This window comes from Oncorhynchus kisutch, linkage group LG22, assembly GCF_002021735.2.
Source record: "Oncorhynchus kisutch isolate 150728-3 linkage group LG22, Okis_V2, whole genome shotgun sequence".
Taxonomy (NCBI): domain Eukaryota; kingdom Metazoa; phylum Chordata; class Actinopteri; order Salmoniformes; family Salmonidae; genus Oncorhynchus; species Oncorhynchus kisutch.
This window is the reverse complement of record NC_034195.2, coordinates 49,235,048-49,357,547: the sequence shown is the minus strand read 5'-3', so window position 1 is coordinate 49,357,547 and position 122,500 is coordinate 49,235,048. Positions and strand designations below refer to the sequence as shown.

The 122,500-nt window shown below is 41.7% G+C and overlaps 5 protein-coding genes across 10 annotated transcripts; 2 read left to right on the top strand and 3 right to left on the bottom strand.

Annotated features, from left to right (window-relative positions):
- Positions 1-8,323: 8,323 nt before the first annotated feature.
- Positions 8,324-23,400, bottom strand: LOC109867240 (transcription initiation factor TFIID subunit 3). The gene is made up of 7 exons (XM_020456285.2): positions 23,013-23,400; positions 22,034-22,285; positions 19,943-21,786; positions 19,739-19,821; positions 13,870-14,131; positions 12,248-12,354; positions 8,324-11,014 (listed from the first exon to the last, which is right to left on the bottom strand). Exons 1-7 carry the CDS (start codon positions 23,176-23,178, stop codon positions 10,900-10,902), a joined length of 2,829 nt encoding a protein of 942 aa, XP_020311874.1. The 5' UTR covers positions 23,179-23,400; the 3' UTR covers positions 8,324-10,899.
- On the top strand, positions 23,395-40,893 carry LOC109867242 (rab GDP dissociation inhibitor beta). The gene is made up of 11 exons (XM_020456286.2): positions 23,395-23,581; positions 24,531-24,638; positions 26,855-26,954; positions 27,131-27,265; positions 28,168-28,366; positions 28,870-29,001; positions 29,280-29,379; positions 33,964-34,135; positions 34,514-34,658; positions 40,164-40,218; positions 40,333-40,893. Exons 1-11 carry the CDS (start codon positions 23,537-23,539, stop codon positions 40,486-40,488), a joined length of 1,347 nt encoding a protein of 448 aa, XP_020311875.1. The 5' UTR covers positions 23,395-23,536; the 3' UTR covers positions 40,489-40,893.
- Positions 40,894-40,949: 56 nt separating this feature from the next.
- Positions 40,950-67,385, bottom strand: LOC109867239 (uncharacterized). 5 transcript variants are annotated; one of them, XM_031801032.1, is made up of 24 exons: positions 67,299-67,385; positions 66,872-67,088; positions 66,130-66,278; positions 64,368-64,463; positions 64,071-64,143; positions 61,927-62,018; positions 61,318-61,455; positions 60,921-61,045; positions 60,773-60,789; positions 60,530-60,629; positions 60,191-60,285; positions 58,998-59,101; positions 58,809-58,881; positions 58,644-58,715; positions 55,122-58,526; positions 53,655-54,459; positions 52,967-53,432; positions 52,609-52,848; positions 48,778-52,560; positions 48,512-48,637; positions 48,212-48,365; positions 47,859-47,964; positions 42,873-43,054; positions 41,175-41,628 (listed from the first exon to the last, which is right to left on the bottom strand). In XM_031801032.1, the coding sequence occupies exons 2-24, from the start codon at positions 66,900-66,902 to the stop codon at positions 41,528-41,530; spliced, it is 10,533 nt and encodes a 3,510-aa protein (XP_031656892.1). In that variant the 5' UTR covers positions 66,903-67,088; positions 67,299-67,385; the 3' UTR covers positions 41,175-41,527. The 5 variants fall into 5 exon arrangements, with proteins under 5 accessions (XP_031656891.1, XP_031656892.1, XP_031656894.1 ...); XM_031801034.1 differs by having other exon boundaries at positions 48,778-52,848; positions 53,655-53,967; positions 54,148-54,459; XM_031801033.1 differs by having other exon boundaries at positions 48,778-52,848; positions 55,122-57,120; positions 57,271-58,526.
- A 26,005-nt stretch (positions 67,386-93,390) lies between these two features.
- LOC109867837 (ankyrin repeat and SOCS box protein 13) lies at positions 93,391-99,939 on the top strand. Of its 2 annotated transcripts, none has more exons than XM_020457169.2 (6): positions 93,391-93,563; positions 96,257-96,456; positions 96,840-96,990; positions 97,261-97,395; positions 97,889-98,080; positions 98,536-99,939. In XM_020457169.2, the coding sequence occupies exons 1-6, from the start codon at positions 93,521-93,523 to the stop codon at positions 98,697-98,699; spliced, it is 885 nt and encodes a 294-aa protein (XP_020312758.1). In that variant the 5' UTR covers positions 93,391-93,520; the 3' UTR covers positions 98,700-99,939. The 2 variants fall into 2 exon arrangements, with proteins under 2 accessions (XP_020312758.1, XP_031657935.1); XM_031802075.1 differs by lacking the exon at positions 93,391-93,563 and adding an exon at positions 93,759-94,014.
- A 1,428-nt stretch (positions 99,940-101,367) lies between these two features.
- LOC109867319 (neuroepithelial cell-transforming gene 1 protein) lies at positions 101,368-111,905 on the bottom strand. Its single transcript, XM_020456419.2, has 13 exons — positions 111,476-111,905; positions 110,164-110,230; positions 108,708-108,773; positions 108,403-108,468; positions 107,211-107,318; positions 106,830-106,997; positions 105,976-106,038; positions 105,796-105,892; positions 104,967-105,043; positions 104,183-104,440; positions 103,856-104,026; positions 103,461-103,647; positions 101,368-103,118 (listed from the first exon to the last, which is right to left on the bottom strand). The coding sequence occupies exons 1-13, from the start codon at positions 111,598-111,600 to the stop codon at positions 102,736-102,738; spliced, it is 1,836 nt and encodes a 611-aa protein (XP_020312008.1). The 5' UTR covers positions 111,601-111,905; the 3' UTR covers positions 101,368-102,735.
- Positions 111,906-122,500: the final 10,595 nt, after the last annotated feature.

Sequence of the window (122,500 nt, the reverse complement as noted above, 5' to 3'; positions counted from 1 at the left end):
TTCTCAACTAGCCTACCTGGTTAAATAAAGGTGTTCTCAACTAGCCTACCTGGTTAAATAAAGGTGTTCTCAACTAGCCTACCTGGTTAAATAAAGGTGTTCTCAACTAGCCTACCTGGTTAAATAAAGGTGTTCTCAACTAGCCTACCTGGTTAAATAAAGGTGTTCTCAACTAGCCTACCTGGTTAAATAAAGGTGTTCTCAACTAGCCTACCTGGTTAAATAAAGGTGAAATAATGAAAATATATTTTAAAAACGTTTGAAGCAGAGAGCTAAAGTTCCTGGATTCTTGGCCTGCACTAAGTTAACTTTCATTAGTATTTCCTGAAATACCTCTGATCCAAATGTTACATTCTAACATTGTAGTATCTATAGTCTGATCCAAGTGTCACGTTCAACAGAAGGCTTGATTCTAATTCAAGGGATTTTGAAATTAAAGCCGTATCTATTACAGAAACAGTGAAATGATATAATTCAGGAAATAACATCAATTATAAAGGTAACACTTTTTTCAGAAATTCAATATAATCTGAAAGGAAAGTCAACCACATCCGTTAGCCAACCACCACATCTGTTAGTCAACCACCACATCTGTTAGTCAACCACCTCATCCGTTAGCCAACCACCACATCCGTTAGTCAACCACCACATCTGTTAGCCAACCACCACATCTGTTAGTCAACCACCTCATCCGTTAGCCAACCACCACATCTGTTAGCCAACCACCACATCTGTTAGTCAACCACCTCATCCGTTAGCCAACCACCACATCCGTTAGCCAACCACCACATCCGTTAGCCAACCACCACATCTGTTAGCCAACCACCACATCTGTTAGTCAACCACCTCATCCGTTAGCCAACCACCACATCCGTTAGCCAACCACCACATCTGTTAGCCAACCACCACATCTGTTAGTCAACCACCTCATCCGTTAGCCAACCACCACATCCGTTAGTCAACCACCACATCTGTTAGTCAACCTCATCCGTTAGTCAAGCACATCTGTTAGTCAACCACCACATCCGTTAGTCAACCACCACATCCATTAGTCAACCTCATCCGTTAGTCAACCTCATCCGTTAGTCAACCACCTCATCCGTTAGTCAACCACCACATCCGTTAGTCAACCACCACATCCGTTAGTCAACCTCATCCGTTAGTCAACCACATCCGTTAGTCAACCACCTCATCCGTTAGTCAACCACCTCATCCGTTAGTCAACTACCACATCCGTTAGTCAACCACATCCGTTAGTCAACCACCTCATCCGTTAGTCAACCACCTCATCCGTTAGTCAACCACCACATCCGTTAGTCAACCACCACATCCGTTAGTCAACCACATCCGTTAGTCATCATCCATTAGTCAACCACCTCATCCGTTAGTCAACCACCACATCCGTTAGTCAACCACCACATCCGTTAGTCAACCACCTCATCCGTTAGTCAACCACCACATCCGTTAGTCAACCACCACATCCGTTAGTCAACCACCACATCCGTTAGTCAACCACCACATCCGTTAGTCATCATCCATTAGTCAACCACCACATCCGTTAGTCAACAACCTCATCAGTTATTCAACCACCTCATCCGTTAGTCAACCACCACATCCGTTAGTCATCATCCGTTAGTCAACCACCACATCCGTTAGTCAACCACCTCATCAGTTAGTCAACCACCACATCCGTAGGTCAACCACCTCATCCGTTAGTCAACCACCACATCCGTTAGTCATCATCCGTTAGTCAACCACCACATCCGTTAGTCAACCACCACATCCGTTAGTCATCATCCGTTAGTCAATCACCACATCCGTTAGTCAGCCACCTCATCCGTTAGTCAACCACCACATCCGTTAGTCATCATCCGTTAGTCAACCACCTCATCCGTTAGTCAACCACCACATCCGTTAGTCATCATCCATTAGTCAACCACCTCATCCGTTAGTCAACCACCTCATCAGTTAGTCAACCACCTCATCCGTTAGTCAACCACCACATCCGTTAGTCATCATCCGTTAGTCAACCACCACATCCGTTAGTCAACCACCACATCCGTTAGTCAACCACCTCATCAGTTAGTCAATCACCACATCCGTAGGTCAATCACCTCATCCGTTAGTCAACCACCACATCCGTTAGTCATCATCCGTTAGTCAACCACCACATCCGTTAGTCAACCACCTCATCAGTTAGTCAACCACCACATCCGTAGGTCAACCACCTCATCCGTTAGTCAACCACCACATCCGTTAGTCATCATCCGTTAGTCAACCACCACATCCGTTAGTCAACCACCACATCCGTTAGTCAACCACCTCATCCGTTAGTCAACCACCACATCCGTACGTCAACCACCTCACCCGTTAGTCAACCACCACATCCGTTAGTCTTCATCCGTTAGTCAACCACCTCATCCATTAGTCAACCACCACATCCGTTAGTCATCATCCGTTAGTCAACCACCACATCCGTTAGTCAACCACCTCATCCGTTAGTCAACCACCTCATCCGTTAGTCAACCATATCCGTAGTACGACTGTGTTAAGCTACTGAAAGACATGTTTCAGTCTCTCTCTCCCCTCTCTTTCTCTCTTTCTCGCAATTCAATTTAAGGGGCTTTATTGGCATGGGGGAAACATGTGTTAACATTGCCAAAGCAAGTGAAATAGATGATAAAGAAACAAGGAAATAAGCAATAAAAAATGTACATTAAACATTACACTCACAGAAGTTCCAAAAGAATAAAGACATTTCAAATGCCATATTATGTCTATATAGAGTGTTGTAACGATGTGCAAATAGGGAAAATAAATAAGCATAAAAATGGGTAGTATTTATGATGGTGTTTGTTCTTCACTGGTCGCCCTTTTATTGTGGCAACAGGTCACACATCTTGCACACTGTGGTTTTTCACCCAATAGATATGGGAGTTTATCAAAATGTGATTTATTTTTGAATTCTTTGTGGCTCTGTGTAATCTGAGGGAAATATGTGTCTCTAATAGGTCATACATTTGGCAGGTTAGGATGTGCAGCTCAGCCTCCACTCATGTTGTGAGCAGTGTACACATAGCCAGTCTTCTCTTGAGAGCCAGGTCTGCATTTCTCAATAGCAAGGATATGCTCACTGAGTTTGTACATAGTCAAAGCTTTCCTTAATTTTGGGTCAGTTACAGTTACACTGTGTATTCTCTGTTTAGGGCCAAATAACATTCTTGTTTGCTCAGTTTTTTTGTTAATTCTTTCCAATGTGTCAAGTAATTTTCTTTTTGTTTTCTCATTATTTGGTTGGGTCTAATTGTGTTGCTGTCCTGGGGCTCTGTGGGGTCTGTTTGTGTTTCTGAACAGAGCCCCAAGAACAGCTTGCTTAAAGGACTCTTCTCCAGGTTCATCTCGCTGTAGGTTATGGCTTTGTTATAGGTTTGGGAATCGCTTCCTTTTAGATGGTTGTAGAATTTAACGGCTCTTTTCTGGATTTTGATAATTAGTGGGTATCGGCCTAATTCTGCTCTGCATTCATTATTTGGTGTTTTACATTGTACACAGAGGATATTTTTTGCAGAATTCTGCATGCAGTGTCCCATTTTGTGAATTTTTGGTTGGTGAGCGGACCTCAGACCTCACAACAATAAAGGGCAATGGGTTCTGTAACTGATTCAAGTATTTTTAGCCAAATCCTAATTGGTATGTCAAATTTGATATTCCTTTTGATGGCATAGGCCTTTCATGCCTTGTCTCTCAGATCGTTCACAGCTTTGTGGAAGTTACCTGTGACGCTGATGTTTAGGCCAAGGAATGTATAGTTTTTTTGTGTCCAGGGCAATGGTGTCTAGATGGAATTTGTATTTATGGTCCTGGCGACTGGACCTTTTTTGGAACACCATTATTTTGGTCTTACTGAGATTTACTGTAATGGCCCAGGTCTGGCAGAATATGTGCAGAATATCTAGGTGCTGCTGTAGGCCCTCCTTGGTTGGTGACAGAAGTACCAGATCATCAGCAAACAGTAGACATTTGACTTCAGATTCTAGTAGGGGGAGGCCGGATGCTGCAGACTGTTCTAGAGCCCCTTTCCCTTTCTATTAGTGGATGCACTTTCACATGGGTCTGATTGTGAAAACAGATTGTGAAACTTCTGTCAGTCTGTGTCTTGTTATCCATTATTTTGTAGAAATGAAAGCTCCATCCGTAGGTATTGGTTCAGGGTATTGGTTCAGGGTATTGGTCGTTTCTGGCCAGTGACTATGTCTATGAGAACCTCCAGTCCAGGCCCTGTGATGACCAGCTTTAATTGGATCATATAAACACCCTCAGATAAACAATTTATGATGCAACAGATGACCCGGCAACAAGACCCGGCAACAGATGACGCGGCAACAAGACCCGGCAACAGATGACCCGGCAACAGATGACCCGGCAACAAGACCCGGCAACAGATGACCCGGCAACAAGACCCGGCAACAGATGACCCAGCAACAAGACCCGGCAACAGATGACCCAGCAACAAGACCCGGCAACAAGACCAGGCAACAAGCTGTGAATGTATGAGACTTGACACCCAACAGTATGTTGAGGGGGTGGGGGGTGGGGACATCTTAACTACCCAACACCATAAGATGCGTTTGGCTAAGATGATCAACAGGACTAGACAGTCATGGTATTCACGAGAGGTGACAAGCATTCCTATAACCTTGTTTCTCCTGACGTCGCCATCTCCCTGTAGGTCTCACACATCTCCAATATATCTCCCTGTAGGTCTCACACATCTCCAATATATCTCCCTGTAGGTCTCACACATCCCCAATACATCTCCTAAGGTCTCACACATCTCCAATACATCTCCCTGTAGGTCTCACACATCTCTAATATATCTCCCTGTAGGTCTCACACATCTCTCACACATCTCCAATATATCTCCCTGTAGGTCTCACACATCTCCCTGTAGGTCTCACACATCTCCAATATATCTCCCTGTAGGTCTCACACATCTCCAATACCTCTCCCTGTAGGTCTCACACATCTCCAATACATCTGCCTGTAGGTCTCACACATCTCCAATACATCTCCCTGTAGGTCTCACACATCTCCAATACATCTCCCTGTAGGTCTCACACATCTCCCTGTAGGTCTCACACATCTCCAATACATCTCCAAAGGTCTCACATGTCACATGGGAGAGGAAACGGTTTGCTTGTAAGAAAGGATATGCTCGACATTGATATGACTCTTACATTAGCAGGGAAGAGCTTGTAAAAAGTCCAGTTCAATTTCAAATGCCAAACTTGTTTACACCACTTACTCTCTGTCTCGCTCTCTCCCTCTGTTTACACTTTCTGTCACAGTGACTTGACTTAAACCCTGCACACACTGTATAATGTTTCCTGGCTTTTTATAAGCACATCTGAGCATACCACACTTTCTATAAAGAAAGGCATTTGAGGGAAATGTTTACACATTCAATGATCTATGTATTGTTCATTGAATGCATGGTGTTGTATAACCTGATGAAGCTGGCAGAGAGCCGCCATTAAAACACGTTTTTAGTTATCTGTACAAAGCACAGAGCTTATCTTGCAAGAGAACACTTTTCACTTCTCTTTTTCCAAGGTCCTGTTTCACTTCCTTTCAGACTTCTTCACATCAGAAGACTGTCTCTTTCCCATCGAGGGCCAGCTGTGGCACACACACACACACTTTCACTCTTTATCTCATAACACTCTCTAAACGCCATTACATTTTTAGCACTCACCTACACTAGCCACCCACCCACCACCCATACAACACAACACAGCCCAAGCATGACAGTATAGTGCATCAGTTCTGCTTTCTGCCTGGCCAAATATTTCAATTTACTGTGAAGATTTCAACAAGATTTGGAGCCCAAATCATCTGACTCAAGCAGCCTAAAATAGACCAAAATGAAACCCCCAGCATGAGATGTACCGGGTTGTGACAGACAGGCAGGCATACAGACAGGCAGAGAGACAGACAGACAGGCAGAGAGGCAGGCATACAGACTGACAGAGAGACAGACAGGCAGGCATGCATACAGACTGACAGAGAGAGAGACAGATAGGCAGAGAGACAGTCAGGCAGAGAGATAGACAGGCAGACAGGCAGAGAGAGAGACAGACAGGCAGAGAGAGACACAGCCAGACAGGCAGAGAGAGACACAGCCAGACAGGCAGAGAGAGACACAGCCAGACAGGCAGAGAGAGACACAGCCAGACAGGCAGAGAGAGACATAGCCATACAGGCAGAGACAGACACAGCCAGACAGGCAGAGAGAGACACAGCCAGACAGGCAGAGAGAGACAGCCAGACAGGCAGAGAGAGACACAGCCAGACAGGCAGAGAGAGACAGCCAGACAGGCAGAGAGACACAGCCATACAGGCAGAGTGACACAGCCAGACAGGCAGAGAGAGACACAGCCAGACAGGCAGAGAGAGACACAGCCATACAGGCAGAGAGAGACACAGCCAGACAGGCAGAGAGACACAGCCAGACAGGCAGAGAGAGACAGCCAGACAAGCAGAGATAGAGAAGAAAGGAATAGTGTAGGTATCTCCTTAAAGGTGCAATCAATTAATAATATATTATAGACCCATTGGAGTACAGATGACAGATTCTGGTTTTAAATGTCATCACGATCCAAGTTACAAACCAATTGCCTCCTAACTCATGGAGAGACGAGAGGTTAAAAAAATACTGCCTGTTACTATGGTGATGATTTCACTGCTTGCATGGTGTTGCTATTCCTATTATTGTCACAGGAACGGTTATATATTGTATATAAAAGGATGAGAGATCTGGAGAGCAAATGTAACATTAACACGTATCCTATTAACGACGGCAAAACAAAAACCCAGTCCCTATTCACTGGGTGGCTGTATATAGTTATTTGACCTGTGAAGTGAAGGGCCATAGGATTTGGCAAGATGAACAAAAAAATAAAACTTTTCTAAAATATTTTTGTGCTTTCTTCAAAATCAAACATTGCCAACAGCACATGCCATTTTTTACCTAGACAGATGGGTAGCAACAAAATAGTTCCCTGCATGATATAGGCCTCATTATGGTCCAATCAGAAAATCTATTTACTCGTCTATTGCAATCCCATGGCACTGTGGTTGCATCATGTGGGCTTAAAGACAGACACTACAAAAGCTACTGGACTTTAATTAACAGTTCAAATTGCAGAAAGTGAAAGGGGGATACCTAGTCAGTTGTACAACTGAATGCATTCAACTGAAATGTCTATTCCACATTTAACCCAACCCGTCTGAATCAGAGAGGTGCGGGAGGCTGCCTTGAATCGACATCCACGGCGCCCGGGGAACAGTGGGTAGAACGACAGAATTTTACCTTGTCAGCTCGGGGCCAAACTATTCCTCAGAGACGTTCCACATGGTTTCTACAGCATTCTATGCACAAAATGAATTCCACTTCTTCACACCCCGGAATCCAACATTGGATAAGAGCTCCACACTCAATGTCGGGGCATGTGAAGAAGTCTGCCAGTACCTGCATTAAGAATGACACCATGTGGTCATATGGAGAAATGCAAAATTTGAAGAATTGCTGTGTAATGGAACATATAAACTGTGCTGTATAGTGCCGGACAGACCTTTTAAATTGGCTAAATACTGTGTATTACCACACCAGGAAGACATTACTTCTTAAAACATTCTACCTACCCTTGGATTTTTAAGTCTTATAAAGACATTATGAAGGATCATATATGTCTTCAGCAAATAATAAAGTATTTTACCCGTCAGCTTTAAGTAAAGTGTTACTTGTAAGTTTACACTAGGCTTTAGACTCTACGTAAACGCTCTGCGCTAGATTCTACTACTTGTAAGTTTACACTAGGCTTTAGACTCTACGTAAACGCTCTGCGCTAGATTCTACTACTTGTAAGTTTACACTAGGCTTTAGACTCTACGTAAACGCTCTGCGCTAGATTCTACTACTTGTAAGTTTACACTAGGCTTTAGACTCTACGTAAACGCTCTGCGCTAGATTCTACTACTTGTAAGTTTACACTAGGCTTTAGACTCTACGTAAACGCTCTGCGCTAGATTCTACTACTTGAACATTCTAGTAGGCTCCACTTGAACACTCTATATGAGGTGTTTCTTGTATATTATCCACTAGACTTCTGGGTGCCAGTCTGTTTAATCTCTTGCCAACTCCTTATGGAAGGGGACTGTGGACAAGGGAGAGGAAACGACTTATTTTGGGCTGTATGACTCCATACTCCTCAGACAAATTTAAATCCAAATGACAGCAACAACAAAAAAAATGACACACTGCTTCCTTATCCAAACATTTCAGATTCATTTAACAAATTCAACTTCGGTTTTGTTAAAATATTTCCACTGTATTTTCATGAATTAAATGCATCAAAACAAACTAAGAAAAACGTATCTTAGGGCAAAAGGGTGAGGATTGCACACAGAACAATCAATGTAAAATAAAATGCACAATGTTAGATAGAAGTGGGATCTCAACTTGAATCATGGAAACAAGGACAGATGCCTACAGAGAACTTGGGTACAGATGAAGATGACCAACTACTCTTTCCATTTTTTAGGATGGCAATGAGATTTATGTGTAGTTAACAGAGACTGTTAGGCTTTAATATATGAAATATCAGCAAAATTAGATACCTTTACAATGAGCACAGCTACTGTAGAACTGATTTGGAGACAATTTATATGAAAAATAAAAAATACAAACTTTCATTAAAAATAAAATATATACAGAAATCACTGAAAATTATTCAAGTTAAAAACCAATCATCTGGAAATGGATTTAACAAATTAGAATAAAAGTCCTAAGAACAAAATGCACGTGGCTTTATATACTATCCCCTACGTATTTATTTGGACAGGGAAGCTAAAACTTTGACATTTGGCCCTATACTCCAGCATTTTGGATTTGAGATCAAATGTTTTATATGAGGCAACAGTAGAGAATGTCACTTTTTATTTGAGGGTATTTTCATAAATCTGTTTTCCTGTTTAGAAATATAAGCACTTTATGCATTTAGTCCCCCCCCCCCCATTTGAAGTTGTCATGACAAATACAGTATTTGGACAAATTAACTTATAGTGTTACATTTAGTCAAAAGTTTAGTATTTAGTCCCATTATTCCTAGCACACAATGACTACATCAAGTTTGTGACTCTACAAACTTGTTGGATGCATTTGCAGTTTGTTTAGTTTGTGTTTCAGATTATGTTGTGTTCCAATAGAAATTAAATTAATGGTAAACAATGTTGTGTCATTTTGGAGCCTCTTTTAATTGTAAATAAGAATATAATGCTTTCTTAACACAACTACATGAATGTGGATGCTACCATGGTTACAGAGAGTCCTGAATGAATCCTGAATCATGATGAGCGAGAAAGTTACAGGCATACATATCATAACACCTGTTTTTGTTAATGGTTAAGAGGTTAGCGTGTTTTGGGGGCATGATCTTTGTGAATATAACTTTCTCACTCATTATTATTCACGACTCAAGTCATGATTATCCGTACCCATGGTAGCATCCACATGAATGTAAAATATTCTATTCTTATTTAAAATAAAAAGTGACACAATACATTATTTACCATAGCTTTCTATTGGACACAACATAATCAGAAACACAGCCAAAACAAACTGCAAATGCATCCGACCCGCTTGTAGAGTCACAAGCTTTATGTAGTCATTGTGTGCTAGAAATATGGAAACAAATAGTCCAAGTTTTGACTAAATGTAATACACTATAAGTGAATTTGTCGGAATTCAAATGGGCGGACTAGATACGTAAAGTGCATTCATTTCTCAACGGTAAAACAGATATGTATGAAAATACCCTAAAATAAAATAGGACATTCTGTCATCACCACATATAAAATATTTGATCTCAAATCCAAAATGCTGGAGCATAGAGTCACATTAAAAAAGTTTTAGCTTCACTTTCTCAATAAATACGTAGGGGACAATACATGACATATTTTAGGATACTGCAGCAGAAAACTGAGAGGGGGGATTTTAAACAGGATCTGAATCTGTCATTCAGTTTGATATTATTGACCTCCTTTTATGTGACAATACTAGCCTGGTTCCCAGATGTGTTTGTATTGTCTTGCTGTCTCCAACTCAAGACAATAGCCATCAGAATTGGCAAGAGAGCACACACAGATCTGGGACCAGGCTATGACATTACTAAGGTAAACAACAACAAGATGAATGTAGACTTCTCTCTATACCCTGTTCTCTTTGACAACACTGAACTCAACAATTATCTGTTTGAAGCCATGATGATTGAAAAGCATGATCTCCATGACGACATTAGAGCACCTGAACATTCCTTCCTGAACGCTGGGCTCTCACATCAACAGGAGGCTGCGTCCTGATTATCTACCCAAGTGTGCAAGTGCACACTCTAAGAGATTGTTCAATCCATGAAAGGGACTGTGCAAGTGCACACTTGGTTAGATATCCATGATGTGGAGTGCTAGTGCCCACAGACAGAAGGGTAGAAAACCAGGACGCAGACTTAAAAGCACCCCCCTCCCCAAAACACTTTACAGAAGGGAGGGGAAGGAAGCGTCGTAACCATGGAACCCACAGAACGGCGGTTGGACATGTGCTGGTTAAAGAGTCTGTATTTCTTTGTTTCCTACAGTCATACACGGGCGCTATCATATCATTGGCTCATCATGTCATTAACTAAAGTCATCAGGAGGTGTGAATGTCTCATCTGTCATGTTTTTCAAACTTTTCTTTCTGTCTTTGTTTACAGCAGTGCCCGGAGTGTTCCAAGAGGATGGCTTGAAGAAGCAGTCAGTCCAGCGAATGAACAGTCCTAAGTCCTATGTTTTGCATCGTCTCTCTCAATGCACTTTGTGTTTCCTCTTCTTGTGTTTTTTGTCCTTTTTCTTGCCGGCACACTTCACACAAAACCACTGTTGGTCCTCGGGAGGGGCCGAGACCATCCCGACACAAGGCCTGGGGGGAGAAAGATGGAATCAGTGAGTGATAAAAAGGAGGGAAGATGGAATGATCCAAAAGAGAGACATAGTAAGAGTAGATCAGCTTTCCACAGCGTAGCATAAGTTGTATTCTTTAGGTTACAACCAGTCAATGTTCCAAACTAGTCAACAGCATCAACTAGTCAATGTTCCTCACTATGGTTCTACAGTAATAACTAGTCAATGTTCCTCACTATGGTTCTACAGCACCAACTAGTCAATGTTCCTCACTATGGTTTTACAGTAATAACTAGTCAATGTTCCTCACTATGGTTTTACAGTAATAACTAGTCAATGTTCCTCACTATGGTTCTACAGTAATAACCAGTCAATGTTCCTCACTATGGTTTTACAGTAATAACTAGTCAATGTTCCTCACTATGGTTTTACAGTAATAACTAGTCAATGTTCCTCACTATGGTTCTACAGTAATAACCAGTCAATGTTCCTCACTATGGTTCTACAACAACAACTAGTCAATGTTCCTCACTATGGTTCTACAACAACAACTAGTCAATGTTCCTCACTATGGTTTTACAGTAATAACTAGTCAATGTTCCTCACTATGGTTCTACAGTAATAACTAGTCAATGTTCCTCACTATGGTTTTACAGTAACAACTAGTCAATGTTCCAACTAGTCAACAACATCAACTAGTCAATGTTCCTCACTATGGTTCTACAGCAATAACTAGTCAATGTTCCTCACTATGGGTCTACAGCACCAACTAGTCAATGTTCCTCACTATGGTTCTACAACAACAACTAGTCAATGTTCCTCACTATGGTTTTACAGTAATAACTAGTCAATGTTCCTCACTATGGTTTTACAGTAATAACTAGTCAATGTTTCTCACTATGGTTCTACAGTAATAACTAGTCAATGTTCCTCACTATGGTTCTACAGCAACAACTAGTCAATGTTCATAACTATATGTCTACAGTAATAACTAGTCAATGTTCCAACTAGTCAACAACATCAACTAGTCAATGTTCCTCACTATGGTTTTACAGTAATAACTAGTCAATGTTCCTCACTATGGTTTTACAGTAACAACTAGTCAATGTTCCTCACTATGGTTCTACATCAACAACTAGTCAATGTTCCTCACTATAGTTCTACAGTAAATGAATGAATTAACAAACAAATTAACAAATTAATTTTAAAAAATGAATTAATGGCTGGATAAATGAATCCAAACCTCTCTTACCAGTGGTACCAGTCATCACAGTCATCACAGCCAATCATGGGACTGCCGTCGTCAGGCTTGTTACAGCCAGGACAGATCCAGACCTTATTTCCCCACTCATCACGGACCTACAGGGGAAACAACATTAGCAACAAGACACTCAGGAGTACAATAAGAATAGGCATCACAGAAAATAAAAGGTGTTTATTATGTATGCCTATGTACACTGAGTGTACAAAACATTAGGAACATCTGCTCTTTCCTAGGTGAATCCAGGTGAAAGTAATGATCCCTTATTGATGTCACTTGTTAAATCCACTTCAATCCGTGTAGATGAAGGGGAGGAGACAAGTTAAGGATGATTTTTAAGCCTTGAGACAATTGAGACATGGATTGTCTGTGTGCCATTCAGAGGGTGAATGGGCAAGACAAACGATTTAAGTGCCTTTGAACAGGGTATGGTAGTAAGTGCCAGGCAATTTGTGTCAAGAACTGCAACACTGCTCAACAATTTCCAGTGTGTATCAAGAATGGTCCATCACCAAAAGGACATCCAGCCAACTTGACACAACTGTGGGAGGCCAACTTGAGCCAGCATTGACGTGGAATGCTTTTGACACCTTGTAGAGCCCTGATGAATGGAGGCTGTTCTGAGGTCTAAAGGGGGTTCAACTCGATATTAGTGAGCTATTCCTAATGTTTGGTATACACAGCGTATATCCATTACCTGTTACTATCCGGAGCAATGGAGAACATGCTCAAGACTATGTATACTGCAGTTGTGCTTCTTCAATAAAAACATATTTCAATGCACATAGGAGTAGAAAGACATGTTTCCAGCCACATGTCCCTCACTAACTTTAAGCATCAGCTGTCAGAGCAGCTTACCGATCATTGCACCTGTACACAGCCCATCTGTAAATAGCCCACCCAACTACCTCATCCAAATATTGTTTTTTTCTCTCTCCTTTGCACCCTGGTATCTCTACTTGCACATTCATCTTCTACACATCTATCACTCCAGTGTTTAATTGCTAAGTTTAAATTATTTTGCCACTATGGCCTATTTATTGCCTTTTCCTCCCTAATCTAATTACATTTGCACTCACTGCATGTATATTTTTCTATTGCGTTATTGACTGTACGTTTGTTTATTCCATGTGTAACTCTGTGTTGTGTTGTTTGTGTCGCGCTGCTTTGCTTTATCTTGGCCAGGTCACAGTTGTAAATGAGAACTTGTTCTCAACTGGCCTACCTGGTTAAATAAAGGTGTTCTCAACTAGCCTACCTGGTTAAATAAAGGTGTTCTCAACTAGCCTACCTGGTTAAATAAAGGTGTTCTCAACTAGCCTACCTGGTTAAATAAAGGTGTTCTCAACTAGCCTACCTGGTTAAATAAAAGGTGTTCTCAACTGGCCTACCTGGTTAAATAAAGGTGTTCTCAACTGGCCTACCTGGTTAAATAAATGTGTTCTCAACTAGCCTACCTGGTTAAATAAAGGTGTTCTCAACTAGCCTACCTGGTTAAATAAAGGTGAAATACGTTTTTAAAAATGAGCTGTATATGAGTGATTAAGGGGGTCCCACAGGAAGACAGAATAGTCAGGAGAGATACATGAGTAATATAGTGGCATGGCACTCACCACATATGTCTTGACAGTTTCAGTGACCACGCTGCGTACACATGTTTTGCCGGAGGATGCGGGGGAGAGCATGGCAGGGGGAGGGCTGTCAGGGGGAAGATGGGATGCAGGGGGTGCCAACGAGGGTATTGCAGGGAGGATTGGAGGTGGTGGCGGCAGCTGAAGGCGATTGCCGGGTCCAGATTTGGCGGCGGGGGTCTTAGGAGCTGGCATCTTAGGCGGTGGCGGAGGCTCGGAATTCAAGACCACCTTGCTGATAACTCTGGAGATAGGCAGAAAGAGAGAGAGAGAGAGAGACAGAAAGAGAGAGAGAGAGAGAAAGAGAGAGAAAGAGAGAGAAAGAGAGAGACATCAGAACAGAGCCAATGAGAAATGACTTCATGGGGGTCAAAATTAGAGGCCCTGAACCACATAGGACCAGCAACAGCACTTGTTTTGTACATCTATGTATAATTACTCCTGTGTCAGTGTGTGCTATACATGTTTGATGCAGCTGAATGCCTCAGCCAAATTAAGTTAAAAAGGTGCAATATGTAGAAATTGCTCAGCATTTCCTGGTTACTAAAAATCTAAAAGTTCGCATAATTTCAATTTGTGACAAAAAACAAGCAATGTATAGTGTAGATGATCATTGTACCATCTGAACCGCTGTGAAATCTATTTTCAATAACCTAAAAATATTGTATTTTCAAATGTTTGAAGCTGGTGTACAAAATCAAAAGTAAAAGACACAAAAATGTAACTTAAGAATGGGAAGCATAGAAATTGTGCCACATAGAACAGATTTACCTACATACACCAGTCAATAGTTTGGACACACCTACTCATTCCAGGGTTTTTTTTTTTTTTTACATTGTAGAATAATAGTGAAGACATTAAAGCTATGAAATAACACATATGGAATCACGTAATAACCAAAAGTGTTAAATCAAAATAAATTTGAGATTTTTCAAAGTTTGCACACTCTTGGCATTCTCTCAAACAACTTCATTAGGTAGTCACCTGGAATACATTTCAATTACCACGTGTTCCTTCTTAAAAAGTTCATTTGTGGAATTTCTTTCCTTCTAAATGCATTTGAGCCAATCAGTTGTGTTGTGACAAGGTAGGGGTGGTATACAGAAGATAACCCTATTTGGTAAAAGACAAGTCAATATTATGACAAGAATAGCTCAAATAAGCAAAGAGAAACGACAGTCCCTCATTACTATAAGACATGATGGTCAGTCAATATGGAAAATGTCAAGAACTTTGAAAGTTTATTCAAGTGCAGTCGCAAAAGCCATCAAGCGCTATGATGAAACTGGCTCTCATGAGGACCGCCACAGGAAAGGAAGACCCAGAGTTACCTCTGTTGCAGAGGATACGTTCATTAGCTACCAGCCTCAGATTTCACCCCAAATAAATGCTTCAAGTAAGAGACACATCTCAATATCAACTGTTCAGAGGAGACTGCGTGAATCAGGCCTTCATGGTCAAATTGCTGCAAAGAAACCACTACTAAAAGGACACCATTAAGAAGAGGAGACTTGCTTGGGCCAAGAAACACGAGCAATGGACATTAAACCGGTGGAAATTTGTCCTTTGGTCTGGAGTCCAAGTTAGAGATTTTTGGTTCCAACCGCCGTGTCTTTGTGAGACGCCGAGTAGGTGAACGCATGATCTCGAATGTGTGGTTGCCACTGTGAAGCATGGAGGAGGAGGCTTTGCTGGTAACACTGTCTGTGATTTATTTAGAATTCAAGGCACACATAACCAGCATGGCTACCACATAATTCTGCAGCGATGACCTGGCATCAACAATCACCTGACTTTAACTCAATTGAGATGGTTTAGGATAAGTTGGACCGCAGAGTGAAGGAAAAGCAGCCAACAAGTCAATGCGCCGAATACAACCGTGAAATACTTACTTACAAGCCCTTAATAACCAACAATGCAGTTCAAGAAACAGAGTTAAGAAAATATTTACTAAATTAACTAAAAGTATTTCTGTAACAAAACATATTTTTTTAAAGTAAAAAATTAACAAGAAAATAACATAACAATAATGAGGCTATATACTGGGGGTACCGGTACCGAGTCAATGTGCGGGTGTACAGGTTAGTCGAGGTAATTTCTAAAGTGACTATGCATAGATAATAAACAGCGAGTAGCAGCAGTGTAAAAACAAAGGGGGGGAAAAAGAGAAACTATTTACATTGATTTACAATGTCTGGGTGGCCATTTCATTAATTGTTCAGCAGTCTTATGGCTTGGGGGTAGAAGCCGTTAAGGACGCTTTTGGTTCCTAGACTTGGCGATCCGGTACCGCTTGCCGTGCGGTAGCAGAGAGAACAGTCTATGACTTGGATTACTGGAGTCTTAGACAATTTTTTGGGTCTTCCTCTGACGCCGCTTATTATATAGGTCCTGGACGTCAGGAAGCTTGGCCCCAGTGATGTACTGGGCCGTACGCACTACCCTCTGTTGCGCCTTACGGTCAGATGCTGAGCAGTTGCCATACCAGGCGTTGATGCCTGTCAGGATGCTCTCGATGGTGCAGCTGTAGAACCTTTTGAGGATCTGGGGACCCATGTCAAATCTTTTCAGTCTCCTGAGTGGGACAAGGTTTTGTCGTGCGGTCTTCACAACTGTCTTGGTGTGTTTGGACCATGATAGTTTGTTGGTGATGTGGACACCAAGGAGCTCTCAACCTGCTCCACTGCAGCCCCGTCGATATTAATGGGGGCCTGTTCGGCCCTCCTTTTCCTGTAGTCCACGATCAGCTCCTTTGTCTTGCTCACATTGAGGGAGAGGTTGTTGTCTTGGCACCACACTGCCAGGTCTCTGACCACCTCCCTATAGGCCGTCTCATCGTTGTCAGTCACTGTTGTGTCGTCAGCAAACTTAATGGTGTTGGAGTTGTGTTTGGCCACAGTCGTGGGTGAACAGGGAGTACACAAGGGGACTATGTATTAGAGGTCGACCGATTATGATTTTTCAACGCCGATACCGATTATTGGAGAACCAGAAAACCTGATACCGATTAATCGGCTGATTTTTAATAATGACAATTACAACAATACTGAATGAACACTTATTTTAACTTAATATAATACATCAATAAAATAAATGTAGCCTCAAGTAAATAATGAAACATGTTGAATTTGGTTTAAATAATGCAAAAACAAAGTGATGGAGAAGAAAGTAAGAGTGCAATATGTGCTATGTAAGAAAGCTAACGTTTAAATTCCTTGCTCAGAACATGAGAACATATGAAAGTTGGTGGTTCCTTTTAACATGAGTCTTAAATATTCCCAGGTAAGAAGTTTTAGGTTGTAGTTATTATAGGAATTATAGGACTTTTTCCCTCTATAACATTTGTATTTCAATAACCTTTGACTATTGGATGTTCTTATAGGCACTTTAGTATTGCCAGTGTAACAGTATAGCTTCCGTCCCTCTCCTCGCTCCTCCCTGGGCTGGAACCAGGAACACAACGACAACAGCCACCCTCGAAGCAGCGTTACCCATGCAGAGCAAGGGAAACAACCACCCCAAGGCTCAGAGCGAGTGACGTTTGAAACGCTATTAGCGAGCGTTAACTAGCCAGCCATTTCACTTCGGTTACACCAGCATCTCGGGAGTTGATAGGCTTGGAGTCATAAACAGCGCAATGCTTGACGCACAACGAAGAGCTGCTGGCAAAACGCACGAAAGTGCTGTTTGAATGAATGTTTACACGCCTGCTTCTGCCTACCACCGCTCAGTCAGATACTTAGATACTTGTATACTCAGTCAGATTATACACAACGCAGGACCCACTAGATAATATCTAGTAATATCATCAACCATGTGTAGTTAACTAGTGATTATGATTGATTGTTTTTTATAAGATAAGTTTAATGCTAGCTAGCAACTTACCTTGGCTTGCTGCATTCGCGTAACAGGCAGTCTCCTTGTGGAGTGGAAAGAGTGCAACGGTCGTTATTGCGTTGGACTAGTTAACTGTAAGGTTGCAAGATTGGATCCCCCGAGCTGACAAGGGGAAAATCTGTCGTTCTGCCCATGAACGAGGCAGGTAACCCACCATTCCTAGGCCGTCATTGAAAATAAGAATGTGTTCTTAACTGACTTGCCTAGTTAAATAAAGATTAAATAAAAGGTGTAAAGAAATATATATATTTTAAAAGAATCGGCAAAATCGGTGTCCAAAAATACTGATTTCCGATTGTTATGAAAACTTGAAATCGGCCCTAATTAAATCGGCCATTCCGATTAATCGGTCGACCTCTACTATGCGTGCACCCCTGAGGGGCTCCAGTGTTGAGGATCAGCGTGACAGATGTGTAGTTGCCTACCCTTACCAGCTAGAGTCCTTAGCTTAGTGATGAGCTTTGTGGGCACTATGGTGTCGAATGCTAATTCATCTGTAGTCAGTGAACCTCGTAGGTGTTCCTTTTGTCCAGGTGGGAAAGGTATGTGAATTGGAGTGGTCTAGGGTTTCTGGCATGATGGTGTTGATGTGAGCCATGACCAGCCTTTCAAAGCACTTCATGGCTACCGACGTGAATGGGGCAAGCAGGTAGCCTAGTGGTTAGAGCGATGGACTAGTAACCGAAAGGTTGCAAAATCGAATCCCCGAGCTGACAAGGTAAAACAAAACCATTGTTCTGCCCCTGAACAAGGCAGTTAACCCACTGTTCCTAGGCCATCATTGAAAATAAGAATTTGTTCTTAACTGACTTGCCTAGTTAAATGAAGGTAAAATAAAAAAAATGCTATGGGGCCGTAGTCGGAAAGAGTCTGCTACGAAAAGACTCTGCTACGGGGCAGTAATCATTTAGCAGGTTACCTTCGCCTTCTTGGGCACAGGGACTATGGTGGTCTGTTTGAAACATGTAGGTATTACAGACTCAGTCAGGAAGAGGTTGAAAATGTCAGTGTAGACACTTGCCAGTTGGTCCGCGCATGCTTTGAGTACTGTCCGTCCTGGTAATCCTCCTGGCCCCGCGGTTTTGTGAATGTTGACCTGTTTAAAGGTCTTGGCTACGGAGAGAGTGATCACACAGTCGTTCGGAACAGCTGGTGCGCTCATCCATACTTCAGTGTTGCTTGTCTCGAAGCGAGCATAAAAGGCATTTAGCTCATCCGGTAGGCTCGCGTCACTGGGCAGCTCACGGCTGAGTTTCTCTTTGTAGTGCTCAGCATATGTGGGAACTCCTTCAAGACTGTTGGAAAAGCATTCCAGGTGAAGCTGGTTGAGAGAATGCCAAGAATGTGCAAAGCTGTCATCAAGGCAGAAGGGTGGCTACTTTGAAGAATCTAAGATATATTTTGATTTGTTTAACACATTTTTGGTTACATGATGATTCCATTTGTGTTATTTCATAGTTTTGATGTCTTCACTATTATTCTACAATGTAGAAAAAAGTGAAAATAAAGAAAAACCCTTGAATGACTAGGTGTGTCCAAACTTTTGACTGGTACTGTCCAATGCCGCTCTGACATATATGTATATATATTCTTAATCCATGTATTACTTATATTTAGGTGTATTTTGGAGTACATGTTGTGAAACTGTTAGATATTACATGTTAGATATTACTGCACTGTCGGAGCTAGAAGCACAAGCATTTCGCTACACTCACAATAACATCTGCTAAACACGTGTATGACCAATACATTTGAATTGATTTCTGTCTAAAAAAATATATTTAAAAAATGTTTTCACTTTGTAACTATGGGGTATTGTGTGTAGACTGATGAGGATTTGTTTTTATTTAATAGAATAAGGCTGTAACATAACAAAAAGTGAAAAAAGTCAAGGGGTCTGAATACTTTCTGAATGGACTATTAAAGTTGTATTGATTTGAATTGAGAAACTTACATTTTGTCCTGTCCAGCCCCCACCCTCAGGGTCAGCCTGGGGATGACAGGAGACGGGACAGTCACTGGAGTCTCCACCCTCACCTGGAACAGTGGGGAAAAGAAGAAGGAGCAACGTTGTTATTGTGTGTGTGTGCATAAGATGCTTCACTAATGTTTTATAAAACGCTACACTACAAACCAATCCTGGGAAAAGACAAGTTACCTTTTCTAGTCTGATCTTCTCTTTTTCCTTCTCTCGCTTCTCCTTATCTTTCTTCTTCTCCTCTTTATCTCTCTCCTTCTCCCTCTCCTTTTCCTTCTCCTTGTCTTTATCTTTCTTCTTCTTCTTCTTCTTCTCGTCTTTCTTCTTGTCCTTCTCCTTGCTCTTCACATCCTTGTCCTGGAGGATGGGGGGAAGAGGGGGCAACATCGAGGGGATGCGGAGACACGTCGACGGGCTGAACAGGACAGGCATGTCACTCAAACTGAACGGGGTGAGGGAGGATATCTTCTGCCTGTCCTTGCCCTTCTCCCGCTTGTCTTTGTCCTTCTTGTCCTTCTTCTTGTCTTTGTGTTTGTCCTTCTCCTTCTTGCCGCTGCCATCCCCTCCACCGCGGGACTTGATCTTGATCATGGAGCCCTCCGGGCTGCCAAACCCTGACATCTGACCCTGGAAGTGTTCCCTGAGGTCGTCCTTGTTTCCAAGGTCCTTCCATGGTATCTTGGCCTCTTTGGAGAAAGAATCTTTGCTCTTGTCCCTGTTCTTATCCTTGTTCTTCTCTTTCATCTTCCCCCTGTCCTTATCCCTCTCTTTATCTTTCGGTTTCTCTCCTTTCTCCTTCTTCTTCATCTTTGTCTTTGTCTTGAGCTCCTTCTTCAGTTTCTTCTTGATGTCAGCCGAGGAGACGAGTTTGTTCTTCTCCTGGAACATCTTGAGGAGGGGCTCCGGCGTCGGGGGTGAGGCGGACGCTGAGGAGAGGTACGATTCGTCCTGGGGCTGTCCTGCTGAGGGATCCCCCTGGTTTACCTTGCGTATGACCTCGTTGATGGAGTCGTCCATGGTCCAGCTCCCGGGGCCGCCACCTGAGTTGAGGTGTAGTGGCGTGGACAGGTCTTTAGCCATGGTGTTGGCTCCCAGTGAGAGCTTAGGCATTCCTCCTGGCTCCATGATAGTGAGCCTGCGGGGAGAGGAGAAGCCATCGTTCTCCGACTCGCAGCCCGACGAGAAGGCGAAGGGGTCGGGCTCCCGCTCGGCGCATGCCCTGGCGATCACAATGTCGATGGAGTCGTCGATATCGGCGTTGTTGGTGCCAGGTTCAACGAGTTTACTAGAGACGAAACCTGCAAGCTCGTGGTCCTCTAGGCTCTGCACGTGGATATTCTCCTTCCCCATCCTCTCACTGAGGGCTGACAGGGGCATCCTCTGTAGGCCAAGGACCTGAGCCTCAGACTTGCCCTGGGGGTGAGACCCAGACTTGGCTCCAGAGCCTATCTTGGGGCTCTTGGGACTTTTAGGGCTCTTGGTCCGGCAAGGTGACTTTTTCCTTTCCTTGGAAGATTTGGGCGAGCGGATGGGGCTGCCTGACATAGCCCCACCAGCGTTGACCCCCTTGGGGGACTTAGTCCGTGACCTGCTGGGGGATGAGCCCTTGGTCCCTTTGCGGCCTTGACTGCCATGTGACTTATGATCTGAGTGTCTCCCGGGGGTCACTGGCTGGGGTCTGAACGACGTTGGAGGCCCAGGTGTCTCAGGGGACATAGACATTGAACCCAGGCTGTCGTGAGAGTGGGAGGCCATCATGCCTGGAGGAAGACGCTGGGGGTTGAGGGAGGTGAGGGGTTCCCTGGGCTCCATGCTCCAGTCGGGGCTGAAGCCAGAGTGCATGCGAGGCCTCTTGGAGGTGGGCATCATACCCATGGCGGCGTCGGGGCTGTCCAGGTGTCTCTTCACAGGGTGGTTCTCATCGTTCACCGCCTCGTCATCATCCATATCCTCGTCGGTATCGTCCAGCGGGACCTGCATGGCCTCAGCAGAGGTGCCCATGTCAGCCAGGGCTTCCTCCTCTTCTGCAGTTGAGAACGAGAGAGAGATATAATACTGAGTTAAATCAATCACTAAATCTTCTAGGGTCTGATTGGCATTGAATTAAAGGTCAAGGATAAAAACATTATCTGTTTGACAAAACCCCATAAACACACAAATACAGAAGCATACTCTCCCCATCACTCCCTATCTCACAACATTCTCCATGCACAACTGTTCTCCATAGAGGTAAGTTGTGTAACACAAACACACACAATGCTACAGCCTTACCTTCCTGTAGTGAGACCAAGGGTGGCATATAATCTGGAATGTAGTCCTTCCTCTCCTCTGCGTCCCACCGGACCCCCACTCCAGGCTGAGGGAACTGCAGCACGTTGTTCTTGCTGAGGGGGAAGAGGGGTGTCTGCTGGGCGAACCCTACGGGCTCCAGGTTGTGGACATAGTCCTCCAGCTCAGATAGACTCACCCCCAACAGCCTAAATGCCTGGCCTACGTCATCCAGCACTGGGTCTGTTCTCCCATCTAGGAACAGACAGGAGAATGCATGAGACATCAAAACGAAAGGCCTTCTTTTACATGCATCTTCCCAAGGATCAAACCCAAGGGGTGAGACTGAATGGACAACAAGGATCATACCATACCAGGACTTGTCTGCATACAGTATTTCCTTTGTCAAACAGATCCTCCTCTTTCTTAAATCCTGGTTTGATTGAGCCAAAATGAAGATATAACAGCTAATGGTTTAGGATGTCTTCAGCAAATAGTTGCTTTTCTGTCATTTCATCCTGTACAATTATTGACAAACCTACTACATTTATAGGACAGTATTTTCTTAAAAGCCATTCTAAAATGAGATACCACACTGTTTTCCTTCTGTGCCATGTTGAACACTCCGCTGTGTTGACATCTGAGCTAACCATGTCGGACACAGCATGACAGGTTTTTAGAGAAACACAAATACACATGGCCAAAACATACACAATTAAGCTAACAGCTACATACATGCAATACTTAGAAAATGTATACTCGCAAACACAACCAAGTCTGGTCATTGATTACATAATGTGGCTTACTAACATAGTTGGTTAGCAGCTTGGTTATGTTTACTGAAAATGTATATTATTAGAACTAACGTTAGGCCTCGGTTGGAGGGGGCGCTTAGTCACAGCGCCGGGAATAAACAACGTGACTCAATACCTAACCAGATCACTTTCACTTCAAGTAGACATTTCAGAAATACAGTACTTACAGAGCTCCGAATATCGATGACAACCCCTGGCCAACTGCTGGATATATCTGTGCAGAACATCGGAAAGCAGGTCGCAGGCGGTGAGCTGCACCGCATCCCAGCCCAACGCTTGGCAGATCTGCGCCACCGACACACGCAGCAGCGAGCGGGCATAGCTCTCGCACATTACGCTGACTTTAGTAACGGTCGTGGCTTCGTCAATCCCTACTATAGAACATCTTCCTGGTCTTCATGATGCATGAAATACATGCAGGTCGCGAACAAGACGCTCGATGAGGGTTAATTTTGACATCTATTCGAGTAAATATGTTGGCGGTCTTGTCAGAGCCGCCATCTTGTTTCCACCGACAAAACCCATCGATTTGACATGCGCAAAAACATGGGACAACCCACAGAAGAAAGGTACGTTCGCAGGGATCATTACCTACGCTGCGCAGCCGGAAAACTTTTCAACTACCAAACAGCCATTCCATTTTCACTGACATAAATAACCGTAGGAATAAAGTAAAGGAGGACACTCAGCTATGGATGAAGAATATGATGTTATCGTTCTCGGTACCGGATTAACGGTGAGAAAATGGACAAAGCAATTAGTACGAACTTCCAATAGTCGAAGCATGCTCATGCATGACATGTCACAGTTAGGTGTGTAGGCTAATCTGTAGGCTAATGTCATGGCTAACTAGTGCTAAATTAGCTTGCTTTCTCTTTAGTTAGATATCCATTTTAAGTTATTTTCAGAAATGTGTCTGCTTTGTTTTTCAGTAGTTTTATCTGTGTGTGGTGATACTTTCCACAGTCTACAACAAGTGACAGCTCACGTACAATAACTAGTATTTCCTGTTATTTTCAACTAGAGTAAAATCACAGAACAACGAGACAGATATTTCACAGGATGTATAAATGTGAAGCATCCGCTTGGCGTTTCCACTCACTACCAAATATGGCAGTGAGAGGAAGCCCACTGGCGGGCAGTGGGAGGAGATGGATTTTGATCTCAATACAGTTTTCTGTAGCCAAAACTAAAATATGCTATGAACATAGTGGACCAAGTTTTGTAGACTTTACCCTTGGTGAACGTTTTAATTTAATTTTAATTATTGTTGTTTAGAAGGAACGCAAAGGCGAAATGAGCTATTGCACATTAGGCGTTCCCTAACGGAAATATGCAGATGATGGTAGAACGCGCCAATAGGATATCGCTCACACGTCCCTGACTCTTCACCCCTCCTTGCTTGTTCTGCCCACCATGGCTCACGTGTTCACATTGGAAACGACAGGCTGTGGTCTATCTTGGTTTAGTTATAAAAAAAGCTTTGGTAAAATGTAGCTAACGTTAGCTAGTTGGCTACACTAGCTAGCTACTAGTAGCCAGTTTAGCTAGTTGTGGTGTTAGCTGTTATACTGTTTACATTGTTCTTTAAACATCTGTCTAAAACATAAAATATCACTTTTTATACATTTATTTTTTTGTTTAACAAATTTACCAATCTGACTTCTATCTATTTATTTCCTAAGGAATGCATTCTGTCTGGCATTATGTCAGTGAAGGGGAAGAAGGTGCTTCATATGGACAGGAACTCGTACTATGGAGCAGAGAGCGCTTCCATCACACCACTGGAAGACGTAAGCGAAGGCACACAAGATGACCATTTTCATGCTATCATGCCTGTCCTCTTTTCTTTTGGTCAAGCCTTAACTAGGCCAGCCCAGTAATTGGCTCAACTCAGATCAGTAGTGTGGAAAGGGTATTAACCTGGGCTGTATTCATTATTCGAATTCCGTTGCAAAACGTTTCATCCTTTGCAAAACGTTTTGCAATGGATACCGTTTACCATTTACTCTAGAACCCAATCGGAACCAAACGGGGAGGGACCTACCTGAATTTGTCCAATAGAAACTTGTTTCCTTTGCAAAACGTTTTCTGTTTGTAGTAAACCATCCAACTAATGAATACACACCAGTGGTTCTAAAACAGCCCACATCATGTGGTGCTATCACACAAATATAGAGTTACATGTTCTATTATCTATGTTGTCACACAGATTGTCACACAGATATAGAGTAAGTGACATGTTATGTTATCTATGCTGTCACATTTCATTATTATAGTTGAGGCACAGCTGAGTTTGAGATACTCAAAAACTGACACCACTGTTTTACTGTCAAAGAAATTAAGTAATCAAATCCAAGTTCATTTGTCACGTGCACCGAATACAACAGGTGTAGTAGACCTTACAGTGAAATGCTAAATACAACAGGTGTAGTAGACCTTACAGTGAAATGCCGAATACAACAGGTGTAGTAGACCTTACAGTGAAATGCTGAATGCAACAGGTGTAGTAGACCTTACAGTGAAATGCCGAATACAACAGGTGTAGTAGACCTCACAGTGAAATGCTGAATACAACAGGTGTAGTAGACCTCACAGTGAAATGCAGAATACAACAGGTGTAGGTAGACCTTACAGTGAAATGCTGAATACAACAGGTGTAGTAGACCTTACAGTGAAATGCTGAATACAACAGGTGTAGTAGACCTGACAGTGAAATGCTGAATACAACAGGTGTAGTAGACCTGACAGTGAAATGCTGAATACAACAGGTGTAGTAGACCTTACAGTGAAATGCTGAATACAACAGGTGTAGTAGACCTGACAATGAAATGCTGAATGCAACAGGTGTAGTAGACCTTACAGTGAAATGCTGAATACAACAGGTGTAGTAGACCTTACAGTGAAATGCTGAATACAACAGGTGTAGTTGACCTTGCAGTGAAATGCTGAATACAACAGGTGTAGTAGACCTGACAGTGAAATGCTGAATACAACAGGTGTAGTAGACCTCACAGTGAAATGCTGAATACAACAGGTGTAGTAGACCTCACAGTGAAATGCTGAATACAACAGGTGTAGTAGACCTCACAGTGAAATGCTGAATACAACAGGTGTAGTAGACCTCACAGTGAAATGCTGAATACAACAGGTGTAGTAGACCTTACAGTGAAATGCTGAATACAACAGGTGTAGTAGACCTTACAGTGAAATGCTGAATACAACAGGTGTAGTAGACCTTACAGTGAAATGCTGAATACAACAGGTGTAGTAGACCTTACAGTGAAATGCTGAATACAACAGGTGTAGTAGACCTTACAGTGAAATGCTGAATACAACAGGTGTAGTAGACCTTACAGTGAAATGCTGAATACAACAGGTGTAGTAGACCTTACAGTGAAATGCTGAATACAACAGGTGTAGTAGACCTTACAGTGAAATGCTGAATACAACAGGTGTAGTAGACCTTACAGTGAAATGCTGAATACAACAGGTGTAGTAGACCTCACAGTGAAATGCTGAATACAACAGGTGTAGTAGACCTCACAGTGAAATGCTGAATACAACAGGTGTAGTAGACCTTACAGTGAAATGCTGAATACAACAGGTGTAGTAGACCTTACAGTGAAATGCTGAATACAACAGGTGTAGGTAGACCTTACAGTGAAATGCTGAATACAACAGGTGTAGTAGACCTTACAGTGAAATGCTGAATACAACAGGTGTAGTAGACCTTACAGTGAAATGCTGAATACAACAGGTGTAGTAGACCTTACAGTGAAATGCTGAATACAACAGGTGTAGTAGACCTGACAGTGAAATGCTGAATACAACAGGTGTAGTAGACCTCACAGTGAAATGCTTACTTACAGGCTCTAACCAATAGTGCAAAAAAGGAATTAGGTGAACAATAGGTAGGTAAAGAAATAAACAACAACTAATAAAAAAAAGTCATAACAAATAAAATGTTTAATCATTCCTGTTTATTTTTGTACTTGTCCCCCTCCAGTTGTACAAGCGCTTCAGCCTTCCAGGTAAACCTCCGGAGTCCATGGGAAGAGGTCGGGACTGGAGCGTGGACCTCATCCCAAAGTTCCTGATGGCCAATGGTAGGAAAGCAATATGGCATTCTAGATACAATACTGAGTGCAGGGTTGTGTTTATTAGCCACCACACGGGGGAGGGACTGGAACAGGAAGGGACGAACTGGCCCTGTCCAATAAGTAATGTTTTCCGTTGCATGCCCTAATGATCAGGTCTCTTTTCCTCTCTCGGCTGTACCCAGGTCAGCTGGTGAGGATGTTGCTGATCACTCAGGTGACCCGTTACCTGGACTTCAAGGTGATCGAGGGCAGCTTTGTCTACAAGAAGGGAGCCATCTACAAAGTGCCTGTCACTGAGACAGAGGCACTGGCCTCCAGTGAGTGTATATACACTAAGTGTACAAAACATTAAGAACACCTGCTCTTTCCATGACCGACTGACCAGGTGAAAGCTAAGATCCCTTCTTGATGTCACTTGTTAAATCCACTTCAATCAGTGTAGATGAAGGGGATGAGACCGTTTTTAAAGAAGGATTTTTAAGCCTTGAGACAATTGAGACATGGATTGTCTATGTGTGCCATTCAGAGGGTGAATGGGCAAGACAAACTATTTAAGTGCCTTTGAACGGGGTATGGTAGTAGGTGCCAGGCACACCGGTTTGTGTCAAGAACTGTAATGCTACTGGGTTTTTCACGCTCAACAGTTTCCCATGTGTATCAAGAATGGTTCACGACCCAAAGAACATCCAGCCAACTTGACACAACATGGGCCAGCATTCTTGTGGAATGCTTTCAACACCTTGTGGAGTCCATGCCCTGACAAATTGAGGCTGTTCTGAGAACAATAGGAAGGTGTTCTTAATGTTTTGTACACTCAGTGTATATCAATGGCATTCTCAGATGCTTATTCCTATAATATAATGCCATTAAGCACAAAGATACTTACAGTACAGTGAGTGCATACATTTGTTGGTATGTATATGCTATCTTCTCGGTTGGTTATTTGTGGATGACCTATGCTCCCCAAGGAGAAAAAGTTAAGTCTAGTAAGTCGTATTCTATTAACTTATGCTATAGCTATACCACTTAACCAAAGCTTTTATCCCAAGAAACGTACCGTATTTCTAAGCGCATCCATTTGTTTTGTATGTGTATGTGACCCCCACAGGAATGAAATCCACAATTGAACCCACAACCACACAGGACCACATTCTTAGTCTAATTTCAGACCACAGCAGATTTTTCTATTTCTGTCTGACTGACTTTCCTGACACCTCAGGTTTGATGGGGATTTTTGAGAAGAGGCGGTTTAGGAACTTCTTGATCTTCGTTGCCAACTACGACACGAAAGATCCCAAAACCATGGATGGTGTCGACCCCAACAAGTCGTCGATGCGTGCCCTGTACAAGAAGTTCAGCCTGGGCCAGGATGTGATGGACTTCACTGGTCATGCCCTCGCTCTCTACAGGACAGACGAGTAAGTGGCTTTGTCTGAAATAAGACAAATATAGGCACCCACATTATTATAATAATGATATGTGTGGATGTTTCTTGTGTATCAGCGTTACTATACATGTGGATGTTTCTTGTGTATCAGCGTTACTATACATGTGGATGTTTCTTGTGTATCAGCGTTACTATACATGTGGATGTTTCTTGTGTATCAGCGTTACTATACATGTGGATGTTTCTTGTGTATCAGCGTTACTATACATGTGGATGTTTCTTGAGGTTTTATTTGGTGTTTTATTTATTGTGAGAGCTCGGGGTGAGTACGATGTTTGTCCTCGACACTATTAGAAAGTTGAATGATGGGAATTAATAGGAAGGGAGACTGTCCACTGTGTTCAGGCAGGTACACATAATTAAAGGGGTGTCAAATCTAAAATATGTAACATTTATAAGCATTTTTGATGTCTTATTCGTGAACATTTTAACAAAGTAACTGTGTTACAATCTAGTATTTGTGTGATCTCTCAGCTACCTGGATCAGCCCTGCATCAACACTATCAATAGGATCAAACTGTACAGTGAGTCTCTGGCCAGATATGGCAAGAGTCCTTACCTCTACCCTCTCTACGGCCTGGGGGAGCTGCCACAAGGCTTTGCCAGGTAAGATGACTTTCTCCGTATTATGTAGTTGTTCCTGATTAATCAAGAATTCCTGCTTTTCTGACGCTATCGTTTTCAGTACATACTAGAGTTGAAGTTAACCTACTCCCAAACCAATATCCTACTGATTTCAGTTGTTCTGATCGTATAAATCATTCTAGTTCTGTGGTTCTGATCACATCCCTGATTTGACTGTTTTTTTTTTGCCTTTTGCTTAACTAACCCATCCCATGCTCCACCATTCACCAGTGTCTTTGACTTGACTTCTCTCCCTCTAGGTTGAGCGCTATCTATGGTGGCACCTACATGCTGAACAAGCCCATAGAGGAGATTGTTATGGAGAATGGAAAGGTGGTGGGGGTCAAGTCAGAGGGAGAGGTGAGTTTTTGTCACATTTTTATGTTATAATTAAGCAATAAGACCTGACCTGTGATTATATGGCCAATATACCACGGCTAAGGGCTGATCTTATGTATGACGCAACTCGGAGTGTCTGGACACAGCCCATAGCCATGGTATGTTGGCAATATATCACAAACCCCCGAGGTGCCTTACTGCTATTATAAACTGGTTACCAACTTAGTTAGAGCAGTACAAATATCTTTGGGATTCATACCCGTGGTATCGGGTCTGATATATTTTTGGTCATGTAGTGTATGCGGACACCTGCTCGTTGGCATTAATATGGAGTTGGTCCCATCAAAAACAGCCCCAGACCATTATTCCTCCTCCACCAAAATGTACAGTTGGCACTATGCTTTCGGACAGGTAGCGTTCTCCTGGCATCCGCCAAACCCAGATTTGTCCAGTCGGAGTGCCAGATGGTGAAGAGTGATTCATCACTCCAGAGAACGTGTTTCCACTGCTCCAGAGTCCAATGGCGGTGCGCTTTACACCACTCCAGCCGATGCTTGGCATTGTGCATGGTGATCTTAGGCCTGTGTGCTGCTGCTTGGCCATGGAAACCCATTACATGAATCTCCCGACGAACAGTTCATGTGCTGACATTGCTTCCAGTTGCAGTTTGGAACTCTATAGTGAGTGTTGCAACCGAGGACAGACGATTTTTAACGCACCACGCGTTTCAGCACTTAGCGGTCCCGTTCTGTGAGCTTGTGTGGCCTACCGCTTTGCGGCTGAGCCGTTGTTGCTCCTAGACATTTCCATTCACAATAACAGCACTTACAGTTGACCAGGGTAGCTCTAGCAGGGCAGAAATTTGACGAACTGACTTGTTGGAAAGGTGGCATCCTATGACTGTGGCGCGTTGAAAGTGACTGAGCTCTTCAGTAAGGCCATTCTACTGCCAATGTTTGTCTATGGAGGTTGCATGGCTGTGTGCTCAATTTTATTATACCTGTCAGCAACAAGTGTGGCTGAAATAGCCAAATCCATTCATTTGAAGGGGGTCCAGATACATTTGGCTGATAGCCGTGATACAGTATATATACAATCAGCATTCAGGGCTTGAACCACCCAGTTTATAATGATTGTTTTCTATTAGTTCCTCACGGTGAATGTCTTTTGGCAGTGTTTACAACTGACAAAATTTGAATGGTTCCAGATGGCGGTTCGCCATCTCTTACATGGTGCCGACAGAGATGGTTGCATCGCGTTCTTAGGAAACTATGCAGTATTTTTTTATGTATTATTTTTTACACTGTTACCCCAGGAAATCTTAAGTCTTATTACAGACAGCCGGGAAGAACTGTTGGATATAAGAGAGACGTCAACTTACCAACATTACCACCAGGAATACGGCTTTCCCGAAGCGGATCCTCTGTTTGGTCCACCACCCAGGACAATTGATCGGATCCCAGTAGGCGACCCAAAACAACGGCGCCGCAGAGGGGGCAGACGGAGAGGTCTTCTGGTCAGGCTCCGTCGACGGGCATATCGCTCACTGCTCCCGAGTATAGTACTCGCCAATGTTCAGTCTCTCTTGACAACAAGGTAGACTAAATTCGAGCAAGGGTTGCCTTCCAGAGAGACTTCAGAGATTGTAACATTCTCTGTTTCACGGAAACATGGCTCAGTCGGGATACATTATCAGAGTCGGTACAGCCACCCGGTTTCTTCACGCATCGCGCCGACAGAAACAAACATCTCTCTGGTAAGAAGAAGGGTGGGGGTGTATGCCTTATGATTAACGAGTCGTGGTGTGATCATAGCAACATACAGGAACTCAAGTCTTTGTTCACCTGACCTAGAATTCCTTACGATCAAATGCCGACCGCATTATATACCAAGAGAATTCTCTTCGATTTTAATCACAGCCGTGTATCCCCCCCCCCCCCCCCCCCAAGCAGACACCTCAATGGCCCTGAACAAACTTTATTTGACTCTATGTAAACTGGAAACCATATATCCTGAGGCTGCATTTATTGTAGCTGGATATTTTAACAAAGCTAATCTGAAAACAAGGCTCCCTAAATTTTATCAGCATATTGAACTCGCGACCCGGGCTGGCAAAACTCTGGATCATTGTTACTCTAACTTCTGCGACGCATACAAAGCCCTCCCTCCTTTCCACAAATCTGACCATGACTCCATTTTGTTGCTCCCAGCCTATAGACAGAAACTAAAACAGGAAACGTCCTTGCTCAGGTCTGTTCAACGCTGGTCCGACCAATCTGATTCCACGCTTCAAGATTGCTTCGATCACATGGACTGGGATATGTTCCGGATAGCCTCAAACAACAACATTGATGTATATGCTGATTCGGTGAGCGAGTTTATTAGCAAGTGCATCGGTGATGTTGTATCCACGGTGACTATTAAAACCTTCCCCAACCAGAAACTGTGGATTGATGGCAGCATTTGTGCAAAACTGAAAGCGCGAACCACTGCTTTTAATCATGGCAAAGCGACCCGAAACATGACCGAATACAAACAGTGTCGCTATTCCCTCCCCAAGGCAATCAAACAAGCTAAGCGTCAGTACAGAGACAAAGTAGAGTCGCAATTCAACGGCTCAGACACGAGGTATGTGGCAGGGTTTACAGTCAATCACAGATTACAAAAAAAACTGCCCCGTCACAGACCAGGATGTCTTGCTCCCAGACAGACCAAACAACTGCTTTTCTCACTTTGAGGACAATACAGTGCCACTGACAGGCCCTCTACCAAAACCTGTGGGCTCTCCTCCACCGCAGCCAATGTGTGTAAAACATTTAAATGTGTTAACCCTCGCAAGGCTGCCGGCCCAGACGGCATCCCTAGCCGCTTCCTCAGAACATGCACAGACCAGCTGGCTGGTGTGTTTACGGACCCTATCATAGTCTGCTATCCTAGTCTGCTGTTCCCACATGCATCAAGAGGGCCACCATTGTTTCTGTTCCCAAGAAAGCTAAGGTAACTGAGCTAAACAACTATCACTAGCACTCACTTCCAGCATCATGAAGTGCACTACCTGACACCCTAGACCAAATCCAATTTGCTTACCGCACCAATAGGTCCACAGACGACACAATCACAATCACACTGCCCTAACCCATCTGGACAAGAAGAATGCCTATGTAAGAATGCTGTTCATTGATTACAGCTCAGCATTTAACACCATAGTACCCTCCAAACTCGTCATTAAGCTCGAGACCCTGGGTCTCGACCCCGCCCTGTGCAACTGGGTCCTGGACTTTCTGACGGGGCGCCCCCAGGTGGTGAGGGTAGGAAACAACATCTCCACCCCGCTGATCCTCAACACTGGGGCCCCACAAGGGTGCGTTCTCAGCCCTCTCCTGTACTCCCTGTTCACCCATGACTGCGTGGCCATGCACGGCTCCAACTCAATCATCAAATTTGCAGATGACACGACAGTCTTAGGCTTGATTACCAACAAAGACGAGACGGCCTACAGGGAGGAGGTGAGGGCCCTCGGAGTGTGGTGTCAGGAAAATAACCTCACACTCAATGTCAACAAAACAAAGGAGATGATCGTGGACTTCAGGAAACAGCAGAGAGATCACCCCCCTATCCACATCGACGGGACAGTAGTAGTGGAGAAGGTGGAATTCGTTTTTTTGTTCCTCGGCGTACACATCACAGACAAACTGTTTTGGTCCACCCACAACCTCAGGAGGCTGAAGAAATTTGTCTTGTCACTGAAAACACTCACAAACTTTTACAGTTGCACAATCGAGAGCATCCTGACGGGCTGTATCACCGCCTGGTACGGCAACTGCTCCGCCCACAACCGTAAGGCTCTCCAGAGGGTAGTGAGGTCTGCACAACGCATCACCAGGGGCAAACTACTTGCCCTTCAGGACACCTAAACCACCCGATGTCATTGGAAGGCCAAAAAAATCATCAAGGACAACAACTGCCCGAGCCACTGTCTGTTCACCCCGCTATCATCCAGAAGGCGAGGTCAGTACAGGTGCATCAAAGCTGGGACCGAGAGAATGAAAACAGCTTCTATGTCAAGGACCTCGGACTGTTAAACAGCCATTACTAACATTGAGTGGCTGCTGCCAACATACTGACTCAATCTCTATCTCAAGGCCATCAGACTGTTAAACAGCCATTACTAACATGGAGTGGCTGCTGCCAACATACTGACTCAACTCTAGCCACTCTAATAATAAAAAAATGGATGTAATAAATGCATCACTAGTCACTTTAAACAATGCCACGTTTTATAATGTTAACATACCCTACATTACTCATATGTATATACTGTACTCTATACCATCTACTGCATCTTACCTATGCCGCACGGCCATCGCTCGTCCATGTATTTATATGTACATATTCTTATTCATTCCTTTACACTTGTGGATATAAGGTAGTTGTTGTGAAATTGTTAGATTACTTGTTAGATATTACTGCACGGTCGGAACTAAAAGCACAAGACAAGCATTTCACTACACTCGTATTAACATCTGCTAACCCTGAACCTATCCTAAACCCACCCTCACCTGAAGTATAAACTCTAAACGCTACCATCTCGCCTTTCCTCTCCAGATAGCCCGCTGTAAGCAGCTGATCTGTGACCCCAGCTACATCATGGACAGAGTCAGCAAGGTCGGCCAAGTGGTCCGTATCATCTGTGTCATGAGCCACCCCATCAAGAACACCGGCGACGTCAACTCCTGCCAGATCATCATCCCTCAGATCCAGGTCAACAGGAAACATGGTGAGACCCCTGGATACTAGGGTACCTAGCCTACATAAGGACATCGTAACACATTTATAACCCATACATACCCACATTCATAAGCAGTACATGAGCATTTCATCAATTCTTGTGTGTGTGAAATTAAGTTGCCACTGTTGTGATTTTTTTTGAATGGCATCGTCTGTGTTCATTCGGCACCAAACGGAGGAAAACAGAAACAGGGATGGTCTACCTGGAAGAAACGCAGATGTTTATTTTTGTGCTTTTTTTTTTCTGTTTTCAAAACGTTTTGCTACTTTTTTACACCCTACTGAACACAAGGCGGTGGAGCTTAGTTGAGGGTGTTTGTCACTGGTCTGGTCTCACTGGTCTCTTGTGTGTTTTTTTTTGTCACAGACATCTACGTGTGTATGATCTCCTCGGCCCACAACGTGGCAGCGCAGGGCAAGTACATTGCCATCGCCAGCAGCGTAGTGGAGACCAACGACCCAGAGAAGGAACTCAAGCCAGCCCTGGATCTCCTGGAACCCATTGAACAGAAGTAGGCTTTTGATTCTATGTTGCTATACTGTACTCTACTATAAGATACACTGTTATACTACTGTACTGTTACACTAGTGTCTAGTTAGTAAAGGGTCTTCACTGACATTTTCAACCGATCCCTGACCCGGTCTGTAATACCAACTTGTTTTGAGTAGACCACCATAGTCCATGTGTCCAAGAATGCCAAGGTAACCTACCTAAATACATTTCATCTCAGTTTTTCACAATTCCTGAAATTTAATCCTAGTAAAAAAATCCTTGTTTTAGGTCAGTTAGGATCACCACTTTATTTTAAGAATGTGAAATGTCAAAATAATAGTTGAGAGAATGATTTATCTCAGCTTTTATTTCTTTCATCACATTCCCAGTGGGTCAGAAGTTTACATACACTCAATTAGTATTTGGTAGCATTTCCTTTAAATTGTTTAACTTGGGTCAAACGTTTTGGGTAGCCTTCCACAAGTTTCCCACATTAAGTTTGGTGAATTTTGGCCCATTCCTCCAGACAGGGCTGGTGGAGACGTGCTAGAGACGTGACCCAGTCATTCAGTCTTTTTGTTCTGCATCTATGGACACAGCCTATGGAACACCGTTTGGGTCTTGTCAAAAAAGATACACGTCAAATAACACAATTTTACGTGTCAAATAAGATTGTTGGCCAATCAGGACCTGAATATAACTACACGTCACATAATTTAACGCATTTATTATTATTTTTACATAGTGTAATCAATGTGTAATAACTATCACTCATATTTCATATGTCACAAAGATTCATCCATCTGTTTCAGTAGCAATATAGTTAGCTAGCTAACTATATATAGCTAGCTAACTATATATAGCTAGCTGTCATCATCTAAAATAACCCTAATTTATAAGACAGTTCTTAGTTGCGGCAGCGTAGCCTAGTGGTTAGAGCATTGGGCAAGTAACCGGAAGGTTGTGAGTTCAAACCCCCGAGCTGACAAGGTACAAATCTGTCGTTCTGCCCCTGAACAGGCAGTTAACCCACTGTTCCCAGGCCGTCATTGAAAATAAGAATGTGTTCTTAACTGACTTGCCTGGTTAAATAAAGGTAAAATTACAAATAAAAAATAAAAAAAATAAAATGGTGGGCGGATCCATTTATGTGAAGCTAGCCACAATAGTGGACTTTATGGTTAGCCTTCAAAATAAAACTATGTCATTGACAGTGATGCAAATAAATAGTAGAATTATGCCATCATTTAATAGATCATGCTAAATGAGGTTGGAATGTTTATATAAAATCAACAAAAGACAGTAATTTGTTAATTTTACAAAATTCTGTTGAAATCACACTGACAGTATTATACTTTAGAATTGTATTTGGGGAATACTTATTTCACTGCACAGCCTTACCTATGGATTGTGGATCAATGACTTAGGGTATCAGTCTACTCAGTGACACCCAGAGAACATTAGTGTTCTCTTATTGCGGGACTCTGAAACAACTGGGAATCTAGCCACATTTATTTTCAACCTATGTGTATTGAACACTATTCCAGAGGAAAAACAATACTGCGTGGATGTTTTGGAGTCTGATAACTGAGGAGGATGTTGGGGGGGAATATATTGGGTGTTGAGTAGACTGATACCCCATTTCATTGATCCTCAATCCTTAGTTAAAGCTGTACAGTGCAATATGAATGTCAATACACACAATAGGCTGACTGGGGAGGTGATTTCCCACGATAAGAGCTACAACGCTAATATTTGCGTAAAAACTCTTCACAGTCGTGTTCTGTGGGTGTCACAGAGTAGACTCACATTCCAACCTTGTTTAACATGATCTAGTCTAAATATGGCATAATTCCACCAATTGTAACCTTCTGCATCACTTTCAAATAGGTACTTTTATTTTGAAGTTCCACTATTGTGCCTAATCCTTATTGTGGCTAGCTTCACAACACATAACCCGGTCCGGTCGAACCTCACTAGCCAGATGAAGCGAGCTGGCTGCTTATCATGTTCGCTTTGGGCAACAGGGTTTAAGTAGCTGGCTAGCTAGTTACATTTCAATAGGCGAACAACAATTGACTACCTAGCTAATACTTACAAGGATTCCTAAATCATTGCTAAGAATAATGAAAATTACTGCATTTTCTACTGGTGATTTTGTTTTTAGGCTGGTTGTATTGGCGCTAGCTAGGTACCAAGCTAAAGCTAGCTAGCTACCCCAGAAGTTGCGGTCTAACAAATAATGCCTAATTCAATTCAAGGGGATTTATTGTCATGGGAAACATGTGTTAACATTGCCAAAGCAAGTGAGGTAGATAATATACAAAAGTGAAATAATCAATAAAAATGAACAGTAAACATTACACATACAGAAGTTTCAAAACAATAAAGACATTAAAAATGTCATTATGTGTGTGTGTGTATATATATATATATACACAGTGTTGTAACAATGTACAAATGGTTAAAGTAAACAAGGGAATTATTACCAACGCGTTATTGTAAAAATTGTTCGTGGCGTTGTGGTGGTGTTTTGTTTGTTTGCAGACTTGTTGTTGTTGTACAGCATTGACAGTGCTACTGATAGTGGTGGAGCTTGGCTTGCACACACAACGTTTCAATAATATAACGGTGTAATTTGACGTTTAACAACCCAGAGTCATTCACTCCAAATGTTCCATTGCTATACTGCTAGCTAGCCAACTACGGCTAACTCAGGCACGTCAACAAAGTGCAGCCAGAATAACAGCAAAGTAGCCGCATTTGTTCAAGCTGTTTTCTAGTGTCATTTTTATTTGCATACATCCATAACAATGAGGTGCAATTTCGCCTGGCTTTAGAAAGTGTTCTGACAAGTGAGCACATTGTTTGTTCAGAGGAGCTAGCCAACAACACAGCTAACACTATCACTTCAAACTGAAGCTGGAAAGACTGCAAACTAGCTGCACTTTGTATCGTTGTAACTTTTTTTTCAATTAACATTTCTTTGTACAGTATATCAGAAAAGTGAGTACACCCCTCACAATTTTGTAAATATTTGAGTATATCTTTTCATGTGACAACACTGAAGAAATTACACTTTGCTACAATGTAAAGTAGTGAGTGTACAGCTTGAAAAACAGTGTAAATTTGCTGTCCCTTCAAAATAACTCAACACACAGCCATTAATGTCTAAACTGCTGGCAACAAAATTGAGTACACCCCTAACTGAACATGTCCAAATTGGGCCCAATTAGCCATTTTCCCTCCCCGGTGTCATGTGACTCGTTAGTGTTACAAGGTCTCCGGTGTGAATGGGGAGTAGGTGTGTTAAATTTGGTGTCAAATTTGCTCTCACACTCCCTCATACTGACTGGTCACTGGAAGTTCAACATGGCACCTCATGGCAAAGAACTCTCTGAGGATCTGAAAAAAAGAATTGTTGCTCTAGATAAAGATGGCCTGGGCTATAAGAAGATTGCCAAGACCCTGAAACTGAGCTGCAGCACGGTGGCCAAGACCATATAGCGGTTTAACTGGACAGGTTCCACTCAGAACAGGCCTTGCCATGGTCGACCAAAGAAGTTGAGTGCACGTGCTCAACGTCATATCCAGAGGTTGTCTTTGGGAAATAGACGTATGAGTGCTGCCAGCATTGCTGCAGAGGTTTAAGGGGTGGGGGGTCAGCCTGTCAGTGCTCAGACCATACGCCGTACACTGCATCAAATTGGTCTGCATGGCTGTTGTCCCAGAAGGAAGCCTCTTCTAAAGATGATGCACAAGAAAGCCCGCAAACAGTTTGCTGAAGACAAGCAGACTAAGGACATGGATTACTGGAACCATGTCCTGTGGTCTGATGAGACCAAGATAAACTTATTTGGTTCAGATGGTGTCAAGCGTGTGTGGCAGCAACCAGGTGAGGAGTACAAAGACAAGTGTGTCTTGCCTACAGTCAAGCATGGTGGTGGGAATGTCATGGTCTGGGGCTGCATGAGTGCTGCCAGCACTGGGGAGCTACAGTTCATTGAGGGAACCATGAATGCCAACATGTACTGTGACATACTGAAGCAGAGCATGATCCCCTCCCTTCGGAGACTGGGGCGCAGGGCAGTATTCCAACATGATTATGACCCCAAACACACCTCCAAGATGACCACTGCCTTGCTAAAGAAGCTGAGGGTAAAGGTGATGGACTGGCCAAGCATGTCTCCAGTCCTAAACCCTATTGAGCATCTGTGGGGCATCCTCAAAAGTAGGTGGAGAAGTGCAAGGTCTCTAACATCCACCAGCTCCGTGATGTCGTCATGGAGGAGTGGAAGAGGACTCCAGTGGCAACCTGTGAAGCTCTGGTGAACTCCATGCCCAAGAGGGTTAAGGCAGTGCTGGAAAATGATGGTGGCCGCACAAAATATTGACACTTTGGGCCCAATTTGGACATTTTCACTTAGGGGTGTACTCACTTTTGTTGCCAGAGGTTTAATCATGAATGGCTGTGTGTTGAGTTATTTTGAGGGGACACATGAAAAGATAACCTCAAATATACCTCAAATGTACTCACTTTTGTGATTATACTGTATATATGCATAAAAATAAGGCCAGTTGATTCATGATTTGACTGGCTGAAAAACGCTGCCTGACTGTCTGTCTCGTCTGACTCCCAACACGTTCATTACTCTGGGACAGCTGGAGATCAAATTTGAATATTGAAACCATGTTGCAAATGTCGGAGAGACAGACCGCAATGTTTATACAAATCTCCGCTGTTGAAGACTGTTGGTCTAAAAGAAATGTGAGAGAATGTCTAGATGTTTTTTATAGTGGACAACAGCTAGTCTAAAAGAAATGTGAGATAATGTCTAGATGTTTTTTATAGTGGAGATCAAGTTTCTAAATTGCCTGGCTGGGCTGATGAGACAGTGGATCGTGCAGTCAGATGGAACAGAGTAAATAGATTTAGCTGGTGGTAACTTGTGGAATAGACACCGGCTGGAATGCGGTTTAAACCAATCAGCATTCAGGATTAGACCCACTCGTTTGGTAAAGGGAATTATAAACTGGGTGGTTCGAGCCCTGAATGCTGATTGGCTGACAGCCATGGTATATCAGACCATATACCACGGGTACGGCAAAACATTTTTACTACTCTAATTACATTGGTAACCAGTTTATAATAGCAATACGGCACCTCAGCGTTTGTGGTGTAATGGCCAATATACCACGGCTAAGGGCTGTGTCCAGGCACTCCACATTACGTCGTGCCTAAGAACAGCCCTTAGACCGTGGTATATTGGCCATATACCACACCACCTCGGGCCTTATTGCTTAAATAATGCATGCTCTAGAATGCCCTTCAAGCCAATGAGAAACAAGTATTCAAAAATGCCATGGTACGAACTGTTTTTTACTACTAGCACAGGGGCTCATCACTGGAACACAATGCTGTAAATACTGTTTTCACACTACTGAGATGTACTGCACTGACCTGGTAACATATCCTCCATTCGTTGATGTTTTCTGACCCTGTTCAAATCTTCTCTCCTCACAGATTTGTGAGCGTCAGTGATCAATATGCACCAACTGACATGGGAAAAGACAGCCAGGTGAGTGAACTAGTCCTAATCGTCATGTTGGCCTTCATTTTATTTATTAAATTGTTTTTAAATACATGGTCAAAATGTATTTTTCCCTTCTATGCTTCTGGGATATCTATGCAGATATTTATTTCACGTACGTATGATGCAACAACCCACTTTGAGACCACCTGTGACGACATCAAGGACATCTACGAGCGTGCGATGGGCACGGAGTTTGACTTTGCAGAGATGGAGCGCACGAAGAACGACATCTTTGGAGACGCTGGTGATCAGTGATAGTATAACCAACATGTCCAGACAACTCCCAAATCTTAACAAACTGGTTTATAATCCAAATGTATTGTTGGAATCTGTATCTATGACCCTTTAAAACAATGGAAATAAATTTTGTAGAAAAAAGGAGAATGAAATATGTTTTACTAATAAACGAACGATTTGTGATGGCTGCGTTTTGTAGGCTATTTGCTTGACAGTTAGTTAAAAACATGCAATTATCACATTGCGTGACATCATGAAGGTTTCTTCACTTTCTGACAAATGTGAATGTCGACAAATAAATGGTTTTATTCGGGTTTATACATAGACAATATAAATGTGATATAAATTGTATTTTTTACATAAGGCACTATTCTGTTGTTTAAAGTGAAATAAAGATGTATTTTACCTGGGATGGAGAAAAGAGCCATGGTCACTTTTCTTTTTTGTTGCATGTATGTGGTTGAAAAGAAAAGATGAGGAACACTACTTCAATTTCTTTATATCGCAAAAGTACAATAAATGTCTTTACAAACATACATATAAATACACAATTGAAGAAATATAATGCCGAAGCAAATGTTAATCTATACACAATCTACCTGTTATAAAAATAAAAAAAATATTACGAATAAATATATCTACATGAAATTAAAGGCAATTTACACAAAGGAACCAAAACGTTGATCTAAGTAAATGTTCTTAGCCTTGATATAAACAACTTTTTGTTGTTGTTGTATTATTACACTACAATGATTTAGATCTGGGTTAGATCGTCAGTATGTATTACATTTCTGAGAGAACTCCCAAGAATTCCACAAAAAGTTGATTTTGCAATAGAAATGTTTATTTCTTAAAGGGGCCTCCCCCTTCTGAGTGGTTCCTCTGGAGGTTTGAAGGTTTCCTTAGAGTATCTCTTTGCCGCTGCTCATTGGCCTCTTGGTTGGGTTAATTTAAATCATTTTGACAACTTTCTGACAACTTAAACAAGGGCTTTATAAATAGAATGCTAATGCATTTTGATGTACTGAGGCCTTCTGTGGACAGCTTCCCCATCAGCTTAAGAAATAGTGCATGTGTCACTCTGAGAAATCAGCAGGAAAGAGTTTATATTCATTGTGAAGATCCCATGTTTTGCAAACGCTTTGTCTGCCGTTGTGTCTGCAAAATAAATAAAGAATTATGTCAGAAACCAGCATTCTTGCAACTAAGAATCCTCATGTACATTGAACAAAAATATAAATGCAACATGCAAAGTGTTGGTTCCATGATTCATGAGCTGAAATAAAAGATCCCAGAAATGTCTTATATGAACAAAAAGCTTATTTCTCTCAAATTTGGTAAAAAATAATAATAATTACATCCCTGTTAGTGAGCATTTCTCCTTTGTCAAGATAATCCATCTACCTAACAGGTGTGGCATACCAAGAATAAACAGCATGATTATTACACAGGTGCACCTTGTCCTGGGGACAATAAAAGGCCACTCTAAAATGTGTAGCTTTGTCATACAACACAATGCCACAGATGTCTCAAGTTGAGGGAGTGTGTAATTGACATGCTGACTGCAGGAATGTCCACCAGAGGTGCTGCCAGATAATTAAATGTTAATTTCTCTACCATAAGCCACCTCAACCTTGTTTTTAAAGAATTTGGCAGTACGTCCAACCTGCCTCACTACTGCAGACCACGTGTATGGCGTTGTGTGGGCAAGCGGTTTGCCCACACATTGTAAACAGAGTGCCCCAGTTATGGTATGGGCAGGCATAAGCTATGGACAAAGAACACAACTGCATTTTATCAATGGAAATTTGAATACAGAGATACTGTGACAAGATCCTGAGTCTAATTGTCGCCATCACCTCATGTTTCAGCATGATAATGCAGTCTCATGTCGCAAGGATCTGTACACAATTCTTGGAAGCTGAAAATGTCTCAGTTCTTCCATGGCCTGCCTACTCACCAGACATGTTACCCATTAAGCATGTTTGGGGTACTCTGGGGTCATCGTGTACGACAGCGTGTTTCAGGTTTCGCCAATATACAGCAACTTCCCACAGCCATTGAAGAGGAGTGCGACAACATTCCACAGGCCACAATCAACAGCCTGATCAACTCTATGCAAAGGAGATGTGTCGCACTGCACGAGGCAAATAGTGGTCACACCAGATACTGACTGGTTTTTTGATCCACGCCCCTACTTCTTTAAAAAAAGATATATTTTAAGGTATCTGTGACCAACAGATGCATATCTGTATTCCCAGTTGTGATATCTAGCCTAATAACTGTATTTCAACTGACTCAGTAAAATCTTAGAAATGGCATTTTATATTTTTTGTTCAGTATATTTATTAGCTACACACGTAATCTTAACGAATTCTGTATAGGACCTTCTGATATCTCACCAGTTATAAATACAGGTAAACGAGCCGATACATTCTGGACCTGTAGGCGAACTAGACAGTGGAGGTAGTTGGGTCGTTCCCTTGAAATGACGTCACATTCATGGTAGGGTAAGACCTCCACCATTCCAGCCTCCTGGCAGATGTCCATGAAGATTTTTTTGCCCTGTGCTTCCGCACTAGACCTGTAGAGGGAGGTAAAAACAGTTATGGCAGTTAGGATTTTACTGGATCATTAGTTACCTTGAAATATAAAATGTACTTTGTCCAAGATTCAACTCAAATGCAGTGTCTTTGACTACCTGCCCTAGACCTGTATCAAATCAAATCTAACTGAATTTTTTAAAAGTGCATTTAAAATCGCAACACACTACAGTAAAACAATACAATTTTGCAAACAGAATAATAAAAAGTGTAATGAACAATTCTGGTGGTTAGTAAGGATCTTTTACAGGATGATAAGTACCTTTAAAAAATATAAAATGTACTTTGGCCGACATTAAATGAAACGCAGTGTCTTTGATGACAGGTACACTGCAATCAACTTTTAAAGGGGAATTCTGCTTGAGCTGACATCTGTGACATTTACAGAATTAATTCTCTAAAATATCAAGTCATCACTAGGGCTGTGGCGGTCATTACATTTTGTCAGCCGTCTTTGTCAACCAAATAACTGCCGGTCTCAAGATAATTGACCGTTAATTAACAAACACATTTTTAGCATCTCCTGGCTTCCAAACTGATGAAGACCATTGGAACATCTACATTTTTAAAAAGTCTATTAAATCAATTTAATATAGCCGACACCATCACAATAAATCCATTATGTATTTTAGACAGGTCTAAAGAAACATGATATGAAGAAAATTAAGTATATTTCAGAAGTACAGAATAGCATCCTCTATTGTCCTTATGGGAGCGCACACATGCGGCTATTCTGTGTTGAGCAGTTTAACAAAGCTTACATACACTCAATTAGTATTTGGTAGCAGTGCCTTTAAATTGTTTAACTTGGGTCAAACGTTTCGGGTAGCCTTCCACAAGCTTCCCACAATAAGTTGGGTGAATTTTGGCCCATTCCTCCTGACAGAGCTGGTAACTTAGTCAGGTTTGTAGGCCTTGCTCGCACACACTTTTACAGTTCTGCCCACAAATGTTCTATAGGATTGAGGTCAGGGCTTTGTGATGGCCACTCAAAACCTTGACTTTGTTGTCCTTAAGCCATTTTGCCACAACTTTGGAAGTATGCTTGGGGTCATTGTCCATTTGGAAGACCCATTTGCGACCAAGATTTAACTTCCTGACTGATGTCTTGAGATGATGCTTCAATATATCCACATAATGTTCCTGCTCATGATGCCATCTATTCTAGTGCACCAGTCCCTCCTGCAGCAAAGCACCCCCACAACATGATTCTGCCACCCCGGTGTTTTACAGTTGGGATGGTGTTCTTTGGCTTGCAAGCCTCCCCTTTTCCCTCCAAACATAACAATGGTCATTCTGGTCAAACAGTTCTATTTTTGTTACATCAGACCAGAGGACATTTCTCCAAAAAGTATGATCTTTGTCCCCATATGCAGTTGCAAACCGTAGTCTGGCTTTTTTATGACGGTTTTGGAGTGGCTTCTTCCTTTCAGGTTAAGTTGATATAGGACTTGTTTTACTGTGGATATAGGTACTTTTGTACCTTTTTCCTCCAGCATCTTCACAAGGTCCTTCTGCTGTTGTTCTGGGATTGATTTGCACTTTTCGCACCAAAGTATGTTCATCTCTAGGAGACAGAACGTGTCTCCTTCCTGAGCGGTATGATGGCTGCGTGGTCTCATGGTGTTTATACTTGCATAATATTGCTTGTACAGATGAACGTGGTACCTTCAGGTGTTTGGAAATTGCTCTTTTTTTCTGAGGTCTTGGCTGATTTCTTTTGATTTTCCCATGCTGTCAAGCAAAGAGGCACTGAGTTTGAAGGTAGGCCTTGAAATACTTCCACAGACCCACAGACTCAAATGATGTCAATTAGTCTATCAGAAGCTTCGAAAGCCATGACATCATTTTCTGGAATTTTCCAAGCTGTTTAAAGGCACAGTCAATTTAGTGTATGTAAACTTCTGACCCACTGGAATTGTGATTATAATCTGTCTGTAAACAATGGTTGGAAAAATGACTTGTGTCGTGCACAAAATAGATGTCCTAACTGACTTGCCAAAACTATAGTTCGATAACAAGAAATTTGTGGAGTGGTTGAAAAACTAGTTTTAATGACTCCAACCTAAGTGTATGTAAACCTCCGACTTCAACTGTATATATGCAACTTTAGTTGTGATACGTTGTCAAACGTTGGGCTATATGTTTTGATTTTTAATACATTCTAAGGCTGCATGATGCGACTTGCATGAAAGACATGAGCTCTTTGTTTTTTGAGCAGGCTGTTAACACTTCATCAGTCTCTCATTCACAATTTGACAAGCACTTGATAATGCCTCGAATTTCCCGACGGCATCCCTCTAGTGTGGCCATAATGCCCCCTAATAAAATTGAAATAAAAACATGCATTTTGTGGCCGTTGTGCCCTTAGGCTGAATATAGTCATTATAATTCCCTTCTCCCAGCTGCATGTTCCCACACACCTTTCACTCACATGGTTCTCAGATATCTCAATTCTTATTAGCCAATGCCCGTAACGTGATCGGGTTCTTCTTACAGGCATCTATCTCAGCTCTGAAGTAGGCTACAAGTGAAGACAAGACACATCGAGGACGCAACTGCGCTAATCAATCTTATCAAATTCTGAGTTGCATATTGAAGATGCTAGAACTGTCCACGTTTACATCAGCTAACAAGATGAGTAGGCCTAACGAAGAGCAAAAGTACTAGCCTATGTCAATCTACAATTTTTTTCATTTTACCTTTTTATTTAACTAGGCAAGTCAGTTAATAACTCATTCTTATTTTTAATGACGGTCTCCCGGGGAACAGTGGGTTAACTGCCTTGTTCAGGTGCAGAACAACAGATTTTTACCTTGTGAGCTCAGGGATTCGATCTTGCAACCTTTCGGTTACAAGTTCAACGCTCTAACCACTCGGCTATCTGCCGCCCCACTACCCCCCATAGTTATAAAGTTGACCTATTCTATTGGTCCGAGAGAGAAATATTCCAAATATCGTCTGGGACAGGTGTGGGTTGCGATTAAATACCAAATTAATACAACTACTTGCATCAAAAAAAACTTTCAAAAGCAATGAGGCTGAAACAACAGATCAGAACATTTAAAATGTTGTTAAACTATTAGGCTATTTCTTCACCTTTATAAGCGCAGCAATACGCACACGGCAGTAGGCTATAAGCGCGAATGTTCCAAAATGCAATCAATTAGCGGGAAAACACCATTCTCGGAAATGACCACATGTAATTATACATGTAATGCTTTATTATAAAGGACTTGAAAATCACACACCGCCTATTTAAGCCACTGGTTGCAAAGCGGAATAATGAGCTTCTTTTTAAGTAGTTATTTGGCCACTTTAGTTGTGATACAAACCTTATTAAAACATATAGGACTATGGGCTAGGATACATGAGGTGTGATACTAACCTTATAGGACTATAGGCTGGGCTACATGAGGTGTGATACAAACCTTATAGGACTATAGGCTAGGCTACATGAGGTGTGATACTAACCTTATAGGACTATAGGCTGGGCTACATGAGGTGTGATACTAACCTTATAGGACTATGGGCTAGGCTACATGAGGTGTGATACTAACCTTATTAAAACATATAGGCCCATGGGCTAGGTTACATGAGGTGTGATACTATCCTTATAGGCCCATGGGCTAGGCTACATGAGGTGTGATACTAACCTTATAGGACTATAGGCTAGGCTACATGAGGTGTGATACTAACCTTATAGGACTATAGGCTAGGCTACATGAGGTGTGATACTAACCTTATAGGACTATGGGCTAGGCTACATGAGGTGTGATACTAACCTTATAGGCCCATGGGCTAGACTACATGAGGTGTGATACTAACCTTATAGGCCCATGGGCTAGGCTACATGAGGTGTGATACTAACCTTATAGGACTATGGGCTAGGCTAAATGAGGTGTGATACTAACCTTATAGGACTATAGGCTAGGCTACATGAGGTGTGATACTAACCTTATTGAAACATATAGGCCTATGGGCTAGGCTACATGAGGTGTGATACTATGATTTGAAAAAGTCGCCCAAAAAAAAGGCATGTGCTGTTTCTTGCCTTACTACACACAAGCTGGGCATCATTCACAAGTGATAGTATATCATTCACAAGTGATAGGCTAATATTGTCACCCATCAGACTATTCTTGATTTAATCTGGTCTTTACATATACTAAATAATATGTGTGAGATTTGTTTGGATTTAGAATGGACCATTAACATGAACCTGTCTCGGGGCAGGGGAAAATACGTAATCTATGCAATTGAATAGCGAATGGAGGACGCTTTTCTCCTGGTTCATTTTCATGCCAGCCAGGTAGGTTATACTCCTGTTTGTAAAGAGAAGCAATGTGCTTAGTATTAGGAAAGTTGAGAAATATAGTAGGGCTAGCCTATAGGAAGCTGATGGGATCCTCCTCTTTTTAATAGAGGCCATCACTCTGTTTTCTCACGCAATTGCATAGCCTATAGAATTGTTGCACAACATGAGCTCATGGGCACTCATGAAGTGTTTGATTAGATTTTTGTTTACATTTGCATTGATGTCAGAGTGATTAGTGCTGAGTACCAGGCAGTTAGTACGTTTGGTAGGCTACTAATGACCATCGGCAGCATCAGAGCGGGAAGCCTAGTTACCGTGACTAAACAGTCAAGTGGAATTTGACTGTGGTCATGACTGGTGACTGCCAGTGTGGGAGTAATAAGGTCACCGCCCTAACAGCCCTAGTCGTCACCACACATCTAAAGTAGCCATCGTAAAGGTTCTTACAAGCGCATGAATAAGCTTACCGTGCATTCTCTTTCAGCTTCCGGCTGTCTCTGTAGTGCAAGAGCCATTTCCACTTCCCTTTTTTACTCAATCCCTCCAGGAAACCAGACATTTTCTTCATGTTGCCTGAGAGAGAGCGAGAGTTACTCAGCGACTCGCACATTCCATACAATGTTGGGAGGGGACAAAGCCTGGTCCCAGATCTGTTTCTTGCCAAACATCAGCCATAAGAGTTGGCATGATGACACAAACTGATCTGGGACCAGGCTAGGGACATCCTAGTTGCTTGTAGAGAAAACCGCTGTGAAAACATAATAACATGTAGAAAATGCACTTTTTATATGTTCTCTTGCAAATAGAGAAGCGTCCATACTGAGACTGAGTGTGTGCAGAGCTGCTCCCTCAAACACCACGAAACCGCCTTTGCTGAAGAGTTCTTGGTGGGTCAGGTTCACGATGTCATCAGGACGGTCAATACCAGCAAACAACACATTCTGAGACTTCTTCAACTCAAGCAAGTGAGGGACCTGAGAGTAGAACAGAAATCTCAAAATGACGATGTAATGACAAAGTATACCGATTCAAAAGGTTGGATTTCGAACCTGGATTGGTTATTCTTTTCCGGGAGTTTGAGATACTTTTTATAACTCTACAATGGGTATAACAGTCTTACCTCACAAATGTGTTCAGCAATATCTTCGTTCCTTAAGATGATGTGTAGAGGGCACAATGGACTATCCTTTCCAAGGCAGAATTGAGACTGTTCTACCGCAATGTGGCCCTCTGCTTCTAACAGCTCCTACAAAATTAAAATGCTTGTTTTTAAACGTGGCGGAATAATTAAAATGTTGGCTTTCATTAATTGTACTAATGGTTTTCATAGACTAGTCCCAGTTCTGTTTGCACTGTATAGGCTAACGTTTTTTACATTCATCTTACCTTCGTCTCTCTGAAGAATGGGTCAGATGATGTCACCAGTATGTAGAACCTGAACTTGTTCTTACATGACTGTCTCACAACAGAGTTCAGATTATCATGCAGGCTGTCATACATGTCCTCCTTCATCTGCCCACAGAAGTCTTTGTCTTTGCTTGGAGCTCGAGACTTTGGCGAACTGTTTCTCTTTGCGTCTTCTCTCTTGAGTCTCTCAGTTCTGGATGGGTATTTTTTGCCTGCACAGACCTCAGTCATCATAGCATGGTACACCCTGAAACTATCCACAACCAGATCTGAAACTTTTACATGCGTCATCTCACTGCCCTTTGTACACGAAAGTTTCTTAAGATGCTGAGGTTCTCCATCTGTTTCTTCAGGCATAGCCATCCTTTCAGGCATCTCCACTCTGATCTTTTGTCCTGCAAGTGATGGTATCTGCTCCCAGTGCTCCTCGGAGCCGTCCTGATCCTCCTGTAGACTGGAAAAGTGCACTGTCACAGCCGGGCTACTGGTGGAAGCTCTTTCTTCTACGTTTGACCTGCGGTGTCTCGATCGGATGTACCTGCTGCTGCTACTACCCTTATGTTTTAGCATCTGGTTCATTCTCTCTGAGAAGATGAGTGTCTCCAGATCCATAGATGACTGAGTAAGATCAGATTCATCAGCGTTATGTGTATCATCCCACCTCTTGGAGAACTCCAGAAAACTGCTCAAGCCCTGTCTGTTCGATTCAGGAACTGTCCGTGTGTGCATGCTTGCTGTAGGTTTTAAAACGGGATAGTTTTCATAGGTGATTCTGTTTCCTTTGTGATCCAAAACGGTAACTAAGCGTGGCTTTGCCACTGAGGAGTATTCTTCCTTGGTCATATCCATCTGGCTGCCACTCCTCTTAGCCCTACAATACTTTAACCACTCCTGTTGGTTCTCTTCCATATGGGAAAGTAGTTTGTCTGATTCTTCAGACTGAATGGTGACTGACGAGGAAGTGCCTTGCTTGTTGAAGTCCAAAACCCCATCAAATTTCCTTTGCTCCCATTCCTGAGACTGGCGTAAAGAGTTGATGAAGTCAAGTCTTGTTTTATTTAACCGGAATATACTTCTTAAATGTTTGTCATCTGATATCCAATTGTTCTCTAAACTGGATTCAATGTTGTCTTTATCTACAGAAGGTGCCTCATTTTCACCCATAACATCCTCATCATCACCCATAACATTCTCATCAGCCATAACATCCTCATAATCTTGCAAAACTGCAATCTGTCTCATCTCTGTTGCATACTGTGTGTTATAAGGGTGAGCATTAGTGTTTGAGCGGACAGGGGTATCGGTTTGTTTGCTTTTTAGGACATCTGAAGACATAGGGTCAATATCTGTTTGTCCTTCTTCCCAGTTGTACTGTCCTCTGCTGTCCTCACTCTTGGAGACATTCACAATCATGGCAGGTTTCTGGCTGTTTGGCTGGGGCTGAGTAAAACTGTGCACTGAAAGGTTCTGAGAAGCTGCTGTAGGTCCACTGCCAGCTGGAATACTCAGACGGGTGGACTGTAGGATGAGCTCACTTAAATCAGGACGCAAGCAAGTCTCTCTTTCTAAAGCAATTTCACTAAAGTTCCCAGTTAATGTTGTTTCATTGGACAGGACCTCCGGGTGGATTGATGGCACAGAGAAGGCAGCTTTCTCTGTTAAGGAACAGTGGGTGTTGGGAAACGAGTAAGAGAAACTATGCAGCGAATGGCGACTTGAATGAGCATGCAGGTCTGGTTCAACAGCGGCAAGTCGCGTATTTGAATATGGATCGTAATCGCTTCTTTCCTTTAAAGAAGATGAGGGAGTGTTGAGAGGTGTGCTAGTGGCGATTGGGTTCTTGCGAGGATCAGCCAATACTTGAGAGAACCGATTATCAATGGCTTCCAGATTATTTGGTTTGTTATTGTTGCTGGATTTATGCAGATTGTGCAACCCAGTAGCAGCCCTAGCTTTATAGAGACTAAGACTTGGTTCATGATGATCCTTTTCATTTTCAATGAGCGCAAGACCACTATCGAGGTTGGGACTGTTGGTGTCTTTCGCATTGGGCAACAAAACAGTGTTTGGTGTGTGATGGTTATAAGAAATTCCTGGAACGAAAGGTGGCTCGTCTTCTGTAGGAATTGGGCATCTGCTGTAACCTTCCCCAGTGCTGAGGGGTTTGCTGACCCCATCGGCATCACAGATGGCCAAGGAGGCACTGCAGATGTCAGGAATGGGGATGTAACCATACAGCACCTCATCCACAGTTGGGCATCGACTGACAGATTCTGTTCCCTTTGAAAATATTTTTGCTAGCAGTTCACCTGATAACACATTAGCACTATCACAGACTGTGATCAGTGTCTCTTTCTGACTTGGGGGAGTATCATGCACCTCTGTGTGATTGATATCCTGGCTATTCTTCTCTACTCCAATAAATGGTATTTCTACTCCAATAAATGGAATTTCTACCTGACCTTGCGCCATCTCTGATGCCTCACCTATTAAATGTAGAACATCTGTGTGTGCGATGTCTTCCCTGGGAATCAGTGGTATTTCTACCTGACCTGTCAATCTTTCTAATGTCTCGTCTTGAGAATGTTGAGACCCTGGCGGGAATGTTGTGGAACTTTGAGTTGTGACATCATCAGATTTACTCTGACCCTGCATCAATTCTTTTTCCTGTTCTTTAGTTTGTACATCAGCCTCATTTATTTCATGTTTAGCCACTCCTAAAACATTATTGGGCTGAATGAGTGTGTCAAACTCGCCTACAAAAGGCATGTTCCCATCGCATACTGGAAATACTTGCGTGGGCAGTACATCTTTACATTTAATCTCACCATGCATCTCTGGCAGTACTCTGCTAGTCCCAGCAGAAACATCTCCACCCTGCCCCATTGGTAGTTCCTCATCCGTGGAACCATTTATATCATGTACTACAGTGGGTTCTACGTCTATGTACAGCTTGCCATTACATTTCACAGGTAGTGTCGTATCTCTCAGATCATTTCCACCATGCACTACTGCCAGTGTTGCTTTTTGGGAATCATTTTCAGTGTGTGATATCTCTGGTAGTGTCTCAGCCACAGACGTGTTCCCATCACACACCACAGGTGGTGTTTTATCTCCTGAATCTTCTCCACAAATCACCACTGGTAGGGTCTCATCTCTAGTATCATTCCCATCCTGCATTGCAGTTTGCACCTGGTCTTTGGTGTTTCCATAATCTCTGGGAACATTTTCACTGTGCACTGCTTTGAGTGCCTTATCGTTATCAATTAAATCCTTCCCAACATGCACAGCAGTTTGTGCTTTAGTGATTTTCTTGTTTGTGGTATCTTTCCCAGCATGCACTGCTTCTGGTTTTTCTGCTTCAACAGAATCCTTCACGTTGTGATCTACTTTGTGCATCTCCTCTTTTGACTCACTGCCATCACAGATGACAACGTGAACCCCATCTCTGGCTTCCTTTGCATTACGCTCAACTGTGTCAGCCATATTGGCAGCATCACCATCCATCTGCACTTCTGTGCATGGCATTGTTTTGACCGAATCGTTATCTTTAAGTTGTTGCTCCTTATTGACATCCTTAGAGCCCATGGTTTTAAGACACACTGCGTGTGGTTCTCCATCACCCGTCATCTCCTCCTCCCTTTGGAGGAGCTTTTTGTTGTTGCCCTCCAAAACCTGAGCAGTTTGAGTCTCCAGGAGCTTTTTGTTGTTGCCCTCCAAAACCTGAGCAGTTTGAGTCTCCAGGAGCTTTTTGTTGTTGCCCTCCAAAACCTGAGCAGTTTGAGTCTCCAGGAGCTTTTTGTTGTTGCCCTCCAAAACCTGAGCAGTTTGAGTCTCCAGGAGCTTTTCTTGATGAATGTACACACTTGCTGCCTGTTCACACAAAAGTATGTACGATCGATCACTTTCCAAAGTTCTTTCGTAAGGGGACACACCATTTTGGAGGGTACCCTTGCTGTCATTCTCATGGTTGTTGGTTTCATAGTCTTCATCATCACCCAGGTCACTTGATTTTTCTGACATCATGCTGTCCACACGGTCTCTGTAAACCTGTAGAGAAAGAGAACACCAAGATAAACAATTCATCATTGCAACAACAACAAAAAAGTCTACAAAAGATTTATTGGAAAACATGTGGTTTAAATATATAATATATTTGTTTTCCAACCTTTAACTCAACACCTGTACTTTGTTTTGGACAAGAGATGGTTTCCTTGTGCAGGCCAGATGCTGGTAGGTATGATGGATGATTTTTCAAATCTATTCTCCGCTTAGACTCTGTGTCTAGAGAGTCTAGCACAGTTGAGGTTGTTTTCATTGAAAGGTCCAATACCTCAGCTTCCAGGCTTAATGGTTGTGCTTTTTTTTTACCCATTTTACTAAGGTCCAAAACGTCAGGTTCTGGTATCCTGGAGAGGGCTATATAAGCAGGGGAACTTGTCTTGGTCCCAGGTGGAATCTGGGCTGGTACCATTCCATGAGCCACTTCTATAGATTCCTTTTTTTCCAAACATGTTAGACTTGAGTCTGCCTGGCAGAACCTCGCAGTGGACCTGCTGTAGAAAAGACCTATCCACATGTGGATAATGAGCTGAACCTGTTCTTTTGTGTCCGTAATGTCAAAATCCCATGGGCTGTACAGAGAGGGAGTGCAGAGGGATGAAGGGAAAGGACAGAGAAAAATCAGAGTTTTAATTTGCAATTCCAGTCAAACAATTAGTCGACCACTGTGAGTAATATAGTATCAGCTTTTGGTCTCTAGCAAACTCTTCAGTTATCCTTTCTTCTAGCTACTATATGCATAACTAATCAAACTGAAGACATTAGTATTTAAGTTAGTGATTGTAAGTACATACCCATGTAGGGCTCTAATAACTGTTTTATCCTTAGGGTCGTTGGTAAACTTGCTGTCTGAATTAAAGTTATAGTTTTCCTTCCACAGCCGTGTCACTTGAACTGAGCCATCTTTTTCAATGAACCGCCGGAAGCGATGGAACTTCTGCCTGCACCCGATTCCTTTGCTCAGGGATTCCCGAGCCAATCCCGGTTCCTTCCTGTTCTGGTCCTTCTGCTGACACAGGACGGCCCGTAGTGTTTGAGTTCCGTCAGCAAAGATATCCTTGCGATGCTGCTGAAGTCCCTCCGAAATGGGGACTTGAACGATTGAACCTGACAAACCCAATAGTAGAGAGGATGGCGGCAGTGAGTATGAATGCTCTTGTGAGACTAACACAACCCGCTCCCCACTCCCCACCACCAGCCCCTTGGGTGACGGAGACTGAGGGGGGAGTTTAAGCCTAGCAGCAGAAGGGTGCTTCAGCAGAGCAGGAAGGACAAACTCTCGCTCACCATCTGGATCATGAGGAGAGATGCCATCTTTGACACTGTTGTCACTTATCACCAAACTTGGGTGGTCATCTTGTTTCTCAAGAGCCTTTGGGTCTGACTGTTGTTCCAGTACCTTGTCATTACTGGTACTGCGAGCCAAATCGGCCAATAGGGTCAGAGACTCTGCAGGTGGGCACGATACAGCGCTGGCACCTTCGCAGGGCCTACCCCTACTGACAACACGGCTGACATCCGGGTCAAGTGTCACTAGTTGGGAGGATATAGCTACTGTCTCCCTTTCTAAAGCAGCTGGTGAGCGATAATGCAACCACCCTGTAGAAACAAAAGACACAAAGGAGCGCATGGTGATGATCAATACCTACATGGCTGTAAAGCAGTCCCCCTGCACGCAAATTGTTCAGTAAAGATCTTTATTTTTATTTTTTTACTTTTTTAAAGACGATGTTTTTCTTGTAATAGTAATAAATATCCTCGCCAACCCACTGAACCTAATTTTAACACGATCTGTAATAGATGCAACATTATGTTCAACAGGGGGACCGCAGCAATAGGGGAGCTAGCCAATCAACACAGAGCAAGATGAGTCAGAGGCGCCAGCAAGAGGTCCCAGATCTGTTTGTGCTCTCTTGCCATCTGCATTACAATGACCATAGGGGATGGCACAAACTGATCTGGGACCAGGCAAGCAAGAGGCCATTAGCACGTTACTTCAGAATGCCGCTTTTGCAGTTCAGATGAAGAAGGAAATATAGAAACGGAATCGTCAGGAATTCAAGACAACCGGATTATTTCAGGGCATATTTCAACATTTCAGCGCATATATTAACCGTAATCACAAGTCAATGATGAAGAACATTGCTATCTAATTTAGCATTTGGTTTAATGAGAACAAAAGAAAATCCATTTGCATGTTCTGTTATTTGCATGACATGTGAAGTTCACAACAACCACGAACTTCCCCAAAAGAAACTTACATTTTTTCCTAATGGAGTCTGCGTGCTCGTGTTTCTTTTTGAATGGTCTCCTCTGACTCGCCAAGATGACTGTTGTTGAAGGTGAGCTAGGCAAAGCCTCAGACGTTTGGTCAGATGTGGCTTGAGGTGGGACCAGGTCCAGTCTGCTCTGAATGTCTTTCTTTAATGCAATATCACTTTTTTCTGGAGATTTGTGTGCATCATTATTCAACTCCGTAGGAGTCAAGCCTAATGCTAGTGCAAACTTTGGGTCTAGGCCAAATGTCTGTTCCTTTGCAACTTCAACAGCACCTGTGGTTCTGTCTGGGTTGGCTTTGTTGATATGAACATTTTCCATTTCATCCATGCCAGGAGTATCAGCCTTGCTTTTCTTGTTCACGGGTGATGTTTGATCTTCTGGAGCAGGATTGATGGGTTTATTTCTCTTTCCCCCTCTTGAAAGGACTGTCTTTAGTTGACTGAGGGATATTGCGACATATTGACGCTTCTTTTTGTGTTTTCCTGAGGAAGGAGAATCCGTGTCTTTGTTCAGGAGCAGTTCTGAGGGATTCAGAGAGGCCATCTTGCCTACATCAGCCATTTTGACCTCATGCAGACTGTCTTTACTGTCTAACATCCCTATGGGCAAATCTTTGTTCTCATCTGACTTGTTCAACTCTAGGTTAGGTCCATTTCCTGTTTCTATGGGTTGGGGGACTTTGATACAAGCTTCAACCATCATCTCGTCAGCACATTGTTTGTGATCTAACACTTTCCCCTTAACTTTCAAAGATTCTATATCCTTGGCGATAACTTCTGAACCGTGAGGGACAAAAATTCTACCACATTCGGAGATGATTGCCTTCAAGTCCCATCGTTCGGTCTTCTTTTTCAAAGGATGGTCATCATGAATCAAATCCATACTTTCTTTATTTCTCAATGGGTGATAGTGGATTAAATCCTTGCTTTTCATTTTCAATGGGGGATCTTGGATCAAATTCATCAATTCTCTTGGCATTTTCAATGGGTGAACTTGGGTCACATCAATCTTTTCCTTCTTTTTCAATGGGGGATCTTGGATCAAATTCATCAATTCTCTTGGCATTTTCAATGGGTGAACTTGGGTTACATCCATCTTTTCCTTCTTTTTCAATTGGGGATCTTGGATCAAATTCATCAGTTCTCTTGGCATTTTCAATGGATGAACTTGGGTTACATCCATCTTTTCCTTCTTTTTCAATGGGAGATCTTGGATCAAATTCATCAGTTCTCTTGGCATTTTCAATGGATGAACTTGGGTTACATCCATCTTTTCCTTCTTTTTCAATGGGAGATCTTGGATCAAATTCATCAGTTCTCTTGGCATTTTCAATGGGTGAACTTGGGTTACATCCATCCTTTCCTCCTTTTGCAATGGGTTAACTTTAATTAAATCCATCATTTCCTTCCTCTTTTTCAATAGGTGGACTTCACTTGAATCCATACTTTCCATGTCCTCTTTTTCTTTCTCTTCAAAGTCAGCCACTGTAGACCTCAAGATCCTTTTACACAATCCGCTAAATCTATGACGTTTCCTTGGCCGTTTCCTCCAATCAGATATAGAGGAATGACTGACCTCTGTGGGTTTTGAAGGCTGATTGGCCTTGCCACGTTGTCCATTGAGAGCACTCCCGCCCTTATCCTGTACTTTGGCGCAAGGTAAACTGGAGGAGTTATTTGTGGTGGACTCATTGTGAGGTAAAACGGTTGCAGTTCTTTCAGTGGCAGTGATGACTAACACTGTTGGGAGGTCACCTGATGCAGGTGAGGTTGAAACCTCTGTCACCTCTGTAGCCTTTTTCATCACTCTCATACTGGCTATCCCAAAAGCCTTTGCCGACACTGCAAGCTGGGAAAGATCAGAGGGAACCTCCTCTTGCACCTCCTTCTGAGGCAAAGTTTTCATATTATCCTCTACGCCTGCCTCTGGTGCCTTGCTGTTGGGCTTGGTCGCCAGGGCCGGACTAGGTTTCCTCAAGACCTCTGCAGAGACTGGAGGCTGTGAAACACCAGAGGGCATATCCTTTTGCACCTCCTTCAGGTACAAGTTAGTCTCTTCCTTCGCTACTCCTACCTCTGGTGCGTTGCAGTCTGCCTTGCCCAATGCTGCCAGGTCAGCTTTCCTCAAGACCTCTGCAGAGACTGGAGGCTGTGAAACACCAGAGGGCATATCCTTTTGCACCTCCTTCAGGTACAAGTTAGTCTCTTCATTTGCTACTCCTACCTCTGGTGCGTTGCAGTCTGCCTTGCCCAATGCTGCCAGGTCAGCTTTCCTCAAGACCTCTGCAGAGACTGGAAGCTGTGAAACACCAGAGGGCATATCCTTTTGCACCTCCTTCAGGTAAAAGTTAGTCTCTTCATTTGCTACTCCTACCTCTGGTGCGTTGCAGTCTGCCTTGCCCAATGCTGCCAGGTCAGCTTTCCTCAAGTCCTCTGCAGAGACTGCAGGCTCTAAAAGATCAGAATGCACCTTTTCTTGTACATCAACTTCAACCTCCTCTGGGATCAAACTTGTCCCTTCATCCTCTGTTCTTACCCCTGGTGCATTACAGTCAGCCTTGGTCTTCCCAGGTTTTTCAGAGTCATCTGCCGACACAGAAGGCTGAGAAAGATCAGAGGTGAGCTCCTCCTGCACCTCTTTTGGAGGCAAAGTTGTCCCTGGTGCTTTACTGTGTGCCTTGTTCAAGTCAGGTTTCGCAAAATCCTCTGCAGGGATTAGAGGCTTGCTAAGATCAGAGGGCAACCTTTCTTGCACTTCCTTCAAAAGCAAGTTATTCCCTTCCTTTACTGCTTTGTCTGGTGCATTACTGTCTTCCATAGTCTTACCAGGTTTCTCAAAGTCCTCCATTGACACTGCAAGTGCTTTACTAAAGTCTGCTGCTGTGTCAGCTGTGTCTCCTGGGGACTTTCCCCCTGACTGCTGCTCCTCTGGGCCACCCAGACTAGCAGGACTCATGGGGGACCCCTCTGGAGATGACAGACAGTAGTAGACATCATCATCCGGCTCATCTCCTCGCTCCTCTCGCCCTGCCACCAGAAGCTCCGTGGCTCTGGACACCGACAGCTCAAAGGAGCCAGGCTGGTGGAAATAAGATTTGAGACGTTTCCATCCCATCTCAGTCCACTTGGGGGCGGAGTATAGGTATTTGAGGGCGTCCGGAACGTCAAACTGATCTGGGAAGATGCTGGCCTCCCTGGATGGACTGATGGTAAGCCCAGGGTGGATGAGGGAAGCGTAGCTCTGGATATGCTGCTCTAGTAAACCACGTAGCTCCCCGCTTGGTGAAGGGAGGCACTTTTCCACCTCTGTCTCTGCGTAGTTCAGTGCAGGCACCACCTGGAGGCACTCTGGTGAGAGGAAGGGCTTCTTCCAGCAGACCTTGGTGTCTGTGGTAAAAAATAAAATGGCATTACATAAAGATACATTACAAAAGATGAGATAAAAATCGCTACTGTATACAGGGCATAAGTGTTCACAAATTAAAGTTGGCCACACACACACACCTCTATGTATAGCTCTGGAGTCTGGAAACACAAACATCCCCTGCAATACCTCTGGCTTACTGGACCCAGTATCTGGAAATATACAATTATAATGTCATGTTAGAAGCTAAATGTCTATCTACAATATCTAAATACAGTATGTTGTGTATACAGGTTCCTTCTTACCTTCATAAGTGAGGAAGTGAGATGAATGTAACAGTATAAGAAAACCATTATCATTCAGTTGTATTGTGAGGGCCTGTTAGTAAGAAAAATAGAATTCATTTGAATCAAAGTCTGACACGGCAACAACATACTGCATTCCGTTCTTTCAATAGTCCGTGAGCCAAATTTGAAAAAACAATGAAAGCTCACCAGGTCTTTCTCCTTGAGGCCCTGTGTGAGCTGAGAGAGAGAGGTGTCTTCAGCCTCACTGGGTGAAAGCTCATACAGACTGCAACCCATTCCTTCCAGAGACACTGAAAAACAGTACAACTCAATATAATAAAGTACTCCTAGTGTGCAAAGTTAGTTATTACAAGAAAATACAGAAAAAAAGGTGATAATTTAGACATTCAGCATTCCATGGTAAAGAACGGAAAATACATCTGTGTAAAGCTAATATAATATGCCATTTAGCAGAAGCTTTTATCCAAAGTGACTTACAGTCATGCGTGCATATATTTCATGTATGGGTGGCCCCGGGAATCAAACCCATAATCCTGACGTTGCAAGCGTCATGCTCTACCACTGAGCCATACACACTCAATAAATTCTGTTATCAAAGCTGAATAAATAAACAGTTTCATCTTTTACAGATAAGCAACACCTAAACATTTCCTGAGAAGGTTTTGTTTGTGGTGACACTGCTCAAACAAAATGCTATCAAAATGAAACCCCCTTTTGAGTACATTTACAAAACTTCTTCGGGATCGGTGTCCTTTCCACGGGACGGTTGAGCTAATGCGATTAGCATGAGATTGTAAGTAACAAGAAAATTTCCCAGGACATAGACATATCTGATATTGGCAGAAAGATTAAATTCTTGTTAATCTAACTGCACTGCAATTTACAGTAGCTATTACAGTGAAATAATATCATGATATTGTTCAAGGAGAGTGCACAATTTTGAACATGAAAAGTTATTAATAAACAAATTAGGCACATTTGGGCAGTCTTGATACAACATTTTGAACAGAAATACAATGGTTCATTGGATCAGTATGAAACTTTGCACATATACTGCTGCCATCTAGTGGCCAAAATCGAAATTGCACCTGGGCTGGAATAATACATTATGGTCTTTCTCTTGCATTTCAAAGATGATGGTACAAAAAAATACAAAAGAACGGTTGGTTCATTCTTTGTATTACAGATCTATTGTGTTATATTCTCCTTTCACATTTCCACAAACTGCAAAGTGTTTCCTTTCAAATGGTATCAAGAATATGCATATCCTTGCTTCAGGGCCTGAGCTACAGGCAGTTAGATTTGGGTATGTCATTTTAAGTAAAAATTGAAAAAAAGGGGCGGATCCTTAAGAGGTTTAATTTTCAACATGACTGTACCTTCACCGGAGAAACAGGTTTCAAATATAGCCTTCGGTAATTTCTGCCTCAGATCTGACATTTGAATTGCTCCGTCAACTGACATCATTGTTGGACTGCAATCAACAAAAAGGAAGGAAGTGTGATTCATGTGACATTCTCAAGTTATGTTACCACATGAAAACAGAATAAAATGGGGAGGTACTGAAATGTGCTTTTAGATTTTCCCGTTGCATTTTCAATGGTGTGCCCTACTGAACACGACCCACATCAAGTCAATTGGAGATAGATTTAGAATATATTTTTTAAAGTCATATCATAGGGAGGGAGTACACCTTCACAGGGTTGCATTGAACTTACAGTTTAGCTGGGATTAGGGGTCCTGTGCTGGACTTCAGACCCACATGGTAGATCTGAGAGCTGATTTGGAGCTGGCCCCTCCACGGATAGTAGTGAAAGACTGTAATCGCATTCCATTACCATTATCATAACATTATCCAAAAGCACCAGTGCAGTGTTACAATACACACAAAAAGTCAAATTCATATGGATAACACACTAGACAAAGACACATTGATAAGTAGCCATCAGTTCATTGCTCACCTGTTTTTTCTTCCTCACTAAAAAGACAGGGAGACATTTTGTTTTTATTAATCAAGATAACAGTTTAATTCCTTTATTCACCTAATATTTTCTATTGAGCATAATGTTGTTTGTGACAAACCCCACGAGGGGAAAGAGGGAAGTGTACCTTTTCTCCTTCTCCTCTGATGCGGGTGTCTTGGTATCCCAATAGGAGAAAGCCACGATAGCGAATGGGCAGACATGGCTGGGAGGCTGGACTGCCCCTCCAACAGGCAGCTCATACATGTAGTACTGCAAAGACCAACACAAATCTCGTCAGCTTTGCTATTGTGTTGTATTTATCACTACTGTATCTGCAGGTGTATTTCATCAACTTTGCTAAATGCCTGTGACAAAAAGACGAATAATACATCATTTAATTATTTCGTTAGAGGTAGCTTACTAAATAACATATTTGTTTTATTGCTCTGACACACTGAGTGCATATTTGACAATTGAAGGCAACATAACACACCATGTGAGAGGGACGGATGATGGTGGAAGGAGGGAGGGAGGAGTCTCACCTGTGTTCTCTCGAAGGCCAGGAAGGAGCTGGTGTTGGCTGACACAGAACTGAGCTGCTCTGATACATGACAGTCAAACCCATTAGAGGGAGAGGTGTAGTTTACTGTGTAGTTCTCAGTCACTTCTCTGACCCTGCCCTGTAGAACCCCACAAAAAGAGAGAGAATTAAATTGCAGGCCCTTTCAACTAATCAATCAAATATATTTATAAAGCAGTCGTCCCAAATATATTCATCAGCAGTCGTCCCAAATTGCTTTACAGTAACCCGGGCCCAGACCGCAAACAGAAGCAGACGCACAGTGGCCAGGAGGCAGAAACCTCAAGAGAAACCTTTGGGGGAAAGGAGGTTACCCAACATTATGACCCGGTGGCCGGTTCTGACTAGAGGGAGTACAGCTACGACCGGAAGTGTTTTTTGTTTGTTTTGTAGCCGGTTAGGAGAACTTACGCAGTAGGTTACGATAATTAACGTGGCAGGTTAGGAGATTTAGGTTGGGAAAAGGATAACGGTTTAAAATGCTCTCATAACCTGCTACAAAAAGGTTCTTCCGGTCGTAGCTGTACTCCCTCTAGTCAGCACCCTTATTGCCCTGCTACTGTGTAAATACCTTGGTGAGCCTGATGATGGTGATGTATCCAGACTTCCCGTGGTACCAGCGGTTTAAGTCCAGGCAGTCCGAGTACTTGGACACGTACACACCTGAGTTAAACAAGAACATTCACAACAATGACAAGTTTGTTTCCACAGCAAGAACATGGGGTGGTGAGTGTTCCAGTATCCCCCCTCCTCTTTCTGATAAAACCAAAACAGCAAGAACATGGGGTGGTGAGTGTTCCAGTATCCCCCCTCCTCTTTCTGATAAAACCAAAACAACAAGAACATGGGGTGGTGAGTGTTCCAGTATCCCCCCTCCTCTTTCTGATAAAACCAAAACAACAAGAACATGGGGTGGTGAGTGTTCCAGTATCCCCCCTCCTCTTTCTGATAAAACCAAAACAACAAGAACATGGGGTGGTGAGTGTTCCAGTATCCCCCCTCCTCTTTCTGATAAAACCAAAACAACAAGAACATGGGGTGGTGAGTGTTCCACTTTGAAGAATCTCAAATATAAAATATATTTCTATCTGTTTAACACTTTTTTTTGGTTACTACATGATTCCATTTGTGTTATTTCATTAGTTTTGACATCTTCACTATTATTCTACAATGTAGAAAATAGTAAGAATAAAGAAAAACCCTTGAACGAGTAGGAGTGTCCAAACTTTTGACTGGTTCTGTATATCTGAATGTAAGCATACGTTTAAGATCTATGTGAGAACAATTAAGTGAGAAATTTAGAAGAGGCTGTGAAACTTCACACTTTACTTTTTATTTTTTATTTTTTTAGGTTTAGTGGTTTTACAGTTCCAACACTGCATAATGTAACTGAGGTGGTTTGGCAGAATTGGCGCCACATGCACATAATGAACTTGTTGGCTCCCTAAGCAAATGCCTAGGCATTAGCACAGCAGGCGAACACTGTCTTGTGGCACACAGGTACATTCTATGGATATGTGATTAGATGTTCTCTTTCCTTATAATTTAATCTAACCAAAGAAACCTGTGTCACGTTGATTAACCTACACGTGACAAAACAGGAAGTTGAAGGACAAGTGAAGAAACAATATGTGAGTGAAAATGGCTGACAAAAAGTACCATTATACTTACTGCTATAGAGGGGAAAAAAACACTTCACGTCTTACAGGGCTTCTATGGTGATCTCATAAACATCTAGAACTGTAAACTTGGAACATGATGAAACAGAACACTAGTCTACACAAGGACTTTGACCACTGTTTACTTCCTCCATAACTATGGCAGTTATCGCAATCTGAGCCTAGTAGATTAAAAAAAACTAGCAGACTTTGTCCAACTGTAGATAATCTTCCACCACCCTCCCCCTTTTCCACTAGGGCCTGCAACCCGAACACAGCTTGGCTCACTATGTAACCTGAAGTAACGGAGATTTCTATTGAGGAATTCTAACTTCAAACAACGAAAGATATTTACCAGAGTTTCATTGTATGTATGTTCAGAGCTAAACTCTCATAACATAATATTCTGTTGATAAAGTAGACTCCTCCCTCATTCCTCATTTTCATTCAAATGAGATCAAATCTAATTTCTACATCATTCAAACATTTTTTACTGCAGGCCCCTAAGTATAGACTAATGTTAAATATCTGGTCCTAGCAAACACTACTGGTCTCTCCTTCCACTTTCTCTTTACACTATCATGTACGTAAAGCAGTTTCACTTTCAAAAGCAGAAGGACAATTGACCAAACATGTACTGAAACCGAACACCTGAAACAGTACACCATTATCCTAGTAAGACAACTTATTTAAATCTCACTACTTATGTTTTGACATGTCTTTATCCATATAGTCCACACTCAAATGGAATTAGTTTAGGTTTGTTCTAGAGACTACTCCATGTCATGTAGTGTGTGAGTTGCCTCTATATTTAACATGTAAAAGCTTAGAAATGCTCCATTGTTTAGATGAGGCCTTGTTCGGTAATATGAAAAAGGTTTCAGTAGAAATAGATCAATCCAGTTTTTCTCATATTTCCTTAACCCAAGACAGGTTGTTCTTGTTTTTATCGAGGCGTTATTGTCCTAGTGTATTTAACTCCCGTGCTGTGGAACTCAAAACCCAGGCGTCTTGTCTGATATCTCGTTATTTACACAATATGGCGCAGCTCATTTACCCTTTGAAGGATCTCCAAGTGTGGTACATGTGCTGTGTCCAGGGACAACACCAGTTTCTCCCACTCTATTTGCCTTTAAAATAGAAGAATATTGATTATTAGCAATTGGTAACTTGATTACAATGTTTTGAGGTCGTTTTCTATGACACAAAGTTAGATAAGGGTTTCTCCATAAAACATTTTTTGGGGGGAGAATACATTGTGTGTGTGTGACTTTACGTTTTCTACAGAAATAGAGATGTATGAATGACTATAAACATTATTGTGAGATAAACATTGAAATGTTTATTTTGTTACCTTATTTTCGTCGTCAAACAGCAAGAAGCCATAGGACTCCTCCATTTCTTCCTCTGTGTATCCCATGTCTCTTCTCTTTGTTCTGAAAGCCTCATACTGTCAAACAACAAGTAATAGTTTGCCTCTCAAATATAATACAAATTGTATTTGTTACATGCACCGAATAAAACAAGTGTAAACTTTAACGTGAAATGCTTACTTACGAGCCCTTTCACAACAATGCAGATTTAACAAATAAGAAAAATTTAAACTGATAACACAAATTAAAATAGAGGAATAAAATACACAAGTATAGAGCTATATACAGGAAGTACCAGATCAATGTGGATATACAGGAAGTACCAGATCAATTGTGGAGCTATATACAGGAAGTACCAGATCAATGTGGTATACAGGAAGTACCAGATCAATGTGGAGCTATATACAGGAAGTACCAGATCAATGTGGATATACAGGAAGTACCAGATCAGTGTGGAACTATATACAGGAAGTACCAGATCAATTGTGGAGCTATATACAGGAAGTACCAGATCAATGTGGAACTATATACAGGAAGTACCAGATCAATGTGGAGCTATATACAGGAAGTACCAGATCAATGTGGAGCTATATATAGGAAGTACCAGATCAATGTGGATCTATATACAGGAAGTACCAGATCAATTGTGGAGCTATATACAGGAAGTACCAGATCAATTGTGGAGCTATATACAGGAAGTACCAGATCAATGTGGATCTATATACAGGAAGTACCAGATCAATGTGGAGCTATACACCGGAAGTACCAGATCAATTGTGGAGCTATATACAGGAAGTACCAGATCAATTGTGGAGCTATATACAGGAAGTACCAGATCAATGTGGATCTATATACAGGAAGTACCAGATCAATGTGGAGCTATACACCGGAAGTACCAGATCAATTGTGGAGCTATATACAGGAAGTACCAGATCAATTGTGGAGCTATACACAGGAAGTACCAGATCAATTGTGGAGCTATATACAGGAAGTACCAGATCAATTGTGGAGCTATATACAGAAAGTACCAGATCAATTGTGGAGCTATATAGAGGAAGTACCAGATCAATGTGGAGCTATATACAGAAAGTACCAGATTAATGTGGCGCTATATACAGGAAGTACCAGATCAATGTGGAGCAATATACAGAAAGTACCAGATCAATTGTGGAGCTATATACAGGAAGTACCAGATCAATGTGGAGCTATATAGAGGAAGTACCAGATCAATGTGGAGCTATATATAGGGAGTAGCAGGACCAGATCAATGTGGAGCTATATACAGAAAGTACCAGATCAATGTGGAGCTATATACAGGGAGTATCAGGACCAGATCAATGTGCAGGGGTACAAGGTATTTAGGTAGATATAGGGAAGGGGTAAAATGACTAGGCACCAGGATAGATAATAATAAGAGTAAAACATTTAAATACTGATATTAAGTTAAATTATTTTATGTTGTAAATATGTACTTAATTAATTAAGGGGCAGCACAAAATGACTTAAGTAATACACAAATATACTATCAAGTATTACACAGATATGTAACAGTACATATACTAACATGTACTATCAAGTATTACACAGATATTATCATGAAATAGTACATATACTATCCTGTACTAAGTATTGCACAGATACTATAAACTGGACTCTATGGGCAGAGTCAGGGCCAGGGTACCGTACACCAAGGAGTAAGCCAGGGTTGGCCAATTTTACCATGTACTGTAGTGAAATACTGACCCGTTCCTGCAGAGTAGCATTGTTTATCAAGAAAGCAGAGTTGTATCTGAAAGACTGCTTAGACTCCTTGTACATGTACGAGTTTTGCAGTGGAGGCCGAATGCTGTTGTCGAACTTTTTCGAACCTGGTAGCACAGGTACCAACACACCTGGAGGTTGCAACAGGAACAAGGTTAAAAAGTGACTACTGTGGAGTTGCAAACTCGTTCTGTTTTTACCAAAAGGTGCCATGCATTTTATCTTCTATTCTATGCATCTTGTATTTATAACTACCATACTGATATATTCTATTCTATGCATATTGCATTTATAAATAACACATTTATAATTTCAATTATTGTTTTCTATACCATTCTATTTAATTATATACTAGGTGTCTTGCATTTTCAACAACCTTATTGATTATATTCTACATATATATTTTGAGGTAGGTCTAACATTGGTGAGTATACTGTTAAAAAACAATATTAAAAGATTTATGCAACAACAAAGAAATGTCTCGCCCATGTGAACACATGATTCTCGCTGCTAATGGCAGTCAACTTCTTTCGACCAGTATATGCGCACTTGATAAAATACTTCAAACGGTAAATACTGTAATCCTTTAGGCTAAACTAAAACAAATGATGTATGACTAAAACCAATATTGTCGAGTTGTTAAAATGTTAAATTATGAATAGTAACCATAATAGAAAAGTGATAGAACATTGTGATAGACCAAAAAAACAAAACTCGACGTCACCTTCTCTCACGGCACCATTATCGCTTTCCATGGTTGGAAATGTATTAAATCAGTTTGTCTCTATTTCTCTGGGCTTTTGCAGACCACCTCTGTCTTCCATGGACATTTCGACACTTAATTTCTCTATTCCAAGGAAAATGTTGCCAATCCATATGAGCGATTTGGCGCAATCTTCGTGCCAAAATCGAATCTCAACATTGTCAGTGAGTTTGGTAGGCTGAGGAAAAATATGTTGCAACCAGGAAGTAAGAAAGAGCACAAGGAAAAACTTCGCCATTAGAACACATTTCGATATTTTGTGGGTTTTTCTGAGTTTATGCTCAGATATGTTTTACATATATCTTATATATAATGACCAAACAATGTAATCCTAACTAAAAGTGAAGTATTGCTTCCAAAAAAGAAACAGAAACTTAGCTATAACTACCTGCATCCATTTCGAGACTGCTTCGCTTTCATTTCTTCACTCGCCTACCGCTAGTAGACGCAGTTATGGAAGCGCTTTCCCGCCACCCCCACAAAAAATATCTGACTACGAGTTATGAGATAGTAAATCATAATTATAAAATAGTAACTCATAATAATAATATACTAAGTAATAATTATGAGATAGTAAGTCATTATTTTGACATCTGTATCACATTAATCCAATGTGCACTTTGCATCAGGCCCTTCTCAACTTTCAAGGGTAACCTTATGTATATCCTATTGTTGATCACACGTGTGTGTCTCTCTGTGTGTGTGTGAGAGAGAGAGAGTTTGTGGTGGTATTTTTCCATATTAATGTATCAGAGATTTATGTTGAAGTGAGTTGGTGCCTGCTTGGTGACATCAGATTTAAAGACAATTTTCACAATTTAGGGATCTGATCAGTATTTTTGATGTAAATTGCATGCTATAGAAGGTTTCAGACAAATCATTTAATTTCTTTTTGAGAAACTTGCCCCAACAGCAATTTACTTCCTGGGCCTCATTCAGGAGATACAGGGCATCCAAAAATAATTAACAAAGGCTCCAAAAACACCCAAATACATTTTTATTTCAGACTGAAAAGCTCTCTGTATCATGATGCAGGTCTTTAGATGTTGCACACCAGAAATTGTGTCATGCCAAACTTTATCCACAAGGGCTTTTCTTTATTTTTACAATTTTCTATATTGTAGAATAATAGTGAAGACATCAAAACTATGAAATAACACATATGGAATCATGTAGTAACCAAAAAAGTGTTCAACAAATCAAAATATATTTTAGATTTGATGACAGCTTTGCACACACTTGGCATTCTCTCAACCAGCTTAACCTGGAATGCTTTTCCAACAGTCTTGAAGGAGTTCCCACATATGCTGAGCACTTGTTGGCTGCTTTTCCTTCACTCTGCGGAACTGACACAGACCAGAAACAGCTTTGCCGCCCTGGATCCAGAGGTTCTGGCGCCTTCGTCCGTGGTGGCTTCCCAATCAAGATCGGATCCGGAGGTACCTGCGTCTTCATCCTCGGCTTAGTCTACCGCTCCGGTGGCTTCTACCTCGGGTTCAGATCCTCGTAGCACCTAGCCTCACCAGGCCATGAGGCTGCCTGAGAGACTGGCCCATTCAACATCACCAGCTGTCCTCATAGGCAGCTCTATGGTGAGAAACATCTCGGTCCCCAAGGAAAAAACCATGTGCTACCCAGGAGCACGAGTACAGGACATAACGAGGCTGCTTCCGACTGTTCTACCACAGATGCCGGGAGCTGCCACTGTCGTAGTCCATGTGGGGTCAAATGACATCAGGAGGGGTAGCTCAGAACATCTGAAAATGGATTTTAAATAACTAATTTTAGCATTAAAAGACTCCAAAAAATGGGCAATGATTTCGGTCCAGTACCATCGTTGGGCCGCGGGTGTGAAAGATTCAGTAGACTGGTGGCATTACACATCTGGCTAAAAGACTGTAGCTCTGCTGGAGTCACTTTTATTGATACCTTCTGGAAACAGAAGATACTCTACAGGAATGACGGAGTCCATCCAAGTGATCTTGGCTCCTGGACTCTGTCCACACATTTCAAGGCTGCATTGAAACACTGCAGTAAGTAATCCAAGACCAGCTAAGTTAATCCCTACCATTGTGACAATGAGTCGATATAATGCTGCATCAAATGTACATGATCTTAGGGGCATTGGCAAACACAATGTAAGTCATTTAATTTATGTACCCCTAATTGCACCGAATACATCTGTTTATCCTACAGCTATTGTAAGCAGTAATCATGAGCCTATAAACCAGAGTTACACTGTTAGCACTGAGGCGGTGTGCAATAGTAGGAAGACCACTTTATGCAGCTCACCCTGCACTATCAGTTCCAATGTAAATAACATGAGTAAGTCTACCATTGTTTTTAATGCTTTACTGGGAAGCTTGTCAATCAAACAACCCAGAAAAGTGCTAAAAATAGCCCATATTAACATATGTAGCCTTAGAAACAAGGTCCATGAAGTCAATAACGTGCTTGTAACAGATGACATTCATATTCTGACTATCTCTGAAACTCACTTAGATAATAGCTTTGATTATACAGTGGTAGCAATACATGGTTATAACATCTACCGAAAAGACAGAAATGCCAACAGAGGCAGTGTTGTGGTCTATATTCAGAACCACATTCCTGTAAAGCTTAGAGACTATCTAATGTTAAATACTGTTGAAGTAATATGGCTACAGGTTCATCTGCCTCACCTAAAGCCCATTCTTGTGGGAAGCTCCTATAGACCACGAAGTGCTAACAGTCAGTATTTGGATAATATGTGTGAAATACTTGATAATGTATGTGATATCATCATAGAAGTATATTTTCTGGGTGATTTAAATATTGACTGGCTTTCATCAAGCTGCCCACTCATGAAAAAAACGTTGAACTGTAACCAGTGCCTGCAACCTGGATCAGGATAGTCAACCTACCAGGGTAGTTACAAACAGCACAGGAATTAAATCATCAACATGTATTGATCACATTTTTACTAACGCCGCAGATATTTGCTTCAAAGCCGTATCCAAATCTATAGGATGTAGTGATCACAATATAATAGCCATATCTATGAAAACCAAAGTTCCATAGGATGGGCCTAATATAGTGTATAAGAGGTAATACAAGAAGTGTTGTAGTAATTCTTATGTTGATGATGTAAAGAATATTTGCTGGTCTGTGGTGTGTAATGAGGAGCAACCAGACGCTGCACTTGACGCTTTTATGAAATTACTTATTCCAGTTACTAATAAGCTCGCACCCATTAATAACATGACATGTTATTAATGTTTAACATGTAAATACTGTTAATGACATGACATGTTTAACATGTAAATACTGTTAAATCCCCTTGGATTGATGAGGAATTGAAAAATGGTATGGTTGAGAGGCAAACACAATGTAAGACGAGGCAAAAGGTATGGCAATTATATCTGGCAGCCCGACTGACTGGCAAACGTACTGCAAATTAAGACATCATGTGACTAAACTAAATAAAAATTAAAATAAATTACACTATGAAACAAAGATAAATTATTTAAAGAATGATAGTAAAAAGCTTTAGGGCACCTTAAATGAAATTTTAGGGGAAAAAAAGCCAACTCGGCTCCTTCATTTATTGAATCAGATGGCTCATTCATCACAAAGCCCACTGATATTGCAAACTACTTGAATGACTTTTTCATTGGCAAGATAAGCAAACTTAGGGATAACATGCCAGCAACAAAATGTGACACTACACATCCAAGTATATCAGACCAAATTATGAAAGACCAGAATTGTACTTTTGAATTCCGTAAAGTCAGTGTGGAAGAGGCAAAAAAATGTATTATTGTTGTCTATCAACAATGATAAGTCATTAGGGTCTGACAATCTAGATGGAAAATTACTGAGGATAATAGTAGACGATATTGCCACATCTTCAATTTAAGCCTACTAGAGAGCGTGTGCCCTCAGGCCTGGAGGGAAGCTAAAGTCATTATGCTACCCAAGAATAGTAAAGCCCCCTTTACTGGCTCAAATAGCCGACCAATCAGCCTGTTACCAACCCTTAGTAAACTTCTGGAAAAAAATTGTGTTTGACCAGATACACTCCTATTTTACAGTAAACAAATGACAACAGAATTTCAGCAAGCTTATAGGGAAGGACACTCAACAAGAACATCACTTACACAACTGACTGATGATTGGCTGAGAGAAATTGATGATAAAATGATTGTGGGGGCTGTCTTGTTAGACTTCAATGCAGCTTTTGACATGATTGATCATAGCCTGCTGCTGGAAAAACGTATGTGTTATGGCTTTACACCCCTTGCCATAATGTGGATAAAGAGTTACTTGTCTAGCAGAGGGTGTTCTTTAATGGAAGCCTATCAAATATAATCCAGTTAGAATCAGGAATTCCCCAGGGTAGCTGTTTAGGCCCCTTTCTTTTACTTTATTTTACTAACGACATGCCACTGACTTTGAGTAAAGCCAGAGTTTCTATGTATGCGGATGACTCAACACTACACGTCAGCTAATACAGTGACTGAAATGACTGCAACACTCAACAAAGAGCTGCAGTTAGTTTCAGAGTGGGTGGCAAGGAATAAGTTTGCCCTAAATATTTCTAAAACTAACATTTATTTGACTAGGCTAGTCAGTTAAGAACAAATTCTTATTTTCAATGACAGCCCAGGAACAGTGGGTTAACTGCCTGTTCAGGGGCAGAACGACATATTTGTACCTTGTCAGCTTGGCGGTTTGAACTTGCTACCTTCTGGTTCCTAGTCCAACGCTCTAACCACTAGGCTACCCTGCCGCATTGTATTTGAAACAAAACACTCACTAACCCTAAACCTCAACTCAATCTTGTAATGAATAATGTGGAAATTGAGCAAGTTGAGATGACTAAACTGCTTGGAGTAACACTAGATTGTAAACTGTTATGGTCAAAACATATTGATACAGTAGTAGATAAGATGGGGAGAAGTCTGTCTATAATAAAGCGATGCTCTGCCTTCTTAACAACACTATCAACAAGGCATGTCCTACAGGCCCTTGTTTAGTCCACCTTGACTACTGTTAAGTCGTGTGGTCAGGTGCCATAAAAAAGGACTTAGGAAATTGCAATTGGCTCAGAACAGGGCAGCACGGCTGGCCCTTGGATGTACTCAGAGAGCTAATATTAATAATATGAATGTCAATCTCTCCTGGCTGAAAGTGGAGGAGAGATTGACTTCATCACTACTTTTATTTATGACATGGTGAATGCACCGAGCTGTCTGTCTAAACTACTGGCACACAGCTCGGACACCTATGCATACCCCACAAGACATGCCACAAGAGGTCTCTTCACAGTCCCCAAGTCCAGAACAGACTATTGGAGGCCACAGTACTACATAGAGCCATGACTACATGGAACTCTATTCCACATCAAGTAACTGACGCAAGCAGTAAAATTAGATTTTTTAAAAACAGATTAAAAAACACCATATGGAATAGCGGCGACTGTGAAGCAACGCCAACATTGGCACACACAGCCTGGAGGTGATTTGAGTCATTGTACGGTTGAAAAACAAATTATAGTCCCACTAATCGCAAACCAGATGGGATGGCGTATCGTTGCAGAATGCTGTGGTAGCCATGCTGGTTAGGTGAGGCTTGAATTCTAAAGAAATCCCCCACAGTGTCACCAGCAAAGCAACCCAACACCATCACACCTCCTCCTCCATGCTTCACTGTGGGAACCACACATGCGGAGATCATCCGTTCACCTATTCTCCGTCTCACAAAGACATGGCGGTTGGAACCAAAAGTCTCAAATTCGCGCTCATCAGACCAAAGGACAGATTTCCACCGGTCTAATGTACAAATCAAATCAAAGTTTATTTCTCACGTGCGCTGAATACAACAGGTGTAGACCTTACAGTGAAATGCTTACTTACAGGCTCTAACCAATAGTGCAAAAAAGGTATTAGGTGAACAAAAGGTAAGTAAAGAAATAAAAACAACAGTAGAAAAGACAGACTGCTCCACTACAGCCCTGTCGATGAGAATGGGGGCATGCTCGGTCCTCCTTTTCCTGTAGTCCACAATCATCTCCTTAGTCTTGGTTACGTGACGTTGTTATTCTGGCACCACATTGCCAGGGCTCTGACCTCCTCCCTATAGGCTGTCTCGTCATTGTCGGTGAAAAGGCCTACCACTGTTGTGTCATCTGCAAACTTAATGATGGTGTTGGAGTCGTGCCTGGCCATGCAGTCGTGGGTGAACAGGGATTACAGGAGGGGACTGAGCACGTACCCCTGGGGAGCTCCAGTATTGAGGATCAGCGTGGCAGATGTGTTGCTACCTACCCTGGTTGGGGTATGTACGTACAGTCACTGTGGGGACGACATCCTCAATGCACTTATTGATAAATCCAGTGACTGGTGTGGTGTACTCCTCAATGCCATCGGAAGAATCCCGGAACATGTTCCATTGCTCTTGTTTCTTGGCCCAAGCAAGTCTCTTCTTATTATTGGTGTCCTTTAGTAGTGGTTTCTTTTTGACCATGAAGGCCTGATTCACGCAGTCTCCTCTGAACAGTTGATGTTGAGATGTGTTTCTTACTTGAACTTTGTGAAGCATTTATTTGGGGTGAAATCTGAGGCTGGTAACTCTAATGAACTTATCCTTTGCAGCAGAGGTAACTCTGGGTCTTCCTTTCCTGTGGCGGTCCTCATGAGATCCAGTTTCATCACAGCACTGGATGGTTTTTGCGACTGCACTTGAAAAATCTTTCAAAGGACTTGAAATGTTCCGTATTGACTGACCTTCATGTCTTAAAGTAATGATGGACTGTTGTTTCTCTTTGCTTATTTGAGCTGCTATTGCCATAATATGGAAATGGTCTTTTACTAAATAGGGCTATCTTCTGTGTACCACCCATACCAAAACACAACCGATTGGCTCAAACGCATTAAGAAGGAAAGAAATTCCACAAATTAACTTTTAACAAGGCACACCTGTTAATTGAAATGCATTCCAGGTGACTACCTCATGAAGGACGTTGCCGCGCCTGTCAAGGACCAGCAGAAATGTAAATCCATGTAAGATATATGCTATAATGTTAGCTAGCTAGCTAATAAAGTAACATCACTGATGAAAGGGGGAACACTGAGTCTGTTGCTATTTAGCGCTAAAAGTTTGCTACGTAGCCAGCCTTGCAAGTGTGTGTTTCAGAATAGGGTAAACAACTAGCTAAACAACTGGTGTTTTGCAGGTAATATTTAATATAGATGCCAGTTGAGGACTTGTGAGGTGTCTGTTTCTCAAACTAGACAATAAAATGTACTTGTCCTCTTGCTCATTTGTGCACCGGGGCCTCCCACTCCTCTTTCTATACTGGTTAGAGACAGTTTGCACTGTTCTGTGAAGGGAGTAGTACATAGCGTTGTACGAGAACTTCAGTGTCTTGGCAATTTCTCGCATGGAATAGCCTACCTTTCTCAGAACAAGAATAGACTGTCGAGTTTCAGAAGAAAGGTCTTTGTTTCTGGCCATTTTGAGCCTGTAATCGAACCCACAAGTGCCGATGCTCCAGATACTCAACTAGTCTAAAGAAGGCCCGTTTTATTGCTTCTTTAATCAGAACAAAAGTTTTCAGCTGTGCTAACATAATTGCAAAAGGGTTTTCTAATGATCAATTAACCTTTTAAAATTATCAACTTGGATTAGTTAACACAACGTGCCATTGTACGCCCATGTAGATATTCCATAGAAAATCTGCCGTTTCAAGCTACAGTAGTCATTGACCACATTAACAATGTCTACACTGTATTTCTGATAAATTTTATGTTATTTTAATGGACAAAAAATGTGCTTTTCTTTCAAAAACAAGGACATTTCTCAGTGACCCCAAACTTTTGAATGGTAGTGTATGTATAAAAGGCAGTCATTGTGAATAAGAATTTGTTCTTAACTGACTTACCTAGTTAATTAAATGTAAAAGAAAAATGTATGTCACATGAAACCTCAAGTGAATTGACCACTGCTCCAAGTCAGCCAGAATCAACCCATAAAGTTGCACCACATCAAAATCAAATTTTATTGGTCATATATACATGGTTAGGAGATGTTTTTTATTTTACCTTTATTTAACTAGGCAAGATCAGTTAAGAACAAATTCTTATTTTCAATGACGGCCTAGGAACAGTGGGTTAACTGCCTGTACAGGGGCAGAACGACAGATTTGTACCTTGTTAGCTCGGGGGTTTGAACTTGCAACCTTCCGGTTATTAGTCCAACGCTCTAACCACTAGGCTACCCTTCCGCCCCGAGTGTTAAAGCGAGTGTAGCGAAATTTTTGTGCTTCTAGTTCCGACCATGCAGTAATATCTAACAAGTAATCTAACAATTTCACAACAACTACCTTATACACACAAGTGTAAAGGAATGAATAAGAATATGTACAAATAAATATGTGGATGAGCGCTGGCCGAACGAGATGCAGTAGATGGTATAGAGTACAGTATATACATATGAGATGAGTAATGTAGGGTATGTAAACATTATATAAAGTGGCATTGTTTAAAGTGACTAGTGATGCATTTATTACATCCATTTTTTAAATTATTAAAGTGTCTAGAGATTTTAGTCAGTATTTTGGCAGCAGCCACTCAATGTTAGTGATGGCTGTTTAACAGTCTGATGGCCTTGAGATAGAAGCTGTTTTTTAGTCTTTTGGTCCCAGCTTTGATGCACCTGTACTGTCCTCATCTTCTGGATGATAGCGGGGTGAACAGGCATTGGCTCGGGTGGTTGTTGTCCTTGATGATCTTTTTGGCCTTCCTGTGACATCGGGTGGTGTAGGTGTCCTGGAGAGCAGGTAGTTTGCCCCCAGTGATGTGTTGTGCAGACTTCACTACCCTCTGGAGAGCCTTACGGTTGTGGGCAGAGCAGTTGCCGTACCAGGCGGTGATACAGCCCAACAGGATGCTCTCGATTGTGCATCTGTAAAGGTTTGTGAGTGTTTTAGGTGACAAGCCACATTTCTTCAGCCTCCTGAGGTTGAAGAGGCGCAACAGCGTCTTCTTCACCACGCTGTCTGTGTGGGTGGACCATTTCAGTTGGTCCGTGATGTGTACACCAAGGAACTATAAACTTTCCAATTTAAAACGGTTTTCGGGTTTTCAACATGTGTTAGAATTTGTAGACCTTAAGATCTTACACCTTAGATCAGTGTTTTCCCTAAAATCCCACATTTGAATTGTAGCCCCGGATAAAAACACCTGGCAGGCAACCACTGCTGCAGGTAAAATGTGATGGTTTTGCAATGGACAGGTCATGGATTCTATAATGGACTGGTCATGGATTCTATAATGGACAGGTCATGGATTCTATAATGGACAGGTCATGGATTCTATAATGGACAGGTCATGGATTCTATAATGGACAGGTCATGGATTCTATAATGGACAGGTCATGGATTCTATAATGGACAGGTCATGGATTCTATAATGGACAGGTCATGGATTTTATAATGGACAGGTCGTGGATTCTATAAAGGGCCTTGGTGACTGGAGACATATAGTCTAGGGTTAGGAAGAAGCTAATCACATTGTTTTCAAATTTTTGTAGGCTTGGTAAAAGTTACACAATTTCCCTTTTTCCCAGTAATGCTTGTCACTGTCATTGTGCATACTTTGTAATCATATTTTTGGGAAAATAGACACCAGGCAGACTTGGTGTGTAAATCTTACGTGGAAGTGAAAAAAATGCTAATTGTTGTTTAATTTCTCCTCGGGTACACCCAGGTACAGTATGGCTTTCCCAAAACAAACCAAAGCCTGAGTTGCTAAGAAAATGTACAAGCCAACAAAACAGACCTTCCGGTTGGACCTGGTAGAGTGTGTGCTGAAAAGACAGGAGGACAAGAACTCAATCTCCCATGTACAACTTTCAAGATGACCACCCAAGAACATAGCCAGTGTTCCCAGACCAGATGAGGCCGAGACTGTAGCTGCACACCGGTCCAGATTCTGACTCCTGCCCCTTACCTATGTAGCTCAAAAAGGACAAAATGAATGTTCCCACTCAGAGAGTTCCTACTCCCTAATCACAGCCACCACAAAAATGGTAAAATGGTAATCAAAACCGGTTTAGGCCAACTTGGATGAATTGTTTTCATTTACAGAATAGTAGTAAATTACTCAAATCAATGTGTCACCCATTTTTTTTATTCCTCCCATTCCCCCCCCCCCCCCCCCCCAATTGGTAGTTACAGTCTTGTCCCATTGCTGCAAACCCCGTACGGAGGCGAAGGTCGAGAGCCATGCATCCTCCAAAACACTGCCCTGCCAAGTTGCACTGCTTCTTGACACACTGCTCAACCCGGAAGCCAGCTGCACCAGTGTGTCAGAGGAAACACTGAACAACTGGCGACCGAAGTCAGTATGCATGCGCCCGGCCCGCCACAAGAGTCACTAGAGTGGATGGAACAAGGATATCCCGGCTGGCCAAACCTTCCCCTAACCCGGATGATGCTGCTGATCCTCCTGATTCCTGCTTACAAGCAAAAACTAAAGCAAGAAGTACCAGTGACTCGCTCAATACGGAAGTGGTCTGATGACCCGGATGCTACGCTACAGGACTGTTTTGCTAGCACAGACTGGAATATGTTCTGGGATTCATCCAATGGCATTGAGGAGTATACCACCTCAGTCATCAGCTTCATCAATAAGTGCACCGAAGACATCGTCCCCACAGTGACCGTACCTACATAATCCAACCAGAAGCCATGGATTACAGACAACATCCGCATCGAGCTAAAGGCTAGAGCTATGCCCTCAGACAAACCGTCAATACAGGATTAAGATTGAGTCTTATTACACCGGCTCTGACGCTCGTTGGATGTGGCAGAGCTTGAAAACTATTAAGGATTACAAAAGGAAACCCAGCTGCGAGCTGCCCAGTGACGCGAGCCTACCGGACAAGCTAAATGCCTTTTATGCTCGCTTCAAGGCAAGCAACACTGAAGCATGCATGAGAGCACCAGCTGTTCCAGACGATTGTGTGATAATGCCCTCGGTAGCCAATGTGAGAAAGACCTTTAAACAGATCAACATCCACAAATCCATGGGGCCAGACGGATTACCAGGACTTGTACTCAAACCATACACGGATCAACTGGCAAGTGTCTTCACTGACATTTTCAACCTCTCCCTGACTGAGTCTGTAATCCCTACATGTTTCAAGCTGACCACCATAGTCCCTGTGCCCAAGGAAGCGAAGGTAACCTGCCTGAATGATTACCGCCCCGTAGCACTCACGTCGGTAGCCATGAAATGCTTTGAAAGGCTGGTCATGGCTCACATCAACAACATCATCCTAGATACCCTAGACCAACACCAATTCGCATACCGTCGCAACAGATCCACAGATGACGTCATCTCAATCGCACTCCACACTACCCTTTCCCACCTGGACAAAAGGAACACCTATGTGAGAATGCTGTTCATTGACTGCAGCTCAGCGTTCAACACCCTAGTGCCCACAAAGCTCATCACTAAGATAAGGACCCTGGGACTGAACACCTCCCTCTGCAACTGAATCCTGGACTTCCTGACGAGCCGCCCCCAGGTGGTAAGGATAGGCAACAACACGTCTCCACACTAGATCCTCAACACTCTGGGGCCCCTCAGGGGTGGATGCTCAGTCCCCTCCTGTACTCCCTGTTCGACCAAGACTGTGTGTGAGTGCGCGTGTTATATGTGTGTGAGCAAAAGTGAGTGAGTAGCATGATGTTCACAGGAGACTTGGTAATAAAATATTGCCTTTTGTCGAGATTGAAGCTGTCTTCTTTCTTACATCTCACACACACACACACACACAACTGTTGCTACTGCGCAACTACCTATGCCACATTATACAACAGGTGGGTCTAATCCTCAATGCTGATTGGTTAAATCTGCATTCTAGCCGGTGTCTATTCCACAAGTACCACCGGCTAAATCTAAGACGTTTAAATGTCTGCTTACTCTGTTCCATCTACCTGCACAATCCACTGTCTCATCAGCCCAGCCACGCAATTTATAAACTTGATCTCCACTATAAAAAGCATCTAGAAATTATCTCACATTTCTTTTATACTAACATTTAGTTGTCAATTGAAAAACGTTCAAACTAAACAAAGTGCAGTTAGTTTGCAGTCTTTCCAGCTTCAGTGTGAATTGATTGTGTTAGCTGTGTTGTTGGCTATCTCCTCTGAACAACAGTGTCCTGACGAGTGAGAAAATGTTCTATGCCAGGCGAAATTGCACCTCATTATTTCATTACTATGGATGAATCCAAATAAATGTCACTAAAAAACAGCTTAAACAAATGCAAATGCGACTACTTTGCTGTTATTCTGGCTGCACTTTTTGAAGTGACTGTAAGTTAACCGTAGTTGGCTTGCTAGCAAGCAAGGGATAAGAACGTTGCCTAGCCAGTATGGAAATGGCACATTTAGAACGAACAACTGTCCATAGATATAGAACAAAAAGACTGAACGACTGGGTTGCACCTCTAGCAACCGAACCGATAGAATGAATGACCAGTCGGCTTGGGTCCCGACACAACACTTGATTTGTTTCGGGACTGTACCTTGTGGAAGGATGAAATAGTATAAATAAATACATCAACATAAAGTTTTTAAAAATTTAAATATGTCCATCATTATTTTAATATGTTGGTAACTGGTTGTATAAAAGTGATAATGCCCTCGAAACCGGTGTTTGGAGGTTACGCTGTATTGGCACGGTTTGCTGGCCATCGACTTCGTCTCGGGCCTAACAACACCCATGCCAATATATCCTCCAAAAACCGTCTTCGAGGGCATTATCACTTAAACAACTACCTCTTACTTGACTCAACTGCAATGTACCCACCCAACCTACTGTAAGCATTATTACTATATATTTTACTATTCAAATCCAGTCATTTTATCCTACCAACCACCATCTAGCTAACTGATGCTACTGTATTGCACTGATATTGTAGAGAATCCCCTCTGAACCCTCTCTCTTTGACCCAGGGAGTAAAGGAGAGTTTGTGATTATCTCTGAAACTCTCCCAGAAGGCTCCCTAGTAACCTCCCTAACAACGGCATTGTGAATTGCCCTCTATTGCAAAACAATAGTCAGGCTCTGATTGGGGGGATGGTAAGCTGCTTGATGAAGCCTTATAATGATAAAACTCCCAGGGTCAGAGAGAGGGTTCAGAGGGGATTTTCTACAGATACTGTCAATATATTATTATTTATTTCATCTGTGAAATAAAACTGTTATACATGTTCATTCCTCAATTGGAAATGTACAAGTTTACAATGTATTGTTTTCCCTCAGAAAACAATTAGAAGTGATTATACTGTTTTTGGTCTTCTTATACATCCATAGCACAGGGGTCAATTGGGATTTTTCAAGGCTATGTGTTGCATGTATAGTAAGGAGCATTTGATCTTGTACACATTGGCAGTAGAATTGCAGTATACCAACAAATCATTTATGAATGAGAAAATGAGATAGAAACTAAGGGAAGGGAAAGGCGATGGGCCATCAGTGGAAGGTTTTTCAAAGGATTCTGAAGGTGTGATCTGCCTCCTTGACTTCAGCGTAGACAACGGTGGATGAGGGGTACTTGTTACGGATGGTTCTGACGACATAACTGGGTAACACTTTTCTCTGACCGCTGCCATGCTGTACGCTTTCCAATCCTCATTCCAAGACCACTCTGTGAGCCACAAGTCTATACTGCCGAGAAAACTATTGAAGGAAAAAAAAAAAAAAATCAGCTGTGTGAAAGCAGAATAGCAAATAGGTAGCGGGTGCAGTGAAATGGAATTCAGAATGTTGAAGAAATATTTATCAGGGTGCAGCGAAATGGAATTCAGAATGTTGAAGAAGTATTTATCAGGGTGCGCGAAATGGAATTCAGAATGTTGAAGAAATATTTATCAGGGTGCAGCGAAATGGAATTCAGAATGTTGAAGAAATATTTATCAGGGTGCAGCGAAATGGAATTCAAAATGTTGAAGAAGTATTTATCAGGGTGCAGCGAAATGGAATTCAGAATGTTGAAGAAATGCATATTGAGGGCAAATAGAGAATCACATTATAAATGACCACTAACCCAAATAGGTATATAACAGATCAAATAATAAATGTGTTATACCTTCCCCAGGTTTGCCTAACTAGTAAGAGCAACTTTCAAACAATATCCTACACTCTTCCCTACCACTGACTTCAAATCAAATCACATTTTATAGGTCGCGTACACAGACTGTTAAACAGCCATCACTAACACTGAGTGGCTGCTGCCAACATACTGACTCAAATCTCTAGACACTTTAATAATTAAACAAATGTATGTAATAAATGCATCACTAGTCACTTTAAACAATGCCACTTTATATAATGTTTACATACCCTACATTACTCATCTCATATGTATATACTGTACTCTATACCATCTACTGCATCTCGTTCGGCCAGCGCTCATCCATATACTTATTTGTACATATTCTTATTCATTCCTTTACACTTGTGTGTGTAAAAGGTAGTTGTTGTGAAATTGTTAGATTACTTGTTAGATATTACTGCATTGTCGGAACTAAAAGCACAAGCATTTCACTACACTCGCATTAACATCTGCTAACCATGTGTATGTGACCAATACAATGATACAATGATACATCATGATACACATGATGCTAACCATGTGTATGTGACCAATACAATGATTTGATTTGATTTGAGGAGCTGTGACATTGGGTGCTGTAGGTCTCCTGTAGGTCTCCTGGAGGGCAGGCAGTGTGCTCCAGTGATGAGTTGGGCTGACCGCACCTTTGCGGTTGCGTACGATGCAGTTGCCGTATCACCAGGTGGTGATACAGCCTGACATGATGCTTTCAGTGGTGCATCTGTCAAAGTTTGTGAGGGTCTTAGGGGTAGAGCCAAATTTGTTCAGCCTCCTGAGGTTGAAGAGATGCTGTTGTGCCTTCGTCACCACACTGTCTGTGTGGGTGGACCATTTCAGATTGTCAGTGATGTGTACACCAATGTACTTGGAGCTTTTCACCTCCACTGCGGCCCCGTTGATGTGGATGGGGGCGTGCTCCCTCTGCTGTCCACGATCAGCTCCTTTGTTTTGTTGATTTTGAGAGAGAGAGGTTATTTTCCTGGCACCACGCCGCCATGGCCCTCACCTCCTCCCTGTAGGCTGTCTCGTCATTGTTGGTTATCAGGCCTACCACTGTTGATGATTGAGTTGGAGGCGTACGTGGCCACGAAGTCATGGGTCAACAGGAAGTACAGGAGTGGGCTGAGTATGCACACTTGTGGGGACCCTGTGTTAAGGATCAGTGTAGTGGAGGTGTTGTTGCCTACCTTCACCCCCTGGGAGCGGCCTGTCAGGAAGTCCAGGACCCAGTTGTACAGGCTGGGTTAAGACCCAGGGCCCCGAGCTTTATGATGAGCTTGGAGGGTACTATGGTGTTGAAGGCTGAGCTACAGTCTATGAACAGTTAATGAACAGAATTCTAACATAGGTTTTCCTCTTGTCCAGATGAGACAGGGCAGTGCAATGGCGATTGCATAATCTGTGGATCTATTTGGGCGGTATGCAAATTGCAGTGGGTCTAGGGTGACAGGGCAGGTAGAGGTGATAGGATCCTTGACTAGTCTCTCAAAGCACTTCATGATGACAGAAGTGAGTGCTACAGGGCGATAGTCATTTAGTTTGGTTACCTACGCTTTCTCGGGTACAGCAGCAATGGCGGACATCATGAAGCAAGTGGGGCCGCTCCTCGGGACTAACTGGACTGTTTGTATACAATCATATTCCCAGTCAACTTGCCGAGGTTAAATGCGGTGCTTCGGCTTCAGTTGTGCGCGAATGCTGCCATCTATCCACGTTTTTTGGTTTGGATAGGTTTTAATCGTCACAACATCCCCTATACACTTCCTGATGAACTCAGTCATACGTCAATATTATTTTCAGAATCAACCTGTTACATGTCCCAATCCATCAAAACATTCTTGAAGCAAGGATTCCAGTTAGCCTGACCAGCATTGATAAGACCTTAGCATGGACACTTCCTGTTTGAGTTTCTGCCTATAGGATTGGGAAGAGAAGAATGGAGTAGTGATCTGATTTGCTGAAGGGAGGTCAGGAGATGGCCTTGTAGCCATCCCGGAAGGGAGAGTAACAATGGTTGAGAGTTTTTTGAAGCACGAGTACTGCAGGTGATGTGTTGATATAACTCGGTAGTGTTTTCCTCAGATTTGCTTAATTAAAGTCCCCAGCTATAATAAATGCGGCTTCGGGATATGCAGTTTGCACAAGGTCCAGTGTAGTTCCTTGAGAGCTGTCGTGGTATCAGCAAAGAGGGGGAATATACACAGCTGTGACAATAACCAAATACATTTCTCTAGGGAGGTAATGTGGTGGGCATTTGATTGTGACGCATCGCATGCAAAACAGGCCAATCAACTCAAGCTGTGCACATAAACTGAACGTTGATGGTAGGAAAAAGGCTAATAAAATAACTTACTTAGAGAGACGTGTCGTGAAAGAGAGGAACATTTCTTTTTTATTAATGCGGTGTTTGTGAAAAACAATGGAGATGGAAGAGACTGAGGAGAGTCAACCCAGTGTCTGAAGGCAAGGAGGAGAATCCTTGAAGAAGTTGAGGAGGAGAATCCCTGGCTGCATTTCAGTGACCAGTTCTCCTTCAAGCACAGGAGAGGAGACGGTGCAATCATGCAATGCAAGCTGCTTACCCACAATGGTAAAAAAAAAACTCTGCCTTGAACTTGAGGAAATGTGTAGAGCTAAGATAACAAGATATGAATGCTTACTTTTTTTCTATGGATGGCTTTAGCAGCTAGTAGCCTAGTTATATAGCATGTTAGCATGCTAACTTTAGCTAGCTATCCTTGCAGTTAAGTTAGCTTGCCATAGTGCCCACACAGCTCATCACTAAGCAAAGGACCCTGGGACTAAACACCTCCCTCTGCAACTGGATCCTGGACTTCCTGAAGTTCCTCGGTGTCCACATTTCAAATTTTATTACATTTTTATTTAACCTTTAACTAGGCAATTCAGCTAAGAACAAAATTTTATTTACTGTGACGGCCTACCTAAAGGCAAAGGCCTCCTGCGGGGACGGGGGCTGGGATTAAAAATAATTTAAAAAATAAAAATATAGGACAAAACACACATCGCGACAAGAGAGACACAACAACACTACACAAAGAGAGACCTAAGACAACAACATAGCATAGCAGCAACACATGAAAACACAGCATGGTAGCAACACAACATGACAACAACATGGTAGCAACAGAACATGACAACAACATGGTAGCAACAGAACATGACAACAACATGGTAGCAACACAACATGACAACAACATGGTAGCAATACAACATGACAACAACATGGTAGCAATACAACATGACAACAACATGGTAGCAACACAACATGGCAGCAACATGGTAGCAACACAACATGGCAGCATCATGGTAGCAACACAACATGGCAGCAACATGGTAGCAACACAACATGGCAGCAACATGGTAGCAACACAACATGGCAGCAACATGGTAGCAACACAACATGGCAGCAACATGGTAGCAACACAACTTGGCAGCAACATGGTAGCAACACAACATGGCAGCAACATGGTAGCAACACAACATGGCAGCAACATGGTAGCAACACAACATGGCAGCAACATGGTAGCAACACAACATGGCAGCAGCACAACATGGTAACAGTACAAAACATGGTACAAACATTGTTGCGCACAGACAACAGCACAAGGGCAAGAAGGTAGAGACAACAATACATCAAGCGAAGCAGCCACAACTGTCACTAAGGTTCTATCATGATCCAAATACACAAACACAGTCACGTAGAGGGCACGACAACGCCTCTTCCCCCTCAGCAGGCTAAAACGTTTCTGCATGAACCCTCAGATCCTCGAAGAGTTATACATCTGCACCATCGAGAGCATCTTCACTGGCTGCATAACCGCTTGGTATGGCAACTGCTTAGCATCCGACCGCAAGGCGCTACAGAGGGTAGTGTGTACACTACAGAGGGTAGTGTGTACACTACAGAGGGTAGTGCTTATGGCCCAGTACATTACTCGGGCTGAGCTCCCTGCCATCCAGGACCTCTATACCAGGCGGTGTCAGAGGAGACCCCAAAAATTGTCAAAGACTCCAGCCACCCAAACCCCAGACTGTTCTCTCTGCTATTGTACAGCAAGCAATACCAATGCACCAAGTCTGGACCCAACATTACCCTGAACAGCTTCCACCCCCAAGCCATCAGACTTCTAAACAATACTGCTAAATAGCCAATGAAATGGCTACCCAGACAACCTGCATTTACTTTTTTTCTGCACAACTCTCTTGCACTGACTCTATGCACACACTGGACTCTTTATACACACGCACGCACGCACACACACACACACACACACACTACATACACACACACATGACATGCACACACATGCATTCTGACCACACACACCACACACACACTTTCACGCTCCCCACATACGCTGCTGCTACTGTCTGTTATCTATCCTGTTGCCTATTCACTTTACCGATATAGTGCCTTCAGAAAGTATTCACACCCCTTGACTTTACATTTTTTGTTGCCTGAATTTAAAATGGATTAAATTTTGATTTTTTTGTCACTGGCCTACACACAATACTCCATAATGTCAAAGTCGAATAATGTTGTTCAATTTTTTTTAATAACAAATTAATTAAAAATGTAAAGCTGCAATGTCTTGAGTTAATAAGTATTCAACTCATTTGTTATAAAAAGCCTAAATAAGTTTAGGAGTCATTATTTGCTTAATAAAGTCACATTGACAAGAGTAGTAGATTAAGGCCTATCTCTCTGTGTGACATTTTAAAAACACAACTTGCATACGCCCACGCACAAACAGTCATGAATAAGTTTCACTTTCACACGCACACACACACACACACACACACACACACACACACACACACACACACACACACACACACACACACATGGAGTACAAAGAAGAATGAACCCTGAGAGGGAATTGGTATTGATTAAAGAAAATAAGAAAAATATCAAAAAATGAATGAATCGGGAGTGGCATTTATTTAAAAAATGATTAAAGGCTAAGTATGTTAAATGTTAAAGGTTGGAAACAGGGGGTAATATACAGTGGAAGATATTCAAGGGTCATTAGAGGAATGGAGTAAATTGCAGTAAATTGTTAACAGTTTTATAATGTTGTTTAGCTTAGAGGAACAAGACCTTAGGGGCCCATTGGAGGGTAATAATGAAATGTTATAATATTGTTTGCTTTAAGGTACGATGCGTATAGACTATATTTGCTAAGCTTAGGCCATCATTGTAAATAAGAACGTGTTCTTAACTGACTTGCCCAGTTAAATAAAGGTGCAAAGAAGAGAGGAAAATATGAACAAGGCCTTAGGAGGTTCATATTGAACTGTTATAATGATGAAATGTTGTAATGATGACATGTTATAATGATGAAAGGTTGTAATGATGAAATGTTTTAATGATGAAATGTTGTAATGATGAAATGTTATAATGATGAAAGGTTGTAATGATGAAATGTTTAAGTTGGCCTTAGGAGGTTCATATTGAACTGTTATAATGATGAAATGTTGTAATGATGACATGTTATAATGATGATGACATGTTATAATGATGAAAGGTTGTAATGATGAAATGTTTAAGTTGGCCTTAGGAGGTTCATATTGAACTGTTATAATGATGAAATGTTGTAATGATGACATATTATAATGATGAAAGGTTGTAATGATGAAATGTTTTAATGATGAAATGTTGTAATGATGAAATGTTATAATGATGAAAGGTTGTAATGATGAAATGTTTAAGTTGGTGGATGTTTAAGTAATACGAGTATTTGGAGTAAGATTAGAGTAAGGAAGGTTCATGATAATAAATTACTGTTTTAAAAGTTAAAGGTAATTAAGTATGATAAGGGAGTCAGTTGGATTTGGAAATCCCTAGGTTTAGAGCGGTTAAGAGGTTGAAGCGGACATCTTGCTTTGGTGAGAAAAAGGTGGGAGTTAAGGGGGGGCTGAAAAAGCACCTTTTTGAACGATGGCCTCCTTACGTGTTTGATCACCACTGAATGCGTCATTGGGGTAGGTGTTAGCCACAGTGTGTTAGCCAAAATGGAGGGTATAAAGGAGGCATGATTTTGGACGAGGACTCTTTTTTTTTTAGCTTGTTAACTGCTGGATGAAGATTTTAGCTTAAAATGCATTTAGATTTTTATTATACTTGGTTTTTATTCTTAAAGTTAAATAAGTTTTATGGGCAAAAACCAAAATGTTCCCCTTGGTATGGGGACAGGGACAGCGGCGGAAACTCTACTGTTAGCAGCAGGAGGTGGCAGGTAGCCTAATGGTTAGAGTGTTGGGCCAGTAACCGAAAGCTTGCTAGAGCGAATCTCCGAGCTGACAAGGTAAAAATCTGTTGTTCTGCCCCTGAACATGCAACAGCCCCAAAACATCACTGCTCTAGAGGAGATCTGCATGGAGGAATGGGCCAAAATACCAGCAACAGTGTGTGAAAACCTTGTGAAGACTTACAGAAAACGTTTGACCTCTGTCATTGCCAACAAAGGGTATATAACAAAGTATTGAGATAAACTTTTGTTATTGACCAAATACTTATTTTCCACCATAATTTGCAAATAAATTCATTAAAAATCCTACAATGTGATTTTCTGGATTTTTTCCCCTCATTTTGTCTGTCATAGTGGAAGTGTACCTATGATGAAAATTACAGACCTCTCTCATCTTTTTAAGTGGGAGAACTTGCATAATTGGTGGCTGACTAAATACTTTTTTGCCCCACTGTAGCTGAAATAACAGTTTGATAAATGGAACTCGAAAACACTGAATTGAGAGTAATTTGAGTAAATAGGGGGAAAGCCGGTATTATTTATTTTTGGGTGATTTAAATTATTTTTTTGTCTGCTGATAGTTGCTTCAGGGTTATTGAGTCTAAGAAGGCTGTAGTACCAATCCAACTGTTATTTAATTAATTAGTTAACCCACTGTTCCTAGGCCGTCATTGAAAATAAGAATTTGTTCTTAACTGACTTGCCTAGTTAAATAAAGGTAAAAAAAAATATATATATATTAAAAACACATCCTCCGAGAGCAACTTCTCCCAACCATCCAGAAACAGTTTGGTGACGAACAATGCCTTTTCCAGCATGATGGAGCACCTTGCCATAAGGCAACACTTATGAAATGCTTGTAATTATACTTCAGTATTCCATAGTAACATCTGACAAAAATATCTAAAGACACTGAAGCAGCAGACTTTGTGAAAATTAATATTTGTGTCATTCTCAAAACTTTTGACCATGACTGTACAATTCAAAAGTAGAAAATGTCCTTCTTGGTCCATGTGCTGGGATATAAGGGAAAAGGGTGTATTCTTATTTATCTGGATGCCTATACCTCTGTTGTTACCACAGTAGGTGGAAGCATAGGCCTGTTCAACACAGCTCCTCTTTAAATATGTTTAATTGCTCCTTTTTTGAAGTGTATGTGATAACATGCGTCTTGGTGAGAGGTGTAGGAGTCAGGCGCAGGAGAGAGCAGGGATGTCTGAGAAGCGTGTTTAATAATATAGTCCAGCAATACAAAAACGGCACAGACCAAAACCCCAAAACTACGCTCTCGAATAATCAGAAACTCGTGCAAACGCACGGAGGAACAAACACAGTTCCGACACTTTACATACACGTGCGTAATAGCGAAAAAACAACAAACATCAAATACACTCGAGCGCAATGGACACAAATCTAATCCTGCACGAATTACGGCAGGTAACAGGTGCCCTATATACCAACAGAAATCAAAGCAATGAAAACCAGGTGTGAAAAGGAACACAGACAAAACAACCAGAAAAAGAAAAAGGGATCGGTAGCGGCTAGTAGACCGGCGACGCCGAGCGCCGAGCGCCGAGCGCCGCCCGAACAGGGAGAGGAGTTACCTTCGGTAGAAGTCGTGACAGTGTAACTCTTGCAGGAAACCACATCTCCTGACAATCTCTTTAAATGTTCAAGAACCTTATGGTTTTCCCCCCCTGTGCACAATGTAATCAGTTGGATTTTGTTGGCTCTTACTTGTATAGAATAAAAGTTTACCTTGTCTTTCATTGAAGAACCAGATAAAACATTTGAGCAGACATGCCATATGAGCGTGTTGGACATCCCGTGGGTATGGAAGAATCATAGTATGAGTGCATAGTTATTGTATACATTACATATAGAGAACGTGTGAACATGTAGGCTGAGCAAACATTGAACAGGGAACAGACAAAAAGAAAGGACTTGTTATGAATGAAATGAAAGTATAGTGGCTGGTGGGGCTCTACATGGGGCGAGTGGGTCCACCGAAAAGAGCAAAGTGAGATGAGTGGAGGCACCACTCATACTTCAGGGAAGTGTCTGATGCACCAGATTCCAGGTGACAACCTCAAGAAGCTGGTTGAGAGAATGCCAAGAGTGTGCAAAGCTGTCATCAAGACAAAGGATGGCTACTTTGAAGAATCTCAAATATAAAATATATTTTGATTTATTCAACACTTGTTTGTTTACTACATGATTCCATATGTGTTATTTCATAGTTTTGATGTCTTCACTATTATTCTACAAATGTAGAAAATAGTACAAATAAATCAAAACTATGGAATGAGTAGGTATGTCCAAACTTTTGGCTGGTACTGTAAATAGAGAAGAACAGTTTGGGGGAAAGTAGAGTATAGATTGTATTAGGGGAGGGGAAAATAATATTTTCACAACATACGATAAGCAGGTCTTAGGTATCACTGTATGTAACCTACAGTGCCTTCATGGCTTTTTCCCACTCCATCTTCTTCTCAGTGCAGGGAACTCCACTCTGTCCACTGAGGTCCCCATTATGCAGAATGTTTGTAGGCCTTCGACTGGAAAGGTTTCTTGCAGCTTGATTAAGGCTTCATCAGCGCTTGTGAATTACATCCTTTGCGTTCCCTTCCTTACCCACAGCACTGCCGGGAAGCGGAGTTGAGATTTTATCCCATTTTCCTCAAGAGGCTGTCTGATTGGCAGGTATTCCTTACATTCCTTTCTCAGCTTAGCAGACAGGTCCTGGAATAATCGAATGGTCTGGCCTTGGATTTTGATCTCCTTCCCCCCTCGCGCTTTCAGAATGTTGACTTTGGTCTGATAGTTCCAAAGTGTGAACATTATCATTCGTGGGTATTTAGAATTTTTCTGTTTCATGCAGATCCTATGGCATCAATCCAAATCCTCTGGTGATATACCCACATCAAGTTCCTCTATCAGTTTGACCACGTAACTGGAAAGTTCTGGTAAGGACAATAATGTCCTGTTGTTACATCTCATTCTGTTTTCTTGCTAATCCAATTCCTCTTCTAAAGTTTGTTTCCAAAAGACACATTTTTGTTGTCTTATTCGTTCAAGCGTACGTTTTGTTTGTGTGTGCATCTCTCAAAGACTGCAGTGTATAAAGTCAGAAAATCTGCTGTCTCACCCAGTGTCACCAAGGGAGCAACCCAAGGCTCGATCCTAGGCCTCACACTCTTCTCAATTTACATCAACAACATAGCTCAGGCAGTAGGAATCTCTCTCATCCATTTATATGCAGATGATAGTCTAATACTCAGCTGGCCCCTCCCCGGATTGAGTGTTAAATCTACAACAAAGCTTTCTTAGTGTCCAACAGGCTTTCTCTACCCTTAACCTTGTTCTGAACACCTGCAAAACAAAGGTCATGTGGTTTGGTAAGAAGAATGCCCCTCTTCCCACAGGTGTTATTACTACCTCCGAGGGTTTAGAGCTTGAGGTAGTCACCTCATCCAAGTACTTGGGAGTACGGCTAGACGGTACACTGTCCTTCTCTCAGCACATAGCCTGTAGCTTTGACATAATCGCTCCTCTTTCACCCCAGCTGCTAAACTAACCCTGATTCAGATGACCATCCTACCCATGCTAGATTATGGAGACATAATTTATAGATCGGCAGGTAAGGGTGCTCTCCAGCGGCTAGATGTTCTTTACCATTCGGCCATCAGATTTTCCACCAATGCTCCTTATAGGATACAACACTGCACTCTATACTCCTCTATAAACTGGTCATCTCTGTATACCCATCGCAAGACCCACTGGTTGATGCTTATTGATAAAAACCCTCTTAGGCCTCACTCCCCCCTATCTGAGATGTCTACTGAAGCCCTCATCCTCCACATACAACACCCGTTCTGCCAGTCACATTCTCTTAAAGTCAAATCAAATCAAATTTATTGATATAGCCCTTCGTACATCAGCTGATATCTCAAAGTGCTGTACAGAAACCCAGCCTAAAACCCCAAACAGCAAGCAATGCAGGTGTAGAAGCACGGTGGCTAGGAAAATCTCCCTAGAAAGGTCAAAACCTAGGAAGAAACCTAGAGAGGAACCAGGATATGTGGGGTGGCCAGTCCTCTTCTGGCTGTGGCGGGTGGAGATTATAACAGAACATGGCCAAGATGTTCAAATGTTCATAAATGACCAGCATGGTCCAATACTAATAAGGCAGAACAGTTTAAACTGGAGCAGCAGCACGGCCAGGTGGACTGGGGACAGCAAGGAGTCATCATGTCAGGTAGTCCTGAGGCATGGTCCTAGGGCTCAGGTCCCCAAAGCACACACATCCCTGGGTTGCTCCTCTTTTCAGTTCGCTGCAGCTAGCGACTGGAACGAGCTGCAGCGAACGTCTTTAATGAAGTGGCAGCTGTAAGCGTGTCAATGATGTTGCCATATTCTAGGACCGGTAGAAATATTGACTGAATGATCTGCTTTCTACTATTAAGTGAGAAGCATTACCCTTTTCTATAGAAGAAGCTATAGAAAGATAGAAGATTTTCATTCACATCTTCTTACTTAAATTCATCTATGTTTTTTTTTAAAGGACAACTTATCATCTATCTAAATGCCAAGATATTTGTAAGTAGGGATACGATCAATATGGGCACCGTCTAAGGTACAGATGCTTAAATATTTTAAGTCAATTTTATGCTCTCTAGAAAACAACACATACTTGCTTTTTCTCACATTCAATACTAATTTAAGATCAATAATGGTATTTTGTAAAACAATGAAAGCAGACTGTAGGTCAGATAGAGCCTGGTCGACAGTAGGGGCAATAGAATACACAACAGCATCGTCCACACACAGGTGCAGTTTAAAAAAATCACAGACAAACAAATATTGTTCATGTATTTGGTATTGTTGGTATTTTGTTAGGATCCCCATTAGCTGTTGCAAAAGCAACAGCTACTCTTCCTGGGGTTCCAGACAAAACACGATCACATGACATAATACAGAACATCAATAGACAACAACAGCTCAAGGACAGGCACATGTAGCCTACATATCAATGCATATACACAAACTATCTAGGTCCAATAGGGGAGAGGCGTTGTGCCGTGAGGTGTTGCTTTATCTGTTTTTTTTAAACCAGGTTTGCTGTTTATTTGAGCAATATACGATGGAAGGAAGTTACATGCAGTAAGGGCTCTATATAATACTGAATGCTAATTTGTTCTGGATATGAGGACTGTGAAAAGACCCCTGGTGGCATGTCTGGTGGGGTAAGTGTGAGTGGAACTGGTCTTCCAGTTAGTGCAGAGGCATGGATGTTCAACTTTCTTTCAAGTTGGTCCATGTTAGAACCAGAACCAAATATTAAGAAAAATATATATTTCTGTCTGGAACCATCATTCATTGCAACCTGGTCTCAGAGCATCTCATATAATTTTGTATGCAAATCTGGACACTCCTTTTAGAATATGTTACATTTCATATGGTTACATGAGACAGACGGTTACTTAAGACAGAAAACGAAAGCAGGGGTGGATGGGTAGGCGTATAATGCAAACGTCTATCAACCCAAAGGTTCCGAGTTTGAATCTCATCACGGACAACTTTAGCATTTTAGCTAATTAGCAACTTTTCAACAACGTACTACTTTTGAGCTACTTTGCAACTACTTCCCCTTCCCCTAACCTTAAACCTTTTAGCTAACACTTCCCCTAACGGTGACCGTAACACTTTAACCTAACTCCTAACCTTAACCCCTAACCCCTAGCTAATGTTAGACAGCTAGCTAACGTTAACCACTTAGCTAGAATTTGTAACATATCATACGTTTAGAGAATTCCTAACATATTGTACATTTAGCAAATTCGTAAAATATAATATGAATTGTAATTCATAACATATCATATGAAATGGGTAATGGACAACCACAAATGAATTACATACCATAAGAAACGTAACATCAAATTAAGTGTCTAATATAGGATAATATGAAATACTCTGAGACCAGGTTACAACAAACTACATATCCCACAAGCCATTGATGTTCTTTTTAGTTCTGTGTGCTTCTAATTTAATCCATCATCCACCACTATCAACAACGTTACTGCAGCAATGCTTCACTGGTCTTCTCTGCGTTTTAAAATGCATCAATTTATTCTGCAAGACTAGAGGATATAATATCTATAGCTAAATGGAGATTACTCGTGCCAGACCATCACTGTTTGGAGATATAGGTGAGTTGTTTTATTTGTGTCTCGCCTGGCTGAAAGTTCAAAGAGGCTAATGCTCATGACGTAAACAGCATGAATGCTTAACCCACAATCAAAATTATAGTAAAATATTTGTCATGCCTCTCCCTTGTTGAGTATTTTATTTAGCTGGCTTATTCAGGCCTAATATTAGAAAACGTTCTGCTCTTCCTTGTTTTACTGACCTAATTTGAGACCATCCAGCTAAGCTTGTTATAACAAGCTAGAGACCAGTGTATTAGAGCATGTACTATTTTGTGGGCTACGTAGGTAACCTGGGTGATCCTTATATAACATTCATTCGCTGTATCTAGCTTTTTTGCCGACCAGATCATTGATCTAGCCAATGTTGTCTAGATGTAATGCATTTAGGTTAGGGCTATGCCTATGCATGTCACCAACCATCACATAGACAGACAGCGGACGTCAGCAACGGGTAAGCCTCGTAGGGAGGGAGGTGCGGGTTTATGACAGGATTCACGTGTCGTGAGAGCGGTGTCTTGGACCAATGATTTATTGCTCTGGAGCCTACAAAGGGTTTCAGCGAGAACTCAACATCTAGCACCGTGTTTTTTCACTGCTTGACTTGGACTGAAATAGTTGCCGTTACTCATTTTCGGTGCCTCTAGTATTTATATTTAGGTGCAGGAGCTCCACAATACGTTCGAGCTCATATTTATAGTAGGAACAAGAGCTGAAGCGTTAGAAAGTGTGAGGTACCGGTGTTGTGCCGAACTTCACCCCCCTGCCAGAACCCCACCCCCCTTGCACACACTCAATGCTTCATTGTTGCGACTTGCTTGGTAGTTGAGATTTCTGTTCTTCACTCCGTTGTTAGTTTAGCCTACATTTCACTGATCTTAGTAGCAGAAATAATTTTTATTTGTGTCCTTCAAGGCAGTTGTCAATGATCACGTTAGACTTTGTTTCATTTTTTTTAATGGCGGTTTGATCGCGGGGGAAGCACTAGTAATGTTTACAGTTTTCGGTTTGGCTATTTGTTTCAAGTGTATTAGTCTATAAATCAATCTCTTTCCCAAAATTCGTAATCTCTCCCATGTATTATTCGAGCTGGTAGTTGTTCTGAAATATGCTTGCCTACATTTCACTCCCCCTGTGTTTAATATAACACACACACATTCATTATCCATTTCGGGTTGCCTATCCTGTGAAGTTTGTTCTATAGAAAGTATTTGACTCTGATAGGTGCCACAGAAATTATTTGACTCTCACCGCAAAATTAAGGAAATTAGAAGGGAAGGGGGGGGGGGGGGGGGGGTTCGGCAAGGCCATTTTCTTGCCTGCCGACCCCCCCCCCCCCCCCCCCCTTAATTTCCTTAATTTTGTGGCTACAGTCAAATCATTTCTGTGGCACACACTACTGGTCAACATGAGCTATCAAAATAATTATGATGTGTACCAGTCCTTTCAGTCCCAAGATAGAAGAGGAGGGGGGGGGGGGGATTAATAATGACTGTATGTGTGTTATATTCAACATAGAGGGAGAATTCTGGCAGGGGGGAGATTTTCGGCACAACACTGGTACTCAGCTCCAGTGAGCTCCTGCCCAAATGGACATTATTTAATAATACATACAGACATAAATTAAAGGCCTACTTTGTGTAATGAGCTCAAATAATTTGACTGTAAAATATATAATTGCCCTCTTTGTATCATGAAAATTAGATCAACAGTTATTGGGCAGAATAAATAGATATAGGCATCAATACAACATGTGCATGTACTGTCTGTATCATACAGAGCTTCAAAAATATTGGGACAGTGGCCAATTGTGTTGTTGTTTTGGTTCTGTACTCCAGCACTTTGAAATGAAATGATACAGTGACAATGAAGTTAAAGGGGTAGAATGTCAGCTATAATTTGAGGCTATTTTCATCCATATCGGGTGAACCGTTTAGAAATTACAGCCCTTTTTGTTCAAAGTCCCCTCATTTTAGGGAACCAAAAGTATTGGGACAATTTCACTTATATGTGTATTAAAGTAGTAAAAAGTTTACTATTTGGTCCCATATTCCTAGCACGCAATGACCACATCAAGCTTGTGACTCTACAAACTTGTTGGATGCATTTGATGTTTGTTTTGGTTGTGTTTCAGATTAATTAGTGCCCAATAGAAATTCATGGTAAATAATGTATTGTGTCATTTTGAGTCACGTTTGTATTGTAAATAAGAATAGAATATGTTTCTAAACACTTCTACATTAATGTGGATTCTACCATGATTACAGATAGTCCTGAAGGAATCGTGAATAATGATGAGAGAGAAAGTTACAGGCACACAAATATCACACCCCCAAGACATGCTAACCTCTCACCATTACAATAACATGGGAGGCTAGCATTAAAAAATAAAAATGGGGGGGGGTGTATGATATTTGTGCGTCTAACTTTCGCATTCATCATTATTCATGATTCATTCAGGATTATCCGTAATCATGGTAGCATCCACATTAATGTAGAAGTGTTTTAAAAACATATTCTATTCTTATTTACAATAAAAAAGTGACTCCAAAATGATTTCCCATTCATTTCTATTGGACGATGTGCCAAAGTGGGGGAGTCGTAACAACAAAACATGTGTCACTGTCCCAATACTTTCGGACCTCAGCCTATATATAGGAATTCATTGCTTTTCTCCCTCCCTCCCGGGCCTGCAGCTCATGGCCTGGGGTTCTGGACAGACCGTTCGGCGGTACACGAGGCAGCAGCCCAGGGAAAGGCTCTTCAGCTACAGAAGCTGATCCAGGGAGGGGCAGCAGTTAACATAGTGGCTGTGGACTCCATAACCCCCCTCCACGAGGCCTGTATACAGGGACAAACACAGTGTGTCCGGTTGCTGCTGGACGCTGGTGCTCACGTGAGTCAGAGGGCTATTTTTCTCTTGTGATAGGTCTGTCGGTAATGGTACTACTGCTGAATCTGGAATGGGGGGGAATCCTTAGGGTGGTGACTTCTCTGCAGTAACCCCTACATGCAAACAACTGTGACTGTTTCTGTGAGGGCCGGGAGACATTTGAACAGAAGCCAAATTCAGAATTTGAGGGGGAGCTAGTCCCTGGGAGCCTAAGGGTTTTTAGATTTGAAATTACCCATTGATTTGTTATACGACTTTTTATAAAATGGACCATCAATAGTTCAGATTCTCTATTTAAGGACTCTTGAGAGGTATCAGTGAACATTTTTAAAAATTGAGGTGCTGTAATGTTGATTTGTGTGTGCCTGCCTGTCTGTCTCACTCAGGTGGATGCGCGGAACATTGACGGCAGTACCCCTCTGTGCGATGCCTGCGCTGCGGGCAGCCTGGAGTGTGTGAAACTACTCATACAACATGGGGCTACGATCAACCCTCCGCTGTTCACCTTCTCACCCCTCCACGAGGCCTGCATGGGGGGTACATGTTCATGTTGTGAGAGGGGGCGAGGGCGCGGCAGTCACACAGTATAAAGAACACACACATACACTGGGATAATGGGATACATCTGCATTGTTTGCTGTTTGGGGGTTTTAGGCTGGGTTTCTGTACAGCACTTTGTGACATCGGGTGATGTAAAAAATAAGCTTTGTAAATACATTTGATTGATTGATATTGTGTAGTTCGTCCCCCTCAATACCCAAGTGTCGAACTATGACTGACGTGTGTGTGTGTGTGTGTGTGTTACAGGTAACTCTGACTGCGTTCAGCTCATGATAGACGTGGGAGCTCTGATGGAGGCCCATGACTGCCACTTCGGGACACCGTTACATGTAGCGTGTGCCAGACAACACTTTGACTGCGCCAAGGTCCTCCTCAATGCAGGTGGGTGGACTACATTGTGGTAACATTATTTCAAAATGTTGTTTTGCTCCTGATCATTCAAAGACTATTAATGGGACTGTGCTCTCTCAAGTAAATAAGTACCTAACCTAACCTTAAAAAAAAAAAGGTGATATTTGAGATTTGACATTTGAAGCATTACATCAATTCAAACCATAACTTGATCTTGACATTTTGCAGTCAAAACAATGTCCTGTACTTTTTGATTCAGGTTGTAGTTTTCAGAATGTGTAGTCTCGACCACTTCCCGGCAGGGTAGCCTAGTGGTTAGAGTGTTGGACTAGTAACCGGAAGGTTGCAAGTTCAAACCCCCGAGCTGACAAGGTACAAATCTGTCGTTCTGCCCCTGAACAGGCAGTTAACCCACTGTTCCTAGGCCGTCATTGAAAATAAGAATTTGTTCTTAACTGACTTACCTAGTTAAATAAAGGTAAAATAAAATAAAAAAAGTCTAACCTTTTCATCTTCTCCAAAGGGGCGAACGTAAACGCTGCCAAGCTCCACGAGACGGCCCTCCATCACGCAGCCAAAGTAAAGAACGTGGATCTGATCGAGCTGCTGATTGAGTTCGGTGGGAACATATATGCCAGGGACAACCTGGGCAAAAAGCCCATCAACTACACAAGTCAAGGTTCTCCCACCAATATCTGCCTAGAGTTCTATGAAAGTAAGTATTTTATTCATGCCACGTAGGTAGAAAATACTGGAAAAGTGTAGAGATTATGACCTTCAAAGAGAGATTTTCACACTACTGAGCAGAGCTGAGCTGCATTTGTTATGCATCCACCGTAGTTGTTATGCATCCACCGTAGTTGTTATGCATCCACCGTGGTTGTAATGCATCCACCGTGGTTGTTATGCATCCACCGTGGTTGTTATGCATCCACTGTAGTTGTTATGCATCCACCGTGGTTGTTATGCATCCACCGTGGTTGTTATGCATCCACCGTAGTTGTTATGCATCCACCATAGTTGCTGGAACCATGCTGGAGAGGACAATATGAAAATAAAATATTTAAGAAAATATTAGAACCTCACAATGCAGTTCAGGTTGGCACAACAGTGTGAAAAGGGTTAATATAATATAATTATCTCAACGGACATGTTTTCGTTCTTTCCCAGATACACCCCTCAGTCTACAACAGATCAGCAGGATAGCTCTGAGAACAGCACTGGGCAGAAGAGCCCTGGACGACGTGTCCAAACTGGGCTTGCCCAATCGCATCACCTGCTACCTCTCATATCAGCCACCACCAGATCTGGACTTGGACTTTGACTACTTCTAACAAGCCCCATCCTACTTCTAACAAGCCCCATCCTACTTCGAACAAGCCCCATCCTACTTCGAACAAGCCCCATCCTACTTCTAACAAGCCCCATCCTACTTCTAACAAGCCCCATCCTACTTCTAACAAGCCCCATCGTTTTTACGAGTCTGTTTTGTCTTGTGCCGAACGATTTCACCACATAGGAATAAGCCTGGTCCCAGGTCTGTTTGTGTTCTTGTCAATGCCAACTCATTGTAATGCTGACATTTTTCAACCAATTAGCATAACAATGGCTGATTGCACAAACAGACTGGCACTCAGACTAGATGGGAATGAAGATGCAGGGTAGCCTGGTTCCAGATCTGTTTGCGCGTTCTTGCCAACTCCTATTGTCATTGTCAGGCTAAAAACACATTGACAACGACTATAGGAGTTGTTTTATACAATTACAAACAGATCTGGGACCAGGCTAGAAGCAAGAGAGCCCAAACTCATTTGTCTGAGTTAAGGTTTCAGTTAAACTAGAATGAAAAGTAGGGATATGAATGTAAGCTTACTGATGTGACAGGTGTCAGCTAGCTATGCTCGAAAGACGGAGGGCGATACTCAAATCTGTATCGCCGAAGGGTTATATGAAGGGTTATACGAAGGGTTATACGAAGGGTTATACGAAGGGTTATACGAAGGGTTATACGAAGGGTTACCATCTGTAAAGGTCATTTCTGATTGAGCCGAGATATGCAGCGGTCACCTCAGTCTCTACGATACGGATTGAATCTAGGCTTAAGCGTTCCCACTAAGCATAGTCTTATGCTTGTACCCAGATCTATTTGTCCCGCTTTATGTTTGGGATGTTGTGCCTTGCCAACTGCAAGACGGCACAAACAGATCTGGGACCAGGCTAGTCTGTCCAACCTTTCTGAATTCTTAAATCTTTTAGCTAAGCTTTTAGGATTGTGTAAATATCAAACATGTATGTTTATTTTGAATAATGTGTATATAAACTATGTAAATAATACAAATGATTTGATTTATGTAAATTCCATGAATACTGTATATTGTCTATTTTGAGTTTATAAGTGTTGCATTTTGTCTTCTTCTGTATGGTTGGAGTGTTAGAAATGAGGGTGTTGTCGCAGGGGTCAAGTGCACACCCCTTGAAATGAATTTGTTATCATATTAATTGATTGTATTGTTCTTAATACTTTTTACTCTTCCATTGTTGCTTTACTGAAAATAAATGATGCACAGTACCAGTCAAAAGTTTGGACACACCTACTCATTCAAGAGTTTTTCTTTGTTTTTACTATTTTCTACATTGTAGAATTATAGTGAAGACATCAAAACTATGAAATAACACATATAGAATCATGTAGTAACCAAAAAAGTGTTCAACAAGTCTAAATATATTTTATATTCTTCAAAGTAGCCACCCTTTGCCTTGATGACAGCTTTGCACACTCTTTGCATTCTCTCAACCAGCTTCATGAGGTAGTCACCTGGAATGCATTTCAATTAACAGGTATGCCTTGTTAAATAGGGCTATGTATACAGAACATAGCCCTATTTGGCAAGAACAGTTCAAATAAACAAATAAATTACTTTAAGACATGAAGGTCAGTCAATCCAGAAAATGTCAAGAACTTTGAAAGTTTATTCAAGTGCAGTTGCAAAAACCATCAAGCGCTATGATGAAACTGACTCTCACGAGGACCGCCATAGGAAAGGAAGACCCAGAGTTACCTCTGCTGCAGAGGATACGTTCATTAGTTACCAGCCTCAGAAATTGCAGTCCAAATATATACCACATTATTCTGCAGTGATACGCCTTCCCATCTGGTTTGCGCTTTGTGGGACTATAATTTGTTTTTCAACAGGACAATGACTCAACACACCTCCAGGCTGTGTAAGGGCTATTTGAGAAGGAGAGTGATGGAGTGCTGCATCAGATGACTTGGCCTCCACAATCACCCGACCTCAACCCAATTAAGATGGTTTGGGATGAGTTGGCCCACAGAGTGAAGGAAAAGCAGCCAACAAGCATATGTGGGAACTCCTTCAAGACTGTTGGAAAATCATTCCAGGTGAAGCTGGTTGAGAGAATGCCAAGAGTGTGCAACGCTGTCATCAAGGCAAAGAGCCTCTACTTTTGAAGGATCTCAAATATAAAATATATTTTGATTTAACACTTATTCAGTTACTACATGATTCTGTGTTATTTCATAACTTTGTCTTCGCTATTATTCTATGTAGGAAATATGTAAAAAATTAAGAAAAACCCTTGAATGAGTAGGTGTGCCCAAACTTTAAACTGCTACTGTATATTGTGTTATATGTTGGAACATGTAAACCGAGCACCAAGCAGTGCCATATTCACAATACTTGTTGAGAAATACAGAACTACTGTGTGGTTAACATGAGCTTTTATCTGAAATGACAAACTGTCACAGTTAACAATCTGTTGGAGAATGGGGAAGGAGCATCTTGTTTGGTGGATGTAGCCATGGAAGTAGGGGCTTTCCAGGGTTAAAACGATTGCGCAAGTAAGCATGGTTTAGCGGTCACTGTCTGCTTCCGAGCATGTTGACACACACACACACACACAAGAGGACTTCCTCTTTCTTCACATCAGAGGTCTTGTTCTCTTCACCAGTGACAGCTGACAAACGGAAATCTCACAGCATCGAGTCAAACATCAAAGCTCTTTATTTTTAATTGAAAAGGAACACAGGTAGCTTCTCACAGATTTTCCCCTCACAATCTTTAATTGGTCTTTCCCTTTTCACTATCCATACAAAGCATTCCAATGATACTTTCCCCCCTCTTTGCACACAGCATAACTTGTGGTTGATTGTGGTGTCAGTTTCGTGCTTCTCTCACCACCAGTTCTCAAGAGAACCCATTCCGAAACCTTTACGTTCCCACCATTAATACAACTCAGTTGCAGTCCAATTCTCTACCCTTCTTTCCAGGCGTGCCTTCATACCCTACACTTGCGCACTCTCCTTCACGGATTTAAAAGGAACGGGCTGGTTTAAAGAATATGTTTGAAACTTCCTTCTGCCGTACTTACACTAATCCAAGACTTTTAAAATGTGAGAGAGTGAACACTTCCTTGTGAAGGAGGGTAGAGAATCGGCACACAAGTTACCGAGCCTTCTCATAACAACATACTCATTTCATCCTTTGTCACCTTTGTCTCCACAACAACACATCAGACAGTTGACTAATATTTGCATGTGGTCTGCACTGTGTACACTACTGAAGATCAACCTCAACACATGGTGCTGCATGGAAAGAGGCTCCAGTCTCAAAATGGCACCCCATAACCCGATATAGTGTAACTACTTTTGACCAGGGCACATAGGGCTCTGAACCCCCCCCCCCCCCAAAAAAAAACATGGAATAGGCTGTCATTTGGGACACAGAGAAACGTCTCAACAAAGCCAGCACAGGCCTTTTTAATAGTAACGAAGGACACACTGACCAACCCTGTAGAAATAATGACTTATCAAATCAAGTGGTTAATAAATTCCAGTTCCAAGCAACATATATTCTTATTCTAAGAGCTAAAACAGTGCTATTTTGTATAAAAAAAGAGTTAGTCATTTTAACATGTATATTAAAAAAAAGTTTTTTAAAAAAGTGTAAAATCCTAATTCTCATAATCGCTGTAAACCATTTTTAGTCAATTTGGTTGACAAATATCATTCCCCTGTAAAGTAAACCAATACCTTTTTTTCTCCTGAAATTTACAGAACTCTTCAATTTCATTGGTTTGCAGTGCACAGACTGGACGGATGTGATTGGACGGTTTTGACATAGCTTACTACATGGTCGTCATGGTACATCACTGCTATTGTCAGACATACTCTTTTATGCAAAATCACTACTTGACAGACAGGTGTCATGGAAATTCACAAACAAGTAGCCTACACATTAATATCACAAGTAAGAAGTCCAACATAACACCATAGAAGAAGAAGACACAGTAAAAATACAAATGAATGAAGGTGTAGACATCCCACGAGGCTCCGTGGACTCTTCCGTTCTCCTAAACCCCGGTCTCTTTCCTCCTGCGCTGCGTACCACGGCGCCACTCTCTTTTGATTTTACTTGAAGAACCAGACGCGGGGAGTGTCTCTGTGCCTTTACACCCAAGGATTGGCTCACCGACCTGGTGCCAGACGTTCTCATCTGCCCCTTCCCCCACCATATCAGACATGGACACCACAGAAGAACGACGCTTGGCCCTGGTCATGGTTGTAGCCTCATTGTGCTGATGTCTGAGTGGCGCCCTCTGCTGTTGAGGTTGAGCGTCGATGGCGCTACGGAGACAGTTGAGCCACTGCTGCTTGTGGAAGACGTCGTTGACCTGCAGAGTGTGAGACTGGCCGTGGGTCGGGTCCAGGGAGGTCACGCGGAACACGTTCTTAGCTGGAGGACAGCAAGAGAAGGAGAAAAAAAATGATGATATAAAACTGTTGTTCATAGTAAAACACATCCACATATAATACCTCCTAAAGCACAACTGGAAGAAACTGCACATCTCCTAGGTCTCAGTATCTGTCCCAATAGGATCATGAACCCAGTAAAATATAGGTGGTGTTAACGACACACAGGATATTGTGTCAGCAACACACAGGATATTGTGTCAGCAACTCATAAACTGGGCATTTAATCCTGAGATCTACTTGTCCAACGCATTTTTGAAAAAGAACACAAGGAATTGAAGAAAGTCTAATTGAAACAATTGAGCCCCAGACCATAACTCCTCACCTTTCTCCCCCTGGCTGAAGGCCCCTCTGAATGACCCTCCCATGCGTACATCTCCATCCTGCAGGTCCTCCAGAGCCAGGTCTCTGATGGGGAGGGGCTGACGGTACACCTGGTAGCAGCTCCGCTCGTGACGTGTCACCGGCCTCGTCAGCACCAGCAGCTCAGAGAACAGGAACACGTGCAGTTTCTACACAACACAGAGTTATCACAAAACGCCCGGTACTGTAAAGCACTGTGACAACTACTAATGTAAAACACGCTTTATAAATACATTTGATTCATCAACTTTACACGGAGAAGAAAAACAGAAAGCCTGGATGCATGTTAGTTGGAGGGGGCATAAAGCCATACAGAACAGGTTATATTGCTGTACAGCGTGTCTGAACAATGCTCACCGAGCCACTCTTGTTGCGTAGCTCTCCGTGACACAACAAGGTCTTGCAGTTGTCGATGAGCGGGTCTCTCTGCCTGTCGTCCAGATACTCCAGCTTATTAATGTAGTACTGACTCTCTGACTCTCCTTTCCTCATGTTGATGTCAGACAGCACACCCTGGATGATGGATATCTGGAATCACAGTGTTACACTTCAGTCAATTCAACTCTTAATACATGTAGAATTCTATTAGCATGTATGGCTGTGCCATTTGTAACTCTTATGATGTGTCTGATAACTGTGTGACGATGTGAGCGGCGTAGGGTAGTGTGGGTGCTCTCTACAAACCGCCTTCTCCAGACAGGGAACGTCAGGGTGATCTGGTGGTGTATGTCTCAGTATCTCTCTCAGCAGTAGGGGATATTTCACCAGCCGGCTCCTGGGTATATCCAGGAAGCTCCACAGGTCCAGCTTCCTACTGAAGGGAGACTCCAGGCAGCGCTGCAGGAAGTCCTGCACCTTCCGGTCCTGCTTCTTCTGGTCCAACAGGGCCTTGGCAGCCAGCTGGTTACTGCAATAGTCTCTGTACGCATTCAGACCTGGCAACTAGAGGACGACAGGGGGGTGATGAAGACACATTCTCTTTCTCACCCCCCCCCCCCCCCCCCCCACAAAACATTAAGAAATGAAAGAAAAGGAGTTTCATCCCTGTACGCATTCAGACAAGGAAAACTTGGAAGAGAAGAAGACAAGTGTCATTTTCAGATCATGGAAACATGTCTGCTTTTTAAGTCAAAGAGAAGAAGATGATGATCCAAGATGGCAGCTGACTCCTCTCTCTCTCTAAAGACGGGGAGAAGAAGGTCAAAGATGGCATCTGTGGATGAAGGCAACATGGGGGGGGCGAGAGCATGAAGCTGGGACTACATTTCATAAATAAACAAAACACATTCATTCTAAATATTGGCGATGCGAGAAAGATTTTACATTTCAAGTTTATTTGCAAAGTGTAATTAATACATTGGAAATCTTACTCACCCGAGCTCTCGCGATAAAAAAAATAGCCAGAAAGAAATATACAAATACACAGATAAATACCATAAACTCAATACACAAGAGAGGAGGCACCTACCCAGTCCACGACGATCTGTCCAATCTGACCAACTGTTCCATTAGGACCAGTGCCCTTTGCAAGCTTATCCAACAAGTCTGTAGCAAGGAGAAACACACGAACGAAACCATCAGCCCTCTATTTGAAGAGGATTTTTTTCTTCTTCAAATAGTCTTGTCGTAGTCACTGGTTAAGTAGCCACCAAAGGGCGTATTGGGGTTACTAAACCAGTAGCCACCAGAGGGCGTATTGGGGGTTACTAAACCAGTAGCCACCAGAGGGCATAATGGGGGTTACTAAACCAGTAGCCACCAGAGGGCATATTGGGGGTTACTAAACCAGTAGCCACCAGAGGGCGTATTGGGGGGGTTACTAAACCAATAGCCACCAGAGGGCGTATTGGGGGGTTACTAAACCAGTAGCCACCAGAGGGCATATTGGGGGTTACTAAACCAGTAGCCACCAACTCTCAAATAAAGAGTTGGCAGCACTTTTGACACTAATGCTTAGAGCTGGGGTCAATTCCATTTCAATTTAGGAAGTAAACTCCAATTCTTGAATCTAAAATGTAATTAAAATGAACTGGAATTGACCCCCATCCCTGTTGAGGCTAGTAGTGAATATGATGAAGACCTAGTACCTTCATGAAGTGGAATGTACGAATATGAAGAAGACCTAGTACCTTCATGAAGTGGAATGTATGACTATGACGAAGACCTAGTACCTTCATGAAGTAGAATGTATGACTATGACGAAGACCTAGTACCTTCATGAAGTAGAATGTATGACTATGACGAAGACCTAGTACCTTCATGAAGTAGAATGTATGACTATGATGAAGACCTAGTACCTTCATGAAGTGGAATGTAAGAATCCAGATCTCCAAATATATGAGTTAGCTCCTCCTCTGTCATGATGGAAAGCTTCAGCATGGGATCATGATATGCCTGTTGAACAAGAAATGAAAGCTAAGGTCAATCAGCTTCATGAGGGGAAGAGACAAACTTGTTAATTTAATCATTTATTATACCTTTCGTGCCATTTGGAGGTCTTCAATAAGGTCTTGTTCTCCTCTGGATAGCTCATGAATGGCCTAGAGAGAACATTATGTTGTCAATAAGACTTGCCACTTCTGAATTCATCATTTATTCCATACCAGACAAAGAGTACATATCGAACTCAGACACAAACAGCTAACTATGACATCAATCCCCTTACTACATACTAGGGCTGGGCGACACAGCCTAAAAATCATATCGGTTTATTTTGTTGCTGTTAGCTGTACGTGGTGTGGGCGGCGGGGGCTTGGTGTGTTTGTAAATGGGAAGGTGCACACAGCACAGGAGCGAGAACGACAAGGCAACATGAGAACAAGCAGACAAACACTAAAAAACATTTATGTTTAAATAAAAACGTGATTCTTGCAATACAGGCATTTGGAATATTATAGCTAAATGATCAATTAGAATATAGATAATTATCTATATATAGATAATTAAGCAATAATGCCAGAGGGGGTGTGGTATATGGCCAATATACCACGGTTAAGGGCTGTTCTTATGCATTACTCAACGCGGAGTTCCCTGACACAGCCCTTAGCTGTGGTATATTGGTCATATATCACATACCCCAGGAGGTGTCTTATTGCCATTATAAACTGGTTATCAACATAATTAGAGCAGTACAAATAAATGTTGTCATATCCGTGGTATAAGGTCTGATATACCATGGCTTTCAACCAATCAGAATTCAGGGCTCAAACCACCCAGTTTATAATAAAGCAATAAGGCATGCTATATTGTGATTACATTATGCTTGGCACAACGCATTATCTATAAAACTCATTGAACTATGATGATAACGTATGCTACAGTTGTATGTTACCTCCTGTCTCTTAATCTCTTTGGTGGAGAAGGTGCTCTTCTGGTGAACGTCCAGTGTTTCAGACCACAGAGTGCTGTTTCTACGTTTGGGAGGTGTTGGGCCCGCTGCCTTACTGCACGACTTCAGGGACGTCCCCGGCGACTTGCTGTCACCCCGCAGTGACATGTTCTGAGGACACGAGTAATAATTTAGACACGCCAGAGTCTGGTCTCGGGCTTCTCTGTCCGTGCCACTCTGTCCATGCCACTACTGTCAATCTCCTTCTCTATAACTTCCTGCTGTTCATTAAACAAAATCCACACAACAACAAAAATGATCTGCTACCAGGTCAAGTGCCATTGGCTTCTGTCTGGACTTATGACAGCATGATATATACCATACCTGGATGGTTTGACCAAAGCGTCGGACGGCTCCATTCTTGGAAGGGGAGATCAGGTTAGCCAGAGATGACACCCGGCTCAGTGGCCGCACACGCTTGTTACTGGGCTCCTGCAATACAGAGGAGTGAAATCATTGTTACGGAGAGCAATCTGAATACACACCCAGGGGATATAACTAACGACCCTATCGATTTGCTTTACTCCACTTCTCATAGATATAGAGATAGATATAGATATATATAGATATATCTATCTATCTCTATATATATATATATATCTATATCTATAGATATAGATATATATAGATATATATCTATATCTATATCTATAGATATAGATATATCTATAGATATAGATATAGATATAGATAGATATAGATATATATAGATATAGATATATATAGATATAGATATAGATAGATATAGATAGATATAGATAGATATAGATAGATATAGATAGATATAGATAGATATATATATATATATATATGTGACCTATATATATATATATATCTATATATCTATATCCTATATATATATCTATATCCTATATATATATATATATATATATCTATATCCTATATATATATATATCCTATATCTATATATATATATATATCTATATCCTATATATATATCTATATCCTATATATATATCTATATCTATATATCTATATCCTATATATATATATCTATATATCTATATATAGATATAGATATAGATATATATATATATATCTATATATATCTATATATATAGATATAGATATAGATATAGATATATATATATATCTATATCTATATATCTATATAGATATATAGATATATATATAGGATATAGATATATAGATATATATATAGGATATAGATATATATATAGGATATAGATATATATATATATAGATAGGATATAGATATATATATAGGATATAGATATATATATATATAGATATAGGATATATATATATATAGGATATAGATAGATATATATATATATAGGATATAGATATATATATATAGGATATAGATATATAGATATATATATATATATAGGTCACATACACATGGTGAGCAGATGTTATTGTGAGTGTAGCAAAATGCTTGTGCCAAAAGTAAGAAATAATACATAAAATATTAAAACACAGCAAAGTTTCCTAAGGACTAGAAGTGAGGCATTCCTCTCTGTCAACTTACTTTGAGGTCAAAACTGGACAGACTGACGGTGTCATCATCCTCCTTTTTCTCTTTGCGTTTTCTCTTCTGTAAAGATGGTACCAGAGAAGGCTTAGACTACAGTCAGTGATGCTCACAAGGCCGTTAGAGGGGGAGGCTGGATATAGCCTACTGGCATGCTGTATATACATATATCACATTGGGGGGCAGGATATAGCCTACTGGCATGCTGTACATACATATATCACATGGGGGGGACGGGGACGTGTGATGCAAGTGTATTAATCCTCAGAAATCTTGTAACATTTGGTGGAGCCTTGGCTTACTACTTTGAGGTCAAAGCTGGACAGACTGACAGTGTCATCATCCTTGGGCTCTTTATGTTTCCTCTTCTGTGGGAAAGATAAACACGTATACAGAATGAGTGTGTTGCTAACCTTCACAAGATTTAAAAATGTGAATATACAGTACCTTGCAAAAGTACTCAGACCTCCTTGAATTACCTCACATTTTATTGTGTTACAAAGTGGAATTTACAATGGATTGAATCATATTTTTTTGTTGACGATCTACACAAAATACTCAAATGTCAAAATGAAAGAAAAATAATAAAAGATTAATACAAATATAGTAGTTGAATAAGTATTCAGCTCCCTGAGTCAAACACCTTTAGCATTGATTAAAGTTGCGAGTCTTCTGGGTAAGTCTCTAAGAGCTTTATACACCTGGATTGTGCAATATTTATCCATTATTTTTTCCAAAATTCTTCAAGCTCTGTTGGGGATCATGGCTATTCAGCAATTTCCTAAACTCGCTCATGATTTTCAAGCAGATTTAAGTCAAAGCTGTAATTTGGCCACTCAAAAACATTGTCTTCTTTGTAAGCAACTCCAGTGTAGATTTGGCCTTGTGTTGTAGTTCATTGTCCTGCTGAAAGGTGATTTCCTCTCCCAGTGTCTGGTGGAATGCAGACTGTAGCAGGTTTCTTCTAGGATTTAGTCTTTGCTTAGTCCCACCTAACTTCTCTTTATACCAAAAAAGTATATTCCTTTGCTGTTTTTTTCCTCCCTGCATATTTTAGAATATTTTTATTTTTCTAGTATATTTGTATTCTTCTTTTCACTCTGTTTTTTAGGTAATTATTGTGAGTCACTACAGTTTTCTCCCATCACAACCATTGAACTCTGTAGCCGGTTTAAAAATCACCAATGGCCTCATGGTAACTAAATCTCTCAGCAGTTTCATTCCTGTCCTGAAGCTCAGTTCAGGACAACTGTATCTTTGATGTGTCTGGGTGGTTTAATACATAATCCACAGCATAATTATTAACTTGACTACACGTAAAGAGATATTCAATGTCTGATGAGTTATTGTTACCTAGCAATCACTGCCCTTATTTATGAGGCTTTCAAAAAGCTCCCTGGTCTTTGAAGTTGAATCTGTGCTTGAAATACTTGACTGAGGAACCTTACAGATGTTGTATGTATGGGGGGGGGGGGGGTTAGTCATTCAAAAATCATGTCAGTCCCTATTATTTCACACAGAGTGAATCTATGTGATTTGTGTGGTTTGTTAAGCCACATTTTACTCCTTACACTTAGGCTTGTCTAAACAAAGAGACATAATACTTTTTACAAGGCACTGTACATTTCACATTGAAATAAATCAAGTAATTATTTTTGTACTGTGTTAAAAGTTTATTGACTGACTTCGTAGTAATTGAGAAAGACAGAGATAGATGCTGGATTGATGTTGGCGTTACATTAGTTTAGTACTACTCACCAGACTGAAGTCCCATGGTGTTCCTGGAGTCAGAAAGGTGAAGGAACTCCCTCGGCACAGTGGAGGTCTACAGTGAGAGAAAGGAAATAAGGCAGAAATAAAACACTATTTGAGATATTCATACTGTATCTCAACCCAAATGCCCCTACCTAGGGCGTATGGAATCTGACTCTTTGACAAATCAGACACACACACACAAATCATACTTTTGGTGTTAAGTGTAGACTTGCATGTTGATTTCGTCCACCCACACCAGACACGACCAGGACAAGCATGTTGAAATATCAAAACGATCTCTTAAACTATATTAAATTGGAGGACAGGTCGAAAAGCAGTTAAAAATGTATTGCAATGTAGCTTGCAAACCGCCATATAAAGTCCAAAGAAAATGGAGTCTGGAGGAGGAAAGTGACTAAAAACCTACTCGGTTTACCCGTTTATCTGTGGATTAATTATCGGAGTATTTTCTATATTACAGGAGAAATTAGCTAGCAACAGCAAGCGAGCTACACTGCCATAAAAGTTTAATGCTTTTTGACCTGTCCCAAAATTAATATATTTGGTTCAGAGTTTGTTTTGACATTTCAACCTGGGTGTCCTGATCGCGTCTGGTGTGGGTGGACAAAAATCAACATGCGATGGTGGTCTCGTCAGTATGTTTGAGGCAAAGCATACAACTTTCCTGAAAAGGTGTTCTAGATAAACCTACAACACCGATATAGAAGAACAATGTTATCTTTTGATGGACTCTTTCCTCAGGAGATTGATAGTAAGTTCAGCATCAGATGCCTCTAAAGGGCTGTGGGGTGGTCCACAGATGTACTGCTATGGACGTAGTTAGCTAGCTAACTATTTTAGGCAAATTTGAGACTATTCAAACTTCACATTTTGTTTTGTCTAAATAAAAAAATCTAACGAAACTAGTTAGCTACATAAACGTTACTAGTTAGTATAGCCAATACATGTTAACTTAGCTAACTAACTACTCTAACGTTAACTTACTAGAGTGCAAATCCAGAAATATAGTTAACGATTTGTTTGAGGCTAATTTACTAGAAAATGTCAGAGCACATGACCCATACGTTAAAACCAAGGGACCCTAGCTTGATACGTTTGGCTAACTAGCCACAGTAACATGAAGGCCAACCTAAATCCATATTTTATTGATTGAACCATTATGAAATGGATTTATCATGTGATGTGATAAACTTTAGGTTCCAAATCTGGCTAGCAAATCGGGCTAATCTTGAATATTATTTTTTTAGTCTAGAAACACACATTTAATGTATCAAGATTACCCATCGCTTCTTACTTTTTGGAGTTGTTGACAGTGGCGGGGGAGGTTTCCGAGTTGACCGTGGACGTTCTCTTCAAGGAAATCCTTCGTCTCTTCGGCTCGTCTTCCACAGATAATTCGCCCACCTCTGACTCCTCCATTTTAGAGGTTGGGTGTAGTAGGAAGCTAGCTAATATCGCTAATTCAAAACAATGGAAATTGCAACGATGGATGAAAGAAAGAAAGAAATCTGTAGTAAATCGATCAATCCAACCAAAAGTGACGGCGGAAGTTTGAATATGGCGGAATATCACAAATCGGCCAATGAGGGAAAAGCTTGAGGATTTCGAGTGGGAGGAGTTAATTTACTGAAAAGAATATTGAGGAAACGCACGTTGGCGGTCTCTCAGTAAATTCACTTCAGTGAGAAGCATGGCCGGATTAAGCATGGCCGGATTAAGTGATCAATGCGGCTGTTAGCAAAAAAATTGGGAGTTGTTGAGAATTGATTTTATTATATTGGTTCTCTCTATTCAGCAAAAGGCATTTGCTTTCCAAACTGTACGTTTTTCCCGCGATTGTATTTTGAAATTGACAACACCAACCAACTATAGAAATATAATCCATAGATGGCGGTTCCCATTCAAATCAGGACCGGCATCCATTTGCTTGAGTACCCATTAGTTTAGCAGTCAAATTGCCAGGGTAAGAGGTTACAAATCCTTTCTATGGAGTATATGTCTGTGGCCACAATGCAACAAACTATATTTTGCTTGCATGCTGCACAAACTCTTTTCCGACTGTAGGCATCCTGGTAACTGCCCAAATAAAGGAAACAGAGATACAGTGTTATGGTGTGGGGTGCATTTTTATGGAATGGTTTAGGTCCACTTGTACAATCTATGCCAAGCAGTGGTGACCCATTATTCAAGGCAGGTGGGGCAGGGCTTGCCTGTTTTACATGTTATGTTGGCATTTATACGTGTCACATATCAGTTTGCGTTAATAAAGCTGCATACAAACATTCTCTTTTTTGTTTTCTAGAGTAAGGCAGCTCCAAAATGCAGGTGTTTCAGCCTAGCTCAGTGCTTTCTGTGGTGGTGGGGCAAGGCAGCAGAAAATATGGTGCTCTGTGATTGGCTCAGTGTTCTGTCACTCATGGGGACACAACGTCACCGCCAAGTCTAAGACAAAAGTTACGAAATTCTAGCCACTTGGGTGCTGCCATAGAGTTACATTAGAAGTGTCTTTCCAAGAAGTCTCAAGGTCATTGGCCACAGATAAAATGACGTCAAATCACGTTATATGTACAGTAGCTTTGATTGGACTGACCATGTCAACCAACTTTCAAAATCTTGGCTAGCAGTCATTATGAATCAAGTCAACAATCTACTGGCAAACCCTTTTTAATCCTTAACATATGAAGAGAAATGATAGATAAAATGTATCGATGCTCATAGGCCATTAGACATAAACAACAAGTTGGAAATCGCAAATTCGACAATGAGTGGTTTGGAAGGAATCAGTGACAGTGGCTAACTGTCCAGTTTGAGTGTTTGTTGCAGCTCGAATTCTGTCGCTGTACATTTCAAAAGTGCTGAACAAATAGTTATATGACTATGTCCGTCCTAGCTCGCTCATTAATGTCTTAATCAAAATTACGGATTGCCTCTTATCCGCTTGTCGTCCCCTTTATGCCTTAGTCCGTACATCTCAAATGACAGTAGAAACCACATTTGTTTAAGCAAGTCAGCCATATCAGCTATGTTTTTAAAGGCAGTAAATGAGGCTGAATGAACTGTTTCACTGCCAGACAAGGCTCCGCTGATAGCCAGGTGTAGCAGTGGTAAGGTGTTGGGACTCTGCTGTTGGGACAGCTTTATGTCGGCCCTAACAGTTTGTGGGCACCGTTTGTCACCGATATAGTGAAATGAATGTATTTTTTTGTGTTGTGTGATGACTTTGCTGGCATGCATCCCAACTAGGGTTGCACATTTTGGGAAATATTTAGAGGTGGAAACTTTACGTGGGAATTAACGGGAATATATGGGAATTAACGGGAATTAACGGAAATATATGCAAATTGATATTAATACCATTTAAATGTAGATGTCTTTTGCATTTGATTTATGTACCATATCATATGGAAACAGAAACATAAACCTTTTACCTTATCATAAGTAGACATAATTACAAATGATTAAATCCTTCCAATAGATATATAAAAAAAACATCTTAGTTACGAATTTAACTTTAATTAAATGAGTTGACTCTTCACATGGGATGATTTCACTGAACAACAAAAGAAAGGGAATATTGAATGACCCTCAATGATCCATCGCATCTCCCAAAATCATTTTCAACATACATCTGTAAAATGATAGTCTAGAAACTAAAGCTTTGGTTGTCTTCATCTCAGGTTTCCATTGTCTTCTCCCTGGACCTCCTCAATGACCACCTCTTGAACATCAGACTCTGAGGCCTCATCTTCATTGTCACTTTCCAACCTTGTTGAGAATGGCTCGTTGTGTGATTCAAAAAGCCTCAAAATTGCCAGGTTGGCCGCCAATTTTTCAACCCTTGTATTGGTCAGCCTGTTGCGTACTTTGGTGTGTGTGTTCCCAAACAAGGACCAGTTGCGCTCTGAGGCGACTGATGTTGGTTGGATTTGGAGGATGATGGAGGCAACAGGGGAAAGAGCCTCAGATCCACAAAGTTCCTTCCACCAGGTGGCTGATGAGATATATTGGCACAACTGCCATATTGCATCTCCAACCCAAAGCCCTTGCTTGGAAGTGTACTTCGCCAGACTGCCAAGAACCTTGCCCACATCCAGGCCAAGGTGGCGAGACACGGTAGTGATGACACCATAGGCCTTGTTGATCTCTGCACCAGGTTCACTGTTATAAGGTAACTTTTTGATGAATTTAAGCAAAATTCCCCAAATTTACCAGGCTTAACTTCCTATGGAACGTGTCCGACCCTTTGCAACCCTAATCCCCACATAGTTAATTTTTTTTGCCCCACCAAGATTTACATGATAAAATCGCCACTGCTGATAGTAGACCTATGTATTGATACACATGTCATATAGAACACAAATAATGCTGATCCTAGATCTGTTGTGAGGTGCAACCTCTAAAAGAGCATGGGAAAATACCTACCTGTTAGAGTTATGAAAGGTATGCTATAGAATATGTATTTCCTTTGAAACCAGTCTCAGGATCCAATTAATGGTAATTATCTGGCCCTGGACAATGAACAAGGAGTGTTGAATGAGGGTGGCTGTGGTGGTGGGGTACATGTAGGTCAGTGGATGGTAACAAATGGGACATTCCTTTGTGCATTGTAATATTCCATTGGTTCCCAGCTAACATGGGAAACTGTTACAGGAACAGTGAATACTGGGAGAGGAATTCCAATATATGTGACACAGTGAACACTGCAAAGATAATTGATGTCCCTCTGAACAGCACTAAAACATCTCCTGACTGGAAGACACAGTCAGGCCTTGCCTCGCTCTTTCTGATGATGGCCTATACCAATGTAATCAAATTCAAACCCATTTGCTATTCAAACCAAATGTAGAGTTTATATTAAAATGTGAGCCTACTATACCTTTGTAATACATGCATTTTATACATATTCAAGGTTAATTGAATTTCTCAATGATTGGACCACAGACAGCCAACGTTATACTGTATAATAGTGCTGCATTTAATATGTTGGAGTTGTTGCCAACAGTTTTAAATAAAATCCCAAACCCCTCATCATTACTCCCATTTGGTCATAATATGGTTGTTTATGAAAACGCAGGATCCATTCTATTGGATGTATGAGGCAAAGTCAAGGAAAGTATGTTAATAAAATCATATAATATGATTACAGGGTCATCATCACATAGACATAGAAATGTATTTAGTATCAACCGTTTGCATGACATCACTTTAAGTCTAGCAGAAGACCTTAGAGAAAGAAGTCTTCTTACAAAATGAAATCATTCATACCCCAAGGCCGTTTATGAAACAAAAGGACACACGTCAGATTTATGAGGTACAGAGAGAACACACAGTACATGTTAATACTGTGTGTAATTCAAGGACATTGGAATAGATTCGGGTTGAGGAGCGAAGAACTAATCTTTTCCAAGAACAAAGACACGTGTAGATTTGAAATCGTCTGTTTTCCTACGAATATTACAGAATGCCAGCATGTGACAAAGAGTGGTTGTGTCCAAAATGACACGCTATTACCTACATAGTACACTACTTTTGACCAGACCCTATGATCATCGTGAATAGGGTGCCATTTCAGACAGTGTTTCACCTGATATTATTCAGCATTGCATTGTCTACAATAATAATCCTATTATGTATTCTACGAACTCTCAGAGACAGTGTGGTAGGCCTACAGTAACCAGAGGCTCATCAGTATTAGACAAAGGATAACAGCGGATGCTGAAATGTGAAGAATTTTGATGATGTAATCCTGGAGAACAGCTCTTGCATTCATTTCTGCCTAAATAATTGGCCCAGACAAGCAATCATTGCTAGGCCCATCTAGATTAGACAATGGAGATTAGGAAAGGACATGTTGGCCCTCTGGTAAACATTTTAATATCGCTTGTCGTATTGTAGTCGTACCACAACATGGGAAACCGCCACAAGAAGTGTTTTGATAAACTGCATGACGTGGGAAGTTAACGATTTCCTGACCTGTGGGGCCCATAGGTCTGGGCCTTCATTCATGAAGAAACTCAGAGAAGGAGTACTGATCTAAGATCAGCATGATCAAAAATGTTAAACTGATCCTAGATCAGCACCTCTACTCTGATCAAAAAGGTTAAACTGATCCTAGATCAGCACCTCTACTCTGATCAAAAAGGTTAAACTGATCCTAGATCAGCACCTGATCAAAAAGGTTCAAATGATCCTACCCCATGGCAAGGCACTACAAGTCCATACACCATGGCAACCCTGCCTCCCTACAAACTATGGGTATTGATCATGTTCCGGCCTCTATTAGAAAAGAGGACCGTCTTAAACAACTAAACCAAAGGGAACGTTTTTGGATTTACAAACTACAGGCCACTAAGTACCCTGGTTTAAATGAAGATAGGGATTTACAAACTACAGGCCACTAAATACCCTGGTTTAAATGAAGACATGGATTTACAAACTACAGGCCACTAAATACCCTGGTTTAAATTAAGATAGGGATTTACAAACTACAGGCCACTAAATACCCTGGTTTAGATGAGGATATGGATTTACAAACTACAGGCCACTAAATACCCTGGTTTAAATGAGGATATGGATTTACAAACTACAGGCCACTAAATACCCTGGTTTAAATGAAGATAGGGATTTACAAACTACAGGCCACTAAATACCCTGGTTTAAATGAAGATAGGGATTTACAAACTACAGGCCACTAAATACCCTGGTTTAAATGAGGATATGGATTTACAAACTACAGGCCACTAAATACCCTGGTTTAAATGAAGATAGGGATTTTTCACCCTTCCTGTAGGGTCGTGATTGGTCCATTTGCTGTCATCTAGTGGACATTTTGCTCAATTGCCCTCAGCTATGTTTAGACTGTTGTTGTTCATGTTTTGCTGTGTTCTAGTGTACTAGGGAATATATTGCTTTCGTATTCTTGACACTTCTCCCAGTCATATTTAAGGTTAGAACTACCTTTCTAAGTGTTCTAGCTTGGAGGTGTATTTTTATGTTAACGTAGCTACAGTATTTAACCTTTTAATGGGTATAGTATTGCTTACTAGGTGTGTCCAATCAATTTTGTAACCACTCACTCTTCAAATTAGGGCTAATTGGAAAAGCTGTTCAAAAGAGGACATTGTATTATTTCTTTGTACTCTCCGACGAAGGCCACGCAGCCGAAACACGTCAGATTATTAAAACTTTGTTTCTATTGAACATGCCATACAAATAAAGGCATTTTAATTCACTATATGAAGAGTGCCTTGGTCCTCCTTTCTTTTTGATGATCCTAGATCAGCATCTCTACTCTGATCAAAAAGGTTAAACTGATCCTAGATCAGCACCTCTACTCTGATCAAAAAGGTTAAACTGATCCTAGATCAGCACCTATACTCAGGTTTTACGAATACTTGCCCACTGCCCAGGTTTCCCTGTTATCACTCATTCAAACGAACTCCTTGGATTCTGCTGGCCCTGTCCTTTGTGTACATCATCATCATCATCATCATCTCCTTCATGAATACTTCATCATCTCCTTCATGTGTACATCATCATCTCCTTTGTGTGTAGATCAGCTCAGTGAGGCCGTCCATCCATCACCCTGTCTTTAAAAAAATATTTTTATTTATTTAACTAGACAGTTAAGAACAAATTCTTATTTACAATAACGGTCTACCAAAAGGCCTCCTGCGGGGACGGGGGCTGGGGATTAAAAATACAAATATAGGACAAAACTATGTTTTGTCATCATGACAAGAGAGACACCGCAACACTACATAAAGAGAGACCTAAGAGGACAACACAGCATGGTACCAACACATTATGACAACAATATAGTAGCAACACAAAACATGGTACAAACATTATTGGACACAGACAACAGCACAAAGGCAAGAAGGTAGAGACAACAATATATCACACAAAGCAGCCACAACTGTCAGTTAGTGAGTGTTCATGATTGAGTCTTTGAATGAAGAGATGGAGATAAAAGTGTCCAGTTTCAGTGTTTTTTGCAGCTCGTTCCTGTCTCTAGTTGAAAAGTGAAAAGCAAACTGAAAAGTGGAGCGACGGATGTGTGTGCTTTGGGGATCTTTAACAGAAGATGACTGGCAGAACGGGTTTTGTATGTGGAGGATGAGGGCTGCAGTAGGTATATTAAATAAGGGGGAATGAGGCCTTAGAGGGTTTTATAAATAAGCATCAACCAGTGGGTCTTGCGCCGGGTATACAGAGATGACCAGTTTACAGAGGAGTGTAGAGTGCAGTGATGTTGTCCTATAAGGAGCATTGGTGGCAAATCTGATTGCCGAATGGTAAAGAACAAGAGCACCCTTAGCTGCCGATCTATAAATGACATCTCCGTAATCTAGCATGGGTAGGATGGTCATCTGAATCAGGGTTAGTTTGGCAGCTGGTGTGAAAGAGGAGTGATTACACTAGGGGAAACCAAGTCTAGATTTAAATTTAGCCTGCAGCTTTGATATGTGCTGAGAGAAGGACAATGTACCGTCGTGCCATACTCCCAAGTACTTGTATGAGGTGACTACATCAAGCTCTAAACCCTCAGAGGTAGTAATAACACCTGTGGGAAGAGGGGAATTCATCTTACCAAACATTTCTTTTGGAGGTGTTCACAACCAGGTTAATTGTAAAGAAAGCTTGTTGACACAAAGAAAGATTTGTTGTAGAGCAGTTAACACAAAATCTGGGATTGGGGCCAGCTAAGAATGAGACTATCATCTGTGTATAAATGGATGAGAGAGCTTCCTACTGCCTGAGCTATGTTGTTGATGTAAATTGAGAAGAGTGAGTGGGGTTTAGGATTGAGCCTTGGGGTACTCCCTTGGTGACAGGCAGTGGCTGAGACAGCAGATGTTCTGACTAAATACACCACACTCTTTGAGAGAGGTAGTTAGCAAACCAGGCCAAAGACCCCTCAGAGACACTAATACTCCTTAACCGGCCCACAAGAATGGAATGTGCTTCTCCACCTGCATTGCTTGCTGTTTGGGGTTTTAGGCTGGGTTTCTGTACAGCACTTTGAGATATCAGCTGATGTACGAAGGGCTATATAAATAAATTTGATTTGATTTGATTTGAATGGTCTACCGTATCAAAAGCTTTGGCCATGTCAATAAAAATAGCAGCACAATATCGCTTAGAATCAAAGGCAATCGTGACATAATTTATGACCTTTAAGGTTGGAGTGACACATCCATAACCTGAGCGGAAACCAGATTGCATACCAGAGAGAATACTATAGACATCAAGAAAGCCAGTCAGTTGATTATTGACAAGTTTTTCCAACACTTTTGATAAACATGGCAAAATAGAAATAGGCCTATAACAGTTAGGATCAGCTTGATCTCCCCCTTTAAATAAAGGAACAACCATGGCTGCCTTCCAAGCAATGGGAACCTCCCCAGAGAGTAGAGACAGGTTAAAAAGGTCAGAGGCGGGCTTGGTGATGATAGGGGCTGCAACCTTAAAGAACAAAGGATCCAAACCATCTGACCCAGATGTTTTTTTGGGGGGTCAAGTTTAAGGAGCTTCTTTAGTACCTCGGACTCAGTGACCACCTGCAGGGAGAAACTTTGTAGTGGGGCAGGGGGGAAAGAGAGAAGAGCATCGGGACTTGTCACATTATAAGGGGTTGGAGATGAAGAAATTAAAGACAGGCAATGAGGCATTGCGGGGGCGGCAGGGTAGCCTAGTGGTTAGAGCGTTGGGCTAGTAACCGGAAGGTTGCAAGTTCAAATCCTCAAGCTGACAAGGTACAAATCTGTCGTTCTTCCCCTGAACAGGCAGTTAACCCACTGTTCCTAGGCTGAAAATAAGAATTTGTTCTTAACTGACTTGCCTGGTTAAATAAAGGAAAAATAAAATAAAAAAATTGCTGAGTCAAATAGGATTTAATGAAGTGGAGATTGAAGAGCTTAGCCACATGCTAATTGTCAGTAACAACCACATCAACATTAAGGGACATGGGCAGCTGTGAGGAGGTTTCATTTATCTAGGTCTGTAACCATTTTACAGAACTTCTTGGGGTTAGACCCACAGAGAGAGAACTGCTCCTTAAAGTAACTAACTTTGGCCTTCCGGATAGCCTGAGTACACTTATTTCTCATTTGCCTGAACGAGAGCCAGTCACCCTGAGTATGCGTGCTGAGCCTTTCCCTAAATGGAATTCTTGAGGTGGAGTAACTGCCAGATCACGGTCGAACCAGGGGCTAAACCTGTTTTTAATGCTCATTTTATTGATGTGGGTGTGTTTGTTTTAACAATACCACTGAAAATATTTTTTAAAAAGAAGGTCCAAGCGTCTTCGACAGAGGGGATCAAGCTGATTCTATACCAATTTACAGAAGCCAGTTCATGAAGGAAGGCTTGCTCATTAAAGTTTTTTAGCAAGCATCTATCACAAATCAGGACAGGTCATTTCACTGAGCAGCCATTACGAACACAGGCTGTAAAACAGTGATCACTAAGGTCATTACAGAAAACACCAGACTGATAGCTATCAGGATTATTTGTGAGGATGACATCTAGGAGAGTTGCCTTTTCTGGGTGTTTGGAGTCATACCTTGTGGGATTGGTAATAATCTGAGAAATATTTAGGGAGTCCCATTGATTTAGGACTTGGTCAGGTTGTTTAAGCATGTCCCAGTTTAGGTCACCAAGCAGGACAAATTCAGACTTAGCGTGTAAAGGGCCAGGAGAGAGTTTAGGGTACAGGCCCGTGCTGATAGAGGATGATAGCACCCAGCAACTGTCAACAAAGAGCTATTTTAAAATGTAATGCTTAAACCCAGCAAAACATTATTTAGGGACAGACTTGGTGGAGACAATGAAGGTGATCCTTGGTAAAGATTGCCTCTCCCCCACCTTTGGAAGATCTGTCTTGCCAAAAAAGGATATAACCTCTCAGTAACGATCAACACATCTGGATTGGAGCTGTGAATCCACACTTTCAATTGATCCATTTTAGGTAATAAGCTTCTAGTGTTAACTTGCAGAAAACCCAGGCTTTTACGAGAGCAGAAATCAGTGAAACCGATATCAGAGAACAAGTCAGAATTGGGGCTAGAAACAGTGTTGATATTTTTATGACATTTGAATGTGCACCAGATGGCAACAAGATGATATTGTACAGCAATTTCATCAGCTAACATGTATACAAAGCCGGCGAGAGGTGGTTAGAATAGGATGGGAGGCCAAAAGTCTGTGTAATCAAAAGAGAGTCAGAGTCCTGAGTGTGGGAACAAAGTCTGTCCCACGGTTGGGTAAACAAGCAAGTTCATAGTTAACAAAGCACACGAGTGTGAGGCAAATAGCGCAAAGCACAGGAAAAAAAGTATAACGACTTGGGGCTAGCCATTGTAAGTTCAGAGACTCACTCACATGATCACTTGAGAGAGGAACTCTCTCGGAGCCCAGTAGGCTGTACAAGTACAAGAATCGCCTCCCTGTCTGTCAGGTGAAATACAGTCCGACATCGAAGAGCGAGGGGTGTGTCTTTAATGTCAAATGGGACAGTGTGTGTGTGTGTGTAATATGTGTCTGCGTGTGCAAGTGTGTGCAGGACCGTAACCAGGATCTGAGTTTTAGTGAATGCTAAAATGATATTTGGAGAACAGCAAAAACAAGCCAAAATGACTCCTGCAATTATCACAATGCTTGCTGTTGCCTCCGTCTATCTACAAACACATAGCTTATTAGCTATATACTAGCCACTACACATTAACTCAGCACCAGAATTAAAAACTAATAATTTAATAAGTACAGAGGGATCTGTTAGCAGAAAAAGTATTTTATAAAAAAAATCCAATACGCACGTTTTCATCTCAATATCAAATAATTTCTCTGTAATAATTAAGTACCTTACTGTGGTTGTTTTCAATTCAAATGGGGAAAAAAAACAAAAGCTTCTTAGCAAAAATGTTGCTTGGACTGTCTGGGACCTGGGTCTAAAATCTAGCTGTTATTTACAGAAAGGTTTGGAACTGTCTTATTGGTCTATGAACTAATTTGCCAAAACTCCATCCCACCAACAGCTCCTACACTAAAAGGGAATGATCATAATTTTCACAGTAATTCCAGCCTCATAGTGTGGAGATATATAAAACACAGACAAAATCTAACTGTCAACAGTAAGATGAGACCCCAACCAAGTTCCAACATTTTTGTTTTTTTCAAATACGAAAAGAATACAGAGGTCCGGACTTCGGTGTCCTCATATGTAGTTACGGCCCTGAGTGTGTGTGCGGGCATGTGTGTGTGTGCAGTCACCGTCGAGTCACCACAAAAGATTGACATGCTTATGGTTCATCTGATT

What these genes read in the sequence shown, in the direction of transcription:
- LOC109867240 (XM_020456285.2), bottom strand. Translation starts at nt 23,178, where the DNA reads ATGTGCGAGAGCTATGCCCGCTCGCTGCTGCGTGTGTCGGTGGCGCAG. An exon ending in AGAAGATCAGACTAGAAAAG is followed by an intron (nt 19,822 to 19,942) that starts GTAACTTGTCTT and finishes CCACTGTTCCAG; the next exon opens with GTGAGGGTGGAGACTCCAGT. An exon ending in GGGGCTGGACAGGACAAAAT is followed by an intron (nt 14,132 to 19,738) that starts GTAAGTTTCTCA and finishes GCCTATCTCCAG; the next exon opens with AGTTATCAGCAAGGTGGTCT.
- LOC109867242 (XM_020456286.2), top strand. Translation starts at nt 23,537, where the DNA reads ATGGATGAAGAATATGATGTTATCGTTCTCGGTACCGGATTAACG. An exon ending in GACAGAGGCACTGGCCTCCA is followed by an intron (nt 27,266 to 28,167) that starts GTGAGTGTATAT and finishes CTGACACCTCAG; the next exon opens with GTTTGATGGGGATTTTTGAG. An exon ending in CTGCCACAAGGCTTTGCCAG is followed by an intron (nt 29,002 to 29,279) that starts GTAAGATGACTT and finishes CTCTCCCTCTAG; the next exon opens with GTTGAGCGCTATCTATGGTG.
- LOC109867239 (XM_031801031.1), bottom strand. Translation starts at nt 66,902, where the DNA reads ATGGAAAGCGATAATGGTGCCGTGAGAGAAG. An exon ending in ACTTGGAGATCCTTCAAAGG is followed by an intron (nt 62,019 to 64,070) that starts GTAAATGAGCTG and finishes TGTTTAACTCAG; the next exon opens with GTGTGTACGTGTCCAAGTAC. An exon ending in CATTCTTCAGAGAGACGAAG is followed by an intron (nt 48,638 to 48,777) that starts GTAAGATGAATG and finishes TTAATTTTGTAG; the next exon opens with GAGCTGTTAGAAGCAGAGGG.
- LOC109867837 (XM_031802075.1), top strand. Translation starts at nt 93,960, where the DNA reads ATGCCTATGCATGTCACCAACCATCACATAGACAGACAGCGGACGTCA. An exon ending in ACAGCGGACGTCAGCAACGG is followed by an intron (nt 94,015 to 96,256) that starts GTAAGCCTCGTA and finishes CCGGGCCTGCAG; the next exon opens with CTCATGGCCTGGGGTTCTGG. An exon ending in CTGCCTAGAGTTCTATGAAA is followed by an intron (nt 98,081 to 98,535) that starts GTAAGTATTTTA and finishes GTTCTTTCCCAG; the next exon opens with ATACACCCCTCAGTCTACAA.
- LOC109867319 (XM_020456419.2), bottom strand. Translation starts at nt 111,600, where the DNA reads ATGGAGGAGTCAGAGGTGGGCGAATTATCTGTGGAAGACGAGCCGAAG. An exon ending in TGTCCAGTTTTGACCTCAAA is followed by an intron (nt 107,319 to 108,402) that starts GTAAGTTGACAG and finishes TCTGTATTGCAG; the next exon opens with GAGCCCAGTAACAAGCGTGT. An exon ending in AAGAGATTAAGAGACAGGAG is followed by an intron (nt 106,039 to 106,829) that starts GTAACATACAAC and finishes TGTTCTCTCTAG; the next exon opens with GCCATTCATGAGCTATCCAG.